General features: G+C 36.4%; 1 protein-coding gene and 1 pseudogene across 1 annotated transcript; one reads left to right on the forward strand and one right to left on the reverse strand.

Moving 5' to 3' along the window:
* Nucleotides 1–10,850: 10,850 nt before the first annotated feature.
* Nucleotides 10,851–67,759, forward strand: LOC150078827 (ganglioside-induced differentiation-associated protein 1-like). The gene is made up of 5 exons (XM_090383560.1): nucleotides 10,851–10,942; nucleotides 39,760–39,952; nucleotides 53,533–53,706; nucleotides 55,763–55,963; nucleotides 67,449–67,759. The coding sequence occupies exons 1-5, from the start codon at nucleotides 10,874–10,876 to the stop codon at nucleotides 67,745–67,747; spliced, it is 936 nt and encodes a 311-aa protein (XP_090239686.1). The 5' UTR covers nucleotides 10,851–10,873; the 3' UTR covers nucleotides 67,748–67,759.
* A 7,574-nt stretch (nucleotides 67,760–75,333) lies between these two features.
* Nucleotides 75,334–80,834, reverse strand: LOC150078828 (uncharacterized; annotated as a pseudogene).
* Between the last annotated feature and the right edge of the window lie 27,162 nt (nucleotides 80,835–107,996).

A 107,996-nucleotide genomic window follows, 5' to 3' on the forward strand; every position in this document is an offset into this window, starting at 1 on the left:
CCACTGGATATCGATGGCTGAACTGTTGATGATCCTGCTGAGATGACTAACAAACTAAATGAGTATTTTGCCTCTACATTCACACATGAGGAGTTATTCAAGGAGGGGAATGCTACAGGTGAACTACACTCTGGCAATAAGCTAGATGATTTTGTTATAACTGAGGAAAGTCGAGGAGAAATTTTTGAAGATAAACATAAGAAAGGCACTGGTGTGGATAGGATCTGTCCATTTATATTAAAGGAGGCAACAAAGGAAGTAAGAAAACCCTTTGCCTTAATCATGAGAGCTTTCTTCGACTCAGGGGAGGTACCCATGGATTGGACATGTGCAAATGTGACCCCAATTCACAAAGTAGGATGAAAGGGTGACACAAGTAATTATAGACCTGTTAGTTTAACTTCTGTTCCAGGGAAATTAATGGAGTCACTGGTTAAAGAAGCACTGCAGGATCATCTAGACAAGACTTCAGTGTTAGCTCGGACACAGCATAGGTTTGTTAAGGGGAGGTCTTGTCTGACCAATTCGATTGGATGATATGATGTGATCACAAAGCAACTGGATGCAGGGAATAACTTTGATGTTATATATTTGGATCTTACAAAGGCTTTTGATACTGTTGCACATGGAAAGACTGCTGCACAAATTGGAGCAGTGTGGCAATAGAGTCAATTTGGTCGTATGGATAAAGGAATGGTGAGTGGGAGAAGACAGAGAATGGTAATCAATGGACACTGCTCTTCGTTGACTAATGTTATTAGTGGAGTTTCTCAGGATTCAGTTTTGGGTCTATTGTTGTTGTTTTCTGTATTTACTAATGGTATTGATGATGATATATCAGGTTTAATGTCCAAGTTTGCAGACGATACGAAGGTTGGCAGGGTTGTTAATGACACTAATGACCGCACGCTGCTGCAACAGGATCTAGAAAAGTTGAGCAGATGGGCTCAGAGGTAGCAAATTAAGTTTAACATTGACAAATGTAAAGTACTACATGTGGGAAGCAGTAACTGCAGATTTACGTATCAACTTTGTGGTACTACATTGACAGTAGTAGAGAATGAAAAGGACCTGGGGTAATTTTGCAGGCACATATGAAGTTTTCTGAACAGTGCAAACGGTCTGCAAGAGTAGCTCATGGTGTCTTGTCAATGATAAAAAGGAATTTTTATAGCCGGGATAAGGTGATTATCTCCTTGTATAAGGCGATTATCAGGCCACACCTTGAGTACTGTGTACAGCTCTGGAGGCCTCATTTTAAGAAGAATCTAGAGCTGTTGGAACGAGTAAAGGGAAGGGCAACACGATTAGTGAATGGAACAAAGGGTTGCTGTTACGAAGAAAATCTTAAATTTTGAAGATTACAGTGTTTGTAGAGTAGACACCTGCCATGTGATCTGATTGAGCCGTATAACAAGTATATTGAGCATGCTCAAACCTTGAATGGTTTGAGCATGCTCAATGCTGATGGGACTCTTCATCTTGCTCTGAATAATCACCTGAGAAGGCATAAATTCAAATTGAGGAAAGACAGTTATTATTATTAGGATAGATGTGCAGAAGTTTGTCTTTAGCCAGCAGGTAGTTGTTTGGTTGAACAGACTTCCATCTTTTGTTGTGGAAGTTGATAGCCTAAATGAATTTAAGGCAGAGCTGGACCGGTATTTGGAACGAACGCAGGGGTGAAATCGGAGCGATTTTTTTTTTGCTGATGCTTCATAAGCTTGCTTTCTTGCATCATATGCCTTTACTAATGCTAATGCTAGCTCGAAAATGGTGTGGCCATGTGCCTGTTAAAAAAAAAGACAAGAATTTGGCATTCTCTGTGCCCCATCTGAAAAACGTGCTGTGGCCCGCCAGTGGGCCATGGTCCATGAATAGTCCAGTGATCACCACACACCTAAAGACCAGACTCGAAAGCTCCAAATTCGTAGTGACCAGTATTAATCGGACGAAACACATCATGCACAGTCCCAATTGTAACCATAATCAGACTTTCCAGACTCTGAAAAAGAAGACAGAATTGGACCTTCATCCCAGGGATGACACTCCACCTGCACAACTCAGCTGCTGCCATTAAGCTTTCCTTGCCACGCTCCCTTTTGTGGTCCTTTGCCGCACGCCTACACGGGGGGTTCCCCTGGTCTTCTCCGCTTTTCTGCCCCTCTTCCGCTCTGGTGGGGCATGGGCCTGCTCCACTGTTTTGGGGGTCACCTTCTCTATGGACCCCTTATCCTCCTCACCCTTCAGTCTTCCTCCCCTTCTGTAACTTTCAGCCAGCGTCCGAATAATCTCTAAATTACTTGAGCCCTACACTCAAAAACTTAATAACAGCGTCAAATCGCATAACCAGTACTCCTTTTGGCTGACGTCTATCTATAGCGGTTTTTTTGTCTTTAGGTCCTTGCCACTGAAATCTCAGGAAATTAGGTAGCAGGACCTGCCAGACTAAATAACTATAATACTGGTGTACTTGGTCTGCCTCCAAGGGGCGAAGTATGGGCAACGTTGGGACCCATCAGGGGCCAGTGGCCAAATGACCAGAGGAACAACGGTACATGACACTACACACATACAAAATCCATATATCTTTAAACCTCTGGCATTAACAGTGTTCTGTTTCACACCCACAAATGTACTCTGCAGAGATGGAGAAAACCATGGTGCCGTTTGACACTAAACACACTCTACACTCTGGCCCACGATTGGCAACCCCTGTCCTAAGTGAATTATTCCGTCTAATGTTTAGAGTGCCAATTTCTTCGCTGGTGGGGGAATTTTAAATTAATTTTTTTTCTTCTACAAATCGCTTCCCCATACCCTAGATGACATACCCACCGATTTTCAAAGCGCTATCTCTAACCGTATTGACACTAAAGTCTTCTGAATAGGGAAACAGTTTATAACCACCTTGTATATAAACTACTCTGTAATCAAGTCACGAAGGAGGTTAGGCAAGCGAAGGCAGATTATTAGCATTAGCATTAGCATTAGTAGAGGCATTTGATGCAAGAAAGCAAGCTTATGCAGCATCAGCCAAAAAAAAAAAAAAAAAAAAAAAGTAACATAAATAAATAAAAATAACCACTTCCACTTCACCCCTCTGTTCGTTCGAAATACCTGTCCAGCTGAGCCTTAAACTTATTTAGGCTATCAACTTCCACGACAAGGGATGGAAGTCTGTTCCACCCACCAACCACCCGCTGGCTAAAGGCAAATTTCCGCACATCTATCCTACATCTGTCTTTCCTCAATTTGAATTTATGCCCTCTCAGGTGATTTTTCTGAGCTAGAGGAAGAATCCCATCAGCATTGAGCATGCTCAAACCATTCAAGGCTTTGTACACCTCTATCAGATCACCCCGCTGGTGCCTAGTTTCCAGACACTGTAATTTGCAAAACTTAAGCCTTTCTTCGTAAGAGAACCCCTTTGTCCCATTCACCAATCTAGTTGCCCTTCTCTGTACTCGTTCCAGCAGCTCTACATCCTTCCTGAAATGAGGCCTCCAGGCCTGTATACAGTACTCTAGGTGTGGCCTGACCATTGCCTTATACAAGGGAATAATCACCTCCTTATCCCTGCTAGAAAAATTCCTATATATCATTGACAATACACCATGAGCTACTCTTGCAGCTCGTCTGCACTGCTCAGAGAACTTCATATCTGCCTGCACCACCACCCCCAGGTCCCTTTCATTCTCTACCACTGTCAGTGTAGTACCACAGAGTTGATACGTTGCTCTGGGGTTGCTGTTTCCCATATGTAGTACTTTACATTTGTCAATGTTAAACTTCATTTGCCACCTCGAAGCCCATCTGCTCAACCTTTCCAAATCCTGTTGCAGCAGCATAGTGTCAGTAGTGTCCTTGACAACCCTGCCAACCTTCGTATCGTCTGCAAACTTGGACATTAAGCCTGATATACCATCATCAATATCATTTATAAATACAGAAAACAATAAAGGCCCCAATACTGAACCCTGAGGGACTCCACTAATAACATTAGTCCACGATGAGCAGTGTCCATTGATTACCACTCTCTGTCTTCTCCCCCTCAACCACCCCTTTATCCATAGCAGCAACTTGCCTCCAATGCCACACTGCTCCAATTTGTGCAGCAGTCTTCCATGTGCAACAGTATCAAAAGCCTTTCTAAGATCCAAGTATATAATATCAAAGTTATTCCCTGCATCCAGTTCTTTTGTGACTGCATCATAGTATCCAATCAAATTGGTCAGGCAAGACTTCCCCTTAACAAAACCATGCTGTGTCCTAGCTATAACTGAAGTCTTGTCTAGATGATCCTGCAGTGCTTCTTTCACCAGTGCCTCCATTAATTTTCCGGGAACAGAAGTTAAACTCACAGGTCTATAATTACTTGTGTCAGCCTTTGATCCCCCTTTGTGAATTGGGGTCACATTTGCACATCTCCAGTCAATGGGTACCTCCCCTGAGTCCAAGGAAGCTCTCATAATTATGGCTAAGGGTTTGCTTACCTCCTTTGCTGCCTCCTTTAATATAACTGGATAGATCCCATCCACCCCAGGTGCCTTTCTTGTGTTTATCTTCAACAATTTCTCCTCCACTTTGCTCTCAGTTATTACAAGATTCTCTAGCTTACTGCTAGAGTTGAATACACCTCTGGCATTCCCCTCGCTGAATAACTCCTCATGTGTGAATGTCGATGCAAAATATTCATTTAGTTTGTTAGCTACCCGAGCAGGGTCATCAACAGTTGACCCATCGATCTCAAGTGGACCAATCTGATTCATCCCCTTCCTTCTAGAGTTTACATAAGTAAAGAACTCTTTGCTGTTTTTCTTCGCATCCCTTGCCAAGGATCTCTCGTAATCTGCCTTCGCCTGCCTAACCTCCTTTGTAACTTGGTTACAGATCAACTTGTATCTATCATAGGCATCCGTGTCACGTGTTAATTTGTATGTATCCCATGCATTTTTCTTCTCGGCCATATGCCTCATTAGTTCATCTGACAACCATTTAGGCCTAAACCTTGAACAATGTTTCTTAGTTGGTATGTAAAGCCTAGTAGCTTCCACAATAAGTTCTTTGAATGCTTCCCATTTTGAATTTGCTGTTGGCAATATCATCAGTTGATCCCACTGTATAGAATTTAAATACTGTCTCAGTCCATTGTAGTCGCCTTTACGAAAGCAATACCCCTTCCCTTTACCCCTAATGGTAGTTACCTCTTTGAGTAACTCCCACTTCAGCACACTGTGATCACTGCCACCAAGTGGTTCATTTATCTGCAGATTCTTAATGCATGAAGAATCACTACTGATAATCAAATCAAGAGTATTACTCCCTCTAGTTGCCTCCCGAACATGCTGATGTAGAAAACAATCATCCAATAAATCCACAAAAGCCTTGCTACTGTGTGAGTGACCAGCCCCCAAATTCCAGTCAATATCTGGGAAATTATAATCCCCCATTATAAGACTCTCTGATTTACTGGCCCACTCTATTTCTCCGAACAGTTTCTTATTATACTCATCAGAGTCATTAGGCCTATAGCACACTCCTACTCTCAATTTTGATCTCCCAATGCTTATGTCACACCAAACTGACTCGACACTGCACTGTCCAGCGATGTCGACTGGCTTCACTTCCTTGGATTTTATGTGTTTTTTAACTAATAGCATAACCCCTCCTCCCTTCCTATCCTGTCTATCCTTTCTGTAGACATTGTACTCCCCAAATTCCAGTTCTGCATTTCTTATATCTGTGTGACACCACGTCTCTGAAATCCCCACAATATCTGCCTTTGATGTTTTGAGCAATACCTCAAATTCATCAAATTTATTTACTAAACTCCTAGCATTGGTGTACACACAAGTATACATGCACCTGTTCTTTTTCTTAGCTACCCTAACACAACCCATGTGTTTACTTGTACCCCAATGATTCCCAGCAGTCTCTGAAATATCCTGCATCTTATTTTCCAGGCTGCGGCTCATTCCAATAGAAGCAGTGCAAGAATCACTTTCACCTCTGCCAGTGGCTACTGTTAATCTATTAGTCCTTGTATCCCCCCAATCTAGCAGTTTTCCGACCCACCTAACATTGCCTCGATAGCATCAGCAAACATTCTTGCACCCTTTCTATTTAAGTGTATCCCATCCCTGTAGAAGCAGTCTCTCCTGTTAACAAGTACAGACCAGGCTGAAAAAAATTCTACCCCTTGAGCCCTACACAATCTTTCCAGGGCCGAATTGATTGACAGGGCTCTCAAAGGGCCGAATTGATTGATGGGCAGAATTGCAGACACTTTCAATTTCAACCCTAATTCACGGCTTTTTTTCATCAGTGACCTGTACTTGTCAAGTAATTCCGCCGGTCTATTATGGGAAATCTTTGGCAATGGATGCAAAGAAAAACAGCAAAGACTTCTTTACTTATACAGGGTGTCTCGAAAATCTTGGTACAAACGTTTAGGGAAGGTAGGTAACATCTAAAGGAATGTGAATCGCATAGGAACCCATAACCGGAAACGTCACGGGAAAGTAGTAGCAGAGGCCCAAGAAGCACAAATGACACAAGACAATAATTAGTGGCAAACACTTATTTGACATAATATTAACAATGGAGTACGAGATTGATGCATTTCATGATGCTACAACAGATGCTCGAAGGTTCCACCATGAGACGAGATGCATGCGTGACACCGATGCAGCATGGATTGGCGGACACGGTCGAACACACCTGGAGTTTCTTTGACAGTAGCAGCAGTGCAGACGAGTCTCGCCACGAGATCCATTTCCGTCTCCACAGGCGATTCATACACGATAGATTTGAGGGCCTCCCCACAGATAGAAATTAAGGCTCGGTAAATCAGGTGAGTGTGGGGGCCAGGAAACGGGTCCACCACGGCCAATCCATCGACCGTGTTCAATGGTCACGAACATACCTTCCATAATGGGCAGGCGCCCCGTCATGTTGAAACAAAATGTTGCATCTCACATTTGCTGGAACAATACTCATTTAGTTTAGCAGCTATCTGAAAATGATCATCTACAGTCACACTATCGATATCAAGTGGGCCAATCTGATTCATCCCCTTTCTTTCAGAGTTTATACAGGGTGTCTCAAAAATATTAGTACAAACGTTTATGGGAGGTAGGTAACATCTAAAGGAATGTGAATCCTGTAGACCTTGTTCAAGAAAGATCCGATATTTAGCGGAGTTCATGCGGGATGGTAACCATACCTGCCCACGCATTTATTGCGTAGCGATGTTGTGCACCCATGGGGGCGTACACCGTGTGGGCTCCGCTAATCCATACACTAGGTGCATGTCTGCCAGCTCACAGTTCGTATATCGATGCATGCTCTTCGTGCGGCGACTACTGCTTGAATGAGTAAACCAGAAATTTTCTCTCTCGCGAACTGAGGAACAGCGCTGTGTCCCGACTTACGGAGACGTTTCCGGTTATGGGTTCTTATGCGATTCACATTCCTTTAGATGTTACCTACCTCCCATAAACGTTTGTACTAATATTTTTGAGACACCCTGTATAAACTCTGAAAGGAAGGGGATGAATCAGATTGGCCCACTTGATATCGATGGTTTGACTGTAGATGATCATTTTCAGTCAAACTAAATGAGTATTTTGCATCTATATTCACACATGGGGAATTATTCAAGGAGGTGAGGGCCAGATGTTTATCAAACTCTAACAGGGAGTTGAATGATTTTGTAATAACTGAGAGCAAAGTAGAGGAGAAATTGTTGAAGTTAAACATACGAAAGTCACTTGGGGTGGATGGGATTTATCGAGTTATATTAGAGAAGGTAGCAAGAAAGTAAGGAAACCCTTATCCAAAATCATGAGAGCATCCTTAGACTCAGGAGAAGTCTCCTTAGACTGGAGATGTGGAAATGTATCTCCGTTTCACAAAGGGGGACAAAGGGTGACGTGATTAATTACAGACCAGTTAGTTTTACGTCTGTTCCAGGGGAAAATAATGGTCACTGGTTAAAGAAGCATTGCAGGATCATCTAGATAAGACGGCAGTAATAATTCAAGCTCAGCATGGGTTTGTTAAGGGGAAGTCTTGTCTGACGAATTCCATTGGATTCTATGATGTAGTCACAAAGGGACTGGATGCAAAGAATAATTTTGATATTATATATTTGGATCTTAGAAAGGTTTTTGATACTGTTGGAAGACTACTGTACAAATTGGAGCAGTATGCCATTAAGAGAAAGTTGCTACTATGGATAAAGGGATGGTTGAGTGGGAGAAGACAGAGAGTGGTAATGAATGGACTCTTCTCTTCGTGGTCAAATGTTATTAATGGTGTCTCCCAGGTTTCAATGATGGGCCCATTGTTGTTTTGTATATATTTTTCAATGATATTGATGAAGGTATATCGAGCTTAAAGTGAAAGTTTGCAGATGATACAAAAATCTGAAGGGTTGTTAATAAAAGTAACGACAGTATGCTTCTGCAACAGATCTGGAAAAGTTGAGCAGATGGGCTAAGAAGTGGCAACTGAAGTTTAATATTTACAAATTCAAAATACTGTATATGGGTAGCAGTAATCGCAGATTAACGTATCAACTCTGTGGTACTACACTGATAGTGGTAGAGAATAAAAAGGACCTTGGGTTAATTTTGCAGGCAGATATGATGTTTTCTGAGCAGTGCAGACGGTCTGCAAGAGTAGCTCATGGGGTCTTGTCAATGATATACAGGAATTTTGCGAGCAGGGATAAGGAGTTAATTATTCCCTTGTATGTGGCAATGGTCAGGCCACACCTTGAGTACTGCGCACAGGTCTGGAACCCTCATTTTAGTAAGTATGTAGAGTTGCTAGAATGAGTACATAGAGGGCAACAAGACTGGTGAGGGGAACAAATGGGTGCTCTTACGAAGAAAGGCGTAAGTTCTGCAAATTTCAGCGTCTGGAGACTAGGCACCTATGAGGCGATCTGATTGACGTGTATAATTCCTTGGATGGATTGAACAATGCTGATTGGAATCTTCCTCTTACTCAGATTACAAACCTTTGGGGGCATAAGCTGAATTGAGGAAAAACAGTTTTCGAGTATATGTTCGGAAATTTTCCTTTAGCAGCGGGTAGTTGATTGCTGGCACAAACTTTCATCTGTTTTTGTGGAAATTCATCCCTTTAATAAATTCAAGGCAGAACTAGACAAACATTTGGAACGAATGAAATGTTTTTTTTTTTTTTTTTTATGGCTGTTGCTGTATAAGCTTTCTTTCTTGAATCATATGCCTCTACTAATGCTAATGGTAATGCTAATTGGAAGTATTCAATGGGCATGGTTTTCCCCACTAAGTTTTGGATTTTTCCTGTTGAGAGAGATCATGATGAAGATTAAATTATTGCTGGTGATCCTAAAAAAATATAGGTTAGGATTTCTATAGGACATGATGCTATGAAAAGAGAAACAAGTTCCACTTCTCCTCCTTTCTTTTTTATTCTTGCTTTGACTTCTTATATCATCTAACTTCTAAACCGGTTCCCTCAGCCTGATCACCCTCCCTTCTCATCTTTCCTCCCATAATCCCGTTTCCCAATCTTCTCCTTCTGTAACGCTCTCCTTTTGAATGCTTTTATTTGGGCTCTCTTGGGACTTTGTCTACACAAACTTTCAAACAATACACTATATACACACAACCAGATATTAGCATTAGCATTAGCATTAGTAGAGGCATATGATGCAAGAAAGCAAGCTTATGCAGCATCAGCCAGAAAAAAAAAAAAAAGAAAAAAAAAAAACTTCCACTTCACCCCTCTGTTCGTTCGAAATACCGTCCAGCTGAGCCTTTAGGCAAAAGCCTCTTCACAAGATGTACAAAATTGTCAAGTGGAGGAACCCTGAGTCCGCAACAGTATAACTTGAATCCGTTGAATCTCCTTGAGCAGTGCAGATGAGCTGATAGAATTGCTCATGGAGTTTTCTCAATGACATGGAAAAATTTTGCCAGCATTGATAAGGAAATGATTATTTCTTTGTATAAAGCAATTGTTAAGTCACATCTTGAATACTCCATAAAGGTCTGGAGACTTATTTTAGGAAGAATGTTGATCTGTTGAAACTGGTACAGAGAAACGTAACGATATTGGACAAGGAATAAAAAGCCTGCCCTTACCGGGAACGGCTTTAGTCCTGCAAATTGTAACGTCTGGAGACTAGTCACCTGCAGGGAGATTTCATTGAGGTGTTTAAGTCTCTGAATAGATTTTTAATAAGGTATGCTGATAACTCGGTCTATAGATATGGCAGGAACATAAATTCGATTTGAAGAAGCGTGTTTTGCAAAATAGACATGCGGAAAATTTCCTTCGGTTTGCGGGTAGTTGATTGTTGGAACAAATTCCATTTGTTGTTGTGAATGTGGGTAATTCATTAAATTCAATTAGGAACTAGGCAAACTGTAGAGGGAATAAACAAGTGATTGGAAGTTTTTATTGTTTTTGGCCGATGCCGTATAAGCTTTCTTGCTTTATTGTATCATTCGTTATCACTAACAGTAATACCAATACTGTCTTGCGAATTTTGACTGTGTGTGTGGGCCCGATCTCGCGTCGTGCATATTGGTGGCCCATAAGCGTTTATGTTGTTATTGTGAGTGGTTATTATGTAAGATAATAGTTTCTTTCAAATGGTGAAACAAAAATTTCTGAAGTGTATGAAAGAAACTGGGATGTATTTAAAATCAGATATTATTTTTACTTAAACTAGGGAATTATTCATAATTAAATTAGGGAAGGTTCTTCTAGCCTTTTAACGAGAAATCATATTAAAAAAAATAATAAAATAAAAAAAAAAACCCAAAAAGATTGAAACATGGCGACGGAAAGTGAGCCGGCGACTGAAATGAGTATTACAAACGAACCGAATGGTTTACTCCTCTATCATGGTTTGGGGTCCTCATATTCACAGAAGGTATTTATATGATTAGACTAGTGATGTCAAGAATTATTAAAATGAATTATGTTAGTTTGTTTGTGAAATTTTAGTGATTGGTTCCAGAATTCTTGCGAATTTTCTTGCCAATGACCAGCGGACCAATATTCAGAATTAGCATTTATTAGTGGCTAGTGAGAACTTCGAAGACTGCTTAATTGTTTGTTTATTTACAAAAGTAAAGAATTAGCGACTGTATGATTTTGGACAAACGCTTGATATTTTGCATCATCAAAGATTCTTGATGGTGCGTCTTCTATCGTACTTTCCAATATCGAATACAGGTGGGGGGAGGGGGTATCGGTGGGATGTTTTACCCCGTTGGAATAAAACCTCCCTGGCGAAAAATAGTAATTTTTATTTTAATATTTGTTCCAAGACCTCGGACGTTGAAACTTTCGCCACATATTTTATTTAATTTTAATTGAATTTTTCTTCGTACTGCGCTCTTTAGAGGTCATATTATCAGTTTACACAATGTTGTAATAATAAAACACGAATTCAATAAATTTATATCAAATAAACACAACACAAGAAATCACATCAAGTAAAGCAGTGTTTACTAAAGTGTAGTACTCGTATCATCAGTGGTTACGCGGAAAGTTTTAGGTGAAATGGCAAAAATAAATCACTAAAATTAAAAAGACACAAAATTTTCAAAATAATTAAATGGGCAGTATTTCTAGCTGCACAAATTGTAGCTGAAATTTGTTTTCAGCTATTTCACAGAAACTGTCTACTTGCACTAATTGTTTGTATATTGCAAACACGATTACGACTGGATTGCAGGCTGTGAGTAGGTTCGCCTGAATTAGTTCCTCAGTGATGGATGCTACTTGTAATTAGAGAGAGTCCTGCGGTTTTCAGGGGAAGAGCTAAACAGTGTCTGTGTAGAGAAAGGAGCCTACTGCAGCCACTATTTTAATCGTCAGCAGTTTCACTTTATTGTTTTCAGTTTCTTTTATTTGTTTTTTTCATAGCAAGAGTCTACTTGTGGCTAATTCTTCGTTTGTATACTGCAAACAAGACAACGACTTGGTCGCAGCCTATAAACGATACATTTTATAATTTTTTTATTATACAGGGTGTTTCAAAAGTGATGGTCAATAATTTAAAGGTGAGCTGTACAGACTACAGTATGCAAAAAAAGCCTAGTAAACATGTGTCCTTAAGTGAATCGTTTTTGAGATATTGCACATTTTTAGTTGGGATCCACCACTGACTTGTTTGTTTAGGTTAGGTTATGCTCAATCTCTGTTTCCCCTCTATCAATGCTCTGAGACGTAGCAGGCATACTGGTACTTGTCAAAGGATAGTTAACATGGAAAGAGGTTACAACAGTGAAGCGTATGCAGACTTGCACTTCATGTATAGTAAAGTCAACGGCAGTGCACTCGAGGCTGTACTTTCCAAAAACATTTCCCCGCAGAAGGCAGCCCAACAGGCTCACATTCATCAGGGTACATCAGCGCCTTAGAGAACATGGTCACTTTGCACAATGAGTATGAGCAGGTAGGTTCAGAAGCATAACACCTGATGTTGGGGAAAGGATGTTAGAAAGAACATCCTGTAACATTTGTAAAATCCTGTGGTGTTGAAACCAAAAATTATGAATGTATTATCTTATGTTTAATGAAACCACCCTTAGCAAAAGATTCACAGTTTTTTTTGTTTTTTTTTATATGAAAACTGCAAACACGAGAGGTATTAGAGCCTATAGTACTTGGTACCATGCTTGGGTTGGAGGTTGAGAAGACAAAAGAAGATATTTGTTGACATTAGACTTGAACTTCTGTAGACTGTAATTTTCAGGAAATACATATGAAGGAAGGTTCCAGAAAAGCAGTTGAATGAATAAACGAGGAAGATGAAAAGTTGATACTGTGAGTTTGAAGTTGGACAGTAAATAGATGTTGTCTGGTGGCGACACATGTTTGGACTGTTTTGAAAGAGAGAGAGTGGGAATAATAGAAGCCAATTGCCGAACGGGCTAGCCAGGTTGGTAAAGTGCCAAAAGATCGCAGGTTTGAATCCTGCCTTGGGCTTGGATCAGAGTAAAATGCAAAAACGTTGGGAGGTGCATTATGGCCACAGAAGCCAATGTGCCAACAACTAACCAAAAAAAAAAAAAAAAAAAAAGCAAAATCGGAAGAACAGTGCCCATGGAAGTATCTGTAGAAAAGGCATGCAGCAGGAACAGTACATCTATGAGACAGTGAGTAGAGGGACTCTGTTAGAGATGACTCATTAATTAACCTAACTGCCCTCTTCTGAATGAAATCTAGAAGCCTGAGAGAGGTTTTGGGCACCTGAATTAGTTCCAGATGTGAGAACAGTATTCCATGGTAGAGTGGATTTGCGATTTGTACAGAGTGAACAGCTATTTGGAAGAAAAGTAATGCCGAGAGACAAAAAAACCAAGTTTTTTAGATGCAGAGGAAGCAATATTTGTAATGTTCTTGTGCCAAGAGAGATTAGAAGTCAGGGTAATCCCCAAAAGAGATATATCAATGAAATCAGTATATTGCCTAGAAATCGACGTGCCACCAAAGATAAGCATAGGAGCAGAAGAATCCTTTTTGCGAGATATAAGACACGACTGAGTTTTAGAAGGATTGAAATCAACTGAGTTGTCTTTATCCCACTGGAGAATTACCTGGAGATCAGCATTTCAGGAATGGGTAGCAGATATTCGAGAAGTTGAAGCTGATTGAGCAGGGCAAGGTTTCTCAAAATGGAAAGTGGAATGCAATGTGCTATAATCAGCAAAACTATGGATAGGATTTGCAGTCAATGGAAGAAGGTCATTAATATACAAGAGGAAAAGAATGGGGGTAAGAACTGAACCTTGGGGAACACCAGCATTATTGCAAATTAGAAGACAGAGTGCCATCTACCATCACCCTCAGTAAGCGGCCAGAGTGAAAACTGAATAACCAATTACAAAAACTGTTGGCAAACCATAAGATAGAAGCTTGTTTAGAAGACCTTTATGCCAAACATGATTGAAAGCCTTTAAGATGTCAATAGCAACTGCTTGTGTTTCACTAAACTTTTCCATTGAATTTGTGCATAAATGGGTAACATAAGCCAGAATATCACCAGTGGATCGACACTGATGGAATCCATACTGGCGATCGTTGATCAGACAAAAGATTTCTAGGTAGTTTAAGAGTTAGCGGTTAATTGATTTCTCCATTACTTTAGAAAGAGTAGAAGTAATTGCAAAGGGACGATAGTTGGATGATGGGTGGGATTTGTCACTTGGAAAGGATTTGTCACTGTTTTTAGGAACTGGCTGGATACGAGCAAATTTCCAAGCAGAAGGTAAAACACCTTTGGAATAAGAAAGTGCAAAAAGGCGGCAAAGAACAGGAGTAAGTTCAGGAGCACAGGTTTTGAGAACAAGTGGAGAAATACCATCAGGACCTGGAGCTTTCTTAGTATCAGGAGTCATCAAAATCCTTCTAACATCCTTTTGACGGAAGACCACTGGAGGCACCGAATGGAGCGCACTAGGAATGGTTGGAGGTGTTTTACCTTTATCATTAATACGTGAGTTGGAAGAAAAATGGGTTGCTAGCAGGTCAGCTTTATCCTTGACCGAATTGACAACAGAACCATCTGGTTTTGACAGAGGTGAGAGCAGAGATGGGCAAAAGTTGCGGCCAATAGCTTTGGCAAGAGACCAGAATGCCTGGCTACCATTAGGGCAAGAAGCAAGTTTTCTACTCTTAGCCTGTTCGAAATCTAGTTTGGACTGATTAATAACTGCTTTACAATTGTTGCGAACTTTGGTGTATGTAGAAAATGAAACTGAAGTAATGGAAACAAGCCAATTACGATATGCAACATTCTTCTCTTGAACAGCCTTAGCATATTTATTGGAAAACCAAGGTTTAGATAAAGGACGAGATTTTGAAGTGGAGTGTGGAATAAAGGATTCCATTCCTACAAGAATAATTTCACTGACACGATCCGAGCAAACATTGACATCAGAAGTGTTGAAACAGTAATCCAACCAAGCAAAAGAAAAGAAATCTAGCAGGTCATCCCATTTTGCATTCTTGTAATGCCAAACAATATGAGGTTGGGAATAGCCGTGAGATAAAGGCTCCATTGGACAATCACGAAGTTGTGATCTGAGGTGCCTAAAGGACCATTCGCTTCGACCATGTACTTAGAAGGGTTGTTTGTGAGAAAAAGATCAAGCGTGTTGGCTGTGTGGTTAGGATTGTCTGGTATTCTTGTAGGTAAATGAATAATCTCTGCAAGGTTATTAGTAATTGCAAAAGCCTCAGTATCTGGGCCAGCTGGGTTAGTGTGACTAGAAAATGGAAGCCAAGGAAAATTACCTCACTGTTAGAAAAGTTGGACTGGAGAAAGTCAAGTTGTGAAGAGAGGAAGTTAAAGAGCTCCAAGTGATTAGTGGAGTTGGGAGAACGGTAGAGACAATATATGAATTTGACACGGTGAGGTAGAGAGATTTTAAGCCAGAGGAGATTGCAAATTACCAATTCTCTGACAGGGAATATCGGAACGGACATATGCACAAGTACCATCTTTGAGGTGAAAGGAATCATACAGCGAATAATTTGGGCAACTGAGATGAGCAGTAGTTGAATCAACCGATAACTGAGATTCTGTCAGAAAAAGTACATGGGGTTTGGCAGACTGCAAGTGGAAATGGACATCATTGAGATTAGAATTGAGACCACGTGTATTTGTGAAATGAACTAGGAAGTGTTTGGGAAGTTTAGATCTTTTTTGTAGATAAGCTTGCTTTATTAGTTTGACAATTCATGGTGTATTCAATAGTAAGAAAAAGTGGAGGAGAGGACATGCTGTATGAAGTAATGAAATGAAAGTAATGAAGCAGTAACCCCAGAGTAACATATCAACTGTATGTTACTATACTCAGGGTGCTAGAGAATGAAAAGGACCTGGGGGTAATTGTGCAGTCAGATATGAAGTTTTCTGAGTATTGCAGACTGCAAGAGTATCTCATGGTGTTTTGTCAATGATATACACATACAGGAATTTTTCTAGCAGGGATAAGGAGGTGATTATCCCCTTGTATAAGGGAATAGTCAGGTCACACCTTGAGTATACAGGTCTGGAGGCCTCATTTTAGGAAGGATGTAGAGTTGCAGGAACGAGTATAGAGAAGATCGACAAGATTAGTGAATGGAAAAAAAGGTTGCTCTTATGAAGAAAGGCTTAAGTTTTGCAAATTAACATCTGGAGACTAGACACCTGTGAGGTGATCTGATTGGGGTGTATAAGGCCTTGAATGGTTTGAACAAGCTCAATGCTGATGGGATTCATCCTCTTTCCCAGATTAATTGCCTGAGGGGACATAAATTCAAATTGACGAAAGAATAGATGTATGGAAATTTGCCTTTAGCCAGCAGGTGGTTGAATGCTGGAACAAACTTCCATCTGTCATTGTAGAAGTTGACAGCTTAAATAGATTCAAGGCACAGCTAGACAAAAACCATTAGCTCCAAATGAAAACATTTGGAGCTAATGGTTTTTTTTTTTTTTTTGGCTGATGCAGTATAAGCTTGCTTTCTTGCATCATATGCCTGTACTAATACTAATGCTCTTACTCATACAAAACACATGAAAGGTCAGTAATTTAAATTGCCGAAAGATTGCTGCAAGATTGATGTGTGCAAATTGCCTTCAGCAAGTGAATAGTTGATTATTGAAATAGACTTACATCTGGAGTTGTGGAAGCGGGTGGTTTGAATAAATTGAAGAAAGAACTAGATAGATTATTAGAGACGTTGGGGAAGGTTTTTTTTTGCTAATGCTGTATTATGAGCTTGCTTCCTTGCAGGGCTGTGCCGAGCCATTTCAGTACCTGAGGCAAGAATGAAAAATTGCACCCTACTGTTAATCATGGCAACATTGGCAATTATTTAATCTTGTTTTTGGCCACCCTTTCAGCTTTTAATCTGAGGAAAGAGCCTTTAAGAAAGCAGAGCTGTGCCTCACCCTCTGCACGGCTCTGCTTCCTTGCATCATTTACTAATACTAAAACTGTAAAGCAATAGAACAATCATTTTAGAAAAAAGTTTTTTGTGTTTAGGCACAGGGATATACTTCAGAATATTAGGACAAGTTCAGAATTTAGAATTACATTCTGGATATATTCTTTTTTTTTTTCTTCATCAGGCACATTAATCCACTGGCAGTCATGCATAATAATATGCAAGTTATTGCTACTTTGAAGTCATTTTTTTAATCATATTTGATAAAAGGGTCTTAAATTTTTAATAGAAACTGTGAGAAAAAAAAAATACTCTGGAAAGTATTGCAATGTACTCCTGAAAAAGTAACTGCTTCTTTCAGTGCTTTTTGTCATCACAGTGAATTTCTAGAGAGAAAGATAACTCAATTGAGAATGTAAAAAAAAAAAACATAAGATGCCCATACTAAAGGAATAATCCAAAATTAACTGAAACAAAAAAACAAAGAATTAAAAAAAAAAAAAACATTTTGAAACTGAGGTCATTGTTGCAGAACAGTGCTATATTAGCAGTTGAATTCAAGTGCCAAAAATGCTCCCATGAGGACAGCCTCATATAAAATTCACTTATTGCCAATAATGGCACAGGTTTTATGAATAGTACATTAGAATATCAAGTATGAAACCCGCTAATAAACAATGGGTCTTTATTATGGATATTTATGTTTTGTCACATTTTCAAGTTTTCTTTTCTTCCCTTTTTTTTATAATATCAGTCAAACTTTCTGTTTAACCTGGAATACGATGGTTGTGTTCGCCAAGTATAAAAAGGAGTTCGTTAATACAGTTTTTACTTTAGGTCTTTCAGTCTTGTATAGCTCTTCACTAATGAGGTGACAAAATCATTGAAACTACCTATGAAGGGCGATATTGGTGTTCATATGCTGGTGAGTAGTAATCCTGTCATAACCTGGTTTTGTTAGTGTCCCTTCATTTATTAGCACATCTTGCACTTGGTATTTTAATGTACTTTGTCTATGTAAGTTTAGATACAACAGCACTTGTGTGTACTTTGTATGAAATTGTCTTTATACAAAGAATGAATAGTTTTTCAAATGTGAAATAGCTAAAAAAAAAAAAAAAAAATTTTGTATTTAATTTGAAAATTGTGTGTCTGCATTCAGTTTTCAGCTGTGGGAACAATGATTACTGAAAGTTGACTCACCATTTTGATTAGTTTAATACTTTAGCTTTAATGATAGTTCAATTCTCACAACAGAGCTAATTTCAAATTAATATTAGCATTCTTTCCTGCATCATACACTATTCCACTAAAAGCCATGGGACATCCCTTCGATTACAAGAAATTGTATATAACTGTGAAATATGCAAATAGTTTGGCAAAAATAGGTGATCATCATTTAGCCTGGACTTCATTTCAAATGTTCATGCTAAACAAGCACATGGAAAGAAGGTTTCAAAGGGAGAAGATAGTTGGATGTCATGGAAGGGCAATGTTTGTGCATGCTGTTGCTTGTGAAACCAGACAGTTATAAAATACTGACATACAGCCACTCCCTGATTAACGCAAGGGTTGCGTTCCATGGAACTCTACGTAAGTCGGAATTTCCCCCATGCTTGTGCGGAACTCACAACTGTGCTTGCTGAATTGATTGAATCAAAAAAGAAGTGTTCGATGAACATGTGAATAGAATTATTGTTTAAATATAAGATAGATTATCATACCTTTATTGTAGGAAATTTCTTCACCCGACACCCGCATCAAACTGATCCGGTTAATATAATATAAGAAAATCTAAGTTTAAAATGCGAAAATATCTTTATTAAAAGATTGTTAAATTATGCGGTTTTTATGAAACTAATCTTGTCTTCAATTCCCATTTGTCTACTTTCTGCTACCAAGGAAGAGCAAAGCATAGCTGATGCACAACAATCTACCCCAAACTAAACCCATTAGCAATGACAGACTAGAAACAGAAGACAATTGTCAAACCATATTAAAAACCGTATTAAAATATTTTAGACTAGACCTCTTAATACATGACCAGGTATTAAGAAGTCGTCTAAAATATTTTAATACGGTTAAAATATTTTAATAAAAAAAAAATACAATATGTTATTGGGTTCACATTATGATATTTTTTGCAATACCTCCATTTATCCCTACAGATGCAAAATATGTCTCCATATTTTTTTCAGTTTGCACTGGCCGGCAAAAACTTACATAAAAGTCGAATTTGTGTAATTTAACTATTACGTAAGTCGGAGAGTTCCTGTACTTTGAAATGAATGGTTACCTTGTATCATCATAAGATTCTAAAAATCCGAGTTTGGAGTTGAAAATGGCTAGAGGTAAACTTGTGAATATTTTCATCACATGTAGTGAACTGCATGCCATGAATTTTCATGAAAGAGCTGCATGTCACCGAGTGTTTGATAATGAAAACAAATGCACATTGATGATTGGCATGGTGCATCCATACTGAACCTAGGCTGTGAACCAATGAAAATCAGTTTGGTGGAGCAACAAGTCATGCTACTTCCTTTTCTAGTTGGATGGACATATTTAGGTATGGAGGATTCCTAGAAAACATTTACTGTTTATGTTATCTAGATTGTGAAGCCAGAAGGAGGAAGCATCAGGATCTGAGGGTGTTTTTTATCGTCACAGTACATGGAACTGTGGATACTCCATTTGTACACCGATGTTCTGGACAGTTCTGTATGTCCCAAATTTTCACAATTTTATGAAAGTGGCTGTGAATGCTTCATTTGAAGAGAAGTACATCTGAATAGTTTAGTGGCAGCTCAAAGTTCCAGCTGAAATTCAATTGAACATATTTGATAAACTGGGAGGAGAATTAGGACAAGACCAAAATAGCTGTTTGTTAGTGGAGCTCACAAATGCCTTAAAGGAGGAGTGGAGTGCAACTACTGTTGGCATCTAGCCATCACAGAGAACAGACATGTTAGTTAGTTCTGTTCGATTATATTCAAGAGGATTAAAGGAAGTTAAGAATTTAGTAGGCAAATTTTTTTGTTTTTCCTTAATTTATTTAAATGCCTTGTAAATTTGATTTCTGTAATTTTACATATAATTTTATATATTTTATATATAGTGAAGTTAATTCTGCTAAGTTACATTCTTTCCAGTAACCTGTAAGCTACTGATATGGTTTTGATATAACTGCTTAATTACTGTTAAATAAAGTCTATAATATTTTGTCAGTTTAATTCTTACTTTAATAATATTACGAGATTCACTTCAAATACTTCATTTAAGGATATCACAACTCAAACAGAAATGGCTGTATTTCTTTTATTAATTCCTGTAATTCCTTTATTAGTCATGAGTTCATTGCTTGTACAACCTGTGTTACATATTGTAAGGTCAGTCTAGAAGATATCTGGAAGATGTCTGCCAGGAGCAAAGGTTGATGACATTGTAGAGCAGATATTATCTTTTAAGGGCACAAAAGGTGATATAATTGTACACGTCGGCACTAATGATATTAAGAGTAGGAGACCGGCAGAATTACTTAACAAGTACAGGTCACTGTTGAACAAAAGCCGAGAATTAGGGTTGAATTTGAAAGTGTCTGCAATTCTGCCCAGACACGATAGGAGGGAGTATATGATGAGAGCCTTGTCGATCAATTCGGCCCTGGAAAGATTGTGCAAGGCTCAAGGGGTAGAATTTTTTTCAGCCTGGACTGTACTTGTTAACAGGAGAGATTGCTTCTACAGGGATGGGATACACTTAAATAGAAAGGGTGCAAGAATATTTGCTGATGCTATCGAGGCAGTGTTAGGTGGGTCGGAAAACTGCTAGCTTGGGGGGAGACAAAGACCAATAGATTGACAGTAGCCACTGGCAGAGGTGAAAGAGATTCTTGCACTGCTTCTATTAGAATGAGCAGAAGCCTGAAAAACAAGATGCATGGTATTTCAGAGACTGCTGGGAGCCATTGCGGTACAAGTAAACACATGGGTTGTGTTAGGGTAGCTAAGAATAGAAACAGGTGCAGGTATACTTGCATGTACACCAATGCTAGGAGTTTGGTAAATAAATTTGATGAATTTGAGATATTGCTCAAAGCATCAAAGGCGGATATTGTTGGGATATCAGAGACATGGTGTCACACAGATATAAGGAATGCAGAACTGGAATTTGGGGAGTACGTCTACAGAAAGGATAGACAGGATAGGAAGAGAGGAGGGGTTATGCTATTAGATAAGAAACACATAAAATCCAAGGAAGTGAAGCCAGTCGACATCGCTGGACAGTGCAGTGTCAAGTCAGTTTGGTGTGACATAAGCATTGGGAGATCAAAATTGAGAGTAGGAGTGTGCTATAGGCCTAATGACTCTGATGAGTATAATAAAAAACTGTACAGGGAAATAGAGTGGGTCAGTAAATCAGAGTCTTATAATGGGGGATTTTAATTTCCCAGATGTTGACTGGAATTTGTGGGTTGGTCACTCACACACTAACAAGGCTTTTGTGGATTTATTGGATGATTGTTTTCTACATCAGCATGTTCGAGAGGCAACAAGAGGGAGTAATACTCTTGATTTGATTATCAGTAGTGATTCTTCATGCATTAAGAATCTGCAGATAGAGGAACCACTAAGTTACAGTGATCACAGTGTGCTGAAGTGGGATTTACTCAAAGAGGTAACTACCATCAGGGGTAAAGGAAAGGGTTATTGCTTTTGTAAAGGCAACTGCGATTGTCTGAGACAGTATTTAAATTCTATACAGTGGGACCAACTGATGAGGTTACCAACAGCAAATTCAAAATGGGAAAAATTCAAAGAACTTATCTTGGAAGCTACTAGGCTTTACATACCAACTAAGAAATATTGTTCAAGGTTTAGGCCTAAATGGATGTCAGATGAACTAATGAGACATATGGCAGAGAAGAAAAATGAATGGGATACATATAAATTAACACGTGACACAGAAGCCTACGATAGATATAAGTTGATCTGTAACCAAGTTACAAAGGAGGTTAGGCAGGTGAAGGCAGATTACGAGAAATCTTTGGTAAAGGATGCAAAGAAAAACAGCAAAGAGTTCTTTACTTATGTAAACTCTAGAAGGAAGGGGATGAATCAGACTGTTGGTGATCCTGCTCAGGTGGCTAACAAACTAAATGAATATTTTGCATTGACATTCACACATGAGGAGTTATTCAGCGAGGGAAATGCCAGAGGTGTATTCAATTCTGGCAGTAAGCTAGATAATCTTGTAATAACTGAGAGTACAGTGGAGGAGAAATTGTTGAAGATAAAGACAAGAAAGGCACCTTGGCTTGGATGGGATATATCCAGTTATATTAAAGGAGGCAGCAAAGGAAGTAAGCAAACCCTTAGCCATAATTATGAGAGCTTCCTTGGACTCAGGGGAGGTACCCATAGAATGGAGATGTGCAAATGTGACCCCAGTTCACAAAGGAGGATCAAAGGCTGACAAGTAATTATAGACCTGTGAGTTTAACTTCATTTCCAGGAAAATTAATGGAGGCACTGTTTAAAGAAGCACTGCAGGATCATCTAGACAGGACTTCAGTTATAGCTCGGACACAGCATGGTTTTGTTAAGGGGAAATCTTGCCTGACCAATTTGATTGGATACTATGATGCAGTCACAAAAGAACTGGATGCAGAGAATAACTTTGATATTATATACTTGGATCTTAGAAAGGCTTTTGATACTGTTGCGCATGGAAGACTGCTGCACAAATTGGAGCAGTGTGGCATTGGAGGCAAATTGCTGCTATCGATAAAGGGGTGGTTGAGGGGGAGAAGACAGAGAGTGGTAATCAATGGACACTGCTCATCGTGGACTAATGTTATTAGTGGAGTCTCTCAGGTTCAGTATTGGGTCCATCATTGTTTTCTGTATTTATAAATGATATTGATGATGGTATATCAAGCTTAATGTCGAAGTTTGCAGATGATACGAGGTTGGCAGGGTTGTCAAGGACACTACTGACACTATGCTACTGCAACAGAATCTGGAAAGGTTGAGCAGATGGGCTGAGAGGTGGCAAATGAAGTTTAACATTGACAAATGTAAAGTACTACATATGGGAAACAGCAACCCCAGAGCAGCGTACCAACGTTGTGGTACATACTACTCTGACAGTGGTAGAGAATGAAAAGACCTGGGGGTAATTGTGCAGGCAGATATGAAGTTCTCTGACAGTGCAGACGGGCTGCAAGAGTAGCTCATGGTGTCTTATCAATGATATACAGGAATTTTTCTAGCAGGGATAAGGAGGTGATTATTTCCTTGTATAAGGCAATGGTCAGGCCACACCTTGAGTACTGTATACAGGTCTGGAGGCCTCATTTCAAGAAGGATATAGAGCTGCTGGAACGAGTACAGAGAAGGGTAACAAGATTAGTGAATGGAACAAAGGGTTCCTCTTATGAAAAAAGGCCTAAGTTTTGCAAATTACAGTGTCTGGGGACTAGGTACCGGCGAGGTGATCTGATAGAGGTGTATAAGGCCTTGAATGGTTTGAGCATGCTCAATGCTGATGGGATTCTTCCTCTTGCTCAGAATAATCACCTGAGAGGGCATAAATTCAAATTGAGGAAAGACAGATGTAGGATAGATGTGTGGAAATTAGCCTTTAGCCAGTGGGTAGTTGGTTGGTGGAACAGACTTCCATCCTTTTTGTGGAAGTTGATAGCCTAAATAAATTTGAGGCTCAGCTGGACAGGTATTTCGAACGAATGGAGGGGTGAAATGGAAGTTTTTTTTTTTTTTTTTTGGCTGATGCTGCATAAGCTTGCTTTCTTGCATCATATGCCTTTACTAATGCTAATATCCTTGCTCAACTGATGATTCTTTTCTTTGTTTCCTGATGTAAGGAGTGTACTAATCTCAAATTAAAACTTGGTGCATTGCTAGATGAGTTTGAGTCACTGAAGAAATGATGCCTTAGAGACTTGTATAGCAACTTATGTAGCACAGCTCCAGAACATTAGTTCAACTCCACCTTGGTACACTGTGATGAAAACAGAACTCTGTAAAAGGGCCAGAAATGTGTATAATGTTATCTGTGTGCAGTATAAGTGTTGTTATTTTCTTTAGTTGCTTCTGGCCTTTTTTACACCAGGGAAGTGATTACCTAGAAAACCCTGCCCAGTGTCCATCTACACCATGAGGAAGTGGACCACAACTGTGCATGTACTGTAGAGCCTGGCAATCTGCTAGATGTTACATCACCAGGAAAGGGGACAATAAGATCTAGTAATCTAGAGATGGCTCGGCTCCACGTTGCCTTAAAGATGAATTGAACTTAGGACTAACCTGAGACTAAAGTATCTAGTGATTTGCCATGTGATGCACCACAGATTGCACCCCCAAGAACAGAATAGTCAAGTGCATACTGCTGTGGTTCAAGAGGATGTAATTGCAATGAGAGATTTCGTTGTCATGGAAACAGGTATAATTTTTTTGCAATGAGGATAAGTGGACTAGAATCGGCGTATGTCTGCTGATTAAGACAACTGGTGTTGCTAACAGATTGTGAAATTTTAAGGAAGGAGTAAAGAGGGCATTATGTTCATATAGGAACTAATGATATCAAATGCACATGAACTTACAATTTGTTTGTTAAATGTAGGGCCATTCTATGTGTTGAGAGTTATGTCAGAATGAGCATGTGTGTTACCAGGCATGATAGAAGTAACTGTATGCTGTAAGCCTTGTGGATTAACTCAGGACTTGAGTTAATCTGCAAGACTTTTGGAGGGAGAATTTTTATCAGCACTGATCCTAGTAGTTAGAAGGAGTCTGTTTTATAGAGATGGAATATGTTGGAACAAGGATATGTAAACTATACAAGAATTCAGTCTTAATTGTGTCTAATAGTAATGTTAGTATCTTAATTGTCTCTAATAGTAATGTCAGCAGTGTTGTCAATGAAATGAGTGAGTTGGAACTCATGATTAGTATACAACTAATGCTAACATAATAAAGTTCTAGCAGAAATGTGGTGTCACCCAGAAATAGGGGATGACCAGTTTCACTATGGTATGTGTATAGTGTATTTGGGAAGTATAGGTAAGATAGAAGGGGTGGAGAGAGGGACACATAATTCTTATCAAAATCAAGTTGAGAATGACAAAAGCTTTCTCAGACTCAGAACTTATTTATGGTAGCTTAGAATCTCTGTGGTGTGAGGTAATTGGAAGTAAAGGTAAAATGAGGGTGGGGGTATGCTACAGACAAGAAGATTGTGAAAGGATTATGGCAAAAGCCTCTATAAGTGGATAGAATGGACAAGCAAGTATGAATGTTTTATTATGGGTAATTTCAGTTTTCCCCTTATTGAGAGCTAGTGGGAGGGGAACTTACCATGGTGACAAAATTTTTAAATAAATTAGATAATTATTATTTGTATCAGTACGTTAGAAAAATTATTAGAAGTAAGGATATGCTAGATCTGATCATTACCCAAGAACCAAATGACATCATAGGCTCACAGTATAGGAACCATTAGTAAGAGGTAATCATGCAGTTCTATGTTGGAAGATAAAGAAAGAGTTTCCAGTTGTTCTTTAAAGGTAAAGGCATAGGTTTTAATTTCAGAAAAGAGGACTATAACAGTTTAAGATGCTGTATGGCCTCTATTAATGAGGCATGATTGGGCATAATTTAATGATTATTAATTGAGAAATTTTAATAATCAAAATAATCAAATGAACTGCAGTTACTAACTACTTATCATTCGAATGGTGTAATTGAAGGAAATAATTGACAATGGTACATTAAGATAAGCGCAAGACCTACTAATAAACAGTGACACCAACTAAACTGGGCTATGACAGGATTAACAATTGACCAATGTGCAAACACAAAAACACAAATGACACTCTTTATATGGTCACTTCAATGCGTTTTGTTATTATAATGAATTACGAGAGAGAAAGAGAGAAGGCTCTATTGAAAAAAAATAAAATACCCTTACTAAAGGAATCCAAATTAACTGAAATAAAGAAAAACAAAAAACAAAGAATTGAAAAAACATACTGCAATTGAGATCATTGTTGAAGAATAGTGCTATATTAGCAGTTCAATTAAAGTGCCAAAAAAAATGCTCCCATAAGGATAACCTCATAAAGTACACTTAAGTGCTGTCATCTTAAGTCTAGACAATAGACTATTAAGACATAGACAACCTGACATAGACAATAGTGCATTAAAATATCAAGTGCAAACCCACTAATAATCAAATGGTATGAGTCTTTATTATGGCTATTTATGTTTTGTCATATTTTCAGTTGAGTTTTCTTTCTCTCCCCCTTCTTTATAATAATAGGCAAGCTTTCCATTTTGCCTGGAATAAAATGGTTGTGCTCACCAGGCATAAAAAGGAGTTGGTTAATACAGATTTTACTTTAGGCCTTTCAGTCTTCCCTAGCTCTTTACTGATGAGTTGACAAAAAACACTGAAATGGCTGTATGAAGAGTGGCAGTTGTGTTCATATGCTGGTCAATAGTAATCCTGTCATAGTCCAGTTTAGTTGGTGTCCCTTTATTGATTAGCACATCACACACTTGGTATTTTAATGTACTGTTGTCTATATAAGTTTGAAGACAGCAGCACTTGTGTACTTTGTATGACGTTATCCTTATGAAATAATCAAATGATATAATTTCATGATTTTTCCTAATTGAATGAATTGTTTAAATAATTTTTCATAATTGAATGAATTGTTCAAATAATTTTTCATAATAGAATGATTTTCTATAGTTGAAATAATTGATTACAACTTCTCAATTATGCCCATCACTACTGTTAACCAGGTGATTAGTACAGAGAGGGTAAATACATTAGAAATATGGAATAAATTTGAAGCAGTAGTTACAAAAGTCATAAATGCTTATATACCATTAAGAAAACATATCATAAGGAGGATTCCGAGATGGATGAATACAGAGCCGACCAGTCTAATTGAAAAAGTTGGCATGGGAAAGTTACAGAGCAGCGAAAGTACTGAAAGCTATAACATTTTGATCTGTAACAGTACCACAGAAAGGGTTAAGTTAGCGAAGCTGAGTACGAGAAACCACTTGCTAAGAGCAATGAACAGGGACTAGGAGTTTTTCATGTATGTGCATACAAAGAAGAAAGTGAATCATAATGAACCCTTGTGTAATGGATGTGGCAAAGTCTTAGTAACACAACTGATATTGCTGATGGATTGAACATGTGCTTTGCATTGATCTTTAGAGACGAAAGACCATTCATAGTGAGAAGAGGCTTTGCGAGCAACGCTGAGCACTATGAAATTAGTCATTGAAATTACAAAAGACTCTTTGTTAGAAAAACTTTCAAGCCTAAAAGCGAATAAGGCTCCTGAAGTTGATGGCATATGCCCATTAATTTTGAGGGTGAATGAGAGAGTATATTAAACCATTAAGGTTAATTATGAAGGCATTATTTGGCCTGGGAGAGATTCCTTTGGATTGGAGTGCCAGTATATTACCAGTACACAAAATCAGTCTGTAGGTAACTACAGACTAATCAGTCTGGCTTCAGTGGTAGAGAAAATCATGGAGGCAGTGATAATGAGTGCAAGGACATTTAGATGGAAATGGAATTCTGTAGGATACGCAACATGGTTTTGCTATGGGAATGTCAAGTTTAACTAACCTGGTTAGCTACTTTGACAGTCACTCATGAGCTGGATGTAAGATATAATATCAACATTATAATAAAGTATTATATTATTAGTGTTACTTTATATTAGTATTAGTAGTGGTACTGATTAATTGAGCCGACCGGGCTAGCCGGGTGGGTAAAGTGCCTGCCTGGCAACCCAAAGGTCGCGGGTTCGATTCCTGCCTCGGGCTTGGATCAAAGTACTGCAAAAACCTTGGGAGGTGCATTATGGCCACAGACGCCTATGCGCCAACAACTACCAAATAAAAAAAAAACTGATTAATATTAATACTAGTTGTGCCGTGCAAGAGTTAAAGGAGGTAGGGGGAGACAATGTGGGTTTAACCATTTCAAGCCTCGAATATGCAAAGTGGTGGTATTGCACTGGTTGATGAGAGTCGTCTGCCAATTAGATTAATAGTTACTCATCATATTGGGCTAATGTTAGGAGTGGGATCACCCAAGGATCAGTTGTGGGGCAACTTTGTTGCTGATTTTTGTAAATGACAAATGCACAAATTGGGAGAGTGCTTAATGATCAGTGCCAAGTAGTACTCCTTCGGGATGACTTGAATATGCTTTATGGATGGTCAGAAAAATGGTAGCTATGTTTTAATTCAGCAAAATGAAAGATCTTGCACTTGGGAAATAGCAACACTGAAATATCTTATACATTTAGTGGGGTTGAATTAAACAGTAGAGGAAGAAAGGTATTTGGGAATTACCAAATACCAATGTGGTCAAACATCAATTCTCTGAGTAGTGTAGAGCTGGTGTCCCATGGTGTCCATGATTTATTGAATATTTGCTTGTAGAGATAGAGGGCATAATCCGACTGATAAAGCAATTGTTCCAGCCCGTCACCACCAAATACGGAGGATGCGGAAAGGTCAGGTAATGACCACCGCATGTCCTGGAGCAATATGGCCTTAGTTGCTAATGCTCCTAAAAAACAACATAAAGCAATTGTAAGAGAACTTTTATAATACAGTATCCAAATCCAAGTTTGAGACCAAACCTAAAGAAAAGACACTGAGCTCTTGAAAGGGACCAAAGATGAGGCAACCACTTATTAAAATCTGCAAAAGGGTGCCCCTATGAGCAAAGACTTATAAAAACGAACAAAGTATTTAGTCCACACGATTTGGCAACCAACCTTCCATCGGAATCATCACCTTAGAGGAGTGATTCTGATGGTAGCCTATAAGACAGAAATATTAAAATGAATGAAAGCAAAATTTTCACATTATAAATGATTCGTTTTTTTTTTTTATGAAAACCTCAAACACGAGAGGTATTGGAACTTATAGTACTTAGTACCATGCTTGGGTTGGAGGTTGAGAAGACGAAAGAAGATATTTGTTGACATTAGACTTGAACTTCTGTAGACTGTATTTTTCAGGAAATATGTGTGAAGGAAGGTTGTTCCAGAAAATGGCAGTTGAATGAATAAACGAGGAAGATGAAAAGTTGGTTCTATGAGTTTGAAGATGGATGTTGGCTTGTGGTGGCACGTGTTCGGACTGTTTTCAAAGAGAGAGCGGGAATTATTGAAGCCAATTCAGAAGAACAGTGCCCATGGAAGTATCTGTAGAAAAGGCATGCAGCAGAAACAGTACGTCTATGAGACAGAGTGTGGAGAGACTTTGTTAGAGAGGAGTCATTAATTAACCTAACTGCCCTTTTTTGAATGGAATCTAAAAGTCTGAGAGAGGTTTTGTGGGCACCGCTCCAGATGTGGGAACAATATTCCATGGTAGGGCGGATTTGCAATTTGTACAGAGTGAACAGCTGTATGGAAGAAAAGTAACGCCTAGAGCGAAAGAGAAAACCAAGTTTTTTAGATGCAGAGGAAGCAATATTTGTAATGTGCTTGTGCCGAGAGAGATTAGAAGTCAGGGTAATCCCGAAAAGAGATATATTTTGTCAAGAAATCAGAGTGTCACCAAAGATAAGCACAGGAGCAGGAGAATCCTTTTTACGAGATATAAGACAAGACTGAGTTTTAGAAGGATTGAAATCAACTAAGTTGTCTTTGCCCCACTGGAGAATTATCTGGAGATTGGCATTTAAGGAATTGGTGGTGGATATTCGAGAAGTTGAAGCTGATTGAGCAAGGCAAGATTTTTCAAACTGGAAAGTGGAATGTAATGTGCTATCATCAGCAAAACTATGGATAGAATTTCCAGTCAATGGAAGAAGGTCATTAATATACAAGAGGAAAAGAGTGGGGGAAAGAACTGAACCTTGGGGGACACCAGCATTAGTGGAGAAGTTTGAAGACAGAGAGCCATCTACCATCACCCTTAGTGAGCGATCAGAGAAAAAACTGGATAACCAATTACAAAAAAAGTTGGCCAATCATAAGATGGAAGCTTATGATCGAAAACATGATCGAAAGCCTTTGAGATGTCAAGAGCAACTGCTTGTGTTTCACCAGAACTTTTCCATTGAATTTGTCCATAAATGGGTAACATAAGCCAGAACATCACCAGTGGATCAACACCGACGGTATCCATACTGGCGATCATTGATCAGACAGAAGTTTTCTAAGTAGTTTAAGAGTTGGCGGTTAATTGATTTCTCCATTACTTTAGAAACAGAAGAAGTAATTGCAATGGGATGATAATTGGATGGGAGCGACTTGTCACTGTTTTTAGGAACTGGCTGGATATGAGCAAATTTCCAAGCAGAAGGAAAAACACATTTGGAATAAGAAAATGAAAAAAGGCGAAAAAGTTCAGAAGTACAGGTTTTGAGAACAAGTGGAGATATGCCATCAGGACCTGGAGCTTTCTTACCATCGAGATTCGTCAAAATCCTTTTGACGGAAGACCACAGGAGGCATTGAATGGAGCGTGTTGGGAATGGTGGCAGGTGTTTTACCAAGATCATTAATACATGAGTTGGAAGAGAAATGGGATGCTAGCAGGTCAGCTTTATCCTTGGCTGAAGTGACAACAGAACCATCTGGTTTTGGCAGAGGTGGGAGCAGAGATGGGCAAAAGTTGCAGCCAATAGCTTTGGCAAGAGACCAGAATGCTTGGCTACCATTAGAGCAAGAAGCAAGTTTTCTACTCTTAGCCTGTTCAAATTCTAGTTTGGACTGATTAATGACTGCTTTACAATTATTGCGAGCTTTGGTGTAGGCAGAAAATGAAACTGAAGTAATGGAAACAAGCCAATTATGATATGCAACATTCTTCTCTTGAACAGCCTTAGCATATTTATTGGAAAACCAAGGTTTAGATAAAGGACGAGATTTTGAAGTGGAGTGTGGAATAAAGAATTCCATTCCTACAAGAATAATTTCACTGACACGATCCGAGCAAACGTTGACATCAGAAGTGTTGAAACAGTAATCCAACCAAGCAAAAGAAAAGAAATCTCGCAGGTCATCCCATTTTGCATTCTTGTAATGCCAAACAATACGAGGTTGGGAATAGCCATGAGATAAAGGCTCCATTGGAGAAGAGACAACACCAAGTTGTGATCTGAGGTACCTAAAGGACCACTCACTTCGACTGTGTACTTAGAAGGGTTATTTGTGAGAAAAAGATCAGGCGTGTTGGCTGTATGGTTAGGATTGTCTGGTATTCTTGTAGGTAAATGAACAGTCTGTGCAAGGTCGTTACATATTGCAAAAGCTTCAGAATTTCAACCAGCTGGGTTGGTGTGCTTGGAAAACGGAAGCCAGCTGGAGTTGTGAACATTAAAATCACCAAGGAAAATTACCTCAGTGTTAGGAAAGTTGGACTGAAGAAAGTCAAGTTGCAAAGAGAGGAAATCAAAGAGCTCCAAGTGAATAGTGGAGTTGGGAGAATGGTAGAGACAACATATGAATTTGACAGAATGAGGTAGAGAGAGTTTAAGCCAGAGAAGATCGAAGAGAGGAGATTCCAAATTACCAGTTCTCTGACGGAATATCAGAAAGGACATATGCACAAGTACCACCTTTGAGGCGAAAGGAATCATACAGTGAATAATTTGGGAAACTGAGATGAGCAGTAGTTGAATTAACCAGTAACTGAGATTCTGTCAGAAAAAGTACATGGGGTTTGGCAGGCTGGAAGTGGAAATGGACATCATTGAGATTAGAATTGAGAGAACATGTATATTTGTGAAATGAACTAGGAAATGTTTGGGAGGTTTAGGTCCTTTCGCAGATAAGCTTACTCTGTTAGTTTGAATACACCATAAATTCATAGTGTATTCAATAGGAATAAAAAGTGGGGGGCACATGCTGTATGAAGTAATGAAATTTTTGGATATGGCGTACACATGGTAAGAATTATATAATATCGGTGTAAATACACCATAGTTAACCCATAGATTTGAGCTATGATTGTAGCGTAGCAGGCATCGTTTTAATTGTATCTCATAATGTGGTTGCCTTCACAACAAGATAGCTACTATTGAATTACTTCAAATAAATAACGCTTCTCTAGTAGAGAAGGCTACTGTTATTTATTTTCAGCGTACCACCACCCAGACGATCGTTTCGAAGCTTTTTGTCTTCGTCATCAGTGGGCGGGTAGGTAATACAATAAGCCATCTCAGTTGCGAAGTTTTATCCACATTATGAGAGATGCCAGAAGGGTGTGGTGGTAATGTATTTGGAAAATTAAATGCACTAGGCATAATCCTTATGGGTTTTGATAATTAACTATATAATATCGGTGTAAATACACCATAGTTAACCCATAGATTTGAGCTACGATTGTAGCGTAGCAATGAGATACAATTAAAACGATGCCTGCTACACTACAATCGTAGCTCAAATCTATGGGTTAACTATGGTGTATTTACACCGATATTATATAGTTAATTATCAAAACCCATAAGGATTATGCCTAGTGCATTTAATTTTCCAAATACATTACCACCACACCCTTGTGGCATCTCTCATAATGTGGATAAAACTTTGCAACTGAGATGGCTTATTGTATTACCTACCCGCCCACTGATGACGAAGCCAAAAAGCTTCGAAACGATCGTCTGGGTGGTGGTACGCTGAAAATAAATAACAGTAGCCTTCTCTACTAGAGAAGCGTTATTTATTTGAAGTAATTCAATAGTAGCTATCTTGTTGTGAAGGCAACCACATTATGAGATACAATTAAAACGATGCCTGCTATGCTACAATCGTAGCTCAAATCTATGGGTTAACTATGGTGTATTTACACCGATATTATATAGTTAATTATCAAAACCCATAAGGATTATGCCTAGTGCATTTAATTTTCCAAATATATGGTAAGAATATACCAAGATCCTTGACAAAGCGTGGCCTCACAAGCACTACTCAGATTCCCTCAAGTCACTATCTGGCAGAGCAGAGGTAGCAAGATTATACACTAGCTGATCCGGAAGCTTCCTAAAGGGTTACCAATAGGTTCGGTCTGGTGTACTAACTAGCGGCCGGCCTGCAAATGCCGTTTTAGAGCTGTTCCCCTGGAATATAAGGAAGATTGGATCTTGCCGTGATGTCCATCATAACATCAGAAGTCATCAGTCATATTGCATGATGGAAGAGATGGGGAAGGGTTGACCAGAACTTAGCTCTGGAAACTAAACATGGGTTCCACCACTTCAAGCCTCCAATAAGCAAAGTGGTGTTATAGCACCGGTTGATGAGAGTCATCTACCACCTTGTATTGCCTAGTAACACAGAGGGGTGGCATTCCTCCAGGTGGTGTGGGCACCACACCTCGACCCCTGCTTACGTTGGTTCATACCTGGATGGTCACCAACATTGTGCTTGTGCATGGAGGTTATACCCAGGATTACTAACAGTCCCACCATTGTGAAGGTGCAAGCAGAGGATTTGGCTGTCACAGACCGTCTGGACTTTGCCGAAATTGGGCCTACTTGACTTGAATGTCACCTGAATATCAGTTCCATCAGCGTTTTATACTCCCAGGTAGCCAGTACAGCTTGTCTGGCATATCTGAGAGAATTTCTGTGACATCCTCAAGCACCAAAATAACTTGGGATCATAGATTCAGTTTTGGGGGAAGAGGTTTATACTGGATTGTAAGTTTTCTTTTAGTCAGCAAGTTAATAGTAGCAAATAATGAAAGAAAGAAAGCATATATAGCATCAGCCAAAAAAAAAAAAGCCCAATTAGTTATTTTTTTGGGGGTGCAGCGGAAGAAGCCTGCAGCTTCTTTGCACTGTATGGCTAATACTAACTTTCTACCAGAAATTTCATTCAAATAGCAATTATGGTCATGGCCATTTTATTATATACAATTAAAACTACAATTATTCAGTGACTTTTGACAGGATAGCGTTTTTGTTTCTAGTGACATTTCCTCCCTCCACAGAAAATTAGTGTCACCTTCGTTTACAAATCTCTTAAGATTTTATAAATAAATATTCTATTTATAATCCAGGATGATTGCTTAGGGACAGAGAAGGTTAAAAGAGAAATACAGAAATGTCACTGTATTTAGCAGTCATATGGTCTAGGACTGCAGTCAGCTTAAATGTATGTACTACCATACTTTCAAGTTTTACAACTCAACTTGGCTGAATTCTGATTCTACAAACTTTTAAAACATAACTTCTCATCGGCTCCTCGGTAGCCAGGTGGGCAGGAGCAGCAGTGCTTAGCACACTCTTCTTGATTAGACCCAGGTTTGAGCCTGTGACCACCAAATACGGAGGATGCGGAAAGGCCAGGGAATGACCACTGCATATCCCCGGAGCAGTATGGCCTTAGTTGCTAATGCTGCTAAAAACCAAATAACAACAACAACATAACAAGTATAAAGTTATAGAATTCTTATAGTACCATGATAATAGACTAAATATAAAAATAGAGAAACGCTTAAAGTGTAGCACTCACCTTGAATATAATCTGCAATAGTTTTATGAAAAGACTGTTGGCTAAATATAAGGTGGAATGGTTATGTTAATGCATTAAGGTGGGATGAGATTTAATTTAACTGAATTTTAAAATAAGCGCAAGGAAGCAGATGTGCACTACTCTGTCCCTGGTTGTCATAAAGTAGAAAATAGTTAATCTGGAATTTAAAAGAATTAATATTGCCAATAGTTGTGATGACAGACTTTCGTTAAGTTATAACATCTTCGGTTGATGGTGTGAAATGAGAAGTAACGCATGCTGTATTTTAAGGAATTTTCTATAGTCTCGTGATGCTCTTTGGGACATGTGGGAATCTCAGATGTGAGAGATTCCAAGCTGAGGAAAGGTGAAAGGGAAGTTTTGCATTTAGGATGTTGAGATTAGTATTGTGTCGAAACCATTCGATAATGAGGGCTTCTTATTGAAGAATTTTGTGACTGGTTTTAAGTCTTATAATGGTGATAGCATAGTCAATTAAAGGAGTGTGATTGTGGGTTTGGGCATGAATTGTGAGTTCTGTACTAGCTTGTCCCGATCTAAGACTATTATTGTGGTAGTATGCCCGAGTGTTGGAGATTTTGGTGGAACCAAACTTGGTAGTAGTACTACCAATATAACAGGCATCACAGTTTATATTGGTAGTACTACTACCAAGTTTGGTTCCACCAAAATTTCCAACACGTGGGCATGCTACCACTATAATAGTCTTAGATCGGGACAAGCTAGTACAGAACTCAGAATTCATGCCCAAACCCACAATCACACTCCTTTAATTGACTCCGCTATCACCATTATAAGACTTAAAACTAGCCACAAAATTCTTCAATACGAAGCCCTCATTATCGAATGGTTTCGATACAATACTAATCTCAACATCCTAAACGCAAAACTTCCCTTTCACCTTTCCTCGGCTTGGAATCTCTCACATCTGAGATTCCCACGTGTCCCAAAGAGCATCACGAGAGTATAGAAAATTCCTTAAAATACAGCATGCGTTACTTCTCATTTCACACTGCCAACTGAAGACGTTATAACTTAACGAAAGTCTGTCATCACGACTATTGGCAATATTAATTCTTTTATGTTCCAGATTAACTATTTTCTACTTTATGACAACCAGGGACAGAGTAGTGCACTTCTGCTTCCTTGCGCTTATTTTAAAATTCTGTTAAATTAAATCTCATCCTACCTTAATGCATTAACTTAACCATTCCACCTTATATTTAGCCAACAGTCTTTTCATAAAACATATGCAGATTATATTCAAGGTGAGTACTGCACTTTAAGCATTTTGCTATTTTTATATTTAGTCAACAACATAACTTCTTATAGGCTTCAGGTTATTAGTTGCAAAAAAGCCATTTAATGGTTGTACGACTTTTTTACCCTAATTATTTCATTTCTCCCATTTGTGAGGCAACTTTTTCTCAATACCATAAGCATAACTGAAAGTGGTGCAATTTCCAGGAGTTTCCAGTTTCTTCAGCATCTTTCAGATTTGAATTTATAATAAAAGAAAAAAAACAGCCAGTCACTTCATATTAGCATTAGCAAGGGTACATGATACAAGAAAGCAAGCTTATATAACATCAGCCAACCCCCCCCCACTTCTCATTTCACTCATTCACTCACTCCAAATGTTTGTCTAGTTCTACCTTGAATCTGTTTAAGCTATCAACTTCTACGACGACAGATGGAAGTTTGTTCCAGCAGTCAACCACCCGCTGGCTAAAGGCAAACTTCCGCACATCTATCCTACAACTGTCTTTCCTCAATTTGAATTTATGCCCTCTCAGGCGATTATTCTGAGCAAGAGAAGAATCCCATCAACATTGAGCATGCTCAAACAATTCAAAGCTTTATACACCTCAATCAGATCACCTCGCAGGTGCCTGGTCTCCAGACAATTTGCAAAACTGTTCACTAATCTTGTTGCCCTTCTCTGTACTCGTTCCAACAGCTCTACATCCTTCTTGAAATGAGGCCTCCAGAACTGAATACAGTACTCAAGGTGTGGCCTGACCATTGCTTTTTACAAGGGGATAATCACCTCCTTATCCCTGTTAGAAAAATTCCTGTATATCTTTGACAAGACACCTTGCAGACCATCTGCACTGCTCAGAAAACTTCATATCTGCCTGCACAATTAACCCCAGGTCCTTTTCACTCTTTACCACTGTCAGTGTCATACCACACAGTTGATACGTTACTCTGGGGTTATTGCTTCCCATATTCAATACTTTACATTTCTCAATGTTAAACTTCAGTTGCCACCTCTCAGCCAATCTGCTCAACTTTTCTAGATCCTGGACTGTCATTAGTGTCATTAACAAACCTGCCGACCTTCATATCATCTGCAAACTTGGACATTAAGTCTGATATACCACCATCAGTATCATTAAAGAATACAGAAAACAACAAAGGACCCAACACTGAACCCTCAGGGACTCCACTAATAGCATTAGTCTACGAAGAGCAGTGTCCATTGATTACCACTCTCTGTCTTCTCCCACTGACCCATTCCTTTATCCATTGCAGCAATTTTCCTCTGTCACACTGCTCCAATATGTGCAGCAGCCTTCTATATGCAACAGTATCAAAAGCTTTTCTAAGATCCAAATATATGATATCAAAATTATTCTTGGCATCCAGGTCCTTTGTGACTGCATCATAGTATCCAATCAGATTGGTCAAGCAAGACTTCCCCTTAACAATCCCATGCTGTGTCTGAACTATTACTGCTGTCTTGTCTAGGTGATCCTGTATCACATCTTTACCAGTGACCCATTATTTTCCCCAGAACAGAAGTTAAACTAATAGGTCTATAATTATTTGTGCCACCCTTTGAATCCCATTTGTGAATTGGGGGATACATTTGCACACTTGCAGTCCATGGGTACCTCCCCTGAGTCTAAGGAAGCTCTCATAATTATGGCTAATAGTTTGTTTATTTCCTTTTTTTCTGCCTCCTTTAATATAACTGTATAGATTCCATCCACCCCAGGTGCCTTTCTTATGTTTATCTTCAACAATTTCTCCTCCACTTTACTCTCAGTTATTACAAGATTATCTAGCTTACTGTCAGAGTTTAATACACCTCTGGCATTCCCCTTCCTGCATAACTCCTCATGTGTGAATGTAGATGCAAAATATTCATTTAGTTTGTTAGCTACCTGAGCAGGATCATCAACAGTTGAACCATCGATATCAAGTGGACCAATCTGAGTCTCCTCTTTCTTCTAGAGTTTACATAAGTAAAGAACTCTTTGTTGTTTTTCTTTGCATCCATTGCCAAAGATTTTCTCATCTGCCTTTGCCTGCCTAACCTCCTTTGTGACTTGGTTACAGACCAGCTTATATCTATCATAGGTTTCTGTGTCACCTGTTAATTTATATGTATCCCATGGATTTTTTTCTCTGCCACATGTCTAATTAGTTCATCTGACATCCATTTAGGCCTAAATCTTGAACAATATTTCTTAGTTGGTATGAAAAGCCTATTAGCTTCGAAGATTATTTCTTTGAATGCTTCCCATTTTGAATTTGCTGTTGGTAACATCATCAGTTGGTCCCACCATATAGAATTTAAATATTGTGTCAGACCACTATAGTTACCTTTATGAAAGCAAAACCCTTCCCTTTACCCCTGATGGTAGTTACCTCTTAGAGTGAATCCCACTTCAGCACACTGCGATCACTGCTAGCTAGTGGTTCCTTTATCTTCAGATTCTTAATGCATGAAGAACCATTACTGATAATCAGATCAAGAGTATTACTCCCTCCAATTGTCTCCTGAACATGTGCTGCTGTAGAAAATAATCATCCAAAAATCCACAAAAGTCTTGCTAGTGTGTGAGTGACCAACCCACAAATTCCAGTCAATCCCTGGGAAATTAAAATCCCCCATTATAAGACACTCTGATTTACTGGCCCACTCTTTTTTCTCTGCACAATTGCTCATTATACAGGCGCCTCCGTAGCCAGGTGGGCAGGAGCAGCAGTGCTTAGCACATGCTTCTTGATTAGACCGGGGTTCAAGCCCGTGACCACCAAATACGGAGGATGCGGAAAGGTCAGGGAATGACCACCGCATATCCCCGGAGCAATATGGCCTTAGTTGCTAATGCTCCTAAAAACCAAATAACAAACAACAAGCTCATTATACTCATCAGATTCATTGGGCCTATAACACACAAACCACTCTCATTTTTCCTTTCTCAGTGCTCATGTCACACCAAACAGACTCAACATTGCATTGTCCACCAACATCAGTTGGATGCACTTCCTTAAATTTTGTGTTTCTTAACGAATAGCATAACCCTTCCTCCCTTCCTGTCCTGTCTATCCTTTCTATACACATTGTATTCCCCAAATTCCAATTCTGCAGTGCTTATGTCTGTGTGGCACCACGTCTCTGATATTCCAACAATATCTACGTTTGATGTCTTGAATAGCACTTCAAGCTCATCCAATTTATTAACTATACTCCTAGTATTGGTGTACATGCAAGTATACATGCACCTGTTTCTACTCTTAGTTACCCTAATACCACCCATGTATTTACTTGTTCCACTATGACTCCCAGCAGTCCTGGAAATTCCCATTGCCTTACTTTACAGGCCGCTGCTCAATTGCATTTCAATAGAAACAATGCAAGAATCACTTTCACCTCTGCCAGCAGCTACAGTTAATCTATTAGTCCATATAACTCCCCCCCCAAACTAGCAGTTTTCCGACCCACCTAACTCTGCCTCAATAGCATCAGCAATATGATTCATTTTCAGTCAGGTGTTTTATCTTTGTTTATATTCTGTAATAAGATTTATGAATACTGATCTGTTTAAATATGAAAATGAGTCCACTCTCAAGCTAACTCCAATTACAAAAGAGTGAAGCACAAAATTACATTACAAAACTTGCTATTGATGTAACATCTTGATACATCATTACTCCAAAGTACAACTTGCACAAGATGTATGCTGAAGTTTTAATATAAAATTGTTATAAAAAAGGTGTGTGGCAATTGGGTAAATTCAGTAATGCTCAAAATTCAGTCTACCAATTCACTTTTAAAAAACAATATAACCATCTGAGACATCTTAAATAACATACCAGATGTGCAACAATAATTATTTTATTTTTATTATTGTTCTTATATTCTATTATTGTTTTATTATGTAATTATTTTATTTTTATTATTATTCATTCTAACAGTTTTTATAACCTCTAAATAGGTGTTACTTGCACTACATGAGAAACAGCTGAATTTCTCTTCTTCAGTGGTGGATCTAGTCAGTGGAGAACAGTACCAACCTTGGTATATGAAGTTAAATCCAAAAGGAGAAGTACCGGTGTTAAAGGATGGTATCAAAATTATACCAGATTCATCTCGTATTTTAGACTATTTGGAAGATAATTTTAGCAATGGTAAATATTGCTTTTCTTTTCATGTTGTAAGTTTGATATCTAAAATATATTACTATTTTATTAGTGGAAAATGATGCAAGAAAGCAAGCTCATATAGCATGAACAAAAAAAAAAAAAAAAAAAATTACTTTCCTATCTGCTCCAGTATAGTTTTTCTAGTTCTTCCTTAAATTTCTTCAAACTACCCACTTCCAACAGATGGAAGTTTGTTACAACAATCAACCAATCAACTACCAATTAATGCAAACCTCCATACATCTATCCTGCAACCATCCTTAATTTGAATTTATGCCTATTTGTACAGTGTAAGCAAGAGGAAGAATGCCATCAGAATTGAGCTTTCTCAATCCATTCAAAGCCTTATATGCCTTAACCAGGTCACCTCACAGGTGCCTGGTTTCCAAATGATGCAATTTTCAGAACTGAAGCCCTGCTTAGTAAGTGCACTCTTTTGTTCTCCTCGCCAATCTTGTTACCCTTCTCTGCACCCATTCTAGCAGATCTACATCCTTCCTAAAATGAGGCTTCCAGACTTGTATATGCAGTATTCAAGATGTGGCTGACCATTGCCTTATACAATGGGGTAATTGCCTCCTTATCCATGCTAGCAAACTTCCTGTATATCATTGACAAAACCCCATGAGCTGTCCTGGTAGCCTGTCTGCACTGATCAGCAAACTTCATATCTGACTACACAATTATCCACCAGATATTTTTTATTTTCCACTAGCCTGAGCATAGTACCAAACAGTTGGTATATTAATCTGGGATTACTGCTACCTGTGTGCAGTAACTTGTGTTTGTCAGTGTTAAACTTCAATTGCCACTTCTCAGCCGATCTGCCTAATTTTTCTAAATCTTGTAGTAGTGTACATTTCATTAACCACTCTGCCAACCTTTGTATCATCTGCAGACTTAGACATTAAGCCTAATATACCTTCATCAGTATTATTAATAAATATTAATATATATTAATATTTAGATTTTCCCACTCTACTCTCCCTTTATCCATTGCAGCAACTTGCCCTTAATGCTGTATTGCTCCAATTTATACAGCAGTCCTTTATGTGAAACAATATCAAAAGCATTTCCTGAAATACAAGTATATGTTATCAAAATTACTTTTGCATCCAGTTTCTTTGTTACTGCATAATAGTATCCAGTCAAAGTGGTCAGACAAGATTGCTCCCTAACAAATCCATGCTGTGACTGTTGTATGATTGCACTCCTGTTTAGATAATTTGAGCATTACTTCTATAACCTGTGATTCCATTATTTTCCCTTGGAGAGAAGTTAAGCTAACAGATCTGTAATTACTCATGTCACCCTTTGTCACCTTTTGTGAATTGGAGGTACATTTGCACTTCTCCAATCCATAGGGACCTCCCCTAAATCCAAAGATGCTCATGTTATGGTTAATTGTTTTCTTACCTTTTTTATTGTCTCCCTTAATACTGCTGAATAGATTCCATCCACCCCAGGTGCTTTTTTGTTTAGCTTCAACAATTTCTCTTCTTCTCTTCTCTCAGTTATCACAAAATCACGTATACCTGTTATATGTACTTGAATATTATTTTAATTTATATACATTTTTGATTGTTGTACCACTTTATGATGGAGGTTAGTGGTTAAATGTGCAGACCACCAGTTTAAAATTAAATTTTGTAGAGAAAAAAATTTGTTCATTCTTCAGATGGCAAAATATGACTTAAAAGAGACTGATAACTGTTCTTATTTGAAAAGAAGTCTTCCTTAATGATTCATTTCTTAATGACTAGCCAAGTTTAAAAATATAACAAATTTTTATGATTTATATAGATAGGATGCTTGTTCTTTAGAAAGAGGATATGGTTACATTTGAAAAAGCTTTGAAAGGAATACTGAGGAAATCAGTACATAGATATATCTAATGAACTGCAACTGAATCATTCAAGAGGACAAAGAATTTCTTTAAAAAAAAGTCAGTCAATTCTCTGTTCTCTTAAAAAAAAAAAAAAAAACTGAAACAACATTTAAGAAAAAGTGAATTGTTTTAGTATGTGAAATATTAGAAGGCTGCTAAACAGAAATTAATGGGCATTGAACTACTTGAGTTGAATAGTGTGAATACATTTTTAAAATAGTGTATACACTAAGTACATTTTTCTATTTTTGTATTAGTGGATTAGTTTGAATTACTTTTGCAATAGTGTAGTGTAGTTGGGGTGATCAACCTGTGGCACTTGCAGCTGTTGTTAGTGGCATACCTTCCAAATGGAAAAAATAATGTAAAAAATTATATAACTGATTTTAAAAATCAAATGAAGAGAAATTTTGTATAGTTTAAATTATACTTTTATTTGTCAGAAAGTACAACTCGGATTTTAACATGATGGGAACTGCAGTTCGTATTTACTTCCTTTTAGCATTAATTTAGTATAAGTAGACAGGGGCACTATTTCCTCAATAACATCAGTTCTGTAAGGATGAACATTTGTTTGTAAACATATATTAAATTTATTTTATAAATGTAAAATTGTTTTAATTCTTTTGTTTTTTTTCAGTGCTTCACATAATTTCTCTACATAGTAAATACATCATTAGGTTGTTTGTTTGTTTATTATTTGGTTTTTAGGAGCATTAGCAACTAAGGCCATATTGCTCCGGGAATATGCAGTGGTCATTCCCTGACCTTTCCGCATCCTCCGTATTCGGTGGTCACGGGCTCGAACCCCAGTCTAATCAAGAAACGTGTGCTATGCACTACTGCTGCTGCTGCCCACCTGGCTACGGAGGTGCCCATTAGGTTGTTCCAGGTGCTGTTCAATGGGAGGGGAGTTGCTGAGTCCTTTAATATGACCTTAGACTTTTTTTTTTTTTTTTTTCTTCCAAATTTGATTTACCTTGGGTGGCTTCTGGATCTGCCCCTGGGGGAAGGCATGCAACACATTTCCAAAATAATATGTGGCACATTGTAGGAAAAGGCTGGCCAGCACTAGTGTAGTGTGTGTTAAGAATAAATTTAAATCATTGAAAATATTTTAAGATATTGCAAACCTTGTTTAGCCATAATTTTTTAAATGCCATACAACTTTTTACCATTTGAACTTTCAGACAACACATAAAATTTAAGCTTTTGCCTATCAGAGGCAGTTATTTACTTGTAATTTACTTTTAAGTCTTTGGATAAAAAGAAACCTGCCTTTACAAATAAAGCGCTTGCCTATTAATTTGTTGCATATAAAATTGCATAATGGTTTTTGCAATTTAGTATGGTGATATATAAATTTACAATTATATATCACCATAATAAATAATTATATTCCAAGGCTGACATATGGAATCAGAACTATTTACATTTTGTTATTTATGAGAGATACTAGCTACATGTTCCAGGATCACACACAGATAAAATAATTTTTTTTACAGAAAATAAAGTAGCAAAGCTGGGTTATGTTCTGGATCAAACTGTTGGACTTTTTTCGGAGACACCTCTTCATATTAATGTTTTTATAAGCAATTTTAATTAGAATACAGTTATAGTTGCATACAAAATTATTTATTGCATGTTATATACAGGTTGTCTGAAAGCTCACTATTTTTATCCTTATTTTTAGTGTTATTACTCCTAACCTAAAAGAGATATTGTAACCATTCTTTATCGATTTTATGCCTAATCATTGTTATTTCTGTTGCATTTGACAAGACCTAGCGAATGATGGCTGAAAAATTAAGCATAGATGAATGAGCCAAAATAGCATCAAAATATGAAGCATGATAATCAATTGTGAAGTCTGAAGGTAGTGGAGAACTGTACTTGATGGAAATGCAGTTCTTCATAAAGAAAAATCATTAACTTGATAGGAAAACCTAATTGATACCTGAAATTAATGGCAACAGCTTCCCTAAAAGATTTCAACAATTTGGAAAAATATGAGCATCATGTTCAGAAGACATTGTGACTGCTGTATGAGCAATATTAGCATTAGCATTACTTGAGGAATATGATGCAAGAAAGCAAGCTTATACAGCATTAGCCAAAAAAAAAAAAACAACCAAAAATAAAAAAACCTTCCCATTTCACCCATCTAGTCACTCCAAATGTTTGTCTAGTTCAGCCTTAAATTTATTTAAGCTATCAACTTCCACAACAACAGATGGAAGTCTATTCCAGCAATAACTACCCGTTGGCTAAAGGCAAACTTCCACACGTCTATTCTACAACTGTCTTTCCTCAATTTGAATTTATCAGACTAAGAACCTGAGGGTTCTTAGTATGATAGATTCAAATTGAGGAAAGACTTGCTTAGACTAAGAATCCTCAGGTTCTTAGTCTGAGCAAGCGGAAGTATTCTGTCATCATTGAGCCTGCTCAAACCATTCAAAGCTTTATACACCTCAATCAGATCACCTCGCAGGTGCCTAGTCTCCATTTGCTGCAACTTTCAGAACTTAAGCCTTTCTTCATAAGCGCACCCCTTTGTTCCTCTCACCAATCTTGTTGTCCATCTCTGTACTCGTTCTAGCAACTCTACATCCTTCCTAAAATGAGGCATCCAGACCTGTATACAGTACTCAAGGTGTGGCCTGACCATTGCCTTATACAAAGGGATAATCACCTCCCTGTCTCTGCTAGCAAAATCCCTACATATCATTGACAAAACTCCATGACCTGCTCTGACAGCCCATCTGCACTGCTCAGAGAATTTCATATCTGCATGCACAATTAACCCCAGGTCTTTTTCATTTCCTACCTCCCTGAGTGTAGTACCACAGAGTTGGTACGTTTCTCTTGGGTTACTGCTACCCATACGCAGTACTTTGCATTTGTCAATATTAAACTTCAGTTGCAACTTCTCAGCCCATCTGCCTAACGTTTCTAGATCCTGTTGCAGTAGCATACTGTCTTTAGTGTCACCAACAACCCTGCCAACCTTTGTATCATCTGCAAACTTGGACATTAAGCCTGATATACCTTCATTGATGTCATTGATAAAAACACAAACCAAAAATGGGCCCAGCACCGAACCCTGGGGGACTCCACTAATAAAATTAGTCCATGTAGAGCAGGGTCCATTTATTACCACTCTCTGCCATCTCCCACTCAACCATCCCTTTATCCATTGCAGTAACTTGCCCTTAGTGCCATAACGCTCCAATTTATACAGCAGTCTTCCATGTGCAACAGTATCAAAAGCTTTCCTGAAATCCAAGTATATGATATCAAAATTATTTTTAGCATCCAGTTCCTTTGTGACCACATCATAGTATCCATTTAGATTGGTCAGACAAGACTTCCCCTTAACAAATCCATGCTGTGTCAAAACTATTGCTGCTGTCTTGTCTAGGTGGTCCTGTATCATCTCTTTAACCAGTGACCCATTATTTTCCCCGGAACAGAAGTTAAACTAATAGGTCTGTAATTATTTGTGTCACCCTTTGAATCCCCTTTGTGAATTAGGGATACATTTGCAATCCATGGGTAGCTCCCCTGAGTCTAAGGAAGCTCTCATAATTATGGCTAAGGGTTTGCTTACTTCCTTTGCTGCCTCCTTTATTATAACTGGATAGATTCCATCCACCTCAGGTTCCTTTTTTATGTTTAACTTCAACAATCTCTCCTCCACTTTGCTCTCACAATATCACTTAGTTCCCTGTTAGAGTTTGATAAACTTCTGGCATTCCCCTCCTTGAATAACTCCTCATATGTGAATGTAGATACAAAATACTCAAATAGGAATCATTGCTAATAGACACAGGTGATTATCCATTATATAAAACAGTGGTTAGACCAAATCTTGAATATTGCATACAGGTTTGGAAATTCCATTTTAGGAAGAGTTGTGGGACTTCTTGGAGATGATACAAAGAAGAGTGACAATATCTTTTCAAGACACTAAGGAGTATTTTTATTGAGAGAGAGAGAGAGCTGTTCAAAACTAGACATCTGTGGGGTTAGCTGATTAAGGTGTTTAACCTTTAACCTTTTCTGGAGTATCTAGTTATATATATTTCTCGAGGTAGTTCCAAGCACATTTCAAATGATATCTGATTATGTATGAATTTCTTTGGCATCTTAAGTGCTGCCATCTGTAATCTGTTTCAAGTAATCATAGACATGGTTTATAATAGGTAGCAGCATAAAAATAGCTTTTAAAATTGGAGATCACACCTGTCAACCATTTGTTGTTCAATTTTGGCTATATAAGCTGAAATTCTGTAGAATTCAGATGCAGAAGATATTTTATTGCATCAAAAAAGGAAGTAACAGAGATTTTTTTATGCTACATTGCAGTTTATTTATTTATTTTTATTCTTATTTGAGTTTTGACCATAATTTCACTAAAATGCTGGTAACTGAGTCAAAATTAAAACAAATTAATATTTAAAAGCATTTATGTGCAAAGTTCTTATTTTTACAACTTTTCAAATTTCCATAAAGAAACTCACTCCAGAAAGCTGACTCCAAGTGGAAAATGTACAGCTCAGGCACCCAATTTGATGGGCAAACTCACTTTTGCCCATCAAATTGGGCAAACTCACTTTTGAAGGGTATAAACACTAAGGGTATCTTTATACTTAGTCACATTACATACACAAAGGAGCATAAATTTAAATGGGTGGGGGGACGTAAGTGTGTGTGTGTGTGTGTGTGTGTTGTTTTTCATATGTGGGCTCTGTAGAGTTATGTATGTACGTATGTATGCAGGATGTTTCATAACATGTGGACCATACTTTCAGAATCTATTCAGATTCAATACCTGAAAACAATGAAAAATGTTGATATAGCCATGTGTCTGTTGGTTGTTGAACTATGGCTATTTGAATTTTTAAAAAAATTAAGCCATTTTTAAGTATAAGTGACAAAATATAATAAAGACAAAATAATAAATAAAAATAAGCACATTCCAAGTGAAATGTTTACTTATTCTAATTTATTTATTATTTTTTATTACTGATAATTCTTTAGTCATTTTTTAAAATTTAAACAGCCATAGCTCCACAACCATTTAGAATGGAGCACTTGGTCATACAAACCAAACATTTTTCATTTGTTTATATGCCCTGAATCGATCCTGAAAGCCAAATAAATGGTGAATAGAAAGTAAACCCATACAATTACAGCAATAATCAAAGAAGGGGGGGGATAAATCACGATAACAGGTGATGCGGAAGTAATGCACTCCTAAAACAATTTAAAAAGAATGTCAATTAATAAGAATACCAAATAATATAAATTTACAAAATTGCCAATTAATTCAAATTTAGCAGCACTCCCTTGATAGCACCAGGTCCAAATTACATGAAATACCACTATAACACAACAATTGGACCAACAGTGCAAAACGAAAATAAAATATACCAACCATTGTGTTCCATCTTGTCAGCAGGGCTGCAAAGCTAATAATGGCTGAGGAGTCACTGCAATTCCAGCATTAAACAAATCAGTGCATTGCTAATCTGAGAGATACACTACTCAACCCACCAGCACAGCAATTTGAATAATGGTGGCCCTTATTCAGTGAAAAATTGTACTTTAACAGATGAAAGCATTTAGAAGGCATCAAACCACTGACATAAGGGTATATCCAAAAGAAATTGAATTACAGATGGTAGCATGAGTGGCACATTAGCATCTCAACTCACTACTAACCACGTAACATAAAAATAAACTAAATAAATGACAGAAAATAATAAAGGAAAGAAGAAAGGAAGAAAATTATCTATCACATATTGCAAAAACATAATTAAAATATAAAATAATGTCATTTGACATATGTCATGCATGGCTGGCTTGTCATATGAATATGTCATTCGTAGGACAAGCCAAGTAAGTGGCAAATAGAAAGTAAACCAGTGCATAACTACAGCACAAACGAAGAAAGAGCATTTGCAATTCTTATTAATTGGCATTTTTTTCTAAATTATTTTAAGGGTGCATTCCTTCTGCAGCACCCTTTATCTTAATTTATATATATATATATATTATGTATTCGTTTCGCTCTGCATTATTGCCGTACTACTGGCTGATGTTTTTATTTTAAATATCATATTTTTTTAATTATCAGATATATATATATATTTTTTTTTTTTTTTTTTTTAACTGATTTGATTTTAAAATTTCACTGTAATGTTAGGCAAATCAAGTCACATTGAGAACACATTCACTAATAAATAAAAATGTTAAGGAGGCCGAAAATTTACCTAAATTTAAAGAGGAGTTGGGCAAATACTTCAAAGATATAGGTATGAGATGAGGAAGGGGCAATGCCAATTACTTTTTTTTTTGATGAGCCTACTTTGTAAGCCTGCTTTCATTTTTCTATTGTATTTGACACAACTGGGTTATAGTGTGTATTACATATCATGAAGTTTGCCGTTTGCATGATATTAGAGATATAACTTGAGATGTATCATAGCATGCGTGAGTATTGGTACACTTTTTACACTGTTGTATTTTTAATACAATGGTATAAAAAAAACCTCATCAAATATAAAATTTCGTTGTGATATTTTTACTTGAACAAGCCATAACAAAAGAATGTATTTGGCTTTCATACATGTGAACACAAGTATTAGCATCTCTATAAGTCATAGATTAGTACCCAATTACATTAGTTGTCCATGGGACAATGTGCATGTCATAAGAGAATAATATTTAATCTTGTAGGAACACTCACTTCTGTAATACTTTACTTTTAGAGAAAGGTTTGTTAAAGGTCTACCCATATGACAAATATTCATTAATGTATACAGTGAAACCTCCCAAATCTAGCAAACCATCTTAAATCAGAAAATAAGTTTTTACTGTACTCCAATGACATCAAGAAATTTGTCCCAGAATTCTCTAATTTCTATTTTTGAACAAGATCAGCAACTCTTTGATAATAAGCAATAGATTACTTAGTTTCTGAGTTTCACGATTCATACAAGAAGCATTAAACTGAAGTAACAATTTACTAAACATATTTACTGTTTAGTGAATTTTTTAGAACTTTTAGATTGTTATTTGTAAACAACATGCATAGCAATTTTCATCTATTTGTATTTGCTCATATACTGCTTAGAGAAAAGTACTGTAAGTAGCTCAGAGGATTGTGGCCTTTCAAAATGCATAACAGGGCCTTATCTAATAGGAAATAGTCACACTTGACATTTGGACTTCAGTGAAGTGATTGTGTGAAACTTTCAAAATGTACTGTGTTGTGTACATATAATCTGGAAGAAGAAATACTTTAATTTCAATTTACAATTTTCTGTACTATACAGAAGGTACTGTATATTTACTGTCCTTTCCTTGTACTTCAAACTACCTTTGTCTTGGAAAAAAAAAATGCTGTGCTATACATAAAGTGAGCTCTGTTGAGTATGTATGGACTCCACAGAGTCCACTATATACAATAAATTTCCATATTTTTGTAATATTTTTTATGACTATGGTATGACCACTTGAAATCTGGAAAATTCCAAGGTCTGGCAAGGATCAGGTCCTGATGTTGCAGCATTTGAGGGGTTTGATATATATATTGTGCATGTTAAACCAGAATTTTTGTATATACATTTTTATTTCTTATACAGAGGATGAACAAAATAATGGCGACACCATTCACAAAAAGGTCATTCACTAATATTGTGGTGGGCCATTCTTTTCTTTTAAAACAGCTTGTATTCTATGTGAAATAGATTCAAATAAATCTTAAACTGTCTTAAGAGGAATAAGATGGGCTGAGAGGTGGCAACTGAAGTTTAACATTGACAGATGCAAAGTACTGCATATGGGTAGAAGTAATCCAAGAGAAACATACCAACTGTGTGGTACTACACTTAGGGTGGTAGAAAATGAAAAAGACCTGGGAGTAATTGTGCAGTCAGATATGAAGTCTTCTGAGCAATGCAGACAGTCTGTAAGAGCAGGTCATGGGGTTTTGTTAATGATACAGGAATTTTTCTAGCAAGGAAAAGGAAGTGATTATCCCTTTGTATAAGGCAATGGTCAGGCTGTGCCTTGAGTACTGTGTACAGGTCTGGAGGCCTCATTTTAGGAAGGATGTAGATTTGCTTGAACGTGCACAGAGAAGGGCAACAAGATTGTTGAGGGGAATGAAGGGATCCTCTTACCAAGAGAGGCTTAAATCCTGCAAATTTCAGTGGCTGGAGACTAGGCACCTGTGAGGTGATCTGATCGAGGTGTATAAGATCACCTGCGAGGTGATCTGATTGAGGTGTATAAGGCCTTGAATGGGTTGAGCATGCTGAATTCTGATGGGATTTTTCCACTTGCTCAGAATACAAACCTAAGGGAGCATAAATTCAAATTGAGGAAAGACAGTTGTAGAATAGATGTGCGGAAATTTGCCTTTAGCCAGCAAGTGGTTAATTGCTGGAACAAACTTCAATCTGTCATTGTGGAAGTTGATAGCTTAAATAAATTCAAGGAGGAACTGGACAAACTTTTAGAGGGAATGGTTGAGTAATTTTTTTTTTTTTTGGCTGATGCTACATAAGCTCATATGCTTGCTTTCTTGCATTGCATGCCTCTATTACTATTAGACCATTCTTCATGGAGGAACAGGTGCCTCCGTAGCCAGGTGGGAAGGAGCAACAGTGCGTAGCAGACGCTTCTTGATTAGACTGGGGTTCGAGCCCGTCACCACCAAATACGGAGGATGCGGAAAGGTCAGGGAATGACCACCGCATATTCCCGGAGCAATATGGCCTTAGTTGCTAATGCTCCTAAAAAATCAAACAACAAACAATCATGGAGGAACATTTCAAGCTCCTTGAATGATGAAGGTGGGAGAAATCTGCTTCTTGCTCTCCTCTCCAAATATGCCCACAGCAGCTCAGTAACATTTAAGTCTGATGATTGTGCAGGCCATGAGAGATGCTTAGCCCCAGTTACATGTTCCTGAAACCAAAATTTGACTGTATATGTTGGAGCATTATTATGTCAAAACATGGCATTGTTTGTGAAAATGCCATGTTTCAGCATGACATTGTTTTCCATTAGATTAACGTGGTCATTTAGAATATCAAAGTAATTAGTAGTAATATTTCACCCATTCAGGATGATGATAGGACTTAAAGAATACCAAGATATTACTGCCCAAAGAATTTTTAATCATCCTCCATATTTTACTGTTTGCACAATACAGTCAGTATTATGTGCTTCCTTTGGCATTCTCCAAATGTAAACTCTTCTGGATGTTGGAAAAGTGGGAATGATGATTTGTCTGAAAACATGATGTTTTGAATTAACAAGTGTCAAGGTTTTGTGCTCCTTACATCATTGCATCCTCTTTCTAGTTATTATCATTAACAAGTTGCTTGGCAATAGTGGCTCTGCCATAAATTTCAACTTTATGAAGTTCTCTCTGAATTGTTTTGCTAGTAACTGGATTGCTGATACGCATTAAGTTCTGCAGTTATTTTTGAGGCAGTAGTTTTATATTTTTGGGCTACAGCCCTTTTCAGTGTTTGGAGGTGTGTCTTTTAGTCAGCTTTAATTTTCTGCCATAATCTGTTCTATCAGATTATGGAAAAAAATTACCAAGTATGTTTTTCTATACTTGGTAATGCAGACATTACTTTCGATAAAGTTGCTCTGGATATAGTAAAAAAATCAGCAGGTTTTGTCTCCACTGCCCCTGCTATATATGCACCAACAATTTGACCACATTGGAATTTAGACAGGATGGTCATTTTACTCATGTACCTTTTATATCACCTCTAAATGAGCATCAGGGTTTATCTTTCCTTCACAGTATTACCTGCAAGAAACAAAAAAAAAAAAAAAAAAAAAAAATCATTACTGCATGTTCATAAATACATCATATAGCCATTACAAAAACTACTATTTTCATATTAGGTGTTTCTATTATTTCAGATATAATCTTTTAAGGGCACAAAAGGTGATATTGTTGTTTATGTGGGCATCAATGATATTAAGAGTAGGAAATCTGAAGATTAAATTAATAAGTACAGGGCAATGTTAGGAAAAGTTGCAGGATTAAATTTGAAAGTGTCGAGACACAATAGGAGGGAGGATATGTTGAGAGACTTGTCAATCAGTTCGGCCATGGAGAGAATGTGCAAGTTATATGTAGTAAAACGTTTCTTAGTGTGGTCTTTTCTTGTTAACAGGAGAGACTGTTTTTAATATTACTGATACTGTTGCTAAATGGATCAGAAAACTGATGGCTTGGGGGAATACACAGACTAATACATTAACTAGAGCCTCAAGCTGAAGTGAAAGTGATTCTTACACTGCTTCTATTGGAACATGCAGCAGCCTGCAAAGCAGAGTGTCGGAGATTTCAAGCCCTGCTGTGGGTCATCATGGATCAAGTAAATACATGGACTGTGTTAGTTTAACTGAGTAATAACAGGTACATGTCTACTTACATGTACACCAATGCTAGGAGCATAGTAAATAAAATTGATGAATTTGAAGTACTGGTCAAGTTATTAAATGCACATTATGTGAATATCAGATGTGGTGCTACTCAGATATAAGGGATGCAGAATTTGAATATCGGGAGTACAATGTGTACAGAAAGGATAGGAGGGTGGGGTGGGGTTATGCCCTTAGTTAGGAAGCATGTTAAATCTAAGGCAGTGCATTCAGTTGACATGGGGCCAGTGCTGAGTCAGTTTTCCCTGGCATAAGCACTGGGAAAACAAAAATGAGAGCAGGAGTGTGTTATAGGCCTAATGACAGTGATGAGTATAACAAACAACTATACAAAGAAATAGAATGGGCCAGTAAATCAGAATATTTTATAAAGGGGGATTTTAACTTTCCAGATATTGAACTGAACATTGGTCAGGTTGGTCAGGTTTGGTCAGGTTTTTTTTTTTTTGTTTGAGACAAAAAATGCAGCTTTTCCTGAAGAAGGATACCTACATTAATAGAAAAAAATGCAGCTGTACTGCCCTTTCATTGATGATAACTCAAGACTACAACCTCTGCTCAAACAGATTACCGTTAGAAACAACTAGTTACTGAAGAAAAGGAAATCTAAAAATTATATATAAATTAATCACTGAAAAAACAACTTTATTTTTTGATTCTTATAATCACTTTCTCCTAGGATTTCTGTGATCCACTTGGATCCTCAGCATTGCAGGCAAGTTAATCATAATGCATTCAGTGTATAAAGTAATAATTTTACTCTTATGTAGTGGTATGTTGAATTCTGTGGCCTACTTGTTTAAAAACAGCTGGAAAATTTAAAACAAAAATTGATGCCACAAAATATTGAGCAAGAAAAAAAAACTATAAAATTTTGTGGAAATTTATAAGAACACCCAAATTCATGGAAACTTTTGATTTTAATATATAAATTTTTTTAAATTTTAAGAAGTTTTTCAATTTTTAAGTTCAGAAATTCTTTTTAAAACTTCAGTAACAGCAAAATACAAAATGGAATTGAAAAATATGGGAGCTGTGGATAAAACATTGCTATAAATGTTTAATTTGCTTCATCAGTTTAAAAGCAAGCTTTATTTTAAAGTTAGAAATAATTTTATTTTCTGTTTTGACATGAATAGATTATTTATGAAATTTTGATATTGCTTATAAATTTTGTTATTGGCAGGAAATACACCTCACCTTCTTCCCGAGAAAGGTACAGAGCAAGCCCGGAAAGTGGACCAGATGAGAAAACTCCTAGATACTGTTCCATTTACTGCTATAACATTTGGTACAGTGTATTTTCCAGAATTAGCAGTTAACTCAAAAATGTCTCCACGTGAAACAAAATTTCGATCAAGTATGTATATTCTCCCTCTTATAAAATATTGTTTTATTTTAGCACATAGACTGTCACCATATGAGAAGCTGTTTTATGAACCATGTAGGTACAACATTGGTTATAACTGGTGTCTTTCTGCACTGTGTAGAAAAGAGCTCAGTTTGAATACTGTTAAGACAGTAGTAATTTTTGTGGGCTTTTTTACTGTCCAAGTTAATTGATCTTGAAAGAGAGTAGCATTGTTTACTTAAAACTTGGGTTAATCCAGCAAAACAGGCAAACTGACTACAGAATGTATACACTTTACAGACTGGCAAAAAAAAAAAAAAAAAAAAAATTTTTTTATATATGTTATTGCTTTTTGTATATTTAATAGATATACTGTTTTTTAAATTTAACAAAATTGAATTTATGTATTTGAAATTTAATAAGTTTTTTTCTTCCTTCTCTAAATATGTATAGGGCATATACACCCGATACTTTTCTGAGGTAATAAAAAATAAAATAATTTTGGGAAAATTAGCAATCTGAATTCTAAGTTTTGGAACTTTATTTGATATATGCACAACACAATGCTATGCTGACTGCATTAGCCCACTGTAGTGGGTGTATGTGTGGGAATCATTTTAAATCCTCCCCCCCCTTTTTTTTTTTACCTCTAAAACCACTCTTTGCCTAGTTGTACCTCACATTACTTTTAAGTAAAATTTGCTCTTTGCTTCTCTATTAAAAATTCAAGAACTCTTGAATTTTATAAGGTACGTATAAGTAAGTAGTCTTGCTTTAATATTTATAACAAAGCTGGCAATAAATAAGAAACCCTTTCTAGGACAAGACCAGTTTCTAAAATAGATGTCTGTAATTGGATGACCAATGAGTTGGAAACCAAATGATTTGCTGTTAGTTATCCAACTGAAAATGAACAATGGTATTTTTTTAAATGAAAAGCAATATCGCCATCATTTCACCATGTGAAATTTCAGCCCTGGGTTTTGTAATAGAGAAATTATTTAAAGGCTGGTTGAATTAGTGCTGCCATCTACTTTTAACCGATTCTGTCTATGTAATCAGGAATATAGGAATAAGTATTAATATTAGTAGTGGCGAACAGTGTCAGAAAGCAAGCTTATACAGCATCAACCAAAAAAATACAGCATCAACCAAAAAAAAAAACCACTTCCCATATCACCTGTCTGTCTGCTCTAATAGTTTTTCTAGTTCTTCCTTGAATTTATTCAAACTACCCACTTCTACAGCACTGGATGGGATTTATATTTTTGTTGTTCTTCTCCCCACCTGTTCCAACAGATACACATCCTTCCTAAAATGAGGCTTTCAGATCTTTATGCAGTACTCAAGTTGTGGCCTAAACATTGCCTTATAAAATGGGATGATCACTCCCTTTTCCCTGTTGGCAGAATTCCTGTATATCATTGACAAAACTCCATGAACTGTTCTGGCAGCCTGTATGCACTGCTCAGAGAACTTCGACTGACTGCACTTTTCTTTTTTTTTTTTTTTTAGTTAATTTATTTATTATAATAGGCATTCCCTGCCATATACAATACTGTACTCAGAGACATAGATACATGAATACAACATATGTAAATACACATAATACATATATTTAAAACACAGATCCAGCTAGTCCAGTCCAGTAAAAGATGCTCAGGAACTACAACCCCATCTATGAGGACTTCTTAATTGGGGCTATAATTAGATGATTTCTGAAAGAGGAATAATCCCCTCCCCATGAATCATCCCAGTGTTTTGGCCTACACATCATGCAAACTGGCTTGTGAACACATACTTCAGTGACATAAATAGTGTACCATAGCAATGGTTTACTTAAAGCCTTTGCTAATATGCCAAAAATTCTCAAAGATGAAATATAACCAGATTGGCAACCTTGTTAATTATTGCTGCATATTTTCTTTTTTGTTTTTGTCTGTTTGAGTATAAAATCTTCTACATATTTTAAAATGCACTGATAGGATAAAAAGGCTTTTATGAAAGGTATTCTATACTTAAAACCAAAAATGTGTACTAATGTGGATATTTCTTTCCCCTTTAGCGGTTGTGCCTAAATTATTGGAACTTCTTGATGACCTAGCTATCAGACATCCAGAATTTAAAGAACACTATATGGCAAAGAAACAAATAATAGAAACTAAGTTTATACCAATGCAACAGATGGAAACAGTTAGAAAAGCAATTGAAGAAGTAGAGAAAGTTCTAGATGCAGTAGAAGAGGAGCTGTCATCACATACAGAAGGTACTGCTTTTTACAATTTATATGACATCATTTTGGTAAAAGAGGTCCTCTGTGGTTGGGAATCATGATGAAATAATATGCTTAGAATTAGCCTTGACTATAAAATAGCAAACTACGAAACTTTTGAGGAACTAGGCCCTCCCTTCATTGGCATCTGTGTGGGGAATAGCAGAGAGAGCTTATTTCTCTAAAAGCTTTGTAGCCAGTTCATTTTCCAATTGGATCCACAACCAAGCATATTATGCTGTGGGAATGTGATATTTCTGGAGAGTATGTAATAAGTATAGGGTTAAAGAGGACTATTGGTGAGAAAGAATAACAAGAATATTGTAGGATAATTAATTTTTACTGTTATAGGAAACATTTGACTCTAGGGGCTCACATCTGGTGAGTATGGGCTTGGCACACCCAGGGTCCTGAGCTGGATATCATCATTCTTCTCTTCTTTAGTGATTCCCTTCTACTTCTGACTCTGTTCTCTCTCTCTCTCTCTCTCTCTCTCTCTGTACTTGTTTTTTTTTGGCTGGTGCAGCAAAAGCCTCAGGCTTCCTTGCACTATATGGCTAATGATGATAATGATAGTAGCTACATTATGTTATAGATTGCTAATTGTTTAGTTTAACTGCCCTAATTTGGTCATCATTTTCATAAAAATAATTTCATGATCACAGTCACAACTATTGTGTGTTAGCTGACTAGGCTAGCCAGGTGGGTAAAGTGCCTGCCTGCCTGGCAACCCAAAGGTCGCGGGTTCGAATCCCACCTCAGGCTTGGATCACAGTAAAAAAAATGCAAAAACTTTTGGAGGTGCATTATGGCCATAGAAAGCCGATGCACCAACAACAACTTCATTTTTTTTTGTTAGTTACTAACACTATTGTGGTTTTTTTTTTTTTTTTGTAGTTAAATGTTTTTAATATCTGTTGCATTTTCAGTTGTTACCACTATGTAACAGATTTTCAAAACGATTCTGTTTATCTGCATTTCCTGGTGTTTCTTTATGAGATTGGATAGGCTAATTCCAAATTGCTTAGTTTGGAATCAGCCTACCCAAAGTTAGTTTGCTTCATTTCTGGACAAACCATTTCTGCTCAAATATTTGTCCAGAAATGAAAGAAAGACATCTGTGAAAAAACCTCATACAGAATAACATATTAATTTTTACTATGAGCAAACAACAAGCTAGAAGGTAGAAACTTAAATTAAAAGTAGAAAATTAAAAGGTAGAAACCCCCTTGAGTTAATCAGAAAAATTTCCTCAAAAATATACATTTGAACATATTTTATCTTTTGTGGTCAGCGATTATCCCAAACCAAGAACCAGATATGATCACCCATCACAGCTTCATCCCACCTCCTTGGTACCTCTTCTTCATTAATTGTACACCCTGGCAGAATCACTCCCTGTGCTCTTCACCAACATCACCCATATTTGGTCTGAAAAAACTCCAGGCAAGATTGCAAGTAATGTAGCTTGATTAATATTTTCAGTAATTGTCAATTAACCCTTCAACTAGTTCATAATTTTCAATTAACATTAGCAAGAAAGACATTCCATATAAGATCATGCATGTATTTTGCTCAGCACCAGTCATTTCATCTTCCAGTTCTTGTGAAAAAAGTCTACTTAACCCGTGGACCAATAAATATGCTATCTTTAACTTTAGAAACATAGATTGTATATGCTTAAAGGTGTTACCTTGAAGGTCCAGTGCTTTAACAAATTATTTGACTAGTCCCAGATTGATGTGAAGTGGTGGAAGCAAGACTTTGTTTCTTGGAACAAAGGGATTGTTTTGCTAAATTGTATGCAGCAACACACTTTTGGCAAATCTGTCTCTTCTCTTATAGTACCTCCAAATTAATGTTGTCATCCAATTCTGAAGACCTCTTAGAAAAGTGAATTGGAAATTGGCAAGCCTTCATTGTGAATTGAAGGCTACCTTGCATTGCAAAGTAGCCTTCATGTGCACTGCAAAGCTTTATGCCATTAACGATGTTATTTTTCACCTGTTATGAACCTATATAATATCCACAAACTTAGCAGAATGGATCTGGGGATAGCTTACACCTCATTTTGATAGCCATAGCATATTGCAAAAAATAAATAAATAAAAAGAAAACTTGTTATACTAATATTATAGGCTCTTATTGTAACACAGGTGTTGGTAATACTTACATAATACATATAAACATTGCAAAAAAAAATCCTTCAATTTCTACCAAAATGTTCACACTAGAACTGTTGGATTCAGTACAAATTACACATAAGAAACATTTAAATATAAATCTAAACACCGACTGAGCTATCCAGGTGGGTAAAGTGCCTGCCTGGCAACCCAAAAGTCGTAGGTTTGAATCCTGCCTCGGGCTTGGATCAGAGTAAAATGCAAAAACTCTGGGAGGTGAATTATGGCCACAGAAGCCAATGTGCCAACAACTAACAAAAAAAAAAGATAAATAAATCTAAACTTTTTTTTTTATTACATAGTGTAATAAAATTTTGGATGATATTTGAAATTGCAAAATAATTTTTTTTAACTGTATTTTCTATGAATTAGGTTTAAAAAATTATATATCAACAGATGTTCAGATTGGTTGTTAAACTGTTTTGAAATTCTGGGCTTCTTCTAATTTTAATATACTGTTTAGTGTAGTTATGCACATTACCTTCTGAGAATTAAAAGCATAATTACCATTAAAAAGTAGACAAACTGTTTCCTGGATTTTCGTTTTTTTTTTTTTTTTCCAAATTCACGATACAGTATCTTTGTTGATTTGATATTGGATTATTTGAAATGCAATGAATTTCAAAGTAACTGCCATTCCTACCATTCCCATACAGGGCTTTTATATGCAATTTAGTATAGAAAAGACCATTAAAAACAACCACATTGAAATACTGTTATAATGAAAATTTGCTATAACCAGTATGTAGTACCATATACAGTCACTTCTAAGTTTCATATTTCTACTTCTTCCAAAATTGTGTGCAGATCACAGAGAATTCATGTACCTCTAACTCAACATGTGAGTGAAAATGTAATCCATTTTTTTCACACCACTAAAACCAACATACACTAGTTACAAACATAACAAAACACATGATTTCCTGGTGCAGGTGCTGTACATCTTTCTTTGAGTAAATACTTGTATATGCTCAATATGAGAATGACAATGAATGCACTTTGGAGAAAAACGCTTGCATTGTTGGATAAAAAAAAAACAATTCCATGAGGCATATGCAGTCTTTCTCAATTTCAGCAACAAATTGAGAAAGACTGCATATGATTATGGAGTTTTCATTTTTACCACCATAATAGCTGTGAAGCACTTTGTACATAAGCTGTATATGTGCTATGCTGTCTATTATGCATAATTTTACATGAGAGAGAGAGAGAGAGAGAGAGAGAGAGAGAGAGAGAGAGAGAGAGAGAGAGAGAGAGCAAGCAAGCAACTGACTGACCATATTTTGGGATATTATTTACTGTTTATTATGTGTAATCCATGCTATCAGTTATTCACTAAATTTCCTAATTTAGATTCTTAAACTGTTCTTTAAAGAGTATAACTACATAAGCTGCCAGACTAGTTGCATGAACCAATAGCCAATTTTGATGTTATTACTGTAGAACAGCTGTGCTCCTTGAGATGTTTTTCTCCCATTTTCTATACTACTTTGCTAAGTCAAGTTGTTCACCAGAGTGCTCTGTGACCACCTTACATAGCTGTAATTTGCAAGAGCAGTTTGTGTTAAGTTACAAAGTTTAGTGAATAAGTGATAGTTCTAAAAGAGAGAAATATCACTTTTTTTCCCCTTTTTTTTTGGTATGGATTACAACTATTAAATAACAGATAATATCCTAAAATATGGATTCTCTCTCTCTCTCTAGCAGGTATGTACAGTTATAAATAATAAACAAAATAGCTTTCTTTTGGTGATATCAGGACATGATCATTTGCAGAACTATTAGAAGTAAGCTTTTATTTAATATAGTTCTGCAAAAACATTTGTTGACCAGTTCACTACCCAACAAAATTTTTTTTTCGTCATACCTCTAGAATGAAAGTTGGTTATTCTGAACAAAATTAATGTCCTGATTATGAAAATATCAATCTTTTACTTCTGTCATGTCTACATCAAAAGATATACACATTTTTTAAATTCCTTGTTTTTATACAATATCAGCATACATGTTTGTAATTATTATACACAATATATGTTACTTAAACATGTTTCCCACTCAATGATTTCCTTTTATACTCCAGATTGCTTTCCCGTTTAAGGAACCAACAGTAATCTCCCATCATGGCAGAGTCCCAGCAACCTTGATATTGTTTTTCCATTGCAGATATGTCCTGGTGGAAGCACTCTCTTTGTTCATCACTGACATGTGCTAAGTTTTCAGGAAAGAAATCCAGATGAGAATGAAGGAAATGCATTTTAAGTGACATTCGGCACCCCATGTTTTTGTAACATTTCACCAAGTTTGTCACCAGTTGCTCATAGTTCTCTTCTTTTCTCTTTCCGAGGAATCCGTGTACCACAGCCTTGAAATATCTCCATGCAGCCAGTTCAACATCATTCAGGTTTCTTTGAAATTCTTCATCTTTTAGGAACTTTCTTATTTGAAGACCTATGAAAATTCCTTCCTTCAGTTTTGCATGAGATAAATTTGGAAACATTTTCGGTAAATATGCGAATCCTCTGCTTTCGTTATCCAGTGCCTTAGTGAAATTCTTAATCAGTCCAAGCTTGATGTGTAAAGGAGAAAGAAAAACCTTTTGTGGATCAACCAATGGAACATAGTTTACATTGCTTTTGCCAGGAATATATTCATCTCTCTTATCCCAGTGTTGTACGACATAGTGCTTGGCTGTTGCACGACTATACTACAGACACAGGAAACAGTATTTAGTGAAACCATCTTGCAACCCAACAAGCAGGCCAATCACTTTGAGATCACCACAAATATTCCAACAATAGTCATTGTAATGTATAGCAGCAAGAATCTGGGACATACTATTGTAAGTTTCTTTCAGGCCAACAGCAAGAACAAGAGGAATTGATGGTAAAGTATTTCCATTATGAAGCAATACTGCTTTCAAACTTAGCTTTGATGCATCAATGAACAAACGCCATTCAGAGGTATTGTGATCAATGTTCAGTTCGTGCATAAGACCAATGACGTCTTTGCAGACACACACACACACACACACACACACACACACACACACACACACACACACACACACACACACACACACACACACACACACACACACACACGTTGTTTTCCATTGCAAAATATCTTGAAACTCTTCATTTCGCTTATGGTGTATTGTAATGTTTGTACCTTTGGTGAGTTCCCTGTTGTAGTCTGGATCCAAGTAATTCAGCCTTCTCTTTGGGTAAGCCCAAGTATCTGATCAAGTCACTTAATTCTTCTTGTTCAGTGTACTGTGGGGACTTTTCTTTTTCTGGTTTCTGGTCTAAATCGTGAAGTATTTGGTTCCATGACATCTGGTAAAACGATTTCTTCTGTACCTTCATCACTACTTCCAATACCCCAAAATTTTGGTGGCACAGGTACTGGCAGTTCTTTACTGTGTGGCACTGGCCTAATTGCTGATGTCAAAATGATTCTTGGATTCTCTCAGCTTGCCATATAACCACAGCCTTAAGTTCATTGTACAAGTAATACAACAGATATGTGGAGCCCAGTTTTTTTCTTGGTCACCGATCTTGCAGCCGAAGTATAATGAATATGCAACTTTTGTGACGTATATTTTCTTCCTCTGAGTTTTTGGGGTTAAGTGTCCAGAAACATAGCAGAAGTTGTCTGGGTGATTGAAGCAAGTTCTGTGCTTTGTCTTCTCCATTTTAACAATGCATTAACCTAAAAACGTAAGAGCAATTGGTAAATTTGAACAGAAGGTGAATTCTTGTAGTGTAGTTTATTATACACTATATATTGAACAGTTGAATGGTGTAATAAAATTAGTAAAAATACTGACTTGTCTGGAAAAGTGCATCAAAATCAAAATATACTATATTGCAAGAACAGTAATGATGTACTTGCTTAACTTTTAGCCCAATAAACAAAACCAACCAAAAGTTAATAAGTTTAAAAATTATATTTCAAACAGTTAATGATATCTTTGTACAAAATCCAGTTATCTCTCTATATCTTAAAACTGATATGTGATAGGAAATTTTTGTTTTTAAACGTAAAACTTTACATAAAACTTGACCAGAAACAACCATTGATTTTCTGTACATAAAAATCATGTTGGGTAGTGTTATCTTTGTGTATGCAGTTTTTCTGGTCACACAATTGCCTAAAAACAGTGTGACAATGCTGTTTACAAAAATTTATGCCAAAATAAATGACACACAAATGTATCAAATTTTGGTTCTTCTTTACAACATAAATTTGTACTAGTTTATTTGAATTCCATAAGCCTAATACAGATGAAACCTCTTCTTCATGCCCAATAAAACTTGGGCATTATCAGAGAGTTGCTAATTTCTCAAGGAAACATGAAGTTACTTCAAACACAGTGCCATATTCCTAGATCATAAATTAGAATGTAAAAATTGACATTTTCAAAAAAAATGTAAATGGTGGTGTAAATTGCTGGCAACATCCAAAAGAGCTATATATTAGTGGGCTGCTAATGGTATTTCTTGATAGTCTGATATTCCATTTCTTTTTGATTTGTACTTTTAAAAAAGCATGTATTGAGTTCCTATCTATTTTTAATCCTTTGTTCTGCTTAATATTATTTTCAATTACCCCAATCACAATTCTTCTTATAGCTATTCTCCAACGCGTCACAGCCTAAAAAAATGTGCAACTTGTGAAATGTTTGCCGAACTCTCTGGAACGGAACATGATATTGCCATGGGGGATGTCTTTGTGTGTGCGCGATGTAAGGAGTGTAAGGAAATCAGGCGTCAACTCAGCGTTGTTATGGGCCTATATGAGAATTTGAAGGACAGGGTGGATGCCCTCGAAGGAAATAAATTGAGGGGCCCATCAAGCTCTCAGCTGCCCACATCAACGCCAGAGCTTGCACTTGGTCATCACGCAACACAGCGGCAACCCCCAAGGCAGAATGCGCTGGTCCCACAGGAACTATTAGTTGTTGGTGACTCTATTGTCAGGGAAACGGGGAACATGCTATGTAAAAAGGATAGGTGGAACAGGACCAGGGTATGTCTGCCAGGGGCAAAGGTTGATGACGTTGTAGAGCGGATATCATCTTTCAAGGGCACAAAAGGTGATATAGTTGTACACGTTGGCACTAATGATATTAAGAGTAGGAGACCGGCAAAATTACTCAACAAGTACAGGTCACTGTTGAAAAAAAGCCGAGAATTAGGGTTGAATTTGAAAGTGTCTGCAATTCTGCCCAGACACGATAGGAGGGAGTATATGATGAGAGCCTTGTCGATCAATTCGGCCCTGGAAAGATTGTGCAAGGCTCAAGGGGTAGAATTTTTTTCAGCCTGGACTGTACTTGTTAACAGGAGAGATTGCTTCTACAGGGATGGGATACACTTAAATAGAAAGGGTGCAAGAATATTTGCTGATGCTATCGAGGCAGTGTTAGGTGGGTCGGAAAACTGCTAGCTTGGGGGGATACAAAGACTAATAGTTTAACAGTAACCGCAGGCAGAGGTGAAGGTGATTCTTGCACAACTTCTATTAGAATAAGAAGCGACCTGGAGCGAGGGGTGTTCGGGGTTTCAGGGACGGATGGCAGTCATCCTGGAATAGTTGGGTGTATGGGATGTGTTAGGGTAACAAGGAATAGGCATAGGAGCATGTATGCTTGCATGTATACCAATGCTAGAAGTATAGTAAATAAATTTGATGAATTTGAAGTGTTGGTCAAGACATCAAAGGCGGATATTGTTGGGATAGCAGAGACGTGGTGTCACAAAGATATAAGGAATGCAGAACTGGAATTTGGGGAGTACAATGTGTACAGAAAGGATAGACAGGACAGAAAGGGAGGAGGTGTTATGCTGTTAATTAAGAAAAACATAAAATCAAAAGAAGTGCATCCTGTTGATATAGATGGACAGTGCACTGTTGAGTCAGTTTGGTGTGACATAAGCACTGCAAAAGCAAAAATAAGAGTAGGAGTGTGTTATAGGCCTAATGACTCGAATGAGTACAATGAACAATTGTACAGAGAAATAGAGTGGGCCAGTAAATCAGAATGTCTTATAATGGGGGATTTTAACTTCCCAGATATTGACTGGAACTTGTGGGTTGGTCACTCACACACTAGTCAGACTTTTGTGGATCTATTGGATGATTGTTTTCTGCAGCAGCATGTTCGAGAGGCAACCAGAGAAAGTAATACTCTTGATCTGGTTATCAGCAGTGATCATTCGTGTATTAAGAATTTGCAGATAAAGGAACCACTAGGTGGCAGTGATCACAGTGTGCTGAAGTGGGATTTACTCAAAGAGGTAACTACCGTCAGGGGTAAAGGAAAAGGTTTTTGCTTCCGTAAAGGGGAGTACAGTGGTCTCAGACAGTTTTTAAATTCTGTACAGTGGGATCGACTGACGATGTTACAAACAGTAAATTCTAAGTGGGAAGCATTCAAGGAATTAATCGTGGAAGCTACTAGACTTTTCATACCGATGAAGAAATATTGTTCAAGGTTTAGGCCTAAATGGTTATCAAATGAACTAATGAGACTCGTGACAGAGAAGAAAAATGCATGGGATGCATATAAATTATCAGGCGACGCAGAAGCCTGTAGCAGATATAAGCTAGTCTGTAATCAGGTCACAAAGGAGGTTCGGCAGGCAAAGGCGGATTACGAGAAATCTTTGGCAAAAGATGCTAAGAAAAACAGCAAGGATTTCTTTACTTATATAAACTCTAAAAGGAAGGGGCTGAATATGATTGGTCCACTTGACATCGATGGTTCGACTGTTGATGATCCTGCTCAGATAGCAAACAAACTGAATGAGTATTTTGCATCTACATTCACACGTGAGGAATCATTACAGTTTGAAAATGGAAGGTTATCAAATTGTAGCAGTGTGCTTAATGATTTTGTAATAATTGAGAGCAAAGTGGAGGAGAAATTGTTGAAGTTAAACATAAGAAAGGCACCTGGGGCGGATGGGATCTATCCAGTTATATTAAAGGAGGCGGCAAAGCAACTAAGCAAACCCTTAGCCATAATTATGAGAGCATCCTTGGATTCAGGGGAGGTTCCCACGGACTGGAGATGTGCAAATGTATCCCCAATTCACAAAGGAGGTTCGAAGGGTGACACGAATAATTACAGACCAGTTAGTTTAACTTCTGTTCCGGATAAAATAATGGAGTCACTGGTTAAAGATGCATTGCAGGATCATCTAGACAAGACTGCAGCAATAATTCGGACACAGCATGGGTTTGTTAAGGGAAAGTCTTGTCTGACAAATTTGATTGGTTATTATGATGTGGTCACAAAGGAACTGGATGAAAAAAATAATTTTGATATCATATACTTGGATTTCAGGAAAGCTTTTGACACTGTTGCGCATGGAAGACTACTGTACAAATTGGAGCAGAATGGTATTAAGGGTAAGTTGCTACAATGGATAAAAGGATGGTTAAGTGGGAGAAGACAGAGGGTGGTAATCAATGGGTGCTGCTCTTCGTGGACTAATGTTATTAGTGGAGTCCCACAGGGTTCGGTGTTGGGTCCACTGTTGTTTTGTATATTTATCAATGATATTGATGAAGGTATATCAGGCTTAATGTCGAAGTTTGCAGATGACACGAAGGTTGGCAGGGTTGTTAATGACAGTAATGGCAGTGTGCTACTGCAACAGGATCTAGATAATTTGGGCAGATGGGCTAAGAAGTGGCAACTGAAGTTTAACCTTGACAAATGCAAAGTACTGCATATGGGTAGAAGTAACCCCAGAGAAACGTACCAACTGTGTGGTACTACACTTAAGGTGGTAGAAAATGAAAAAGACCTGGGAGTAATTGTGCAGTCAGATATGAAGTTTTCTGAGCAATGTAGACAGGCTGCTAGGGCAGGTCATGGGGTTTTGTCAATGATATATAGGAATTTTGCTAGCAGGGAAAAGGAGGTGATTGTCCCTCTGTATAAGGCAATGGTCAGGCCACGCCTTGAGTACTGCGTACAGGTCTGGAGGCCTCATTTTAGGAAGGATGTAGATTTGCTTGAGCGTGTACAGAGAAGAGCAACACGATTGGTGAGGGGAATGAAGGGATCCTCTTACCAAGAGAGGCTTAAGTTCTGCAAATTGCAGTGGCTGGAGACTAGGCACCTGCGCGGTGATCTGATTGAGGTCTATAAGGCCTTGAATGGGTTGAGCACGCTGAATTCTGATGGGATCCTCCCACTTGTTCAGAATACGAACCTACGGGGACATAAGTTCAAATTAAGAAAGGATAGATGTAGAATAGATGTGTGGAAATTTGCCTTTAGCCAGCGGGTGGTTAATTGCTGGAACAAACTTCCATCTGTCGTTGTGGAAGTTGATAGGTTAAATAAATTTAAGGAGGAACTGGACAGGCAATTGGAGGGTATGGTGTGTTTTTTTTTTTTTTTTTTTTGGCTGATGCTGCATAAGCTCCTACACTTGCTTTCTTGCATCAAGTGCCACTACTACTACTGCTACTACTACTACTACTACTACTACTATTCTGTTGCTAGAATAGATATTTTTGAAAATTTCCAACCATGACCTTCACACACACACACTGTTGAATACTGGAGTCTTACCTGAAATTGTCTTATTAATAAGATTGTTAAGAGTAGTGTTGCAATTATAAATATGCAAATGTTTCATTTAAGACTATTGAATTCATTTTGGTGAACTGCTGTTTACCAGTTATTCATATGTCTAGAAACCTATTTTGCAGCTGGAACCACTGGATGAAAAGAAATTTTTCTTAATTATTTAGATATATAATTAACAAGAAAACCACAAAACATTCATGTTTAAGCACATTAACCACAAAACATTCTTGCCACTTAATAGTACATATTTTGTACTTTATAGTACAAAACATGACAGCATAGCAAATGCCACCATACAGTTTATGATATAAGATGCCCAACCTTTGTTAATCTCATCATGATGAAATACTGCACTTGTCAAAATATGTTATTTTATCAATGCCCTTGAATGAAACTTGCACTCCATTTTTGAAAGAATTTTTTTAAAGTTTAGGCAGTGCAGAATCTTCATTTTTAGAACAATATATAGATGCAGTTTTCTGTTTTTATCAATGAAATATAGCATTACTGTATACATATACATTACTTGATAGTGAATTTAGTGTCATTTCAAAATTAATATTCAACGTGCGGTTGTAATATGATATATGGGATTTGAAGGAATTTCGCAAATTCTTTAGGAAGGATACTGATTTGATAATTTTTACTCTTTAATATACTAAGTATTTTTTTCTCTTTGCAGATAAAGCAGACTGGTGGCTTTGTTCAGATAAATTCACAATTCCTGATATTACTTTGACCATACTTCTATATCGGCTTCAATATATTGGACTCTGGGATTGCTATTTTGCCAATGAAAAGCGGCCCCATCTTGAAAAGTACTATAATCAAGTACAGCTGAAAGATTCATTTAAGAAGACTTTTGGTCCAGAACCAAGTTTAGGGAATGTACTACCTGGAGGATCTAAATGTTTAGTAGCTGCAACTTTACTTCTTGGTGCTGTGGCTGCAGGTGCAATAGTCTATCATCGCATAAAATAGAATAATTAAATAGGTGCCTCCTGTGATATATATATTTCTGAAAAATGAGTTTGATTATTCAAATTGTTTTCAGGTGTAGATTATGTAATGAATTTTCATGTAGTTTACATTTCACATATAATTTATATTTTTAAATGTGTAGATTTATTTTTGCTACCTCAAGTTATACTTGGATATCTAATTTTATATAGCTTTTAATTCTGTTTCTCCTTAAAGCTAATACCCCCCCCCCCCCATTTTCTCTGTTACACTTTCTCTCTCATAACAGTAGTGGATTTATTCATTGGAATTTTAACATTCTCTACACTGTGTACTTGAGTCTTGTGGTTAGTCTTTTGCATCTCATTGGAAATTTGTTGGGTTTAAGCAGGCATGAACTTGTTATAAATAGTTTTATACTTGTTTGTAGTAAATATGAAAAACATTTAAATATCACCTGTATTTTCCCAAAAATTGATTTCACTTAAAGGAATTAAATAAAATAAGAAGTAATTAAGTAAATTTGCTTTCTATGCAAGAACAAGCAAATTTTTTTTTTTTTTCCAAAAGAAATAATATACAAATTCTATACTGTAACTGCTTCTTCATTTACTGTAAAACCTAAGGGGCTATTTCTAAATTAGAATTATGTAACATTTTAACTAAGCTCTGAATAAGAATATTGTGAAAATAAAGTTACCTGAGTTATCTAATTAATTACAGGGCCCCCAGGTCAGGTTCTAGCACACCATTGTGAAGTGGTTTCCAACTTACAATTGGAATGTTATTCTTGGAGCTTTGGAGACTGTCAAAAAACTGGGAGCTGCTTGTCTCCTATTTGACATTTTTTGGGAAAAAAATCTGGCTAAAGCAAAAAATATTTTATGATTTATACACATTCAAGGTTACTTTGAATGTGTATAAATAAATATTGGAAGTCTACTTTGGATTATTTGTCTATTGTGGATGAATAATCCAAAGTAGACCTCCATGCAGTAACCTTGGATGAGTCATTTATTTCAGATGAGCCATCTATCTTGGATTATTTAAAATGGGGATACAAAATCCATTGTTATAATAAATTTTGAAATGCCTTATATATTATTTTATGTAAATGCCAATGGATTAAATGCTCTTATAACTAGACCGTGGCTATCTAGATTGTCTCTTCCTCTCATCTTGTTAGCATTGGCCATACAGCACAAAGTGACTTTTGCTGTACCATCAAACAAAAGAAAAAAAAAAAAAAATATATATATATATATATATGAATTTCCCCAACCTATTGTCCTCATATTCCAAAGTTTTAGTTCTTCCTCTACCTGTGCAAGTAGCATTAAAATTATTAATAACTTGCAAGCTAAAGGAAATCTTATTGTTTCTCTATAATTCTTTCCCTCAGTTTGAATTTATTTCCCCTTTGCTCATTTGTAAGGCTGAGAGGATGGTAAATCCCCTCTCAGAGCCTTATAAATCTTATTCAGATTCTCTTCTTAAGGTACCCAGTTACTAAGCTCTGTAGCCCATGAATTAAAGTCCTTCCTTTTATGGGTGTCCTTTTTCCAGTCTCAACCAGGAGCTTTGCCTGTCTTTGGGCCTTTTCAAGAAATGCAGCTTCTCAGTTGCCTCCCATAGTGGAATTATAATTGCCCCATCTCTACAAGCAGTTGCCCACCCTACTGTTTTTAGCTGAGCCCCTCTTGTTTGTAATTATTTCCCAAGTGTAAAACCTCACTTTTTAGTATCAAAACATTACAGTAGGGCCTCTCTTTTCAGCATTCTGCTAATATGGCGGTTTTCAATTATATCCATGTTCATTATGTTTACTGCTTGTTCCACTTTTTCAGCATGAAGCACTCAGCAACCAAGTCTGAGAAGAGTGTTGGATGCTATTTTATCGTCTGTTTAAAGCATATGATAGTATAAACATGTTATTAGGCTTTTATATGCATTTGCAAGTGAAAAAAAGGTTATGTTCCACTTTTTGGCAGAGTTCTGGAACCTAACCCGCCACATGAGTGGGGTCCTACTGTACTTCTGTTTACATGATCATTCTTGAAACTTATTTAAGCCAATCTGAAGGAGTGGTACCTGGCAGTAATCATTTGTAATCTTTCATTATCTGCAAATTTTGACGTCATGCCCCATATCAAAATTTACTCCTGGTAATTGCTTGTAAGGGCTGATTCAGTTTTCTTCTAAGGGCAATTTTCTGAGACTTCAACTGAAATGGTTAGCTTGAATTATACTTAATGTTCCCTCTTTTTGGTTTGTGCTAATATCCTACTTTTAAAAGCATATATTGAGTTCTTATCTATTTTTAATCCTTTGTTTTATTTAATATTACTTTCAACTGCTCCCTTTTCATGAATGCTTATTCACATACCTTCTGTTGCTAGTATAGATATTTTTGAAATTCCAACTATGATCTTTAGATTATGTGTTAATACTGGATCTGTACCTGAAATCTAAGTTTTGCTTATGTTCCTCCACCCTCACAAACAATCTCCATTGTAACTTGGACCACTGGGGAGATGACTGAAGTTTTCAGGATGTTTTTAATGTTTTTTTAACCCAAAATCTGGTGTTGACATTGTCTTCCAGTTATTTTAGTGATATTGTTACTGATTACAGCCACCTAAGGGACATTTACCTATTGGGTGTTATCAGGTTCTCTGGCCTTTGGAATTAATAAACTTTTCTGATAGGTTTTAACTCTCTTGTTAATAAACTTGTTAAGAGTACTTGTTATTTATAAATATACAAAGAACATTAATTTTATCCTCAAGAGTCTGAGGAGGATGCTTGGTGTTTGCAAAAATGGCAGGCAGGCTGGTTTAAACTTCAAATAGTAAAAATTATAACTTTAAAGTTGAGAAGAGATTTATTCAAGTCAGTAATTAGTAATTCTTCTATATTAGGAATAGTCCATTTCTAATACTATTTCCAAATTAAGATATTACAAAAATTAATATCTAAGCATTTTCCCATTTTGCTGTCAGTAACAGTAATAAAAATACTATATAAATTTTTTCAAAATTTGGAGTTCCAGTAGAATAACAATTATCTGAAACGTCATTTGAAACTGAGGGTCTTTTGGCTAGTCAGTTTTAAATGTAATACATTTAGAGTTAAAAGGTAAGCAGGGAAAAAATTAGAGAGAAAAATAGTAATTTGAATTTATTATTTACACATTACTGTGTATACTTATACAGCTATGGTTACAAATGTTTTGCTTCTCATAAGATGTCAGTTTTTTTTTTCTTTTCTGCAAGAGTATTTTTCTTCAAACATATCAGTTTGCATTCATTTCTTCTTGCAGTCCAGTCCATCTAGCAGCAATCTGTAGCTCATTGAATGCTTCACTGACCGTTGATTTCTGTTCAGCATAATGTACCTCTTAATTTTCAAATTATTATACTTTTTTTTTATATATATATAAATACATATTTCTTCTTTATTGATACCAAAAATAAAGTGGTATTATAACATCTTCTGTAGAACCACTTAAATGTCTCAATGACTCCATTTGTTCCCCTTGTAACAATTCTGTATTGATACCTTTAATTTATTTGTCTGTTTTTGTTTTACTTTTAAGCAAAACACTTCCTTGAACTACTTTGTATACATTTCAGTGTCCATCCATGCCCAACTTTAAAAGAAATCATTCATATTCGTATTCGTATTCATGTTTTTGAAACAGTGAGGTTCCTTGGATGTTCCAATGATTATTATCTGTAATTTCTGAGTTTTAGTAGCATTTACAAGTCAGCATAGTTATTCAATCTTTGCTCATTGTGTCTAGGCATAACACTTTAATGTTTGGGAGCTAGGGATTTTCTTGGTGGGGCTTTTTAAAATTAAGTTCCAACTTATCAGCATTATAAGTATTTTTAAAGTGCCATATCTTTTTTCTGACAAAAAGGTGGCAAATGATTTTTTTAAAATGTTCAGTGACATTCTTATCTGTCAATAGCTTTTTGCCTGCTGCTTCTATTTGTCTTGAAGTGATTTTGCCATCCAACTTTAGCTTTAAAAATTTGGGGATCCCCATCAAGCATTTTGTTCAAAAGAGCTTATCAGAAATTACAGAATCTGAAGTGGGCTTTTCTTTACTGTGCCTGAACAAACCAGGTATATATGCAGATGCTTCTAGTTTATCATTTTCTACTCTTGTAATGCACATGGCTCAGATTCAGAAGGTGAGCTTCACTTTTGTAAATGTTACTGATTGTTTGACCAATGTTAATTTTTTTTTTTGCAAGTTTATTTCTCTCTATCTTGTTTTACTAGTATTTAAATAATTTCAAAAACAAAATGTTAACATATTTTGTTTCCATTTTTGTACTTGTCATGAAATTAGTCTCTTTTTACATATGGAGGAAAACTGAATTCAGAATTGTCTAAACAAAAAACTGCTAGTTTAAGCAGTGGCTGGATTCCACTAAATTACACAGTAGTTAGATTTTGTGGTATTACCCATCACAGTCCAGGACTATGGACAGATCCTTTCATTAAGTATGTATTAGCAGATACAGTTTTATCTATGAATCTAACTGGCAAATTTATCTGCAGGAAAAGCCAGATAGCTTTGCCTTTTTTTTTTTCCCCTTCCAAAATGTGAGATATATGAACACAAACTGCAGCTAACAGACAATTTGTGCTTTGTCTTTAGTTTTATGCATTGCTTAAAATGTCCAAAGAATTTCAGTTCTGAACTGTACAAAGAGGTCCCCTGTTTATTAAAAGTTAAATCAAGGGTATATACAAATAAAAATTTACAGCGCATATTAAGGCTGGCTTGTCAAGTGATCAGGAGTGAGAGTGCAGTAGTACACTCTCTTTGAGTAGACTGTGGTTCAAGCCTACATGATTGCTAAATATAATTAATAACTGTATCCATGATTTTTTGTAAGCTCCTTTGACTCTGGTAGTTGTGCCAGAGTATAAACAAGAACATATTAAAAAAAAAAAAAAACTGTCAGTGTCTGTGAAAAAAAAGTCAAGCAAACTGAGTGGATTATCCATTTCACTTCTATATAACACAAATTATATTGATGTATGAAAACTGCTGAAAAAAAAAAGTGTGCATATACTATTACATACATTTTTACTTGTAGTAGTTTATGTAATAGTGAATTTGTAGCACTCTTTTATATGACACAAATGAAGTGTAGTCTCTTTTTTATTATTATTATTATTATATTGATAGGATAATTTTATTTCTTATGGTTAAATATTAAACGTTTCAATTTCTTTGAGTGTAAAAAATAATAAAAAGAAGAAATAAATTTAAAAAAAAAACCAAAAAAAAAAAAAAAAAAAAACAGATAACCAGAATTCTACTGTTGTATGGCACACTTTCATAGTACTGGTATGCCCTGGTATATAATTATTATTTGGGAAGATTGTCCAAACAGAGCTATACAACACGAAAACTGAGAGTTTAGATGAATAATTACGTTAGTAAAGAAATTAAGTTATTCAAATTAATGAATTACTTTCAAGACAGCTTTTCTGTCTTGAAAGTAGTTAGTTTATGCCATGTCTGTACCTTTATAAAATTGGGAGGGGGAGAAGTGTGGTTGAGACCCACTCAGCTTATCATTCTCTGCAGATCACAATTGATGAAGTTTTTCACAAATTCAAGCATCAGTATATTTATATAAATTAAAATATGAGATTTAAGGTGCCTCCGTTGCCAGGTGAGCAGGAGCAGCATTGCGTAGCACATGCTTCTTGATTAGACCGGGGTTCGAGCCTGTGACCACCAAATACGGAGGATGCGGAAAGGTCAGGGAATGACCACCGCATATCCCCAGAGCAATATGGCCTTAGTTGCTAATGCTCCTAAAAACCAAACAACAACAACAACATGAGATTTAATTTACATTAATGTAGGTTAAGTGTTACCACCTTAATTATACTGAATGATTTTGGTAATTATATGACAGATTTTATTTTCGCAGACTGCATTAGTATATTATTTAGTGCTATTTACATGTCTTATAGAAGCAAGTTACAAATGGCTGATGCCATTTGTAACTTGAATTCTGTTTTTATTACTTACTGTTACTGAGCATTTCTGTAATAAGCCTCAGTCTGCCATTTTAAACTACCAGATTTTTCTGTGAGAAAAAGACCAAGCATGAAATAAATTGTTCTGTACTCAGTGCTAAGTGTCAGTTATGATAAAAGGTCTGATTTAAGGATTAAAAAAAAAAAGTTTAAGTTCATACATAATGTACAGAATAGATGTATTAGAATACATATACACTATGTTATATTAATGCCACAATATACATTCCTGCCAGTGAGTTAGTATCACTTAGAATAGTAATTTTCCAAATAGAATCCCTTTTTGTTTTTCTATTAAGTGTATTATTATTAAATATTGCTTTATATACAGGTGTTACGAGGGCTGTTCAATAAAGAATGATCATAAATTTTTTTTTTTCATGCAACATACCTTTATTAATCATCCATATTTTGGGTCCTTTTCAAAGTAGTCCCCATTTGATGAAATGCACTTACTCCAATGTTTCTGCCATTCTTCAAAAACATGGTGGAAGCCATTTCTTGACATTGAGAATCACCTTCAATGTCTTCTACACTTTCTGGTGACTGGAAACATTTTCCTTGCAGTCCCTTCAACTTTAGAAAAAAAAAAAATTGTAGGGTCTATAAGGAGCATTTGACATTAATGCTGGCTAAGTACTAAATGACAGTATGAGTAATATGGGGTCTTACATTGTTGTGATGCAGCATTTGCCCACCTGCATGCAGTTGTGGTTATTTGCAACATATGTGATCCTACAAAGTGCAGTACAGTTCTGTAGTAAGGTTCCATAACAGTTGTATGAAGTGGCACAACATGTTGGTGAACCATTCCTTGAATTTCAAAAAAAGAGGGTTATAACCTTTCCTGCAGAAGCCACAACTTTTGCTTTTTTTTTGTGTTGGCAATGATATGGACTTCCAAACAGAGCTTTGTTGCTTAAGGAGCCCATACACGATCATACATGTGTGACATACACAAAATATGAAATAGTCATTCATGGATCATCAAAAATGGTACCAAACTTCTTCACTGTCCACAATTGGTAAACAATTGTGGACAGTGAAGAAGAGGCTCGTATTGCTATTATTTTATCCTCCCTTTGTGCTAATGAAAAAATCAGAAGAAGAGATTTTGGGTGAAAAATTTGGGAGTGAAATTCGCGCATCATAATCTTTTGGATGAATTACTGTTGACATCACCAGCTGATTACCAGAGCTATCTTCGAATGGACAATGCGACATTCATGGAGCTTGTAGCAATGGTATTACCTTATATTGAGAAAAAAAGACACTGTGATGAGGGAACTGATACCTCCATGCCAACGTTTGTCGTGCACATTGCAATACTTGGCTACTGGCTGCACATTTGAGGACCTGAAATTTCCCACCACCATTGCTCCCGCAGGTGTTTGGACGCCTTGTGATGCAATCATTTCTTCATTGAAGGGGAATATAAAAGTAAGTACAACATATTATTTATTCATTTATTTATTTATTTTCAATTTTCTTCCTCTATCTTTTATGAATATTCTTTATCAGAAAGAAGATCAGCTAAAGCCACGTAATTGTTTTCTGAGTTTTGGAAATGTGTGGTATTGCGGCACATTTGAAGAACTGTTGGAAGATTCTTGAGCATAGGGTTGGAAAGTCAAAGGTGTGCTTGTCCTCGAGCAGTTGCAATAGTGATTTATTTTAACAGAGTTGCAATGGAGTGTTTCATTTTTGCTTCGAAGAGAATGTCATGTATGGCCTTTTGAGCATACAACTGTTGATCAGAAGGTGCTTTGGAAAGTTCAATTGTCCATGATTTGGCTATGATGTCACTCTCAGACAGAGGTTTCTGAAGATGTTCTCGAGCTAATTGTAATAACTCTTGCTGTTTGTTTTCATTTGTCTTTGGTTTCTTGAAAGGGGACTTTCTTGACAGAAAATGTTCCTTCCTCACTGTCACCCTAAAACAGATTTAATTAATTTAAATTATATAAATATATAAATATAAAGTTGATTCAATTTTTTTTTCAGGTTCCAAATACAGAAGAGGGATGGAGAGCTATTGCTAAGGGATTCGGAGACAGATGGCAGTTTACCAATTGTTTCAACACTATTGACAGGAAGCACATGGAAATTAAAAAACCTCCTCATTCTGGTTCTTATTACTTCAACTACAAGAAATCTTTCAGCATGGTTTTGATGGTAATTGTAAATGCAAACTATGAATTCATAATGGTTGATGCAGGAGCAAACGGCAGAGTATCAGATGGAGGTGTTTTTTCTAACACTAAGTTCTCCCAGTGTTTTAAAAATGGAAAATTCAACATTCCGGCACGACTTTCTACCAGGATTTGATGTGCAAATGCCTTTTGTGTTTCTCACTGATGATGCATTTCCATTTTTGAACCATCTCATGAAACCTTACCCTCTGAAGTGAATAAAGAAAGAATGGTGTTTAACTATTGACTGTCACAAGCTAGGTGAATAATTGAAAACTGTTTCGGGATTTTTGCCTTGCACTTTAGGATGCTGTTAAACACCATAAATTGAGCCCAGAGAAGGCCACTAGGGTTGTTATAGAATGCTGTCATTTGCACAATTTTCTATGAAACAAGAAAACATATTTTTGAAAGATAGTGTAGATGTCAAAGACACTGAAACTGGACAGATTTATCGTGGGAGCTGGAGAGAGGACCCTCAACACCTACTCCCGCCGACCGGGCTAGCCGGGTGGGTAAAGTGCCGCACTGCCCCTTTGGGCAGGCACTTTACCCACTTCACGGGTTCCAATTCGAACTTTACCCAACACTTACCCAATTTGAACCCACTTCGCGGGTTCGAATCCCGCCTCGGGCTTGGATCAAAGTACTGCAAAAACCTTGGGAGGTGCATTATGGCCACAGAAGCCGATGCGCCAACAACTTTTGTTGGCGCAGAATTGCAGATGTGTCTGCAATTCTGCCCAGACACGATAGGAGGGATTATATGTTAAGAGCCTTGTGGATTAACTCAAGACTTGAAGGAATCTGCAAGGCTTTAGGGGGTAAATTTCTATCAGCATGGCCCACACTTGTAGGTAGAAGGAATTTTTTTTGTAGAGATGGGATACACTTAAACAAAGGTGGTGCAAAAGTTTTTGCCAGTATTATTGAGGATACCTTAAAGGCTCAGGGAAACTGCTAGTTAGGGGGGATGTGGGTAATACTGACACGCGTTTATCTGATAATATTGGTCAATGTAACTCTTGCACATACCTTAAGAGTTCTTATCTGTTACCCCAACTGGACGTATTATCTAGATGTTCTGGGGCCAAAGATGTTTCACGTGAGCGGGTAGCTAATATCAGGGAAGAGAGCCTAAAAAACTTCAAGGGTTGTGTTAGGGTTGTTAAATATACAAGAACATTAAATCTTAATTGTTTATACAGTAACGTTAGAAGTGTCGTCAATAAAATGAGCGAATTCGAACTGCTGGTTAAAACAAGTAACGCGGACATAATAGGGCTTACAGAGACGTGGTGCCACCCGGAAATTGGGGATGATGAGTTTCAGTATGGCTTGTATAATGTATTTAGGAAGGATAGAGTAGATAGAAGGGGTGGTGGGGTAATGCTTCTTATCAGAAGCAGCCTGAGTGCGACGATAGCTTTCCCGGATTCAGACATTTCACATGCTAGTATAGAGTCTGTATGGTGTGAGATAGTTGGAAACAAAGGTACAATGCGAGTAGGAGTAATCTACAGACCAGGTGATTGTGAAGACTATGACAAAAGCCTCTACATGCAAATGGAATGGGCAAGTAAGCGTCAATGCCTTATTATGGGTGATTTCAATTTGCCTCTAATTGATTGGAGTAAATGGGAAGGAAACTCGACATGGGGAACAAAATTTTTAAATCAACTAGATGACTGTTATTTGTATCAACATGTCAGGGAAAGTACTAGAGAAAAGAATATCCTAGACCTCATCATCACACATGAATCAGATGACATAACAGGGCTGACAGTAGAGGAACCAGTAGCAGGAAGTGATCATGGAGTTCTACGGTGGATGATGACGAGAGAGGTAGCAGAAGTAAAAGGCAAAGGAATGGGTTTTAATTTCAGAAAAGGAAATTACGATGCCTTAAGGTACTACATGGCCTCTATTAACTGGGTAGATATCGCGCAGAGAATGAATACAATTGAACTGTGGTACGCTTTTAAAACATTAATCACAGATGCCTTGAATGCGTATATACCATTAAAAAAATACTCCACGAGAAGGGTTCCAAGTTGGATGAATAGTGAAGTTGCCACATTACTTGAGCAGAAAAAGGTGGCATGGAAAAGTTACAGAGCAATAAAAAGTACTGAAGCCTATAGCAGCTACAAGGTGATGTGTAATAGAGCCACAGAAAAGGTTCGACAGGCAAAGGCAGTTTATGAGAAATCACTAGCAAACAGAGCAAAGAGGGGGGATAAAGAATTCTTCACATATATAAATGCCAAGAAGAGCAGGACAAACCAGATCGGACCTTTACGTAAGGGAAAGGGGATAGTAATAAATACACCAGCTGCCGTTGCAGATGAACTCAACAGTTATTTTGCATCGATATTTACAAATGAAAAGCCTTTTGTGGCAATGGGAAATTGTGGGAGCGAAGTTAAAAAATATGTAATTAATGATATTGAAATTTCGAAAGATTATTTAATGAAAAAACTTTCAAGCCTACAGACCAGTAAGGCTCCTGGATTTGATGGAATATACCCTATAATCTTGAGAGAGGCGGCAAGCGAGTGCATTGAACCACTGAGGCTGGTTATGCGAGCATCACTAGACTCTGGGGAGATTCCCTTGGATTGGAAAAGTGCAAATGTATCTCCCATACATAAGGGTGGCTCTAAAAGTGAAGTGGGAAATTATCGACCTGTCAGTCTGACTTCAGTAGTAGGAAAAATCATGGAGGCAATGATCAAGGGTGGAAATCAGGATCATTTGGATCGAATTGAAATTCTCAAGGATACTCAGCATGGTTTTGTAAAGGGAAAATCATGTTTAACAAATCTGGTTCGCTATTTCGAAAGGGTCACTCACTAGCTGGATTTAGGGAATAATTTCGACATTGTTTATTTAGATTTCAGCAAAGCTTTTGACTCAGTCCCACATGAGCGGTTGCTTTATAAGCTGGAACAGGTTGGAATCACTGGGAAAATCCTTAGATGGATAGAAGGATGGCTTCAGGGCAGGAGGCAGAGGGTTGTGATAAATGGCTATTCCTCAGATTGGGTTGATGTAAGAAGTGGGGTTCCCCAAGGATCAGTATTAGGACCACTGTTGTTTTTAATTTTCATAAACGACATTGATGAAGGGATAGAGGGCGTGATGTCTAAATTTGCAGATGATGTTAAAATTGGTAGAGTAGTTAATGATCACTGTCAAGCTGAGCTTCTTCAGAGAGACCTAGATAGACTTCAAGAATGGTCAGAAAAATGGCAGCTGTGCTTTAATCCAACAAAGTGTAAGGTATTACACCTGGGAAACAGTAATCCCAAAATAACTTATTCACTTGGTGGAGTTCAACTAAACCCAGTACTGGAGGAAAGGGACTTGGGTGTTACGATACGGTCAGACATGAAATTCTCTGAGCATTGTAAACAGGTTGCAAGGAAGGCCCATGGTGTCCTATCGATGATCTATCGAACTTTTGCAAGTAGAGATAGGGACGTGATAATCCCATTATATAAGGCTTATGTTAGACCACACTTGGAATACTGTGTTCAAGTATGGAGACCGCACCTAAAGAAAGACATCGAGCTTCTTGAAAGGGTGCAAAGAAGGGTAACTCGCCTGGTGAGATCGGCAAAAGGGCGTCCTTATGAAGAAAGACTTCGAATATGTGGGTTGCAGAGTTTGGAAACTAGACACCTTAGAGGAGATTTGATTGAGGTGTTTAAGGCTCTGAGAGGCATCAGTAAAATGAATGAGGACGAAATTTTCAAGATTATAAATGATGCTAGAACTAGGGGACATAAATTCAAGTTAAGGGGGGAAATGTTTAGATTGGACTGCAGGAAGTTTTATTTTAGCCAGCGAGTTATAAATTACTGGAATAAGTTGCCTTCATGGGTGGTAGAGGCCGACAGTTTGGGGAAATTCAAAGGTCATCTGGATAGTACTTTCGGGTAAGGGAAGCGCATAGGATGATAGGATTAATTTCCTTTTTATTTATTTTTTATTTCATTTTATTATTTTTATTTATTTATTAATTATTATTATTTATTTAATTTTTGTTTTTATCATTGTTTTGTTCGGATTTTTTTTTTTTTTTTTTTTGGCTGGTGCAGCATAAGCCATAGGCTTTCTTGCACCATACGGCCGTTACTAATACTAATACTAACTACCAAATAATAAAAAAAAAACCTACTCCCTTTAGCATCTACAACAGTATGTAATGCTTCAAGTGAAGCAAAAGAAATTAGAGAAAATTATTGTGAATATTTTAACAATACTGGCAAGATCAAGTTGTTAACAATGTGTAACATTTCGTTTACAGTGTAGTTTCGATAACTTTGGTAATGAGTTATTTGTAAGTGTGATTAATTATTATATATTATTATAATTATTAATTATTATTATTGATTAATCGTTACCAAGGATATCAAAACTAGGGTTTACATTAATTCATAGTAAAGTATTATAGAAAATGTAATACAACTACTTACAACTAAAGAAGAGTTGCTTTCATTCTCATCTTCATCATCTCAACCTTCAATCATTGTTGAGGTCCCAGATGCTCGTTCCTCTTAGTCGTGGAGGAATTCCAGGTCCTTGAAGTACCATAGTCCTGGTGTATATATGTCGTCCAATCCAGCTCCCAATTTCTTGCTGGCTTCAATTTTTTTAGTTAGCGCCTGTACGCTGATCGCAAGGAGTTGATTTTTCTTTGTGCATTGGCAATACTAGCGTCCAGTTCTTTTTGTTTCAAAATCCCTCTTAATTTCTTGTAACATTCCTCTTTTAATTGTTTATTTTTGTAACAATCACTTTTTATTTTCCACAATACAGGCATATCGCGATATGCATCAATAAAGCCACATAAAAAATCTTTGTCTGCCTGTCCGCTACGGAGAATAGCTCAAGAACGACAGGCAACATCAAACACCTCAATACATGTTCAAACCTGCATGAACACTCAATGTATGACACACCGCGACCAAAAATCAAACATGTTTTGATTTCCGTCATACATGAGACTGGTATGTCAAACAGTGCCATACACGGTTATTTTGGTATGTCATACACGTATCATCGTGTATGGGCCCCTTTACTCTCTGGGTTGAAATGATGAAGCCATGTCTCATCTGCCATTATCACCTTGTGCAGAACTTCACCATCTTCAGTAACCATCTGTTGTAGCACCTGACAAACCTCCACGCAAACTTGTTGTTGCTCAAGTGTGAGTAGTCTTCAAAGCCAGCATGAACAAACATGTCATATGCAAATGGTCATGGAGAATACTGTGCATGCTTCCTACTGCTATTCTCAACATCTGTGTTGCCTTGCTGCTATATGACGAGCTTCTCTCTCGATTACAGAAGTAGCATTTATGATTTCTATGATGACAGCAGTAGCCGGAGCTCCAGGACTGCCAATTTTTGTGGCAATTTTAAACATTCTAAACCACCCATGAGCAGTGCTATATGGAAGCATAGATTCACCATAAATCTCCCTTAACATTTCATACACTTCATCTGATGCTTTCTTATGATGGAAACAAAATTTGAGAGCAGCATACTGTTCCTTGCATGTCACATCCATTGTTACGTTGACGAAAGTGAAGACAAACTTGGCCAACTGCTACACCATGTGCACGAGTCAACTTGGTTTGGTCTTAAATTCCACAGCTCAGCTAGAAATAGTAAGCAGTACAGTTCATGAAAAATTATGATCATTCTTTGTTGAACAGCCCTCGTATATTGTTTATACAATGATACTTTGCAGACATTTCTGAATATAACATATTGAATGTTTTGTTTGGTGTAAAGTGCAAACTTATGTTAATTTTTTTTTAACTGTTAACTTTTATCAGTATGAAAAGCCTAGCTTGCACATACATATATCTGTTAGTATAAATGAAATTTCTGCTGAAATTACTAGTAACCAAACTTAAGTGTTTTTTTTTTTTTTTTTAAGTGTTAAGTATTGTTTGAAACAAAAAATTAAATCAGTTGTCTAATTTTGAATTACATAAATGAGAGAAATGGTCGAATGTTAAAGCATATTATTACAGAGAAAGAAAAATAAGGCTGTGATTATTAATAGGCTACCTGCCAGGTGAGACGAATTTCAATTAAATTTATATTTTGATATATTTTTTTTAGAGCTCTTTATTTATATCCTGTTCTATTAGTTTTACAAAAATGAATTGTTGGTCACTGTGATATTTTCCAAGACTGTAAATACTGTAAAGCTATGTTCTACTTTGAATTATTTCTGAACACATTTGAATTTACATTGTTTATAGTATTAAAGATTTGAACATTCATATGATGAGGCTTTGGGGAGGTGTACTTTATTTGCTATTCACTACTTTTAGGTGTATATAATAGGCAACAATGTACCTCTTGCCCTCCATCTGTCTGCCAGCCAGCATATAATAACTTATACATTCCGCATGAACAAATTTAGTTTAGGGCATTTTTATTAGAATTCAGCTTGGTATTTTAAGTCATGTAGGCATTCAGAACTGCCTCTTGAAGGCACTTCACATGTATCATAACATTATATTCAACTTTTCAATTCTGCTGCTTCTAAACTCTGCCATTTTCAATTAGCTTATCAAGAATGACAGAGTTCAGAAGACAGTAATGTAATTAATATTTACCATGCCAAAGATTTTAGTTAGTGGCTAAAAGTTACTGATATACAACTTAAATTAAATTTTATTTGTTGTTAAGAGAAGTTAGCATATGTGAAACATGCTTACCTAATAAAATTTACTTGAATTTAATCTGTTGGCACTTGCATGGAAGATTTAAGTTTTTCTGACCCCCTTCTTAGCTCTTTTCAGAACTCACCCATACCTTTCAAGGTTTTTCTTTTCCCCTCTTGATCGCTTTGTCTCTTAAATGATGTCAGTTCAATATGATAATGATTTACTTGCTTATGAGTATTCATGCAAGTGCTACCAGATTTAAGTAAAATTTAAATGTCTAATGTTTAGTTTTCTCTGTCATCACATTATATTACCTGTACATGAAAAAACAATTTTGTATTCACATATCCTGAAGTGCTGTCTGTTATTTATGTATTACTGTTAATCATGAATAATTACTGTTTTGGTTATATCTTGCTGAACATTTGCATGAAGTTAAGTTGCTACCAACTGTAACATTAAAAGATATCTGATAAGTAGATTTATAGTGATCACTTTAAGTGTAAGCATAGACTTGTATAATGTGGTGCATATTTTCTCTTATGTAAAAAGTACTTAAATTATTCTGAAATATGCATGACAATAGTATATGTACTAAGCTAAATATATGTTAGGACTGAAGTTTAGCTAAAGGAAAAGTATTGCTTAAAAAAAATACATGGAATGTTTATCAAAAGTAATACTTATTAGTGGAAACATTTTTGCATGCAAATAATTTAGCTAATCATTCCACTTGGCAGACAAAAAAAAAAAAAGGAAATAAAATAATTTATTTAGCACTCCTGTTTTATTATTCATTTCATAAATTTGTGATTAAAATGTCTTAGAAGTATAGCTCAAAATCAATGTAGTGAAGTGCTTGGAAATTTACAAGTGTGCATGTAATATGCATATGCAATAATGTCCATGTCAACGCACATTATAGTGGTTTTGCCACTTGCATGGAAAAGTCAAGATTTGAATCAGAGAGAGAGAGACTAGAGGAATTCTTAGAAGCATCTTTAATCAGGGCTGTAATGGAAGTAGCCCCTCCTATCCCAATGAGTTATTCTGAATTTTTGCAAAATGTACAGATTTCTCTGTGAATACACACTCTTGCAGATATAATACACAGTGCCTTAGATGCTAATGTGCTATGTAAATAAGAACACCTACTAGGTGACTTTAAAAAACCCAGAATACTGCATGGTTTTAAAGAACAAATACAATAAGGCCATGTTAAGACATTTTAAAGTATTATGGTATATAAAATTAATGGTATATAATATGGTATATAAAATTAATGATTTTCATTCTATAAATTTATATATCAATACCTTAACTTGGCATAGAAAGCAAATAGTACGGTACCTATGTCAGAAATTTAACCAGTAATAATGAGTAACAAAATTAAGTGATACAAAATCACTTCCCACGGGCTAATTTATTGGCCTAAATGTCCACATCAGCTTCCATACTAACCACCAATAGTGTGAAACCCAAGTAGAATGAAATGTCATGGTTTGGTGAAATTTAACAGAATTACCGATTCTTTTTCTGCAATTTTCATCAAAGTTGTGCATTCAAGAAAGACCACATTTTCTTGACATGATAACCTATATTTGTTCTTTTCAGTCTGCTGAAACATTTTTCAAATCTTGCTTGAATGGTCTCCAACTTCAGGATGTGATGATCTTAATATGCATACTATGCTTAACATGCGATGATCTTAATATCCTTATCAGCAAGGGCACTGTCCTTTTGTTAGTTATAGATTTAATCTGTGCTTTGAAATTTGAACAAGGTAAAAATGCAGGAAAATTTGGAGCAAACTGCAAAAAAAAAAAAAAAAAAAAAAAAAAAGCAAGCAGATCTTGCAGAACTTCCAGTTATGCTAGTACTTACAGTGTTGTCATTGTAATCACCGCTACTTCTGTAATTATTTCATCTAAATGCTCTAACTGCTGTCATTTAACAAGGAATCACTAAGGAAGTTAGTAGTGCTCTCAAATAGATAGTTTACTACAATGCAGAAAGGATACATGATACCTAACATACAGTTTTTGCATATTTTCCTGGCCTCAACTTCGCACTCTAAAATTGGCTGCTTTGGGAAACATCTCTCTCTCAAAGTGTGATCACACCTCTATTTGTTATTTGAAAGATTTTAGTTGTATTTGCAGGAGGAAATTTAATTCAAGTATTACTTAAGTTGACAATATATTTTTAGGGTGAGTTGGTCTATTTTTGCATCTGAGATCCACATATGATCAAGGATATTTACATTGGTAAAGGTTCTAAAATTCATATAACATGATTTCAGTAGTATACAAAGACAATTTTTCAGACTCATTTGTACAAATTTTTTATTTTATTATTATTTTTTAAATCCTTGTGGCTAGATTCTCTATTAAAAATTTATAAAGTGGGTTAGTAGTTTTCAAAGAGGCTTATATTTATTGGCATTAAAAGTACTTTCAGTTCACATCTGTAACTACAATCTAGTTATAAATATGCATTGTAACTTTCCATTTGGGGAGAATGGTCTTCCTTGCATCAATCTGCTTATTGATAATCTGACAAGCCAACGTTCATATATAAACAAGTTTTTATAGATGGGGATAGCACGTGTCTGTCTAACAGTGACTGCAAGTAAAATGATTTTATGATAATCAAAAGAAAACTAAAAGTGAACAAAGCAACTGAGGCTGATGTAATCTATCCAATTATATTAAAAGCAGTGAAAGAGGAAGATCTTGATAAGAATGGAGCTAGAAAGCAATCACATCATAGATTTATTAAAAGGAGATCATGACACCAGTCTGATTAGTTACTATAAAGTTGTCACAGAGGAACTAAATGCAAAGGATAATTTTTACATCATATAATTAGATGCCAGTAAATCAATTGATACTGTTCTACACCAGTGACTATTGTATAAACTGGAGTAATATGGCATTCATGGAAAGTTACTACTGAGGATAAAAGGATGGTAGAAGACAAAGTAGTTGTAAATGGCCACTTCTCTTTGTGGATTAACATTATGAGTGAAGTACCATGAGGTTTAGTGTTTGGCCTCTTACTGTTTTTAATATTTATTGATAGTACTGATGTAGGCATATCAAGTTTAATTAATGTCTAAGTCTGCTGATGATACAAAGGTTAGGTTGTGCTACTTCAAGAAAATCTGGACAAATCAGCTGAAAAATGGCAATTCTGGTTTAACGTTGATAAATACGAGGTACTGCACTTGGGTAGCAGTAATTCCAAAATCATATACCATTTGGTATCACCAAACTCAAGGTTAATAAGGAAAAAAAGCTAGGGATAAAGGTACAGTCCTATATGAAGTTCTATGCAGACAGACTGCTAGAACAGCCCATGAAGTTCTATCAATGATATATAGAAACTTTGCCAGCAGGGACAAAGGTGATTATCCCATTATATAAAGCAATGGTTAAGCTACATCTGGAATACTACATACAGGAAAGGGCACAGAGAGGAGCAACAAGATTAGTCAGGGACACAAAAGTACTTTTAACAAGAAAAACTTGAATTCTGTGTTCAAGGATCAAACTAATGGTTGGGAAATGACGAAGCTTACCAATTATTCAAATGAATTTCCTTTGAAATAGTCTCCTTGACTCCTTGAAATTTGTGATCTTTTCCCAAGAGGGCTTTAAGCTTGTGAAACAAAAAGAAATTACAGGAAGCCAAATCTGATTAAGTGTGGCACAAAAATGGGGAAAAGAAACAGTAATAGTGCTTTGCAAGAAATTGAGGTAAGCAGGGACATTATAATGCAATTGCCAATTCCCTGAAGCCCACTCTTCTGGCCATTTTATCCAAATGGCATCATTCAATTACCACAGATTTGCACTAGTATGTCAGATTCACAGACCATTTGGGACAAGTTCATAACAAAAAATGCCCTAAGTCAAAAAATATAATTAATTTGATTCATTCGTTCAAGATTGCCTTAGTTTTTTGGACATTGAAGATGGAATCTTCCATTGAGAGGACTAGGCCTTTGTTTCAGGTTATAGCCACACACTTATCTGTGAAAAGGTCTAAACCACCCAAACACTTCCTAGTTCACTGTACAAATATACATAGTCTCAATTCTAATCTCAACGATGTCCATTTCTACTTGCAATCTGCCAAATCCCATGTACTTTTTCCTGACAGAATCTCAGTTATCAGTTGATTCAACTATTGCTCATCTCACTTGATTAAATTATTTGCTTTATGATTCCTGTCACCAAAAAGGTGGTACTTGTGCATATGTCCATTCCAATATTACCTGTCAGAGAATTGGTAATTGGAATCTCTTCTTTTTGATCTTCTCTGGTTTAACATCTCTCTACCTCATTGTGTCAAATTCATCTGTTGTCTCTACCATTCTCCCAACTCCATTAATCACTTGGAGCTCTTTGACTTCCTCTCTTTGCAACTTGATTTTCTCCAGTACAACTTTCCTAACAGTGAAGTAATTTTCCTTGGTGATTTTAATGTTCACAGCTCCAGCTGGCTTCCATTTTCTAGTCACACCGACCCAGCTAGTCAAGATGCTGAGGCTTTTGCAATTACTAATGACCTTGCACAGATTGTTCATTTACCTACAAGAATACTGGGCAATCCTAAGCATACAGACAACATGCTTGATCTTTTTCTCACAAACAACCCTTCTAAGTACACGGTTGAAGTGAGTGGTCCTTTAAGCACCTTAGATCACAACTTGGTGATTGTCTCTTCTCTAATGGAACCTTTATCTCATGGCTATTCCCAACCTTGTGTTGTTTGGCATTACAAGAATGCAAAATGGGATGACCTGTGAGATTTCTTTTCTTCTTTTCCTTGGTCGAATTACTGTTTCAAAACTTCGGTGTTAGGTGATTATCCCTCTGTATAAGGCAATGGTCAGGCCATGCCTTGAGTACTGCGTACAGGTCTAGAGGCCTCATTTTAGGAAGGATGTAGATTTACTTGAGTGTGTACAGAGAAGGGCAACAAGATTGGTGAGGGGAGTGAAGGAATCCTCTTACCAAGAGAGGCTTAAGTTCTGTAAATTGCAGTGGCTGGAGACTAGGCACCTGCGCGGTGATCTGATTGAGACATATAAGGCCTTGAATGGGTTGAGCACGCTGAATTCTGATGGGATCCTTCCACTTGTTCAGATTATGAACCTAAGGGGGCATAGATTCAAATTAAGAAAAGACAGATGTAGAATAGATGTGCGGTAATTTGCCTTTAGCCAGCGGGTGGTTAATTGCTGGAACAAACTTCCATCTGTTGTTGTGGAAGTTGATAGGTTGAATAAATTTAAGGAGGAACTGGACAGGCATTTGGAGGCAATGGTGTAATTTTTTTTTTTTTTTTGGTTGATGCTGCATAAGCTCAAACACTTGCATCACATGTCACTACTACTACTTCTGATGTTAACATTTGCTCAGATCGCGTCAGTGAAATTATTCTTGTTGGAATGGAATCCTTTATCCCACACTCCACTTTAAAATCTCATCCTTTATCTAAACCTTGGTTTTCCAATAAATGTGCTAAGGCTGTTCAAGAGAAGAATGTTGCATATTGTAATTGGCTTGTTTCCAATTCTTCAGTTTCATTTTCTGCCTACACCAAAGCTCGCAACAATTGTAAAGCAGTTATTAATTAATCAGTCCAAGCTAGATTTCGAACTGGCTAAGAGTAGAAAACTTGCTTCTTCCCTTATGGTAGCCGAGCATTCTGGTCTCTTACCAAAGCTATTGGCCGCAACTTTTGCCCACCTCTGTGAAAACCAGATGGTTCTGTTGTCACTTCAGCCAAGGATAAAGCTGACCTGCTAGCATCACATTTTTCTTCCAACTCATGTATTAATGATCTAAGTAAAACAACTCCCACCATTCCCAGCACGCTCCATTCAATGCTTCATCTGGTTTTCCGTCAAAAGGATTTTGACGAATCTTGATGTGAAGAAAGCTCCAGGTCCTGATGGTATTTCTCCAATTGTGCTCAAAACCTGTGCTCCTGAACTTACTTCTGTTCTTTGCCTCCTTTTTTCACTTTCTTATTCCACAGGTGTTTTTCCTTCTGCTTGGAAATTTGCTCTTATCCAGCCAGTTCCTAAAAAGGGTGACAAATCCCTTCCATCCAGTTATCATCCCATTGCAATTACTTCTACTTTCTCTAAAGTAATGGAGAAATCAATTAACAGCCAACTCTTAAACTACCTAGAAACCTTCTGTCTGCTCAACGATCGCCAGTGTGGATTCCGTCAGTGTCGATCCACTGGTGATATTCTGGCTTATGTTAACCATTTATGGACAAATTCAATAGAAAAGTTCGGTGAAACACAAGCAGTTGCTCTTGGCATCTCTAAGGCTTTCGATCATGTTTGGAATAAAAGTCTTCAAACGAGCTTCCATCTTATGGTTTACCAACTGTTTTTTGTAATTGGTTATCCAGTTTTCTCACTGATGGTAGATGGCTCTGTCTTCTAACTTCTCCACTAATGCTGGTGTCCCCCAAGCTCAGTTCTTTCCCCACTCTTTTTCTTCTTCGAATGACCAGAAATCCTATCCCTAGTTTTGCTGATGATAGCACATTGCATTCTACTTTGAGAAACGTTGCCCTGCTCAATCAGCTTAAACTTCTTGAAGATCCTTTACCAATTCCTTAAATGCCGATCTCTAGGTAATTCTCCAGTGGGGCAGTGATTACTTAGTTGACTTCAATCCTTCTAAAACTCATTGTTGTCTTATATCTTGCAAAAAGGATTCTTCTGCTTCTATGCTTCTCTTTGGTGACACTCCAATTTGTAGGCAAGATGATATATCTCTTTTGGGGAGTACCAGAGTAATCTAATCTCTCTTGGCATAAGCACATTACAAATATTGCTTCCTCTGCACCTAAAAAACTTGGTTTTCCTCTTTCGCTCTCGGCATTACTTTTCTTCTAAACACCTGTCCACTCTGTACAAATCGCAAATCTGCCCTACCATGGAATATTGTTCCCACATCTGAGGCGGTGCCCCCAAAACCTCTTTCAGGCTTCTAGATTCCATTCAGAAGAGGGCGGTTAGGTTAATTAATGATTCATCTCTAACAGTCTCTCCACTCGCTGTCTCATAGACATACTGTTTCTGCTGCATGCCTTTTCTACAGATACTTCCATGGGCACTGTTCTTCTGAATTGGCTTCTATAATTCCCGCTCTTTCAAAACAGACTGAACACATGCTGCCGACATCCGTTTACTCTCCAACTTCAAACTCACAGAACCAACTTTTCATCTTCCTCGTTTATTTATTCAACTGCTGTTTTATGGAACAACCTTCCTTCGTACGTATTTCCTGAAAATTACAGTCTACAGAAGTTCAAGTCTAGTGTCAACAAATATCTCCTTTCGTCTTCTCACCTCCAACCCAAGCACGATACTAAGTACTATAGGTTCTAATACCTCTCGTGTTTGGAGTTTCATAAAAAAAAAAAAAAAAAAAACACGATTTGTCACTAATAATGACGGAAGAAACAGTGTAGATTAGCAGAAACACCACTCTCTGTTGTCATCAGTGAGGATGCAAGGTCCAAACTTGACTGAAGCACATCACATTCCCAAATCTTGTCTTAAAATTGACATATTCTATCAGAAATACTATTTCACTAGCAACTTCATGGATAACTGAACATCACTTCTCATCAGACCACAAACCCAAGCAGATGAACCAGTAATTGAAAGGCAGCCAGAGCGAGGAGTGTCTTTGATGGAAAATAACCTTCTTTAAATTTTGTGAACTACTGAAAAGGGTTTGAATGACAGTGTATTTTTCAAAAGCTGGTGTTAATATTTCATTGGTTTTTATTCTAATTCCTCTCCCACCAATTTGGAATAAAATTTGTTGTTCAGTAAAATCGCTCTTTAAAATGCAACAAAATACATAAAGCCCCTTTGTATTTGATACTTGGTAATTCAGAATGACTGCAGATAAACAGTGATTCATTGAATATACTACAATTGCAAGATACAAAGCCAGGGCAATATTGCTCCACGTGTATTTGTAAGTGTATATCCATGGTCCAATTTGCATGTTGTGCCACATGAAAAATCTGGACTAAATCATGGGAGACCCCTACTTCCTCTGCCCAAGATTGGCTAACTAAAGCTGTGGTCTCTGATGGGATTTTAATCCAGACAAGTAACAAAAATATTCTACCATTTCCGAGGGCTATGGAGCCAGTTCACTTTAATTTGTAGGTGTTATATTAAATCTATGCCACATTCTGCAAATATAATGATGCTTTCATAGCATGCTTAGATGGAAAAGATATTACAAAATACATGTAAGTACCCATATAAAGTGTATAGTTGCTACTGAGACAATGCAGTGTGCAGCATGCATAGTTTCACATATTTGCTGTTCACTGACTGACATTGTGATATTCACATTAAAATTAATGCTCTGTAGTTAAGAGACAAATTACATATACTGAAATAGTACAGACTTTTTTTATTAACTATTTTATTCTTTTTGACATTACATAAAATTAAGCATTTTGGGATTTAATAAACAATTGTATATAAAAGTTAAAAATACTTTTGTTTCACTAAGTAATCACTAAAATTAGACACTCCAGTAAATAAACAAAATATAATCTACTTCTAAACGTATAAAATCATTTCATAACAAGTGTGACATACTGATGTGATTAATACACAACTACAAATCATATAGAGCATCAATATGGTCATCATTCTTAAAGCCACTGGGTATTAAAGATTTTCAAATACTATTAAAAGGCATTTCTCTCAATAGCAGTATAAAAATAGAATAATTATTATAATCCCTTACTGGTTTATATCCGTAAGTTACTAACAGGTTAAATAACATAGCAGGATCATGAGAATTATCCTCCATACATGCATGGAGACTGGAAATTTTGTCCAGAGTTTCAAGGCAAAACTGCTCATCCCCTTCCAAGAACTACAGCATTGCAAAGAATGAATAGATCACCCATTTCTATTAATCAGGTTGTGTTCTGAAGAAATAAGCCATAAGCTCTCAAGCTGTTTCTTGTTATAGTTATTCAAATGATCAATGACAGTTGCATCTCTTGGAAAAATTTGGTAATTTTCTTCCCAGAAGTGCCCAGCCATGGCAGATTTTCTATAATCAGCTGGCTCTAGTGCTTTAACACAGCACTAAGGTACTGGAGGATAGCAATCTCAACAACATAGACATTTGATCTCATATATGGTTCTACTTGTACCTCTGTAAGTACAGGATCCTTCACTCTTGACACAACTGCATGCAGCCTCCATGCAAGCAACTGTACATCTGACATGTCCACAGGATCCTCCAGATCTGTTCTTTTAAGCTTGGATAGTAAAGAATATACAGTGATATAATGAACATGATAGAGCAATCCGCCTTGCTGACTCACCAGTCCGTAATCGCAGAGCACTTCTGAGCTACCCACCACGACCTCAATCCCAAACGAGACTACAAAATAATAGACCACTCCAGGCACTTCCGCCACCGCCTGTGGTTGGAGTCACTCAATATATTGAGCAATTCGAGAACCATGAACCACTGCAAGGGCATGAGACTGCACCCCATCTTGGAGACAACCGTTTTATACCTCGACAAGCACTGGAGAAGAACTGTGCATGTCCCTGCAGCAACAATGAATGCCCATTTAATGACTGCATAACGTGCCTTCGCACGCATAACTGTATCTGTTGAGTTTAAATTCTGTTGAAGAAGAGACATGATTGTCTCGAAAACTTGAAAGTATTCATAATTAAAGATGTTTACTGGATTTACACTTATCTTATTTAATTTTACCATGGATACCAGTACAACAGGCCCATTTATACTTATAGTGATATGTTGTTTTTACAAGTGTTAGCTTGTGCTATTATAACAAATGTATTGACCCCAACACATGGCTTCCTAAAAACTTGTCATCCCTCTAGGGCAGAGGTTCCCAAAGTGTAGGATCACCCCCAACATGGGGGCATGTTTTTTTTTTATGAGCACTCTTTCGATGAAGTATGGATAGACCATTCCACTAAACCAGGTATAAAGCATAATTTCAGTATTTCAGATTAAATGTATTGAAAAATATATATTAATTTATAAAAAGCTGTTTATTTGCATGTTCCGGAAGGAAACATGAAATATTTGAAGGAGGGTGCAGGTTATAAGTTTGGGAAACTTTGCTCTAGGCTGTCTCAACACTCAACACAATAAGAGAAGGGGAAGGGCCTCCATGGGCAGGAGCAGCAGTGCGTAGCACATGCTCCTTGATTAGACCGGGGTTCGAACCCGTGACCACCAAATATGGAGGATGTGGAAAGGTCAGGGAATGACCACCGCATACCCCGGAGCAATATGGCTTTAGTTGCTAATGCTCCTAAAAACCAAATAACAACAAGAGAAGGGGAGGTACCACACCTGAAGATGTTCTTCCCCTCAGTGTGGATCCTCCTCCAACACCATTCATATACAAACACATGCTCAGTAGGGGATGCACACAAAGAGACATAAAACACGTATGTCTCTTTATGTCACCAGTCCCTAAAATACTTGAGGGCTGACAAAATTGGCAATCTTAACTGTTCTTAACAGTACAACTGGACTATTCTACAATAGAAGATGTTAACCCCTGGCAACCTGTCGTGATGAGAATAAAGATTATTTAACTAGACTATTATTTAACTAATGAAGGGTGCATAAGTACCTGCTTATAACTACCAAGAGTACAAGTGGATCCATATACGAGATCCAGAGCTGCAAACCAAAACACGAACCGAGCACATTTTTCTGAACCTTAAACCGAACTGTGAAACCACTAAACAGATTTTTTTTCCTGAACCGCAAACCGAACCAACACATTTTGGAAAAGTGGTTCGGTTTCTGGTTCCAACATCGCTTATGGGTCAATGAAAATTTGGAAGTTTTTCATGGGGAAATCCAGTGAGTAGGAAACATATTCCTTCCTCTTTCTTTTTCCATTGTTCATGGCTAGGCTTCTAGAATGGTTACTAAGATGTGAAAAACACTCCATTGGATTAGGAGCCCATCTCGGGTAGGGAGTTTTTTCGCTTTGACCAAGAAATGAGTGGTGGAGGGACCCTGTGAGTTATTTGAATAGAAGCTCTGCAGCGGGGCATGTTGGAAGGGATGCTCTCGGATGCAGCAGAACACCGATCAAATCAGTGATAAGGAAGTGAAAGGATGTAGTACTGAGAATGTTTTAGCGTTTTTCTTTGAAGAGATTAGCATGCTTTGTTTCTGAGGGTTCATCATTCCTGTTTCCACTCTGGCAGAGTGTACTTCGGCTGTGATATTAGGTTACACGTGGACATCTTGGAGGAAAAGATTCCCAAAAGAAGCATCTTTGGTAAGTGTGTGTGTATAATTTTATTGTAACCTTTACTTATTAATTAAATTGTAATAATTCCTGGAAATTCTCACTTATATCAGATGAATTTTTATTTTATTTCAGTTATTTTGAGTTGTAATGATGAGAAATTCATACATTGAATTACAGAGAATCTTCAGTATATCTAAACATGCTTAATATTTATATAATTCTAATAACTATGTGCATAAATGGAAAACTGCAGTATTTTTATTTATTATTTTTAATATTCAATTATTTGATTTGTTTATTAAATTTTTAAATTTATTAATGTTCAATTTTTTTTATTTATTATTATTCAATTTTTAGTTTTAGAGAAAAATAGTAGGTGTGAACCTATGTATTTATCACTTTTTTGTGGCAGGTAAGCTCAGAAAAGATCAATAATGTAGCCCCGCTGCTAATCAAAGATTATGCACTCTTATTTACTGTTAAGTGATGCGTAATATTTAAGAAATAAAGGATATTCTAAGTAATTTAATGATAATGTTTTTTTTTTTCATTTTATGTACATAGTTTGGTAGTTTTTGATTGGAACATCTGGCATACTTCACCTTCATTGAGTTGTTACAATTGTTAGCATATGTCTCTTAAATATTATTTTTGTAACAATTTAAAAATAAATATTTATTTCTGTTTTTCCCTCTCTCAGATAACATTGAATGGCAATGGAAAAGGGCATCCTGTCCATGAAAAATTTCATTATTCAAGAGTAAATGTTACTGTTTTTAAAACAGACTTGAAGGGAAAACATTCAGAAAACCTAATGAGACATTTAAAAAGAAAGCATGGCACTGATTACGAGGATGTTTTAAAAAAGAAAGCAAAAACAGTCTCCACAGCTACCCACTATTACGAAATTGTTACATCTAGCATTAGAAAAACCATATCAGTTGAAATATCTACAGAAATAGTTAAAGATACATGCGTGGAATTAGTGACTGTAAATGGTAACCATTTTCTCTGCTTAGACTCTGGATTCTGAAAATTACTGTATCCAGTTGTTATGGGACTTGGTAGTAAACTTCAGATAAATCGTCAAAATATTCAATACGAGTTAATTTGACGAGCTAATCATTTGTGTAAAGAACTTACAGCTGTTTTGAAGGGCAGATTAATTTCTTTGAAAATAGATACTGCAACTTGATATGAGAGGTCATTTTTGGGAATAAATGTACAATTTTTTGATTGTGACAAGATCGTTCTAAAAACACTTGCGATGCGAGAATTGAATGATCGGTAATTTATGCTAAATAGTTTCAAGTGTCTTGAAAGAATTCAAAATTAAATTAGAACAAGTGTATTCTTTAACAACGGGGCTAATATGATAAGGTCATTCAAATTACTTGCTCAGGAAAAATCTAGAAAACTTGATATGGAAGATAATGATATTGAAGAATCTGAGACTGTAGACTCTAGTGATACAAATTTATGCAAGGAAAATTTCCATGATCTATGTGTTTAGGTTATTATGGTATCTGTTCATTCTGCTGCACATTCTCTGTTTGCTGTTAAAGATGTTCTGAAACGTGATGAATTGAAACTTCCCTTGGCTAAAGCACAAACAGTGGTGAAAAAGCTGCAAACTCCTTCTATCCTTATACACATTAAAAGAGAAAAGTGTAGGAAACCAATACTAGACTGAAACCAGAGGGAATTCCACTATTAATATGTTACGTCTTGTGGAGCTAAAACAATTTCACATCGATTTATCTGTGTCCATAAAGGAATTGCATTTGTCAGGCAGTGTGTGGCAAAAGATTGAAAATATTATAGATGTTTTGGAACCCATAAGGGTAGAATGTGAAGTGCTGCTCTGACTGCAGCTCACAATGACTGATTTTTACTACCCATGGATGAAATGTAAAATGGAAGTTAGAACAGTTGAAAATGAATTGTCACCTTAGCTCTTTTGGTAACCTCTCTCATGTTACGAGAAGTAAATTTGATGGAAAGCAAGACTTTTTTTTAGCTTTTATGTATCTGGACCCCAGGTACCAAATATTACTAGATAATATCCGAAAACAGAAAGTTAAGGAACGTTTATGTGACATTTATGATAAGCTTGTGCCAGCTGCAGTCTACAGAAAAAAATCCTGAAACGAAAAGTTCAGATGAAATTGCATATATTTTGTGTAACGTGTGAAACCATGGGTGACATTGAAAAGCTGCTATTTGAAAAAGAAATGAAAAAGAGACAGTAGTGGAAACAAAGAAATTCAACTTGATGGCTCATCTGAACAATTTTGATGATATCGAAAGGAAAGGGTACCAACAAAAACAAGCATCTTAGGATATTGGAAAGCAAAAGAGTTTAGTCACCAAGAGCTTTATCAGCTAGCCAAAGTAATCCTCGCAGTTCCTACCACACAAGCAAGTGTAAAAAAATGCATTTTGACTGATAAGAGGAGTTGTTTAGGCTCAAGGTTAATGAAAGACATTTTATTTTTAAAATTAAGTAATTTTATTATAAAATAATTAAATAAATCTATGTTGTTTTTAAGGTTTCATGATCAATTTTCAAAGTAAAATTATTTTGATACATTTAATTTATGTCCATTATCTGAGTAACTAATATTTCACTTTTAATTCATGTTTGTTTCTTGTGTTCTAATTTATTGTCATTATTTTCTGTGATTTTTTATATTATCTGGAATTATGGCCTTAGTATTATTAACTTATTAAAAATTGTTTGAATAATTATTTTCTTTCCAAATTAAAAATTCTCTTGTATATGTTTGAGTACTGAACACGAGTTAATGTTTTAGTAATTTCTGCTCCTTTTTTCAATAAAATTTCAAATGATTAACATACTTGTCAAATATATTATTAATTTACTTTTATTTAAAATAAGATTTTATAGTAATATTTTATTATAATGTGATATTACTACTATTATTAATGAATTAAAAAACTATACAAATTATTTCAGACAATATACTTGATGAACTGAACCAAACCATTTGTCAAAATCGACTTTTGAATCAGACCGTGAAACAAACCACTTCAGAAATTTTTGAACCAAACTGGTCCAAAATTTTAGATGGTTTGCAGCTCTGACAAAATCAAATGTCCAGATCGTGGGGGGTGTCAGCACGGAGAGACATGTTAGAGCACTAGAGATAGCTGATTATAGGAAATCTCCATATTTGAGCACTTTTTGGTTAATTTCCTTCTCGAAGGAAAATTCTTTTGTGAAAGAAAATTAACCAATATGATTAAAGAGCCCTGTGTGCTCTGGATTCATTATTACTATTGTGGACACAATGAAATGGCTCTGTGTCTGCAATAATCCACAATAGTAAAATTAACCAAATTTCTCATTGATCATTTATTTGCTTAGGTATTAGCACTAAAATGGCTTCAAGGCTTATAGATTTGTTCTTTAGAGCATACCATCAATAGAGAAGGTGAGTGGGGGGAAGTCTGCATTCATCCCATGTTCAAGGCTGTGGTTCTTGGACAGGATGAATGGTTTTGCCCACCACATTTTAAAGCCATTTCCAGTTTGTGCATGTGTTGACAATAACTTTCAGTCTTTCTGTAATACTGAGTCATGCTTCTTTGTATTTAAGGATGTACCATTCGTGTACATTTCACTGTTGTATATTTTATTTTATTGCTTTTAACTGTATAATATTATATCACTTTTAACTTTATTTAACCAGTGTATTTTAATATCTTTTATTAAATTATTCTGTCATTGACTGTCGCAAATGTAATGATGCATAAATCACTCATGATTGCAGTTATTAATGGATGATTATTTTCCTAACCCCTAGGGCCCATTTGAAGAACTGAAAAGCATAAGAGAATATTTTGACCTGTTCACAGAAGGTCAGAACAATATTTAATTTTTGAATAAATTAGCCCTCTTTAACTGATTGTTCTATTTTAAAAATCTCAAATTGGTATTACTACATGGTATGATGACAGTTTGTAATCAAGAGTGACTAACTGTTTTGAACAATAGTCCTAGTATTTACTCATGGAAATTGAAATCCTGCTGGCAAAAAATACATCAAAGGAGAAGATAGTCTTCAATTTACTAATATAAAAACTCCTCCATATGCAATCATGTTTGTTTAGGCTGAACTGTTATGTGTGAGTAGGTCAAAAATAAAAATGTTGTGATGTGCATTTGTTTAAAAATAAAAGCATTGTTTCTTGGGTAAATAAGAAATGCATGTTAAAACAAGCTTGATATCAGGTTGCATTTACCCTTCATACATATGAGAATTCAGGCACATTGAGGGATCATTTTCAACCTATTCATTGATGGGAAAAATGAAAAACTAGAAAGAAAGTGTTATTAATTACACCTGGGTGAAAAGAGAAAAAAAAACACACACATCTGAAGTCAAACTTTCATATGAGTGTCAAGAGTTAAAAATAAATTCTTGCGTAAGTGGGACTGGTGAATAGATTCCAATACACATAAAACCAAGTGGTCCTCTGAACAGCTACATCACATTATTAAATGTTCAACATCAAATGGTTAAACTTTCTTTGATAGATTTTTCTGTCAGAGGATCTTGCCAAGTTCATCACATAAATACAAGATGATGAATTTGAATGAGAAAAGTGATGGATCACTGGATTTTGAGAAGTGGATATGCTATTGTAACATTTTAGATATAAATTAAAATATTTTTGTCGATCTACATACAGTGATCATTACGACTAGTAAAATGATTAAACAATTACAACTAATACTTTTTCATGTGAGAAGAGGATTTTGTTGCAAATTGTAGCAAGATTATGCTTGTGAGGTGCTTGTGACCATGCTGCTACTTGCAATAATGCTGTAATTAAACAGCCTGAGTAACCAAAGAAACGTGGTAAAAAAAATATGCCATTTTTCTCTTTCTCTCTAATTTTTTTTTTCAGGTTTTACAAGGTATACCTGTATTTAAGCATGAGTTTTTCATCTATCGATCTTTCTTAATAGTACAGGGGCATCCTTGACCAGTTTGCTATTCTCACACGCAGATAATGTCCGAAATATGACTGTTTGGGATCCAAAGTAGCTGATGTCATCTGACAAAGAGGTTACTGTTTGCCCCCATATCTTTGTTACCTGTCATATTTGTTCATTTTCTTTGTGAAGTGAGGACCAATATTTTCTTTTAGGTTTGTATGCCCCATTCAAAGCCCTTACCTTTTTCCAGCAGCAGTTTCATCATTTTGCACAAAGTTCTGAGATGTGCTAAATTAAGCCAGACTGTTTGAGTGCAAGTAGCAGCACCTCATATGCATAATCCTGTTGCAGTTTGCAGCAAAATTCTCACACAACATAAAATATTAGCTGTAACTGTTAATCTTTAGTTGATGTCTGCATTTTCCAAATATTTATAATTGGCTTTTAACAATTTTTTTTAAAAATCCTTTTAGCTAATCATATTTTCATTAGGATTGCATCACAAAGAGAAGAGATCAAATGATCAAATAGAATTCTAGAGCTTTTTGGCAAGGCAGAACCATTTCCAAAGAGCTGTAATGACACAATCACCAACTTGCAACTTTTGTCTATGGAAGTTCACTGCTTTTATCCAAATAATTTGCATATTCCTAGCAGATGAAGAGCAACACTGCAAACAGTCACCACCAACTCAGCAGCAGAACTTGAATGCTCTATGATAAACATGTTAGCAGAGCCAAAGCATTTCTGAAGTAGCCAAATACAACATTCACTGGAAGGTAAGTGTATAAACAAATCATTTCATATATTAAAAATAATCCAAATCCTGAAACACATATGAAACAGGATGTATGACCAATTTTGACTTGGACACCTCTATAAACAAGTACTACCCTGCAAGATTCAGTCTCCTGTTAACATGGTTTTAGCTTAGAAACATAATTTTAAAAGGTTTTCATAAAATAATGTAATATAAAAATACATATTTTTATATTATTAGTGGTATATAATTAATAAAAGCTTTTCAATGCTATTGCAACAGTTAATTAATAATAATGACATCGATTAGTTACTAGAATAAAACTAATAAAGACAACTGAATTATTCAAGGTACAGTGGAACTCACTAAAGATGTTATTCCATTTATGGAATTCAAATTAGTATCACTTATTCAAGTATGTTGGGCTTTTGCTGCACGCAAGCACACACACACACCCTCCCTACGTGTCTCTCATGTACTTAGAATTCAGGGGCCAGCTGGTTCAATGTAAAGGAGTCCACTGATCCAGCTGGCTTCTGAATTCTTCTAAGCCATCAGCCAACCATGGAAGCAACTTATTCCCATAATTAGACACTTGCCGGTTAAAGTAAAATTTATAATTCAGCCTGTAACTTTTGCCCCTTATTCTAGTACTCAGAAATAGGGGCTGTAAATTCAAATTATGGAAGAAGAGTTTTAAAGTGGATTGCAGAAAGTTGCAAATTACTGGAACAAGTTACCACAATGTTTAGACTGATATTTTGAGAAAATTCAAAGATTAACTAGATCAGTATTGGGAGGGGAAAACTGGGAGTTTTTTTTTCTATGCAGCAGAAGCCTGATACTTCCATACATCATATGACCAATGCTTTGAATATTTTACTGTCTTCTTTTAGAAAGCCTTATAAGCATCTATTAGGTACCTATAGCCTACATATTCAAAGGCTCTCTTTGCATGAGCATCTCTCTCACTAGATATATTTCCTGTCTTTGGGTCTTTTCAAAAAAAATTCTTATTTCTGGGTGTGGCTTCCATATCTGAGCACTATTCCAAGTAGCCTCACAACTGCCTTATATAATGGAATTATAACCTGGTTAGTGAGTAATTAATGACTAACACCAAGGAATGTATACCCCCTCAGAATGGCTTGAATAAACTTCAGGGATGATCATATAATTTGTAACTGTTTTAATGCTGCAGTCCCCCTCACTATTTCAAAGTGAGGGGGGAAATTAAATTCCCCAAGAAAGCAGTGATCTGGAAAGGGTATTGAGAAATGGTATGTTTCCATGCCCATTTAAGGATCGAGAATGCTTCAGCAAATGCTGTCCAGGCTGGGCTGAGAAGTTTAACATTGACAAATGCAAAGTACTGCACATGGCCAGAGAATTGTGCAAACTGTGTGGTACTACACTCAGGGTAGTGGAGAATGAAAAAGACCTGGCAGTAATTGTGCAGTTAGCTATGAAGTTTTCTGAGAAGTGCAGACAGGTTGCCAGAGCAGGTCATGGGGTTTTGTCAATATTATACAGGAATTTTGCCAGCAGGGATAAGGAGGTGATTAGACCTTTTTGTAAGACAATGGTCAGGCCACACCTCGAGTACTGCGTACTGGTCTGGAGGCCTCATTTTAGGAAGGATGTGGAGTTGCTAGAACGAGCACAGAGAAGGTTGGTGAGGGAGACAAAGGGGTGGTCTTACCAAGAAAGCCTTAAGTTCTGCAAATTGCAGCATCTGGAGACTAGGCACCTGCGAGGTGATCTGATTGAGGTGTATAAGGCCTTGAATGGTTTGAGCAAGCCCAATGCTGATGGAATTCTTCCTCTTGCCCAGATTACAAACCTGAGGGTGCATAAATTTAAATTGAGGAAACACAGTTGAAGAATAGATGTGCGGAAATTTGCCTTTAGCCAGCAGGTAGTTCATTGCTGGAACAAACTTTTGGAGTAAATGGATGGGTGAAATGGGAAGTGGTTTTTTTTTTTTTTTTTTTGGTTGATTCTGTATAAATGTGCTTTCTTGCATCATATGCCTCTACTAATCTCTGGACAGCATATGCTTAGCAGCACACAGAATTCCATAAATAAAATTTATGTACAGGTAGTTCCCACTTTACACGTTCTTTTTTTCAAATATCAGGTATCAACAGAATCGAAAATATGAACATTAATTGCAATAAATAAATGCTAAACATTCAAAAATATGGCATTTCAAACCACACGCTTAGCTATACAATACATTGCTACCGTGCACGCATTTATTTGTTCAGGCAGAGATAAGGAGGTAAGTCCAACTCTTAAAGAATTTGGAAAAAATTCCATATTTTAGATGCAATCAAAATAATAAAACGAGCCTGGGACAAAATCACAGAGAAGAACACGGTGTTTAGAATAAACTCTGTCATCATTTTATTGAAAATTTTGAAAGATTTCAAGAACCAGCAGACATCATACAAAATGAAATAGAAGCAGCCATTAATATTGCTAACTAATTGCAGCTAGAGGTTTAACTTATACATAAAAATTTGCACATTTACATATGTATGTACAGGTAACCCTTGTATATAACACGGTAGTTAGATTCCTATAAAATATTGTGTAGTGTGAAACCGTGTTATACAGGACTAAGAACCAGTACAAAAAGGGGAGGGGGTGTTACGTTCCAAAGGCTAACAAAAATACACCATTCTAGATTTTGTGGATCTTCAGTTTTCTCTTTAAAAAATCAGTAATCTGGGTTTGTTTGCTTTTGTTTGGATCTTTGTAAACTTCATCATATGGAACTAAGCAGTTTTGAAGCTCCCTTTTAAACTTTGGGTTCCTTTCGGTCGAAGAATCTGCATTCAAAAAAATAAGATTCTAATTGTTCGGCTAACTTTATACCTTCCTGTATGCTTTTTAGTGTAAAATGTGGGAGATCAGAATTTTCATCTGCGTTATCATCCTCTGAATTGATTTGGTTTACATGCAATGACATTTCCACCAAATCCACTTCACCAGTCTCTTTTTCTACCAGTAATTCTTGAATGTCTTCAGTAATCATATCTTTTTTTTTTAGCATTGGTTCCCAAAGCCCATGTTTCTCTGTATATATTGTCTATAAATTATGTGTACTAGGTTGATTTTCTGCTTTTCTCGATGCAAAATCCGAGTTTCCAGGAAAAAATTCATGCTACCATGGCCAGGGACCGACTAACTCAACCACGTTGTGAAAAAGACCCGTAAAAATTTCTCGTGTCGTCGATGGGATTCGAACTCAGGTCTTTTCCACCCTATGTGGGGAGGACGGTGATCCTACCAACTGTGCTACCCAGGAGGGTTTCAGTAGTCATATCATCAAAACCTTGCCCTCACTGACTTAACAAGTTCTGCTATCGCCCTGATTCTGTTTTCTGCTGGTTCGACCATATTTCCTGAATGGACTGACTCTGACCATTCATTTTTCCAACACACATTTATTGATGGTTTTACTTCTTTGAGCAATAAAGGTATGACAAAGCCAGTACAGTGCACAATTGAAAAATGTATCCATGCCTCCATCACTTCAATAGATTCGGAATCAATTTTTTCCAAGATCCATTGTAACAATTTTCTGATGTAATAAGTTTTGAAAGTAGATATAATGCCTTGATCTAATGGCTGAATTAAAGAAGTTATAATAGGTTGTAAGAATATTACTTCAACATCTGGATGATTTAGATCTTTTGGAGGGCCTTGCACGTTATCCAGTAGTAATAAGACTTTGAAATCTAGATTTTTCCACACATTCGATAACACAGGCATTTCCCAACAAAATAAAATATGGGAATTTCCTAATAAATTTTTTTTTTTTTGCATAATGACTAGCGAGTCAACAGCAGGGATTCATAAAAAAGAATGGAAATGTTGAAAAATTACATCCAACATAATAGCAGGGTTTTCCTGGCACAAAAGCTCAGTAATACTGGGTTATGCGAGGCTTGCTGTAATTCCCCAACTGTGTTATATAAGTACTGTTATGCAAGTATTGCCACAATTTATCAATCATATTAGAGCAAAAATGTGTTGTAGAAGTACCATGTTATGAGAGGGGGTATTTCAAGAGGCGGATAGGTATTTTACTGCAAATGTTATGTGGAAAAAAAAATTTTAAGTAATTTTTTAAAATGTTTGATAATTTTTTGTGACTTTTTTTTTTTGCTAAGAAATCTCTCAAGTTCTTAATAATATCAACTTGATTATATCGCATTCTTCCTGGTTTTCTGCCCGTTTCAATGCTGTTTCTTTTCATTGACATTTTACCTTAAACAACAGAAAATTAATAAATCATAATAAATCGCACAGTTTTGAGCCGATATTATTCTTACCAAATCTGAAGCTAAACTAAATATGATATGAAATGAAGAGAACAAAATATGTAATGGAAAATTCGGTTCAATAACAACTCTTATCACTCATGGTTTCCGAGAAAACCCATTAGTCCTTATCCAACATTTCACCAAATATACAATGTAAAAAAGACAGAAATACTCTTGTAGCATAATAAACATTTGTCTCAAATGCTACCATTAATAATAAAAAAAAGAAAAAAAAGAAGAAAAACCAACCCTTCAAATTATTTCGGGTAACAGACGTTCTACTTTACTTCATTTGACCAGGAATTTGCTAAGGCAGTCGTTATCAGCCGTGTTTTTTTTTTTTTTTTTGTTTTTTTTCAAATAAAAACCATAAATTTCGTATGCTGATGATATCCTGGTAGAGCCCCCATCAATATTAACCAACAAGACATTAAAAGTTTCTTCTGCCATCTCAAACTTTAATCTTCAATTTTAAAATTTCAAGGTTTAAACCTTGCCTTCTTTAACTTGAAATTGAGTTTGGGCAAGATCCAATACATCAACATATCATTAGCAACAACCCCCTCTTCTGTCAGTTGCTATCTGAGGCCAGCTTATAATTGAATGTATAGTATAAGTTTTCTTGGAATCTTCTTTTAGAGTCAAACTCATCTTCAAGACCAACAGATTCTCTTAGTAAGATGTTTATTAAAAAGCTTCTAGCTTGTGAAATTAGGTCTAGTAAAAATTAATGTGAAGATCGTTTTAAATATATACATATTTTTATATTTTTTGGAATCCTGTATGCTTCTATTCTCTTGAACAAAATCTGCTACTTTTAATCAGAATTGTGTATTTTCTGGATCCTTTAACAGATGTGGAAACATACTTTGTTTTCCACTATTGTGTCCAGATCATGGTTTCTACAGAAATTTAATTTCTAGATTAACTTTATGGTGAAACAACTAACAGGAAAATTAAGACTATGCTAGCAACTGGGATTTCACTGGTGTTAAGAGAGTTCAGGTATTCAGTCTCCAGAATTCACCTAGGTTAATGCAAGACTGGATGGAATGCTGAGATGTTATTAACCTATCACTGTAGAGCAGAGCTAATCAATAATCTGGTCACACAACCAAGAATATGGACAGATTTCTTTTAAGAAAAATATATTCATGTTAAACTGAATTGTGCTCTTTGAAAACTGTTATTATTCACACACTAATTAATTTCAACTTTGGATAATTTAAAATATTTTTATGATCACAGTTAAAACTGCTCTTTGGGTACGTTTCCATGTTACTATGGGTATGAGAAAAGCTTATATAGATGGGTGATCATTGTACTGAAGAAATATAATAACTGTATGATTAATTATTATATTTTCCTGCTATTACTTGGTTAACAATTCTTTTTCTCAACCCTCATTGTTCCACCCTCTCAAAAGTTCAAATAGTTTGGTACCTTAAAAACATCTTAAGCAAGTTTCACTGTATTAATAAGGTAATATAAAAGTACTCTATACACAGCATAAATATCTTACCTTTTATACTCTAACAAGATACAGAAATGAAATGGTTACATTTAAAAAGTTAGAATACTGATCATATATAATCAGTACTATTCCATAACAGAGATACACCTTGACAATGTAATAATGCTTGTAACATTGCATTCTTCAAATATCCATAGATATATGAAAAGACTGATTTTAGTAAATATAAAAAGATAACATTAATAAGTCATCTTGATATATGTTTGTACAAAATAAACCTGGTGATGAAATAATAAACATCATAAAATGAAATATATACATATTTACAAAGTTTATGAAAAAAAAAATCTCACAGCTGAAGAAATTGCAAAACAAGCTTCATATTCTCACGTGCAGATTATGTAATAACAGAAAGTGTATTTCTTTGAATCTAAGTCAACTTTTTTTTATTGATGTTAATTTAGCAGGCTAAAAATACTGATCACCTCTGTAAATAACTTTGTATATTCAAAGAGGTTAACAGGACCATAATGGCATGGTGAGAAAAACACACTTAATAGAGCAATACATGAACCATTGAACACATTGCAGTATCTTAGCTAAAAAAAAAAAAAGTTATGTGAGAATGAATTTTAGCAATTCTTACAGTATGGTTTTCAGTTTCAATCTGTACCACTGATATTATTTTTTCAATTAGAGAAGTATAACTTTAAAAACTTTGTGGCTCTGTGTTCATGTGAAAAATGCACACACCTGCTACGGCATCAATCTTCCATAGTTTGTTTCCTCCCATGTTTTGCACACTTACTGGCACTGAGGTTCCATCATAAAGTAGTTGGAAATATTATTTTTCGGATTATACGACTGCTGTTACTAAAACTAGTATTTGTTCTTATCATCCAGTATAATGTCAGGCTAAAGAATAAAATTTTAAAGCGCACCTTTAAAAGATTTATTGCTTGTATGTGCCCTTTTCCATAATGAAGGCAGACAAACTTTACTGATTTTATGAACTAAATTTGTAATTTCGGAAAGTAGTTGTAAAATATATTTTTAGGTCAGTAATGAATTCAGATTATCTCATATTTATGGATGCCTTAGATTCAAACAAATTACACAGGATGAAGGGTGTTTCTAAATTACACCAAGCAAAAACTATAGGAGTAGTTCTATGTACCACAAAAATTCATACAAATGTGTCCAATTCTGAATGGATGCAGAGTTCTGGCTGTTTGAATTCTAAAAAATAAACAGGAGAAAGCAAAAACACAGAGTCAGACAAGTAAGTTTCAAGACCATTTTTTTTAAAATTTCTTGGCAGATGGGCTGGTAACACTGTTGCACCAGCAGCATATTCATAATGTAGTAGGAGACTACTTGGCCAAATTTCAACTCTATGTTTATTAGTATGGGAATAACATACTAATAAACATAGTATGTTATTCACATACTATGTTTATTAGTGAAGCCTTGTGAAATTTAGACATGTGAAATTTTCAAGTGTCTAAATTTTTAAAATTGGAAAGAATGATCAAGCAAAGAATTAATGTGAAATTTTGTGTTAAATTGGGTAAGAGAGACATGGAAATATTGGAAGTGATAAGACAAGCATACAGCAAATCCTCCTTGTATAAAAGTAACATTATGAAGTGGCACAAAGGGAGAGAAGCAGTGGAAGATAAGGAATGGTGTGGCAGATCATTTACCAAGTCGATGGACAAAAACGTTGAGAAACTTGTAACGGTGGCGAGGTCCAATTGCCAGTTAACATATTCCATGTTGGTTGCCAAACTTGATATGAATAGGGAAATGGTTCGTCAAATTTTACACAAACAATTGGGCGTGAGAAAGTTGGTTCTTGCCAATGTTGGCAAGATAAATAAATTTCAACAAAGATAAATTTCTGACTCGTGCTACTGGGGGTTTGAAAGTTGGTGTTGCCAGTCCAAACGAAAACACTAACGGAGAACTTCAAACTCACCCAGACCAAAAATCAAGGCAATGTTAAAATTTTTTTTTTTTTTTTTTTTTTTTAATAATTTGAGGCATCGTTCATTACAAATGTGCTGAGGAGAATGCAGGCAGCAGTCGGAAGAAAAGACCAGACTTGTTCCCGCACACTCATTGCTTAATTTTTTTTTTAATTTTTAGCTCAGACACAAATTAGTCATTTCTCACCCTCCCTATTTCCAGATCTGGCACTGCGATTTTTGGTATTTTCCAAAATTAAAAAAATTACCTGAAAGGGGAAGTTCTGCAGATGAGGAGAAAATCAAAATTTGAAGGACCTCACGGTTGACAACTTTGACATGTTTCGATCAGTGGCAGATGCACTAGACAAAGTGCATTGAAGTAGGAGAATACTTTGAAACCTTTCAACTGTTTTGTATATTTGTACAATTAAAAATAAA

The sequence above is a fragment of the Mastigoproctus giganteus genome, chromosome 10 (assembly GCF_048544385.1).
Source record: "Mastigoproctus giganteus isolate SK-2022 chromosome 10, ASM4854438v1, whole genome shotgun sequence".
NCBI lineage: Eukaryota > Metazoa > Arthropoda > Arachnida > Uropygi > Thelyphonidae > Mastigoproctus > Mastigoproctus giganteus.

Coding starts and splice junctions, on each gene's coding strand:
- LOC150078827 (XM_090383560.1), top strand. CDS start 10,874: ATGAGTATTACAAACGAACCGAATGGTTTACTCCTCTATCATGGTTTG. Junction 10,943..39,759: donor GGTCCTCATATTCACAGAAG/GTATTTATATGA, acceptor ACCTCTAAATAG/GTGTTACTTGCACTACATGA. Junction 55,964..67,448: donor GCTGTCATCACATACAGAAG/GTACTGCTTTTT, acceptor TTCTCTTTGCAG/ATAAAGCAGACTGGTGGCTT.